Here is a 144,179-nt window from a genome sequence, read left to right on the forward strand (position 1 = left end):
GTCCCTCTCGATCAAACGGAGGTCGGTGCAGAAGAACACAAAGCACAACCTTGAGCATCAGCCCCAAAAAAGGTGAAGGGGAGACAAAGCGTTTTAGAGAGGAGTCATCTGCTTCAGTTAAAGCCAAGGTGGGGCTGCTCCCATGCGTGCTCCAAGATGGTGATAAGGGAGGTGCGAGCGACAGGTTTAAACATCAGCTGTTTGAGAGATGAGAGGAAAGAAATTATGGCCAGGAAGGTTACAAGCTAGGTACTTCTGTGCACTATAAAATGAAAAAAAGCCTTTACAGTGTTGAATGTTCCATACAGTTGTTAAAGCTCTAAACGATGAAAGGTCTCCACAGATGCTCTTAGACCACTGGCAGGAGAGAGAAAGGAGGGTACATAAAATGTAACTGCGTTAAATTTTAGGGGCAAGACTTCTAAAAATTAAGAACCTGAAGGTAGGTAGCCAAGTGCGGGACCAGAAAAGCTAACTCTGAGGCACGAAGAGCAGCTGAGCGCCTCAGTGCCCACCAGCTTGAGCAATTGCCATGTGTGTCTTAATAAAGAGCTATCTCCTACCGTTCAAAAGGGCATCCAATGCCACTGATATCTCAGATTGTTTGGAGCAGCAGGGTTTGCTCCTAAATGCCACAGTCACTGAGAGTTTTGAGTAAAGGGGTCTTCGTTTACCCTCTGCCCTTAGCCATTCAACAAGATGAATGAATAAAAGCAGAGTAGATTCTATATGGCAGCATGTTTAAGTCCAAACAAGTGTTTAAATAACCATCTTAAATCCATCTACTGTCCCGTCAAGATTCTACACCATTCCTCCTAGGAAAAATAAGTCCATTAACAGGACTTGTCAAGTACACTTGCTAAATTAACAATGTCTTTTTTTTGGTGCAGAAGATCCTGTGAAATTATTTTCCTGTAAAGAATACTGAATACTAGAATCTTAAATAATAGATTTCCTGGTTAGTAGGACTTATATGCAGAGATTCCTCTGCATATTTTACAACTAGAGAAACAAGTTTAATAATTTAATATCTTCCCTGTTGTTCTTTTCACAAACTAGAAAACTTGCCAGCAAAGCTTCAGAGTTTACATGCTAAACTACTGCTACGTCCTCTTCTTGAGAAGCAGCCAGGGACATGTTTTACAAATTACACTGTTTACCTAGTATGAAGTAACAAAATCTGTGGCTTTTCAGTAGTAGATACTCTTGAATCCTTGCATATACAGGACTGAATTGCCTTAACTGGCTAAAGCCAATTGGGGTAGGCATGAGTTGCTGACAGCGTTTTAAGTGCTGCGCAGGAGCGGCAGCAAACTGGACTTGCTGGGCAGTCCACCATGGCTTTGGAGTTGTATCAATCCCCTTTCAGGGGGAAATCATTTACCTTGTTTCTCCTCTTTTTGCAGGGCAGTAGCACTAGGTTTGAAAGCATTTAGGATCTTCTCTGAGGTTTAGCTTGGATTGAAACAGTTTATTTATTTATATTTGAGATGTAGCCTCTCAAAAATTCCACTCAGGAGGACCTTTGATCAGGCCTTTGCAGTGGTCCTGCAGAACCACAAATGGTCAGTGAACAGGGACAAGGAAGGGAATTCTGTATCGAATAACATACCAGTTTCTGCTTATACAGGCTGTTAGGGTGAATTGTTTTTCAGACTTGCTGTTTATACATCACTTTGTCCGGTGAGACTAATCTCTAGCTTAGCTTACCTCATCAGTACTGTTGTCTCAAAATGTCTCTCTGCACCTACTCCCTCCAATTTAAAGCCTCCAGCCACCTCGTATACATGAATGTAGCTTATATGCTCCACAGCACTAATGACTTGTGTGCATGTCTCTGTCCCCTGTGACTAACACGGTGCTCACTGTTCCCCTTGGCAGCGCTGTCCTCTGCCCCGTGCTTTCCTTTTCCTCTTAAGCTGAGTAACTGATGAACAGAATCAGCTAAACTCAAATCAACTCTCAAATTTCAGCAAGAACTCTCCTCTTTCTGTTTCAGGCATAAAGCTGGTGTGCCCTCATTCTTTTTTCCTATTTCAGTTTGTCTAAGAGAAGAAATAGCATCTCCCAGCAAACCACATCTTGCTAAGATTAAAAAAACAACCCACAACGCTTTAGCACATGTTGAGGATGTACGAGCATGGTGTCTTCCTTATTTAAGGGAGAGATTTGCCAATCTCTCTCTTGATACAGTGTTGTAACGAAGATGTTATCTTGGTGAACGCTTAAATTCATATAGTGTTTTCCCTTGCATTCTCTCAGTAAAATAAGAGTAAGTTTGTCATAAAATGTGTCAGTGTATCTATGGCCACTAAAGAGCTTTTCCCAGCCCAGAAAATTAATTGCTTTGGAAAACAATTTCTTAAACATTCATAACTAACGAAGATCTGGTAACAAAACTTGTAAGTAGAGGCCAAACTTTGATGTAGTCTCTTCATGATTATTACTATGACTACTTCAAAGTAACTGCAAAGAAAAATTGAGTGCGGCTCCTTTCCCTTTTCATTCTTTGTCAGAAGTGAAGACAGCCCATGGTTCCTGTGCATAATTGCTTATTTTTCAATTAGAAATTCTAATTTTGTCCATTCTTCAAGGTAGCAGAAAAAATAATAATTTTAATACTGCAAGCTAAGGATGATTAAAAGTAACTGATCTGCTTGAAATGCTCATGTTTTCATCGGTTGTTAACCTCTTAATGACTCCTAGTTCTACAAAGACACCTGTTTGAGCTTCACCAGCTCCTCAGTTACCCCTGAGAGAACTTACAGTGAACTCTACTTTGATATCCCAATATCGTAATCTATTAAAAAGCCAAATTATGTATCAGAGCAAGACAGTGCAGCGCCCTGATCTGACAGGCAAGCTGTATGCACCAGAGTTTTTTTTTAAGGTGCCTGGCTTTGATTCCCAGTATTAGTTTCTGTAGTCCGACTCTGAAACCAAGGTTATGCCGTGAACCTGGAAAATCCATGTAGCCTTGCCTCTGCATATGGCAGAGATCCCTTGGACAACATGGGACATGAGTTTCTTGCCAGTCGCAGATTATTTTTTTCCTTTTGCAGGCTTGGCTAGACAGAGGTTCAGTAATTAGTGAATATCTATGCTCTCCAGAACATACGTAGATACAGTAGTATAAGCGAGAGTTCCTTTGGATTTGAGGAAATTGAGAAATAATTATGAAAAGTGATTTGCTACCTTAATCCTGTAACAACTGGATAGTTACCATAGTAATGAAAGTGTTGTTCAGCATAAGAGAGCAAATAGCTGGAATGTGCCACGGGTGGTTTGGAACAACACTTAGCTCAGATTCCCCTCATTGGTAATAAAGCCAACAGAAGGATGTCCTGTTTAATAAAATAGGACACTGACAAGACCAGAGTATGTCTCAGGTGGGCAAAATCCTGCAGAAAGAGGCACAGAATACAATTTTTTTCTGTATTCCATGCACAGTTGTATCACTAATGGCATGCAGTGGTTTTGGCAGTTCAGCTGGCTTCCTAAGTGAAGCATGTTTGCTTTTATTTACTCTTTCAAACAGACTGGTGTTGTGGCAGTGTTTGCAAATAAATTTTAAGTACTCAAGAGAGTACGAGTGTGAGACAAGTTCAGAATTTATATCCTTTTAAGCTATGTACAGTGAAATACAAAGACAGTGAATTTTTACTCAATAAATAATGATTATATACATTTTTAAATGCAGTAGAATCTCCTCTTCCTAAAGCTATTAAGAGTTAATCTAATTCTAAGCATGGCAACAATGCTTGTGAATTGTATATTGGGATGCTCACACAACCTGAACACTAGAAAAAGGAGCTGACAGACCAAGACCCAGAGAAGTGGGGTTATCTGGGAGTATTTCTTAATGTGTGCTGCTTGACGGGTGAACATGTGCCTCGTGCAAGATAAATCCATCACTCAAGCACAGGGCTTTCTCCTTTCCTGTTATACAGTGGAGGTGGCTGATCCTGAAGCTGCAGAAAGTCTCCTCATAGGCTGAGGCTCTATGCACATTCATCTCAATGCACATTGAGTCCAGGAAGCAAGGGTTATCCCTGCTCTGATGGGGTCTTCTGACCTTGCTGGTCTTTTGTGAAGCCACAACGTCAGTAGGACATTCCTCTTTCATCCTCAATCCTGACCTTCTGCTTATATCTCAGATTTAAAGCTAGGTTGAGAACTCGGTTTAATGAAGATGCTTCAGTCTTTTCATACTTTCCTCATCAAATCGGCTACTTGTTCCTCACAAAATGGAAAACTGCTGGCCACCCCTTGCCCAGCAGATACTGGGAAGCTTTGCCAGGAAGCCAAGAATGTAAGAGCCCTCTGACAGCATACAGGGTACAATTGGCTTAGCCTACTTCTGTGTCCACTAGTTACGCAGAGTGGGACCTGCATCCTGTCAGTGAACTCACACAAACATCTTGGGAACCAAGACCCAGACAAAGATTTTAGTAAAAAGATGGGTAGTCTCTTGAGAAGAGGGTCCTCGAAGACTGCAATTTTGTAGAGAAGGCCTTTCCCCTGGGTTTGTTAAAGACTGCTTCCGTTAGCCCAAAGAACATAGTTAATGCTGTTGCTCCGCAAAGCTGCCTGGCCTGTTTCTGCTGGAAATAAACATTACTCAAGGCTTTTGTAGAGCAGCTGTTGTACTCATTGCTCTATACAATGGAAAATAAAGCTGGCCCACACTTCTTCTTTGGCACTGTTTTCAGAAAGGGATGGTCCTGACCAAGTACGGATGCAGCCTATGTGTTGTATACCTCAGCAGATGCTTTGGCTTCAGACTCTTGGAAAAGCAAACAGCTACAATTGGCTTCGCTTACTTCAATGTCCATGAGTCATCCATCCCTTTGGAACTGACCGTAAGGTTTAGTGAGTGAACTCTTCTTTCCAACCCAGGTTTGTGTGTTGCAAAGTGGTGAAAACAGTTTTAGCAATGGTGGCACCAGCAACTAGAATGTGAACTCCTAGACACTGGAAAAAACTACTTCTGGCTGACACTGATAGCGTGTATCCCAGTACTTGTGAAACTGCTTAGTTTGAAAAACGTTCCTTCTTTGGGGTAAGAAACCAGTAGCCACTAGTGAGCAGGGCAGCATCCTTAAATGTGGGAGATCCTCAGTCCCTTCTGCTTGTGGAGGAACAGGATTGGCACATCCTGCTTCTCAAAGCAGTCCTGGCCAAGCTGTAGGGCAGCAGTGACCTTAAAATCGTCCAAGTGTGGCTTCTGTCCTGGGCCTGTGCTGGCTTAGACGTGGAGACCTACATTCAGGTGAGGCACCATGGCCATGACTCCTTAGGGGACATGGTGTTCCCTCATTTTGTGCCTTTTTGAGAGGGGTTGGCTTCATGTGCATCTATGGGATCATCAGCTTGCTCGTTTCCTGCTAAGCATACTGATTTTGATGAATCCCTTTTGGAGAAACACAATTGACTGTATAAATGTCTGTGCTGGGACTGAATGTACTACCCAGCCTAGGTGGTAGTTAAAACTAGAATGAAACAACAATGAGAGCTGCAGTGGCCTCATCTGAAGTTACTAGGGCTCTTCGGTGTCTGTCACTTACGAAAAAGTGGACTTGAAAATAGTGCCCACTGTCTTATTACTATCTCGGGATGATTTGCTGTGTTGGTGGAGGTGAAGAGCAGCAAACACTTCATTCCTTCTCTCTTCCTCCTCCACCTCAACCTTCACTGAAGACAAATGGCAGCATAATAGAGAAATACATGTGTTGAGGAAAACATGAACTTGGCACAACCCTCACTCTCAGCGTGCCTCAGAGTATTGCTTGACAAAATGCCAAGCTAAATAACCAGAGAAAAGAGCTGAGCTAAATGTTTTAAACAGCAGGTGTTATTTTGCTGACATGTTCACAAGGGTGTTTAGAGATGGGAATGTGATGCTCTACAAAGTGTTTGAAAAATAAAATTAAACTGGTATGAAATTCTGTAATGTGCCTGCAGAAATCCAGGGGTGATGCCAAGGCACAAAACGCTACCTTCTTTTTTACCTTGGGTTTCAATGAGTCCGAAGTCAGGCCCTGAATGCATATTCTCCCGCACTAAATGTATGTCTTCTCCATCGCCTCCTCCCATTGGGCAAAAATATATTTGGCATGACAGAATTTAATCAAATTGCTAATTTGTTTCAGATCTCCCCTGCTTCTTTTGTAAGAATGGTGGGGGTTTTTTCAAGTTGCCGTTGAAAACAAACCTCAAAACTGTTTTTTTAATAAAAACTACCTCATCTGTTAAAATAATCTCTTCTGTATTGCTGAGCTATAATTACCGCAGACACTGTCATAATGGCATAATTTAAGTCCTTTATCTCACAGAAGTAACTAACCATTACAAGAATTCTCATTATTTAGGAAGTGCAGATTTCTTAAAATTGATTCAGTTCTTTAGTAGCGAGTAACTTCTCTCATCCCAAGGAGCGCTGCAAAGTGTACACATCCTCGTTTGGGGGAACCCCTGGGAGACGTGGGTGTAGGGCCTCTGTTTCAGCTTTTGTTGCAGATAAGTGCAGGGATCTGAATGTATTTGCAGAAAACAGGCTCTGTGCACATCATCTTCTAAAGCGGAGACTCTGCTGGTGCTCTGAGATCATAGTAAACCATGTTTTTCTGCTGGAGTGGTCTAGGGCAATAGCCGTTGGTAAGGTGTGTTTGGGCTCAGAGATGGAAGATTTGTTTCTGTAAAATGTTCAGTCTTCCCTTCAAATCTGTTCTTGGATATTTTGTTTGATTGCTGCTGTCAAGAAACTCTGATCTGTTCAAAGGGCCTAGAAGTCTGAGGTGAGCATCTTGTGTGTCCCGCCTGCCCACCACTGGTTGTTGGCCTCCATGTCTCTGCAAGGGGCTAGATCCAAAAACGCCTTTATTCTGCCTTGCAGCTACACCTGCTGAAAAGTCATGTCATATTTATTCCAATTACTCTATGTGTCTCTTTAACACTCCTCACCCTCAGTAAGATACTTAACATAACAGAGCAAATGTGTCAAGACCATGTTTACGCTGCTCTTTGCTTCTACAACCTACTGTTGAAGAGTTGAAGAGAAATTTCCATGTTCCCTTCCCAGCTGTAATTTTAACAACCTTCTCCAGAGTGAAGCCCAGTCTGGACAAGGAGATGGGATGCGGGCAAGAAAAGGCTGAAGTAGTGACAATGTGCCAGGACACACACAACCTTTTTATCAGCTGGTTTTAACATCTTCAAGACTTTTCTTATTTATTGCCATTTGTATCCTGTAGTTATTTCTGATGGCTAACACTGGTAAATCTGCCATTGCTATATGTTAGGCAGTACCCAGACACTGTCCATTAACTTGGCTGATAAATGATCATATTCAGCAAGCAAATGAGTGGACGACTGCTGTTTGCTGTTAAATTGGATAGAAAATCTTTTTGTATGAATCCACTAGCTGAAAAGCCCAAACTCTAAGATTTAAATATCTGTGAGTTAAACTTGGCATTGATGGGTAGACAAAAAAGATGCTTTTGCTGTAATAAAGCAATGATTTAACAAAACTGCATCTTCTTATTCTTTACACCACAATTTAAGAAAAAATTTCCCTCCCTTTGGGATGGAAAAATTGTAAGCTGTACAACATGCCCCGTTCCTTTTTAAGTGTTATGATATGCCTAATAGCAGGGGGGGAAAAAAAACCCAGGCTCATGCAGAAGTAAATCTAATATTACTCTCCCCTTCTGGGAGGGTAAGATTTGAACTTAAACACTTCATCAGTTGCATAGCAATGTAATCTGCTTGCTATCACACAGTGTGTGAGCCTGAGTTTTTCATTCAGCTTCTGATTACGAGTGCCCCAAAACTGGGACAATCCTCATTGTTAAGCATGTTGTAGGAAATGCAATTTCACCTGCTCCATGCATCTCTCATTTTTTCAGTAACTGCCATTGTTGATCTGCCTTCAAACAATATCATCAATGAGCGGAAAGGTCTTCTAGCTTTATATATAGCTGGGGGTGAGAGAAAGGTGAGAGTCATGATTCATCTTCCTTAACTATCCAGAAGCTGAGTCCAGGGTGTTCAGCTCACCACTGTTTATAGTCAAGGGGAGAAGGATGGGAAAGTGCACCTACAGAGCATGTCTCACCTAATCACAGACAGATACGTTTCCACTAGGCAATGAATCCCATCTTTCCTTCCCCTTTCCCTGTAGGGCAGGCACACCTAGATCAACTGCTCAACCACTTGCCTAAATGTAGGATTTAGATTAACCCCTTCCAGAATACAGAAATATTAATGCTTCCTGAGATCATACCAGCGTTTCAGAACCTTAGATAACTCTATACTTCAAAAAATAAGTTTTATATTTAACTTCAGATTTTTTTTGTTATTTTCTGTTCTTGTTATGACACGATGGGGAAACAGAGGTCAGAGGTACAGAGTATGGAGCATGGTGAGCTGAATAGACCTGGCATGGGAGCTCTTCTGGAAGACTAGTGTTAAACACCATCTTTCCAACACAGACCTCTCAAAGTAACATTCATCTCACATAGTGTACTGGGTCTGGCTTGGATTTGTGACCAAAACAGTGTTGGTAACACACTAACATTTTAGCTATTGCTGAACAGTGTTTGCACAGCGTCAAGAGCTTCTTGTTTTCTCACTCTGCATATTCTCCCCAGCAGTGAATAGATTGGGGGTGGGGAGGGGATATAACCTGGCAGAAGACCTGAACTAACTAAAGAGATATTTCATGCCATATAACATCATGCTCAGCAACAAAATGGACAGGAAGAGGTTTAGGGAGATGAGCCATCTTTTTTTTCTCATGGCTGGGTATTGGTCCACCCATGGGAGGTGGCGAGTAATTGCCTTTGCATCACTTGTTTTCTTTTCTTTCTCTCTTCTTCCACTTCTCCTTCCCTTATTAAACAATTTTTATCTTGACTCACAAGTTTTCTTGCTTTTACTTTTCCTTTCCTCTTCCCCTGCCCCACTGGGGGTGGGAGAGGGAAGCGAACAAGCGTTTGTGTGGTGCTTAGCTGCCTACCAGGGTTAACCTACAACACAACATTACTGCATTGAAAACACAGCCTCCGCTTCAAATCAGGCTGTGAGTTTCTGAAGCCCTGGTTGTACATGCCTTTACAAGAATTGAAACAAGTAGAAAGAAGCAGCTAACAATGTTGATCCCAAGTTGCAAGCCCTCCATCACTATGTCTTTGCTGCCCATACTGAGCATTTTTCAGCTAGCACCAGCTGAGCTGTAAGTACACAGAGCACTAGTTTATATCCCCAAAGCTGTGTCTGCATGGCACTGAAGCTGACTCGTTAGCCATGTCTCTTACTAAGGCTCATTATTCCTAACACAGAGCCACACCAGCATGGCTGCAATGTTTTTGTCTCCCAAAGATAACTCATTCCACACCTAACATAGTGTATGTTCTCCACTGCATCAGATGGTATAGTAATCCTTAGCATGTATATAGCAAATCTTTGAAGCCATTGAAGCCAATTAACCCTTGTAAGATGGATCCTACCAGTGCAAACACTAAGCAGCAGTCTTTGGTGAAAGTCATAGAGCTTCTGAAAATAAACAGGCATGAGCATCCAGGCACATATGCATGGGTGTGGGTCCTATCCACAGCTGTAAACATTGACTTACAAAGCCCTGGTCTTCTAGTGCTAGCTGCTTTGGGATGACCAGTCTAGTCATGTTAATATGTAGGCCAGAGTCATGCAGGAGTGAGAAAGAATGGTCTCCAGTACCAGCTGATTTCAGCTCCTGGCATAGCCATGGACTGCATGGGCAAGACCCTTTGAATCTGTGCTTCAGCTACACACCATTTGCTCCAGTGGTGTGGCAGTGGGAGGGTGCCACAGAAAAGCTTAGTATCAGCTCAAATAACCATATGCTTTGTGGCTACAAATAATTTTCTCCTGTGCTTTGAAGCTGAGTTGCCCAAATTGCATGCTGAATGAAGGAGGATAGAGAGCTCTTTATCTCTTTTCCCTAGTTCAATGATAAATTTCCCCCCTATGGTTTCATTTTTAAATTAAGGCAATTTTAATCCATCACTCTCTCTGCATCTTTATTTCATTTCCAGCCTCTCGGCATTTTCCTTTCACTCTTCTTCAAAATTTGTCATGATTTTTACTGTCTGATTAAATTTATTTAGGGCTCCACCTATCACTTGTTTATTGTCTGACTCACTTGCTCTCTTCACTCGCCTATTATTTAATACTTAGTACACATTGTACTTCCCAGCTTTAGCAATCGTTTCTCCATGTTTCTTGGCTGTTGTCCAGTATTTTGCTTATGAATAGTTTTCATGACATATATGCTTCCCAGTGTCATCCATCAGTGTTGGAAACCTTCGAGACAGCTTCTCAGCCAAGAAACAGACTTTGTGCCACCATTCCCGCAATTTTCAGCACTAGCTAGTACTGTCATGGCTAGTTCAGACACCATGTTTGTTTCTTTTCTGATACCAAATGTAAGGTTTGAAAAGACTGTTCCCAAAGATATTTATGTATCTCAAAAGACGCAAAGTAAGGAAAATAAGAATCAGGTCTCACTGCAAGAGCATTTTGGTGGATTCTGTAACTGGCTGAACCCCGGCTGAATACAGACAATGTCTGGAGACATCTTGAGAACTGTGAAAAGTCTCTGCTCCTGCAATCCAACACATGGAGCTTCACCTATATCTTCTTACTGATAGATACATTATCTTGTGGACTGCATGTGAACTATTCATGTAAGCTGTATCTGTGTTAGTTCCTAAGAGGTACTAGTTCATCTTCACTGGTAATACTATTATGGCCAAATAACTTCTAGTTAATATAGTGAGCAGACAGAATATGGTCTTTTTGCATGCAAAAAGTATGCAGACACGTCTTTAACTGGCCTAATCTCCCCATGCATACTGGTTTTGGCTGGGATTGAGTTAATTTTCTTCATAGCAGCACGTATGATTCTATGTTTTGGATTTGTGCTGGAAACAGTGTTGATAATACAGAGATGCTTTTGTCATTGCTGAGCAGCACTTACAGAGCCAAGGCCTTTTCTGCTTCTCACACCACTCCACCAGTGAGTAGGCTGGAGGTACACAAGGAGCTGGGAGAGGGGACAGCCAGGACAGCTGACCTCAACTGACCAGAGGGATGTTCCATCTCATATGATGTCACACTCAGCAATATAAGCTGGGGAAAGAAGGAGGAAAGGGGAAACATTCAGAGTTGTGATGTTTGTCTTCCCAAGTAACCATTACATGCGATGGAGCCCTGCTTTCCTGGAGATGGCTGAACATCTGCCTGCCCATGGGAAGTGGTGAATGAATTCCTTGTTTTGCCTCACTTGTGTTTGCAGCTTTTGCTTTCCCTGTTAAATTGTCCTTATTTCAACCCACGGGTTTTCTCACTTTTACCCTTTCCATTCTCTCCCCAATCCCCCTGTGAGGGAGTGAGCGAGCAGCTGTGTGGGACTCAGCTGCCTATCAGGTCTAACCCAAAACATGTTGGCAGTGAAATTTCAAGTGAGCATTTCACAGACTAGCCAAAGCTTTCATGGTCCAAAGAAACTCTAAAGTGAGCTTGAGGCTGTTTCAGACTTGGAGTGTAAATGTCAGTCATCAGGCTCGGCTTGCAGCAAGGGCACCATTTTGTGTTGTTGTTTAGATGAGAGAAAGTAAGTATGGCCTCTCTGCCCCCAAAATTTGAGAGGTGTTCTTAACCATGAGGTTGTGCTGGTATCTACAGCCTTATGTTCTCCCAACACATCATGCTTTTGTGCCCTTGTTGCTTCTGTAAAGACGGTAAGAAAATGAAGTTTAAATATTATATTCCCATATTTGACTTCTTTTTTCTCCTGGAAAGTCACAGAACTACTTGATACCAGCTGAAACCAATCAGTGTAGCACAGTGACAGGATACATCCATCAACAATTCACCAGAGTTTACTTTCTCACTGCTAATGATGGAGGATTTTTTCGTACTCACAAGGTAAGATGGGGGAACAGACTTTCTAGTGCATTTTTATACTTCCCCCTTGGGATTGATATCTGCAGTGTCTTTCCCTTGACATGCTTCAGGACAGGGCCTGCCCCGTTATATGGACTTGTATTATACTTGATACAATGAAACTTCAAAATCTGGAGCTACTGCCAAGATCTATGGCTGGAAAAAAAAAAAGAAAAACAAAAAGGAAACAAAGAACTGAAGTTCTTTAACTTTATTTGGAGTACCTTAGCGCTCTTTTCTTGTATGTTGAGCTTTTTTTCTGGATGTTATACTCCACCAGCTCAGAGGACATTGGTCACTTTTCATTTTCATAATGGCTTTATTAATAGATGATAACTTGCTTACCAGGACCTTGAGTTATAAGAAAGATACAGGGATATTATCAGTTTTGTTTTCATTCCCTCTCATGTAATCCAATTCTTCTTGAAGATATGCAAAAGTGGGAAGAAGTTGGCAATAAGCTCTTGCCGGAGAGAAGCACCTCAGCATTAATTATGTCTCTCATGAGGAGACTTCAGGTGTATTGCTTCCACCCACACTAATCATAAAACCAGTACTGTGAATTGTTTCACAATTATATCCCTGTCAAGCTGATGCCAATTTATGACTGTTATGTTCTTTTTAAATACTAAAATCTTATTTTTTGATGAATGCAGATAAGGCCTTTTAGTTTTGTTACGAGATGTATACTATGATTCCATAAAGCTGCCTATTATTTATATTATTGAGCTGTTTGAACTTCACTCCCTTCACAAAGACCAGCCTAGCATGAGAACTAGTGTATCAGGCCTATTGTCACCGGAAGGCCTTTTCATATTTGACAGTTTAAATGTACCTGGTATTCAACATTAGCGTAGCTTTCTAAACCATATGCTTGACTGTAGTGTGGTTTTGTGGCAGTGGTTTTTGTTTTACTCTTTCTTGGGAATGGTTGTCATGTGTTTGTCTGGAGTACATAGGTGGCTGAATGGTGCTCAAACCTGGTGGCACCCACCTCTGTCCCTCGCTCTGCTGTCCCATTCAGTTCCATTTGAGAACAAGTTGCCAATGGGGATCTCAGGAACAGTGCTGACCTGAAAACACAGGTGTTGCTTGTATTAGGTTTGGCAGAGTCAATGGACTGAGTTTTTGACCTAAAAGTGAGCTGAAGAGAGGTATTTTTTCTCTACCAAAGACAGACCTTGGATGGATCAAAAAACTCCTTATTAAATACAGACTTATAAATTCCATACGTGTATAGCCTCTGACGCAAGAGACTGGAGTAAGGCTGCATGCTACCTATTGAGGTTTTCAATGCTGCAGAGCACAACTTTTCCACACTGTGAAATAATCTTTGAACTGTTGGATGATCCAAGTGCCAGACCCTCAGTGAAGAAAGGCCTGCAAGTTAGCAAGTTCAGCCTTTTCGATTTACTAGCAAGCCTCCTATCATGGAGGCAGCCTCCTTCAAAGGAGCAGGAATGAACACTCCTCACTTAGTTGGTGGTAAAAAGTTCTAACCTCCCGTCCTTGTGCTGGCCAGCCGGATTCCTGTATCCATCATCCTTGTTCTCCATGCTCTCTATCTGCTGAGATTGTCTGGCCCCTGGAGCACTTTAGTTCTCATCATGTGGAAGATAAAACAGAGTGTGGTCTTCTTTCTGACACAGTAGGCAGCTTAAACATACTCTGTTGAACTCAAGAGTCAGATTTGAAGCTGGCCAGAAGTCTGAGGCCTCCAGATGAAAGGTACTTTGCTATTCAAATACCACTTACTTAAATATTAATAGCTATTTCTAAGCCCTATCCTAGTCCAAGCAGAAAGATTATTTCTTTGAAGAAACATGACTCACAAAGATTAAAGGCTAAAAAACCTGATCGTAGTGGGAAGTATATCTAGTTTTATCAAAGGAAACTTTCCAGAGATGAAGGTGGCTAAAAGCCAGTATGTTACGTGCAGGCTTCAGAGAGCTGTGGTTTTATACCAATTGAGGATTGAAAATGAATTTTTTAAAACAGCAAACCCGTTAAAGAACAAAATTTTCACTGGAGGTTAAATGAGAGATGAGTTCTATAGTTATATTTGGTATTTTAAGTGCCTAACAGAAATGCAAACTGTTATAACTTTAAGAGTCTCTATTGATCACCTGGAGGGAAGGAGGCAATTCCTTCCCACCAAGGATCTTTTCTTTCACTATAGGTGGTGATTCACTCTTGATTGCATATTTCTTCCATACACCCACCAGTATTGGTGCTATGTGACAACTGCACATGTATCATAAACAGGGTTTGTTTTCGTAATATAGCAAGCTGTATTTAAGGGGCTCCCCAAAAATGTGATGTGTTACCCTAGAGGAACATCCTTTAAATGAATGAATGTTGTCGTTACAGTGACCATTCAGTATCTGTACTGGTTATGTTGGATATTTGCTGTTTTTGTAGACGTGGGTGTGTTGGTCTCTGAATTTTGAAGAAACCAAATTGTCACTGTGCAATCAGCACAGAACAAACACCTCCCCACTGTCACACTGTCAGCATTTTCAGAGAAGTGCTCCCTTCACCTCTCTCATGACCCTCAAGGTATTTACCTTAGTCAGAAGTCTAGCAAGTATAGCTCACAATCGTACTGCATACTGAAAACCACCGACTGAAAAGAAAGCTGGTTTTTTGGTATATACTGCTTCCACCTACTTCCCACCCTTGGTTTACCCCTTACAGATCTACTCTGTAAGGAGTAAACTACTTCTCTCTCTTTTTTTTGAGCTACCAACCTTACAGCCTTATGTCTTTCTAAAACCCATCTCTGCTTTACAGGTATTAGCCACCTTTTCTTTCAAACCACTTAACAGATTAACATAAATCAAGTTACAATCTCATTCAAATTGTACTTAGCTTTGAGGATGTACCTTCTCCTTCAGACCAGAAGGGCTGTGTGCATGTTAGCTTGCCTAATTAAATTGGTTTATCTACAAAAGAAACTGTCTCTCACTGCAAATGATGCCTCACAGAAAATATTGTAATAATTTTTTTACGGCGAGTTGCGTGATGGTTCAATGATGCTATTTCTCATGAGTTGCAGCCCTGGTTGATTAAGATCCTCGCTACGGCAGTGAACAAGTGATTGTGAATCTTTGAAGAGCAAACACATTTCTGGCAGAGAGCTGTAGGTTATGTGCTCTCCTGTACTAAGGAAGGAAAATACTACAAATTCTAGGCTAAACTGAAGCTTCACAACCTGCTCTAAGGGTTAAGCATAAGACAACAGCCTTTGTATAGGACCAGAGAATGAACATCTGAACATCATCTCTCTTATGTCTAAGGGAATGAGGAACTATTTTCATGTCTTGCCTTTGCAGCTTCCACCTGTCTGAGCACATGCCTATTCATCCCCCCAGGAGAGAATGCCCCACTCCCAGGCCCACTTGAGCTACAAGAGGGAGAAGATGGACTGAGCAGGGCAGTGGGTGAAGTAAAGCCTATCACAATCTAAACTTCTGTGTCAATTCCTGCAAGGCATGCCAATATTAATATGCCAAGCAGGTCTTCCCATCAAAGTGAAAAATATGGATCTGTGAAAAGAAAACAGAAGAGCTGCAGAGAGCTGCCCTTGCTAGGAAGTCTGGGGACACTTCCAGTGAAAGATTTCCTTTCCTCCAGACTCAGAGCAGCCAGTTCCTCACAGACAACTTCAGGGACACTTGAATTTCAGTGCAAAGGTCTGTGAGCACTTGTGAGCCTGGTGTCTGAAGGCAGGACTGAACTTAGGGTCCCTCCTTGCCTTTCCATAGAGTCCCTGGAAAGACACAACTGCCTCGGCTTCCACTGCAGAACTGTTCCTCTGTGCAGCACAGCAGAACTCGTGTAGTAAAAGCTAATTAGGTTTACCTGTTCCTCAGCCTGTAAAATAAAGTATATGTAACCTGGAAGAGCTATTGCTTAGGGCAGTTAGGCATACTGGTGATTTCCACCAGTTGCTGTGGCTTATCAAATATAAAGAATGAACACAGCATTCTGATAAGGCTTTGAACTACATGCTGTAGCTTATCAAATTCCAGTGACATGGAGCACATTTCTGTGTTGTTACTTACTGATGCTGGGCTCGGCAGGCACTGCAGATTATTTTGCTGAAGTATGACAGAATCGTAATCTGTAAAATGAACTAGGATGTAATGCCTGTGACTCATGAGTAGTTTTGTTGGAATAAAGCTGTTCCATATCCATCATAACATTTAGAAAACAATACCTGGAATTTATTATAATGAAGTTTGCCTGACCCTCTTCCCTTGCTTTGCATACAAGAATCAACTGGACACCTTAGAGGGTTTTTTTTTCCCCTCTGCTCCTCCCAGAAACAGGAGCTGTTCCAGGAACAAGAAAAAATGCTCCATAAGTTAGGGTGAAATATGGTAGCTGAAAAGATTTTATTCTGTGATCAAAATACCAAGAAAAAGGGATGCTGTGTTAATGCATTAACAAAAGGGCTAGGCAAGAGGACTAGATAGCTTGCCACAGGTGGACAAAAGAACATAAAGACTGGCACAGGATTAATCTAATAAATTAAAGCACAGACTACAAGGACTGTGGGGAATTTCTTCTTTCTTTTCAGAAGTTAAAATTGACTGAGAGGTAACTGCAAGTGTTGGGGGTTGGGACAATTGCCCAAGAATGTGATTACTGGTATTTGCTGGCTGACAGAGAGACCTACTTGTTTTAACCACTGACAGTAAAAAGAGGCGTGGGTTTATTCGAAGCCTAAGTATCACTTGGTATTTTTAAAGGAATTAGGGTATATCTAAAAATTATAAATCAGTTTTTAAATTAGATTACAAGTTTGCCTCATAAAAATAACTGCAAGTTACATGTAATATCTGCACTGTGTTCAGATAAGAAGATTAATCACATTAAAATGCCAATAAGATGGGGTCAGTGCTGGTTCAGATTTCAAACAGCTAACAACAGCAAGTTGGCAGAGGCATGAGCTTACTTGGATTTTTTTCTCTTATTATTAAAAGGTATTTCAGAACATTCAGTCTGTACAGAGAGGAACACAGACTGAAAAGAAATACATAAAGAAAAAAAGAGTATATGCTAGAAATTTCTGATTCTGAAGTTTTAAAGGACAAAACTGTCAGTAAAAGACATAACTGCTGTTATGAAGGAGTTATGTCAGCTCTATGCCTTACTTAAAAGGGAATACTCAGGATCAGTAGAGTGGTCATATTTACCTCTCATGCGGCTGATGCTGGAATAATGGCTAAGTTTGATCTTTATTGAAAAACTGAAATGGGTTACCAAAAGGAAAAAAAAAAAATCAGTCTAAGGGATGGAGTGTTCAAGACTATGAACCTTATCCAAAGAATGTTAATTATAATGACACAATTACCATAAGAATAGACCAGGAAACAACTTGCTTATAACACAGAAATGGTACTAAGAGCTTCAAACTCCAACTGGAAACAAGACAGCATTTTCAGTAGTTGAGTGTAAGAGCACTGAAAGATGCTCCAGTGGAGGAAGGTGGATTCTTCTACTGCTGCTGCGGGTGAGGACGGTCTCTTAGAAGCTATTCCACAATGTGGAATTTCCCCATAGTTCCTGCAACCCTCTGTTGCCTTCTGTTTAAACCACCACAGATCCAGAAGAACTGCAAAGCTCTTAACTCTGTAAGAATGTTCCTTTTCAAGACTGATTTTTTTGCCAATTCTAACTGAGCTACAGTGAAGAGGGTTTTGGTTTGGGGTTTTGTTTTGTTTTGTTTGTCTTTGTTATTGCTTTCTAGATGGCTGCTAAACACCAGGCAGCTACTGACTATACATGAATCTACAGATTTGGCAAGTGAGGACTGGTACAATTAATTTCTGAAGAATTTGTGCTTTAATTGTAAATGCGGTCTCTAACTGTGTGTCATTAAACCCTGGGCTGATGCTGCAGCTGCTGAGCCGTAAGAGGGCAGCTGCTGTAGATGAAGCTCCATCCTCATTGTGGTCAGCCACAATGTGAGTGCCTGTGCTGCCTCACCTCTTCCCTCAGCTGAATTCCTTTGCCTTTTAAAAATTCCCACTGCTGTCTCTATTAGGAGGAAGAGACACTAATGATGTGCATGAAGAGACTGAAAATGAAATGACAGGAGGAATGGAAAAAAGATCGTGCAGCACCCTTATCTACACTTGGAGTTTGTGCACCTGCAATTCCCCATCTCATCAGGAAAGAACACTACATTTCTCCCACTGCAGTCTCAGCCACAATGCTATTACTGAATAGTTATTACTTCTGCATTTTCACTAATAATAATTGCTAGAAATGAAATTAAGAATCTTGAGAAAATGCTACAAATCTGTTTCTTCAGCCTAGCTATGGTTTGGTTTTGTTTGGCCTCTTCTGCATTTGGTATAAAAGCTCTAAAATCTTTCCTTAAAGGACAAAGCACAGGAGATGTGGTGGAAGTGGGGTATTGGCTACATGAGGCTTCTTTCTTTTAGAGGGAATTTGAATGCTAATTTTTTTTTAAGGCTAAGAAAGATGAACAAAAGCCTGAGTCATTCTGCCTTTTCAACAGCAGTGGGATTAGCAGGAGATGGGAGGTTCCCGAGTTGCCATTGTGCTTATTCACTTTTCAGATCATAATAATGACGATGCATAAGCGTCAGTTCTGTATTTTTGAGATAAATATGACAGCATTGATAGATTTTATGACTGTTGCTGGAGAGAGACAGCACCGTCCAAGATCACAATCCTGCCTAGAAAGAAATAGGTGAAAAATGGTGGTTTCACAGATGCCTTTACTTGCACACAACCTGCATTCGAGTGCAAGACAAATGAATAAGAACCACATAGAGAGGCTGATGCTAAAGAGTAAATACCAGAGAACTAGCAAGTATCCACTACAACAGTTGAGGGTAGGTATTGCAGCAGGCCGGTGGCTCTGTTGGATAGGTGTGTGTGAGACTTGTTTCCTAGTACTGGATTGCAAAATTAAGTCGTCGTTCATTACAGCACTTGATTGCTATGAAGATGATTAAAAGCCACGAAGATGGTGAAGGGACTGGAGAATGTGAGGTATGAGAAGAGACTAAGGGAGCTGTGATTGCTTAGCCTAGAGAAGGCTCAGGATGCTCTCACCAATAACTGATGGTGGGAATAAAGAAGGTGGACTGAGATTCTTGTCAGTGGTGTCCAGTGACAGGAAAAGAGGCAATGGGCACAAATTAAAGTAACATAACTTCCATTAAACATGAGTAAAATGGGTTTTTTTGCAGTGAGGGTGATCAAACACTAGGACAGGTTGCCCAGAGAGGTTGTGGAGTCTCTCTCCTTGGAGATACTGAAGACCCAACTTTTGTCCTGAGCAACATGCTCTAGCTGACCCTGCTTCAGGAGGTCTAAATGATCTCCAGACGTCCTACCAACCCTCCATGACTCTGTCATTTGCATTGCTTTGACAATTGCAACTGAGTGAGGTACTAATTTCACATATTCTTAAAGGTCTCTGTTTTAACAAACTGCAATTCATACGGATGGAAATGGTGCAAGAGGCCACACAATTCCTGTGGTTTTAAAGCACTGCCCTTCACCTCCTGGCAGCAGAGACAGCACCTCACCGGGAGCAGGCCTGGCTGCCCAGGGCCCCACTTGCAATGACTCCCCACGGGGGGCCGCAGGCCTACCCATGTGCAAACACGCTTGCCCCTCCACTTCCAGCGGGACCAGGCCACCCTTCTCGGCTCTCCTCACCCTCCAAAACTGACGTTCCCCCTTGAGATGCGCGTGCTCCTGCGAGGCAAGCAACACATGGCAGCTACTCCCAAATGGTGCTCTTCCCGTCAGAAGCCGTGCAGCTCCCTACTCTCCTCCCCTCCCCTCCCCTCAACGCCCGCGGACGCGCACACCGGCCCGGGTCAGGGACCGGGGCCTGTCCCCGCCAGCCGGGCCGCCTCACGGCGATGAACCCTGCCCGCCCCGCTGCCCGCACCTGCGGCTGCCCGCACCTGCGGCCGCCCGCGAGAGCGCTCCCGCCCGCGCTGCCCATTGGCCCGGCTGCGTCACGTGGCCGTGCCATGCCGCCCGGGCGGGCTGGGGCGCCGCGGCTGCTGCTGATTCATTGGCTGTGGCGGGTTGCGGTCCTGCTCGGCTCGGCTCGGCTCGGCTCGGCTCGCGCGCGGCGCGGCCGTTACCGCCGCCCAGTCAGTCAGTCAGGTAGGAGGGTGGGAGCGGGCGTCACCTCCCGCTGGCTTCATCCCGCCCGGCTCCATCCCGCCCGGCTCCTTCTCCTCAGCGCTGAATCGTTGCGGGGCGAGGGCATCCCTGAGGGCTGCGCCTTTCGTCTGGGACGAAGTGGCGCTTCGGGGGCTGGAGGCGCGCACGGAGGCGCGGGAGGACGTGCCCGGTGCGGGTAAGCGTGGTGAGGAAACGGCTCTGCGGCGGGGGGGTGACTGAGCGGAGGGCGGGATGGATGGGGCGGCGCTGCCCTGCCCTGCCCGCTCCGCGGTAGGGCCCACTGCCGCGGCTGGCGGTGCGCGGGTGGGTCGGTGCTCCTGGCTGTGCGGCGTGGGGTGCCGCTGCCCCAAGTGTTTGTAGTTCAGCCTGCGTTAACAGGCGGCTGAGTGGTTTCAACTTGCGCAAGCCTTAAGGTCTGAAGTACTCCTCCAATTTTTATTTTATTTAAAATAATAAGAAAAAGCTTGCGGTGGTACTATTCATTTGGGTGATGTGGAAAATGCCACCTGCAGAAAGCTTGTGTCGCGTTTCTGAATTCGTGACGGAGTGATTCTGTCTGATGTTAGGAAGTCTGTGTATTCAAAAGCAAAACAGGTAGAAAGCCCATAGCTTGCTTGCAATACATGGAAATTCTTTTCAGTCCCCACCACATTGTATGTTGTGCTCTGTTCTGACTACTGAGCATTTGAATGAACTTAAAAATTTAACATAAAATGTTTGCAAAAAAAAAAAAGCAAGATAAGTTTGTGGTGTGTTTGTGGTGTTTTTTTTTTCCTAGATGACATCTCCCTTTGTGCTTTCAGACTGAAAAGGATTAAAGTCTCTCCTCCATGCAGCCTTAGATTACTTCTATTCTCAGTCTCGCCCTCTTTCCTTTCCCCCATGTGCTCTTCCCTAGTCTTCTGCTGATTCTCATACTCTCCCCCCCCCCCCCCCCGCCTTCTCCCTTAACACAATCTCTTAACAGTCCTCTTAGCAGTCTCTTCCTCTGGTAAGCAGCCTCTGTGGACATTGACTGGTGTGGCAGGCAGTTCAGGTCCCTCTCCTGAGCTGTCAGCCCTTGTCTTTGCTGGAGATGATCACCTCAGTGACAAGCCAGCAAAACTTCCCTCTGAACAGTCTCTGTTCCCTGACATTTGCCTCGCTCATTCTGATGTATCAACCTTGTTCAGCACCTAGTGCTGGATGGTGACAGGAAGTGTAAGCATGCTATTAGTTTACTACTTCTCCTGTGACAGGCGTAGCTGGTAGAGGGATGGGACAGCAGTGGCAATGCTGTCTTAAACTGCCTTGGCAAGGCTGGTCAGGTTTTGTTTCTGAGAACGTTGAGGCACTTCTATTGCCAGGTGTGTTTCACAGCCTACTGGTCTGTTTTAGAGCTGCTCCCTCTGCTCCTGTCTGTTACTCTCATTTGAGCTCCCCAGAGGCTGTATACACAGGGATGCAGATTTACGTAACTGATGTGGAAATAAATAGATGTTTTGATTTCTGCTTGGAGATAATCAGGTAATAGTCTTTAATACTGCTTGTTTTTTCTTGTCCATTTGTGGTTTCCTATTCAGGTTCCTAATCAGGGAGTCAAGACAATTTTTTACCACAGGAGTAAATACCTGGAAAGATGCCAGGGGAATGGCAACTCTCCATTGACTGAGGACAGCCTAGCTCCATTCTTGCCAAAAATAACGAGATATTCTGGGTGTATCAATCACAAGCAAAAATATATAAAATAAGTCAAGCTATTGTGAGAGAATACTTTTTTTTTGAAGGAAAAAAAATCCAGAATATTAAGAGCTGGACAAAGTCATTTACTGCCTATTCTTTTGCTGGTTGCCCACGTACGCTTTGTAGTGGAAGAGGTTTTAAGGTGAAGCACAGATGATGCTCTTGATGCTTGTTCAACAATTTAAATAAAATTTCCAGTCTTTGAACCAATAATACGATCTATTACTGGCAAAATTTTAGTACAAATAAGTGAAGCTTTTATTCTGCATACTCACTGCAATGGGCCTTGGTTGTACTGTTTTAATGATGTTTCCTTGGTCTCTAGTTGCTTGTTTACAGCCTGGTGTAGCACAGAGATGTGGCAGGGATTAGGAGTGGGAGAATTCAGATGTGTACTTGTGAGTTGTGTACTGCCGTCTGATTTACCTGAAAAGAAAGTTGTATTTGAGGCACTACGGTAAATTGTTTGCTTCTTCAGCAGCACTGGAGGGAAGAATTAGATCTAAAGACAGAAAAAACCCAAACAACCAAACCCAGTTCTGGCTTGGAAAAATCCCAAACCAGTTTGACTTTTAATAAACAGCTCCATTTCAGTGACTGTCTGAAATTCTTACTGAATGATTAAGGCAAAATTTCTGCATCGTATTGTAGGCTAACTACAAAAGTTCAGAAAACACTTGTCATTCAAGTGTGGAAGTTTTCAAGAAAAGCTGTATTTTTTATTTTATTTTGTTTTGTTAGTTCTTGAGGAGACATAATATGTAACTGACTTTTCAAATTGAAAAGCTCAGGTATTATTTGTGTCTGAGAGATTATGGCTTTACAGACCCTGTGTGGGTGAGAGCGTAAACTGAAGATTTTTCCACCATAGCACACTCAAACCACAGCTGTGAGATAGCCAAGTGTGGGAGTAGTTCTGAAAAAATGGTCAATCGTACCTGGGTTTTTTTTTCATCTCTGCCAGTTTATCTTCCGCTGGCTTCAGCATAGACAAAGAACAAAACTATTTCTGTGGGGAGCACGACTGAGAAGTGACGAGGTGCTATGAGAAGTGTGCTGTGGCCTCTACTTCAGACCAGATGGACATTACGTGAAGATTAGAGTCTTATTTTGTCATGGGAGAGGGGAAATGTACTCAGCTTCCACTTCAAAGCACTATGGTGTTTTTTTTTCACTGATACAAAATGAAAACAGAGCTATGAAATGAGTCCTGAATGCACTCAGCCATCTTCTGGGCTGTGCAACCCTATGAACAGCTGCTCTGTGTTTAAACCCAGGGGCCAGCACGTTGTCATGGGGCACTCTGCAGGTTTGGTAGGGGTGGCCTGTGCAGCAGCAGCACCTCTGCTGCATGGCGCAGGGCGTCTTCAGGCCCAGGTCACTGACACGAAAGGAGGCCAGGTAATTTTGGCTGTTTATCAGTCCTGAGCTTCCCAGAAGCAATCACATAACAGTACTTCCTTCTTTCAGCCTTGCCCCTGTTACAAATAGTCAGTTTAGGTGTGGTTATCTGAAATACTCCCAGGTGCCTCTGTTCTTAGATTCAGTTGTTCTTTTGACTGCACTGAGCACTATGCTTCCAGTGTTTCTTCATGACTTGCAGACTAGCCAGTTTGAGTAAATCTAGTTGAGTAACTCTATGCATAGGGTTACGTGCATTTACATAAATTCTCTTCACAGTGAGATTTTTTTTTTGTTTCAAATTTCACATCACCTTTTAGTTATTAAAAAAAAGAAAAATTAAAATGTTTGTTCTGTCCCTGCTATGGAGGCAGCTTTTTTAATAGGTTCTTATGTGATAACACAAATTGATGATATTTTAAAAACGCCTCTTATAGTTAACTTATCTCCTGATGGAGCCATTCCAGTTGACCTGCAGTGGGCTGATCAGTAAGAGTGTGGAGGGGGAGAAGCTTCCCTTTCTCTCTATTCAGAATAAGGCATTGGATTGACAGACATCAGGATTAGCAAGGAATCCAAAACATCCCCATCTCAGCACCGAGCTTTCTGTGAGAATAAAACTAATAGAGATAGTTAATAAAATTTAAAAAAGGACTACTTTACTAAAGCAGGAAAATTCAGGAAAACAGTGCAGCCCAAAAGCAGAGGCATTCAGAGCAGGCTAGTTGCAAACTTGCTTTATGGTTTACTCTTACCTCATTAGTGGATGTGCCAGAGTTCTTTCACTTCAGAGTTTTCTGTAATAAATCTGCCTGGGACCTGTAACTGTGATGTTTACTGAAAGGTTAAAGGTTAAAAATTCATAGTATGAAAGGTTAAAATTGGCAGTATTATAAATAGCTGAGGGAAAGGCAGCCTTTCTTTTGTGAAGTTTTGAATGTGCTTACATATACCATTGATGTTAGCATTTTTAACGTTGTAGGACTTAAAAGGTCCCAGTACTTTAGTGCTTACTGATAGGGCTTCTTCTAGTCTGGTTGGTCTTCAGGGAACTTGGCTTTTGAAGCTGCCGTACTTGTACATCTAAGAGGAGATTGACTTTTGGCGGGGAGAGGAAAATGGGCTCAGCGATACCCAGAGCTCTCTTCTGACCACAGCCTTGCTGTATCTGCAGCCGTGTCCATGAGCCATGTTGAGAACTAGGTTCAGCAGAAGTTCAGCTGAGGCATGTCAGGCCAAGTGCTGCGTCCTACATTTGGGTCACAACACCCCCCCACCACTGCTACAGGCTTGGGGAAGAGTGGTTGGAAAGCTGCCCGGTGGAAAAGGACCTGGAGGTGCTGGTTGACAGCCAGCTGAACATGAGCTGGCAGTGTGCCCCGGTGGCCCAGAAGGCCAACAGCATTCTGGCTTGTATCAGGAATAGTGTGGCCAGCAGGAGTAGGGATGTGATTGTGCCCCTGTACTCTGCACTGGTGAGGCTGCATCTCGAGTACCATGTTCAGTTATGTGCCCCTCAGTACAAGAAGGACACTGAGCTGCTGAAGCATGTCCAGAGAAGGGCAACAAAGCTGGTGAAGGGTCTGGAGAACAAGTCTTATGAGGAGTGGCTGAGGGACCTGGGGTTGTTTAGTCTGGAGAAAAGGAGGCTCAACGGAGGCCTTATTGCTCTCTACATCTACCTGAAAGGAGGTTGTATTGAGGTGGGTGTTGGTCTCTTCTCCCAAGTAACTAGCAATGGGATGAGAGGAAATGGCCTCAAATTGCTCCAGGGGAGGTTTAGATTGATATTAGGAGAAATTTCTTCACCGGAAGAGTGGTCAAGCATTGGAACAGGCTGCTCAGAGAGGTGGTGGAGTCACCATCCCTAGGGGTGTTCAAAAGCCGTGTAGATGTGGCACATCGGGACATGGTTTAGAAGGCATGGTGGTGTTGGGTTGACAGTTGGACTTGATGATCTTAGAGGCCTTTTCCAACCTTAATGATTCTATGATGTCTGGGAAAAGGCTGCTGAAAGGATAATCTTCCCTCTATAAAAAATGCTGAAATCTAAACCTGTTATTTTCTCTTTAGAAAAATAGACTTTGCTTAAAAGAAAGGTTTAGTCTTGTTTTCTACTGTGGCTATAACAACTGTCAAGGTGTTTGGTTTTTATTGTTTTTGTGTAGAGATGTATTATTTGGGTGGAAGAGTGAATTCTTGTTAATATATCAGGTTTTTTGCCATGCTGAATGTCAAAATGAAATGTTTTCTGAGCTCAACTGAAGCTCAACTTTGTAAATTGAAGATGGATAATGGATTGATTGTGTAATTCTGCCCTAGCTACAGGAAATAAATGGAATTATGGGTAACAATCTTTATTATTTGTAGATAATACTGTCTCTTAAGACTGTATATTCTGACTGCAGTTTTTAAGGCTTTTGATACTGGAGTTAAGCTAAGCTATTTGCTTCAGTGTGTTTTGGGAGCAAATCCCAGTAGCTCTATACTGAGTGTTCCATGTCCCTTTGCTGTCAGTGCAGGATTGAAACTTTAAGAACTGAAGGAATACGTAGCTTCTGTGATGCAATGTTAGGTATAATTCAGCTGTCTTCTCAGACAAGGCATATGAGTGAGCTTGTATAGTATTTGCTCTATCTGTTTTCAGATCCGTATAGTTGTCTGTACTCATAATACGGTATGATTTCATAATAGTTTCTGCCTAGCTTCCAGGTGGCCCCTACTGAGTTGAACTACTAAGTGGGTGTTAATGTTTGCATATATCATTATTATCTTTAGGAAAATATTTGGTAAATGGTTTTGGTCTTTTATTTGTTAATAAAAGACACAATGTCATTGTTTTTAAACTAAGTACAACCAGTACTTAAACGATTAGCATGCAAATTGTATATAGTTGTGGAGACCTCTTTTTACACTGCAGTGCACACACAGCACAAGATATGAAGCATTAGTACATGGAAAATAAGACATTTTCATAAGAATGTATGTGTGGTGTATAAATAGTTTATTGTTGGAGCCTAGTTTACGTTGCACAGTTATAAGGATAGTAAAATGTGTGTTATATGATGTGTAACTCAGTAGTATGAGGCACAGATGTCTGTAACTTCATCCTTTCTCATCCTTAGTTCCAAGGATAAACAGTGACTAAACAAGCGCTTTTCCTTACCATTGTTATAAAGTCCTTTTGTGATGAATGCAACATCATTCTTGTTATTTTAGTGCAACAGCTCATGCAGATGATGCTGTTTGAGCATCAATCACAAACGTAACCACTGTTAACAATGGTACTTTCTTTTCTCTCCAAGAAAAGTCCCAGGTATCATGCACTCAAATTTGACAGGTATGATTTGATTTTTTTAATTATACAGTCAGTTTTCAGGTGTCTTTATATTTTTATTGCTAAATTTCACTTGTTTTGTATAGCTTTCTTCTCCCTTATTGTAGGTGGGAAGATTGTGTATTCCCCTGAAAAGACCACAAGTTTAATCTGAAATCCTGCCCATCCAGGATCTCAAGAATTGGCAAGAAGCAAGGACCATTTGGTTAAGTATTTCCTGCAGATTTCTTTCTCATCAGTGCTTGGGATTGGCATGGCTTTTTCAAAGCAATAGCCATGTAGCAGGGCTGTAGAAAGATGGGGTCTGTATTACCTTTCAGCTGATGCAGTGTAGGGTAAATAAGTTTGTGCTTGGTTTTTTCACTGACTTCTTTTCTTCTGACTTCATCTCTTAGCCCTTGGGATGGGGTAAGAAAAGGAATATGGTGGTGGCTGGTTCCCTAGCCCCCTGCCTCCCCTGCAGAATATTGTTGCTGATATGGGGACTTCGAGGGTATGGGAACAGCTTGAGTTGTTAACTTCTCATAGCCAACAACTTCTGGGTTAATTGTACTGCCTAGCTGATTCATCAGGGTGTAGTGCTAAGCTTTCTTAGGCTAGGACTTCTCACGGTTTGAAATTCTGCTACTTCTTTTTACTGCCTGGATTTTGGAATCTCCACAGTTTGTAAGGGGCCAACAGTTTGTTCATTTAGTCTATGAAGACTATAAAGTGCTTAGACTCTATGATAGTAAGCAGAATGGAAGTATGTAGAAAATAAATGTAGATTTTGATTGAAAATTTATCAAGTTGCTTGTGTCTACCATATTGGTAGGATTTTTTTGCTCCAGAAATGAACAGTACATTGACCAGTCCATGTGGTTTTATTCTTGTGCACGCAGGTCAAGTTTGGAGGTAGTTGTTGCTGGTTACATACAAGGCTGGTTCCAGATGTGCACAAAACTAGATTTGCATTTGTGGCCCCAGTGGTGGTGTAAGCCATGAAGTTGTACTTCAGATATGGTGTGTGTCCAATTTTACCTTTACAGTGACTCAGTTTGAAAGGTAAGTGGCTGTGAGCATTGCGCATTGTACCGATGATGTCTGGGTTGAAGCAAATAGTCCAACTGCAGCACAGTTTGATGGCCCGCTGCTGCAGTTCAACGATGCGGATTTTGTGCAAATATAGCCCAATGGTCAAACTGGCTTGCTCAGGTACCAGTGGCAGGCAAACTATGACCTTACAAACTTTCACACAGTTTACAAACGAGTTCTTATGAAGGTATAATTCAACTCCAGGAGTTGTAGTTGTACCTGTGTACCAGTTGACATCCTTTATCTGCAGAGACCAACCCAATGCTCCAGAAGGCCATGAGCACTTTTGGTTTCCAGGAGACTGACCTGCCTGAATCTCCTGGCTGGCAGCACTGAACGCAGCCCTGCTTTGGGATTTCTTGAGTGATCAAAGTAAAGCTTTTTGTTGTTCACTTACTCCTGAAAGAAATGAGCCAGAGTGAGGAATGGCTAGCTGCGTCCATACACATCGAAGTCAACAGAGGGGCTTTCACGTTTGCCTTAAGCAACTCGTGTGCCCCTTCCCCACCCCCCCAAAAAAAAACCCTCAGCAAGGTCAATTAGAGGACCTCCCCGTCATGCCTCAGAGCTGTGGGATGAATCACTGCTGTCCACTCATGGCAGGAAGAGCGCTTGAGTGCATCTCCTAGGGGAATTCCTTCCCAGAAGCCCTTATCTGGCACCCGCAGTCCTTCCACAACCTGCTGCAGCCTGGCGGGTGCACATGACAGGCTGCTAGCAGGCCAGCTCACCCTACTTTGCTCTTCCTCAGGATCTGCAAGGTCTTAATGCTCAGTATTTTCCCTGTGCTGGTCCTTGTTTCACCATAGTAGGCTGACTTTTTAAGTAGAAAAGGTTTGCTAGATCATTTCGAGGCGCGTATTATATTTCCCACAAATCCTGAGGAAAAGGTTTAGCCTGGGAGCTGGTGACCTATGTTTCAGTTAGCACTTCTGTCTCTGACAGTGGCTTGTCTACAATGGAAGTAGGCCTAGAAATGCTTGTAGACAGTAGTGAAACACTGCAGCTTCTAGTCCTAACCTAAGATTGAAACAAGACAGATTCTTTTTTGTCCTAGAAGTAGCTATTCTCCACATAAATCATAAATGGACTCCAGTGAGTAGATCAGGAGAGAGATCTGCATGTGGCCCAATTAATCTAATCTGCCTGTACTTGAGGTGGAAGAAGAAACACTGGTGATGCTATATGAGAAGTATTTAAATTAAAGGCTCCTTGATAAGGCTATAAAAGAGAAAAGCATTTCTTAAACAGAAATGTGCTAATAACATTTGGCAAGAGATGCATCATCAATAAAACCTTAAGGAGAAGGTAAAGATGGTGGGAACCTTGTGCAGCACCATGTAGTCTCTTAGGGCTCATTCACAAAATGAAACACAAAGTCTTGTAAGGGACAACTGACAGAGCTGAGATGGGAGCAAACTAGGACAGGAATCTTAGGTTTCTCTCTGTACTGTTTGCTTCTTCCAGAGGCAGCAGTTAATTTAGTTGATTAAAAACAAGAAAAACTTTCTAAAGCTTAATTAGATATTTTCTCTGATTCCAGGAAGTAAGAAGACTTTCTAGTCACTGGGAAAGCAAAGAAGGAACTTCACTGTTAACACGGTCACTTCAAGTTAGACTTACATCTTTCAGTCATGTTCTTTAAGGGTTGGAAGTAGAGAATGGGAAACATTCTCAGCCATGAACTGGATTGTCTACTGTCTTTCTTCCTCCTCTTCTGTGCTTCAGGCTATTTAATCTCCCTTCTGAGTGGCTAAAGGAAGGTGAGGGCAATGTGAAGCTCCTTATTCTGATTCAAGCAAACTGGGTTTGGTCATTTCTCCCTCCCCACTGGCAAATTGCTCATTGTGAAAACTAAGTTGGTGTAAGTTGAGAAATAGATTCATTTCTTGTTTAAAGGATTTATCATTTGTTAGTCAAGTTTTGGTATGTTCTGAACATTGTAACTGGGTATGAAGTTTACTTTTTCAAGCATACTTCACTATTTATTTAAAATTGTTTTGAGGCATTCCTGCCAGCACTTGCTAATGGTTGCAGAAAGAACTTTTTTACAAATTTGAAAAGCTGTCCATATTCCCTGGGTGAATTTGTGTTCCTCATTTTGTACCTGATTCATGTTCTTTATGTATGGCCCTCCTAGCACTTGAACCATGTGCTTTACTTGCACAGCCTTGTTCAATCCTTAGGAAGGATTGAAGGCTCAGTTATTTTGTGTGACATGGTTATTTAAGGCCCTTCAAGAAACTTTATCTGGATTTGACTTTGTGCTCTGAGAAGTTTCATTGCCCACAGAACAACTAATTGCCATAGTTTTATGAACTGCATGAAGTCTTCACCCTGCTGGGTTTTAATTGAATGCAAAATTACCCAAAGCTCAATTTGCTTTTACAATAAGTATTTTGTAATGTGTTTCAAGTTGGATGTCCTGACTCCAGCTGCTGCAGCAGATGTTTTATGCAGAGATGCGCTCTCTTTTGGTGTGCATAAAACTGTCTAATATTCTGAAAAAATTACTCTGCAAAATGTAAATCCCTAGTGCAGTGTTGTGGTAATGACAGAAATATCTGTCAGGACAATTTTAGTGATGCTTAATGTTGCATTGCAGTTTTTGTTAATCTGTGGGGAAAATCACTCCTGTTTTATTTGTCCTTCCATAGTGGCATATTGAAGCTGTTTAGTAGCACAGTCAAATTTAGGTTGGAAGGGACCTCTGGTGGTTATCTGGTCCAACTTCCTGCTCAAAGCATGTTCAACTAGATCAGGTAAATTTTTACTTGTATCTACATTAAATTTCCTGTTTCCCAATTTGTGTCTGTTATCTCTTGTCCTCTTACTCTGCATCTCTGAGAAGAGTCTGGCTCTGTCATCTGTGCACCCTCTGACTGTAACTGTAGACAGCACTGAGGTCTCCCCGGGGCCTTCTCTTGTCCAGGCTGAACAAACCCAGTTGCCTTAGGCTCTCATGCTTCAGCTCCCTGACAGTCTTGGTGGCCTTCCACTGGACTTGCCTCAGCGTGCCTGTGGTGGGTTGACCTTGGCTGGACACCAGGTACCCACCAAAGCTGCTCTATCACTCTCCTCTTCAGCAGGACAGGGGAGAGAAAATAAGAGGGGGAAAAAAAAACCTCGTGGGTCAAGATAAAGGGAGTTTAATAAAGCCAAAGCAAAGGTTGTGCATGGAAGCAAAGAAAACCGGAAGACTTATTCTCTGCTTCCCATCAGCAGATGATGTCTGGCAACTTCCACTGAAGCAGGGCTTCAGTATGTGTAGCAGTTGCTCTGGAAGACAAATGTAAATAACAACCCCACTTCCCTTCCTCCTTTCTCTTAGCTTTTATTGCTGTGGTGTGGAATATCCCTTTGGTCAGTTTGGGTCAGCTGTCCTGGCTGACCCTGATCCCAAGATCTTGCCCACCTCCAGTCTACTGGTAGAGGGGGGAAATGTGGGAAAGACAGCCTTGATGCTGTGCCAGCACTACTCAGCAGTAGCCAAAACACTGGTAGCTGGCAAGGTGTTGATAACACACCAGTGCATGGCACTGTGAGGGCTGCTCTGGGGAAAATTAACTCCATCTCAGCCAGACCCAGTAGAGTGTCCTTGTCTTTCTGGTATTTGGGATACCAAAACTGGATATAGTACCCCAGATAAGGTCTTAGCAGTGGTAGGTATAGAAGAGTAAACATTTCTCTTGATCTGCTGGCTACACTGTTGTTAATTCAGTCCAGTACACACTTGGCCACCCTTGCCACAGGGCGTGTTGCCGACTCATGTTCAGCTTGTTGTCCATCGCAGGTCCTTCTCCACAGAGCTGCTTCCCAGCAGTCATCCCCCAGCTTGTACTACTGCATGGCATTATTCCCTCCCAGATACAGGACTTAGCATTTGCAGTGGTGATCCTCGTGAGTTTCCTGTTAGTCCGTTTCTCCAGCTTGTCCCAGTCCCTCTGAGTAGTGATCTGCTCTCCAGCCTCTTGAGTGTCCCCTGCACAATCCATGAACTTGCTACAAGCTCACTCCATTTCATCGTAGTATCGGTCCCTGAGGGGTACTGCTGATAACCAGCTGCCAGCTGGACTTTGTATGGATAATGTAACCCTTTGAGCCTGGTAGTCTGACCAGTTCTCCACCCAGATTTTCATGGCAGCATTCATCCTAAGCTGCTGAGGCTGGTGGTCTTTGTTACTTACTATTTTGAGCTATAAAAGCTATATTCAGTTTGAGGAGCCTGGTTTTGATGCTTTGTACGCTTACAGGCATCTCTGTGGAGGTGAGCATAGGTTCTCCTCTTTCCACTGAAGAGAAGCGCTATGTTGACTGGTGGTGGGCAAGCCAAGACTGGGGAGGGAGTGGGAGGGGATGTGATATCCTTGTCTGATGAAGCAGTGATACTGGGTTTTAAAGGAACAGGTGAGAGAGAGCGCCTTCGTAAGCATAAGTGGCTGCTCTTGGGAACAGTGATGTGGAAAAGATCCCATAAATAAGAAAGGATCCTCTATAAAGCAAAAGATGTGCTAGCAGTACGTAGTCTCTATTAATGCATTTTGTATCCACAGGTATATTTTGAGGTGCAAGATGTCTGCCCTGAGGCTGATTTCTAACAGAACCTCCCAGCAGGCCTTGTCTAACTCTGATTACACCTGGGAGTACGAGTACTATGAGTATGGACCAGTGTCGTTTGAAGGCCTGAAGGCTCATAAGTGTAAGTTCAGTAGAGTCATACTTTATTGCAGCTGAGCTTCCCCACCTTAATGTTCCTGCTCTTCATTTGTAACTGATTACTGTACAAAAATATCTCTCTCCTAATTTTTTGAATGCTCAGCAATTAGAGGCATTACTCTATTTATTAGAGTATAATAATTGTTTATTATTCTGTGTCTTTTTCTTGACTTTTTTTTTTTATGCTTGAGAGAACCATGGATTTCTTGGCTGTGGTAGAAATTTGTCAATACTGAGGAATATCAGGCTATCAGGAACAGTTTATAATGACAAATACAGCCACTGCTGCTTCTGGTGATTACTTGGTATCATCTGCGTTGCTTTGTTCTTGTTCCTGTTAATGCTAAAAAGGCAGTGGTGGGCAGCCTTACTGCTTTTGTTTTTCTTCGTAGAAAATAATTTTCAGGCTTTTAAAAGATATAGAACAAAAAAAAGAAAATTCTACTTGTTAAGAAACTTTTATCATTGGGACTCTCTCTCAGAATGCTAAATTCGGCATTCTGCTAATACTGGAACTGTTTTACAGTAGATGTAACAAGTGGAGGACAAGGACCAGAAAGATGAAGAATATGGGTAGGAATTCAGAGGAAATTTAGCTAGCACAAGCCAGTACAGGTGGACTAACATCTAAAATCTAGACAATGGCTTTGGCTTTTATGCATTTTTTTTTTTTGTAGGGGGAGATGGTTGGGGGGGGAAACAAAAAAAAAAAAAAAGGAAAAAAATCAATAAGCATTATGCCTAAGAGAAGCAAACCATCTTGTTTCTTTGTTTCTGAGCTGGATACACTTGAGAGGGTTTGAGCACCAGTTTTCAAAGTACTGGGGAAGGGTCTCCATCCAGTGCTGGAGCACTGGTCCAGGGTGGGATACATACTTTCTGCCTCGTTTGTCATGATGAGGATTCAGACTGGGAAATGGGAGTGCCTGCAGTGGCCAAGAGCAACCCAGAAAGGCTGATGTCCCTTGGCTCTGCACAGTCAGGAGGTTTGGGGAGGCTCTGTAAAGGACAGAAGAAACTTGTTGAAGTTGTTATTAACACATTTAAAAAAAAACAGAGCAGAACTTGCTTTTTAGCCTGACTTGTACTTTACCTTTTTTTTCCCCCCAAAAAAAGTCTGCTGATTACTGTCTGTATTTTTACAAATGTTAGGTACTTGAAAAATGTAGGTTAGCTTTTATCATGTTTCTAATTTATATTCTATTCTTCCACTTAATCAGAGGCCAAACCTGATTACAAAGACTACTGATTACAAAGATTAGGTGCAGTGTTATGTACATGCCTCCTATTTAGCTCGGTGTGTCAAAGAGTGTAACAGGAGGGAAAAAAATATGATAGTTACCTCTGGATTGTGGAAGGTATAGCAGCATAACAGATCTTGGATTGCCATCGAAGTGATTGCCGTGCTAAGTGTGGCGGCTTCACTGTCTGGCTGTGCTGTTCATAGAGCAGGAGGGTTCTGGACAACTCTTACTAGAGAATGGGACAGAAGTAACAACTGCTTTTGAGGTGGAGCTTGATGTACTTATGAAAGAGGTCAATAGTAGTATTGAATCAGTGACCTAGGAAGTCCCGTCTGGGATTTTTTTCATTGTTTTGTTTTTTGGGTTTTTTAACCTGACGATTGGAGTTGACTCTGTTTATTTTGGTGTTACTGCATGCGTTCTTAGAGGGCTGACTTTAATCTAGTAAAGGAACAATCTATGTCTGTGTGTATGACATGGTATGTTGGTGTATTTCTTGTTCCAGCTATTTCCAGCTCAGTTGAAACTGTTGAGGAATGTGGAGACAATGAGGTCAGACATTTAACTTCACTAAAATCCTAAACTGGGGAGGAAGGAGGAGAGGCATTGGATTAGGAGGGACACCTTGAGTATTGACAAAAAAGGGGTGTTGATGAATACCTGTAACTTATGTTGGGGAGCTTAAAGGGGTGTGGACTCCAGTTCAGGTGTTGCAGGGTGGCAGTGACACTTGGCCAGCTGTAAAACGTCACAGGCCCTTCTTAAAACTAGAGGTGTGTGATTTTTTTTTTAATTGTTTGATATACAAGGTATTTCACCCAAAATGAGGACACTTTTTTTTTGAACCATAATGTCAGATGAATTCAACAAGAGAAAGTTGGAGGCCACTTTCAGACTGATGATGATTTAATTCATTGTAGGCAAGAGGAGGTTCATAATAATTTAACGTACATACAAAGGAATTCAGAAGCCTGTTTTCTGAAAGCAGAGAGAAATCTGTGCAAAGTGACCTGTGAAAAAAATATTGACAAAGCAATCTCATACACAATAATACATTTCTTAAAAAAAGTGGGGAGAAGATGAGCTGTTCAAATGCCACAGTGACTTCTCAAATATATGACTGCAAAAAAAAGCTGTAAAAAAGTATGTTCTGCCTGAGGAGAAGTGAAGGCAGGAACTAGAAATCAGAAAATCCAGAAAAGTAGGCACCAGATGTTTTGTAAATTAAAGCTTTAGAAAGTAAATAGACGAAGATAGCCAGCAGATATCTGTGACTGGCAGAGATGAGAACAAAATCCTTTTTTGTGTGTTTGTGTCCTGGTTTTCGGCTGGGATAGAGTTAACTTTCACAAGAAGCTGGGAGGGGACACAGCCGGGACAGCTGACACAAACTAGCCAAAGGGATATTCCCTACCATATGACATCATGTTTAGTATATAAGGGCTGGAGCTGTCCAGGGAGGAGTTGCTGCTTGGGGACAGGCTAGGCATTGCATTCCAGGTGGTGAGCGGATTGCATTGTGTATCATCCACTTTGAATATTCTAAGTGCTATTGTTTTTCTCTCCCTTTGCTGTCCCAGTAAACTGTTCTTATGCCAACCCAGGAGGTTTACCTTTGTCTTCTGATTCTCCTCCCCAAGCGACCACGTGGTGCTTGGCTGCCAGTTGGGGCTAAACCGTAACACTTTGGAACAGAAGAAATCTTAGTAATATTAGAGAGGTAAAATACGTAGAAATACTCAAGGGAGTCAGGACTGCTGCCAGGATGTTATGAGTCTGTGTTATGAAGGAAAGGAAGGCTGATACTGCAACTTGAGAAAGTCATGGGATGCTTTCCCAATCTATTTGTAACTTGAGACAGTATTATAAATGTAGTCCTGTGTACCATATTTTTTAATAAATGTTGTGTACTGTTTATTTTGAATTAAATGTTTAGAAGTTAGTAGGTTTGAATGATTTGCAGTTAAATGAGTGAGACCTAAATGAAATACTGAAGAGAACTCAGGCCACCTGCTTTAATTTTAAAAAAATCCAAAGAGTGTAATTGATACAGCAGAAGGTTGGAAGTGCATCAGAAGCCACAATAAAACAAGGAAAATGTACCTTTAGGTGCAGTAAACTTAGGAATTCCGTTGGGGGGGGGGGACGATGACATCAAACAAACAACTAGACAGGCTTGTTTTTCAGCACACAAAAAATGCTGGCAGGTATGATTTTTTTTTTTTTTGGTGGGGAGTAGTAGCTTATCAGAATCTTTATTTTTTTATTTTTATTTTTTTTCCTTTTTTCCCTTAGTTGGTGAGTTGTATTTTGCAGCTGGATCAATATAATCTATGTGCATGTGTTTTAGACATCTTACTTGATCAGACTTTACATTCTGGTTATCAATGCAGTTGCATATCATTGAAGCATGTCTGACTAATTGGTAGGTACTAGTAGCTGTAAATGGTTAATTGGTATTTTTTTTAATAGGAGTATTTCTTTCTAGATGAAATTCTAAGGTAGTATAAAGTCTGGTAGGATGATAGATAATTATGAGCTATTGTGTATTAGTAAGGCCAAACACAAAATGCATCTTGAACCACTGAATACAGGCTATAATTATAGAATGATTCTGAAAATAATTTAGGGCTCATAATGCATGGAATTACACAAACTCATACCAGTATGCTTTAAGAAAAAAGGACTATTACAAACTTCTCCCTCCCTCCCCCCATCATGGACACCTATACTTGAACCATCCTCTAGTTATTTTACAAAGGGTGTTGAGAGGGGGAGATGTGGCAGAGATGGAATAAACATTGCAGTGGGAGACTCCTTGGCTTAACAGAAAAAGGAATAAAGGAGTGACTTAATTGTGATAAAGTATTTTCACAGGGAGAAGACCTCAAGCTGCAGCAGGCACTTTGACTTTGCAGAGAAAGAGCAAATGTTTTGAATTTATTTCCAGTTTCCAGATCTTCCTTTTAGCATGGAAGAGATTTCACAGTGGGAGTGTGATTAACTGTTGCGGTCAAGCACCAGGCAGGATAGCTGATTCCTTGTTTTCTGGTGTCTTTAGTTAGTTCTGTAGGAGATTGAACAGGTGGGCTAAAGGTCTGTACTGTGCCTGCTGCGCTGGGTCAGACAGATCATCGTGTAGCTTTACAGGCAACAAGGATCTCTGAGGTTCAGTAGTAGCTGTGTAATGAGAGGTTAAGGGTAGATGGGATACCTGTCCTGACCAAGACTTCCCTCTTGCATGTTTGTATGTTAATTTTTTTTTTGAACTTTTACACTGAAAGTTTTGAATATTTGCATAACCAAAAAAAAAAAACCTAACTGAAATGACAGGTGAAAAAGTACCTGTATACTGTGGGTCCTGGACCAGGTCATGCTTATCAATTGATTGTTGTCTGGAAATATGTTTGTCCCACTTGGATCTCTCTTAATCAAGTTCCTGGAAGCTTTGAGCTTCCTTCAGAAGCAACTGTGGATCAACTTTGAAGTCATAAGTGGGCATAGATTTAAGTAGGAGTGGTGATTTATCTATGGGTCCATTTGCTATAAATGAGAACAGTAGGTACATTTTATGCACACAGGCAAAAAGCCATGCTCTTCCCAATTGCTTCTATATTTGGCTACTGCGTTGGTGTTTTCCTTTTAATTAGCTGGTGGTTTAACCCTTTTTGTCCAATTCCATTTGGGTCCTCTGACATTGTATTGCAGCTTTCTGCATGCAAGCTGGAAACACAAATTAAAAATTATTCAAAATGTCTTGTATATGGTGGTTATTGATATTTGTTGAGGTAGCAAATAGTTTTATCTGTGGTTCCATTTATGTCAGAACCCTCTATCTTAACACTGAGAGAAAGCTAGATCTTTCTAAACCTATTGTGTCAGAGAAATCCATCAAACTCCAGAAACTGAATGGTCTGGGGCAGAAATCATTTAAAATAGCAGGAGTTCAGTTAGAGGTTTTTGCTGAAAATCAAATAATCCTCTCTTCTGAGTTCTAGCACTGAAGTTGTTTTTAAAGCAATGCTTGGAAATGGGACAGGCATCACAAAGGGAGCTGCTCTTACTTTACTGACCAAGAGAATTCAGTGTTTTCCCTCTTTCAGCTTGTTTCTGGTTTGTCCAGACATCAGCAAAACTTGGGCTAGAAGTAAGAGCTTCAATGACATCTTTCTGTTTAAAAATAGATAATGATAAATCTGATCATCCTTCTTCTTTGCCACCCAGGAATAAGATGCAAAGTCTTTTGAGATTTGCAGTCATGCTGCATGTGGAAGGAAACCTTCTGCAAGTCCGGGTGAAATACTGATCTTGTTTTCTTTTTTTTTTTTTACCAGATTCCATTGTGATTGGATTTTGGGTTGGTCTTGCAGTTTTTGTCATCTTCATGTTTTTTGTCCTGACCCTGCTGACGAAGACAGGAGCACCACATCAAGAGTGAGTCTGAAAACTGGAATAACAAATCCAACCTGCTAAGTGGCATGTCTATTCTTTTGCAGCCCCCAAACAAGCAGCAACAGTGCTGACATTGCACTGGCTCAGTAACATCTTGTTCTAGTCTGTTCTTATGAAAGGGTGCAGTCTATCTTTGTTTCAAATAATCTTCGTTCCAAGCACTTCTGTAGAATTGTTATGAATGTGTTCCCTATTTAGCAAATAATCAGTAGGCACACAGTAAGAGAAGGGAATAGCTGTATGTATGCATTTTCATGCTAAAAGGAAGTTGGTGGGTAGGCTGCCAAACAGGTGGCTTTAGATTACTGTTCTGCAAATAAATGGGGTCATTCTAGGTAGGCTCACGTTAGGATGGAGTGGAAGAGAGAAATGTGAATACTGACAGAGTTTATACAAATAAAATGTAGCACAGATGTTAAACTGATGAAGTTGAAGTCTGGTGGGTTTCCACATGTTTGTGTGTTCAATCCGAAAGGTAGCTATCGGTAGTACTTACAAAATCTTCCCTTAACCCTGTAGGTCCCCTAGTCTGAGTGTCTTAGTTTCTGCTGAGAAATTCCAGTAGATGCTGAAGTACAGATCAACTCCACATTTGTTTAGCACCAAGGACCCCTGAAAGTCACAAACTAACCTTTTTTTCTTCTTTCTGGCTGATAAGTATGTGCCTTGCCTCAGCCATTTATCTGCATTTGCACAGCACGTAGGCTGTCAGTGTCCCTTCCTCTGAGAAAGTTTAAACCTACATCTCCTCTCAGGCTTGCATGCCACAAAGTAGATATAAAAAGCCTCTCTGGAGAGTGAGATCATTTGCAGGTAGGTAGCAATGATGAGAAGCTGATTGTGAAAGGCAATTGTTAGTGCTTATCGCTTCCTAAAGCAGCCTGCCTACCTCTGCCTGCTGAAGGCCCTTTGTTACTTAGTCATATGTAGACTGGCTCTGAAACTTCATGTAATAGCACATGTCTAGAGACATGGACATATTAGAGAGGATCTATGTATATCATGGGCCTCTTTTGTGCTCCTAAATTTTTGCTTCTGTGAGAAGGAAATAGAGGCAGAAGAATTCACCTTCCCAGAACTGACTTGCTGGTATTTTTGCCTCCCTTACAAACTGTCATAAAGTAGCCAGACCTTACTCCCAAATATATTTAAAGTCCTTGTAAGTGTTTGTGTGCTGCCTCTTTTCCCTGGAGATCTTGTTTCTTAGCTGAGCATCTCAGTTTGTATCCCACGTGAATAGTTTGAGAGGGGAAGAAGTGGTGAAGTCAAATATACAACAAAGAGGATTTAATATGGATATTTGTCTAAAGTTTGTACACTTGTAAAAATGTACTTTCAAGTAGCAGAGCTTGATATCTCCCACTGTTTTTCTGCTTTCTTAATGAATTTTCCAGGAACAGGTTGCCTAGAGAGTTTGTGAAACATCCGTCTTAGGTTATCTGGATGTAGAATTTGACCAGATCTGAATTCAGAGTTGGCCTTGCCTTCATCAGGGCGTCAGGCTAGAGACCTCCAGAAGTCTCTTCTAATCTAAATCTTAATATATTTTTTTCTTCAGTTGCTGAGGAGAGCCCAGTTATTCCTTTCTGTAGTTTGTTTTAAACTTCCTTTGTAGCTTTGGGAGCTGTGTGCTTGAATGCTTGCCCGCTAACTATGTGTGCTGAGTTGGCACCTTTATCAAATCTCAAAGAAATAGTGCTTAAATTTATTAACCAAATGTGTATGGTACTGCAAATAGATCATCCAGGAATAAGCTAAGGCCAGTGAATATTGTTGTTTCCTTTCATTTTTGATACATGTGTATAAAAACCTGGAGAACAGAAATACCTACCTGTAAAACCAGTGCAGGCTGTGGTTTTAGTTTGCCTGCATCTTCTGTCTTTATACCTAACTGGATTCTTCATGACTTCCCACTTCATTAGTGGGCTGTCTTGCAGCCCTCCTTTAGAAATAGATGTTAATGGGGTTCCTAGGTCTTGGGAGAAAACCAGCCTGATTGATGAAGGTGTCTCTGACTTCAGTAAGTCAATTTGACTGTTCTTTAAAGTACCATTAACGTGAGAGATAAGTGTAACTGGGTTCAGATGGATCAATCCCAAGTGGAATACTCTGATTTTTCTAGTAGTATGCTTTTCTTGGCTCAATATAAAGGGGTATGATAGCATGTACTTTAGAAATTGTACAAGATGTTCAGAATTGGGTACTTTCTCAGACCAGGAGGGTCAGCATATGGATGGGGAGAGGTAGAGATATAATTAGTTATGGAAATGATGCCCGTTGCACTTTTCTTTTGATTGCTTGCATATCAGTATGTGTAGAACATTAGCTTGTGTGGGGAAAAAAAAAAAATATTGTTGACAATCTTTCTGAATTTCTGCCTGAAAAGCACTCTCTCTCATTCACCACTCAGGAGAAAATAGCATGGTATGTTTGATTCTGCATTTAAAAACATCCGTAAAAATGCATTTTTGCAACTAATGCATGTGTTCATGTAACCTATCTGTACAAAATGTTTGCTGATGTAATCTCAAAGCTTCACCAGCAAGGGCTCTAGCCACACTGCCCAAGTTGCAGAAGGCAAAGGGAGGGACTGGGAGAATGCAGAACTGCCCACTGTAGGAGAAGATCAGTTTCAAGACCATCTAAGGAACCTGAAGGTGCAGAAGTCCATGGAACTTGATGAGATGCATCCACAGGTCCTGAGGGAACTGGCAGATGAAGTTGCTAAGTCACTGTACATCATATCTGAGAAGTCATGGCAGTCCAGTGAAGTTCCCACTGACTGGAAAAGGGGAAACATGCCTCCATGCCCCCTATTTTTAAAAAGGGGAAGAAGGAGGACCTAGGGAACTACAGACTGGTCAGTCTCACATCTGTGTCTGGCAAGACCGTGGAGCAGATCCTCCTGTGAACTATGCTCAGGTACATGGAAAATAAGGAGGTGATTGGTGACAGCCAACATGGCTTCACTAAGGGCAAATTGTGCATAACAAATTTGGTGGCCTTCTATGACGGGGTTACAGTGTTGGTGGATAAGGGAAGAGATAGTGATGTCATTTACCTGTGCAAAGCATTTGACACTGTCCTGCATGACATCCTTGTCTCTAAATTGGAGAGACATGGATTTGATGGATGGACCACTCGGTGGATAAGGAATTGGCCGGATGGTCGCACTCAAAGAGTTGTGGTCAACGGCTCAACGTCCAAGTGGAGATCAGTGACGAGTGGCGTTCCTCGCGTCAGTATTGGGACCGGCGCTGTTCAACGTCTTTGTCGGCGACATGGACAATAGGATCAAGTGCACCCTCAGCAAGTTTGCTGATGACACCAAGCTGTGTGGTGTGGTTGACACACTGGAGGGAAGGGATGCCATCCAGAGGGACCTTGACAAGCTTGAGCGGTGGGCCCATGTGAACCTCATGAAGTTCAACAAGGCCAACAAGGCCAAATGCACAAGGCCAAGGCACAATCCCAAGCACGACTATAGGCTGGGCGAGGAATGGATTGAAAGCAGCCCTGAGGAGAAGGACTTGGGGGTATTGATTGATGAGAAGCTCAACATGAGCCAGCAGTGTGTGCTTGCAGCCCAGAAAGCCAACCGTGTCCTGGGCTGCATCAAAAGAGGTGTGACCAGCAGGTCAAGGGACCTGATTCTGCCCCTCTGCTCTTGTGAGACCCCACCTGGAGTACTGTGTCTGGCTCTGGGGCCCCCAACATAAGAAGGACATGGAGCTGTTGGAGCAAGTCCAGAGGAGGGCCATGAAGATGATCCGAGGGCTGGAGCACCTCTGCTATGAGGACAGGCTGAGAGAGTTGGGGTTGTTCAGCCTGGAGAAGAGAAGGCTCTGGGAGACCTTATAGCAGCCTGCCAGTACCTGAAGGGGACCTACAGGAAGGGACTGTTTACAAGGGCATGTCAGGATAGGACAAGGGGTAATGGCCTTAGGCTGAAGGAGGGTAGATTTAGATTAGATGTTAGAAAGAAATTCTTTGCTGTGAGGGTGTTGAGGCACTGGAACAGGTTGCCCAGAGAAGCTGTGGATGCCCCATGCCTGGAAGTGTTCAAGGCCAGGTTGGATGGGGCTTTGGGCAATGTGGTCTAGTGGAGGGTGTCCCTGCTCATAGCAGGAGGGTTGGAACTAGAAGATCTTTAAGGTCCCTTCCAACCCAAACCATTCTAGGATTCTGTTTAGGCAATCTGTTCAGCTAGTTGCAATAAAGGTGAAATGACTGATTTTTTTTTCTTTCTTTCTTTTTTTTTTTAATCTTTAAGTAATCATTTGGTTTTGGTTAAGGATTCTGGGATGAAATACATTCAGAGAAATGCAGATCCACCAAGACAAAAACTTATTCTACAGATATATGTATATATCTGAAAACTTATCCAGGAAGGTTTCTCAGGTTCAGGGTAGTGCTTCTGGATTGGTACTAAGGATCTGTTTAGATCCCCCCCAAGTTCCCTTTGGGATGCCAAACCCTGCGCTTTTGAGGGATTGGCTACTTATTCCTTTCCATGGTTTGCCACGTACCCCAGGTCACTTCAGGGAGTGTCGAGAGACAGGGTGTTTAAGCTATAGAGCATTGTCAATGTCAGTCCCTGTTAGAAGGGTGTACTGGGCAAAATGGTTTGTATCCTGACAGTGCGCTCAAGTCCAGTGGGCAGAGTCTAGAGCTCAGTACTGAATCCACCACACCAGAACCTAGCTTCGTAGGCTGGAAGATTCCCAGAAAAGGGAGCTTGGGTTACTTCATTGGCAACTGCTTGTTTGAGTGGTTTTCAGTATGTGTGATACTCAAGGTGTCTGGCATTCACCTTCTGCTCTCTTACTGGCAGCTTCTGGAACTCAGAGGGTCCTGTTGGCTCAAATATTGCAAAAGGGATTTGATTGTCCAGGTGGCTTCCACAGTATCCCAGAAACTGGGATTTCTGAGACTGCTTTTCTTGAGTGTTCTGAAAAGATATACACTGAGGTATACTTGCATACTGTAATGAGCAAGACCATGTGATTTTCTACTCTAGTTAAAAAAAAAAAAATCCTTCTCAAAATACAGAAAGATAGTGTTTGTGAATTTTAGAATCCAAAAATATGACTCTGTATTAGATCATGTGTTCCCTGCTCATGAACACATTCTATTGTATGTCCTCAACATCCTGGGTCATTATAAAATTTCTTTGCATCTTCTAGTCTTCCATTTAGATTAGGCTGCTGTTGTCAGTCTTGTGTGCCCCTCTGTACATTCAGTGGCTTATTTGCCACTTCTGCTGTCTGTGCCACAATACTACATAGAAACTCTTGGTGACAGATTTGCAAAACTATGTATGCAACTTAAATTTGGAGTGGTGCTTTCTATTGCACTGTAAATACATAGATGTCAGTTATCAGTTCTGGAGGCTATCACAGTATTATTCCAGTCTGTTTGCCTCCTGGTGTGTACAGAGAAGATTATTACTTAGTTACTGGTCTGTCTTGTATCAGTTTAAAGATGATGCTTCTACATGTTTCACGTCAAAATGCAGAATGAGCCAATACAGTTTTGACAAACTAGATGACTGATTTGAAGGCTAGTGTAACTGGTTTTTTTTAGGACAGAATTCTCGTATCATGTAAAGGCAATAAATTAGTATTTGAGAAGCAGGGATCTTTAAGATTAACTATGACTGAAAGACTAATGGTAGGTATTCTCTGAACTTGAAGGTTTTAGGGGTAGATTTCTGAAGGTGCCATCTGAGGCTTTCAGAAGCATTTAGGCATCTACCTCTTACTACAGGCTCAAGGGAATTAAATTATGTTTCTCTGAAAATCTCTAAGTGCTGTGTGCCCCTTTAGGAGTCCAACTGTCTGGCTCCAGTGTAATTTGCTACATGTTCACATGTAAATAGTATGATTTATTCATTCTTACTTAACAAAACTTATATTCAGAGAATGTTTAGATATTTCACTACTCGTCCTCTGAATACTACTGCCTTTCAGATGCAAATAACTTGCATGTTGTGATAAGGGCATATAAATTCAGCCTGACAAAGAATGTGTTACTACCTGCAAAAATTCTGTCTAGCTTGAGCTTTTCTCACCCCTAGCTGTTCATGGCTCCTGCACAGATCCGTGCAGATTGGAGCTGGTTTGAGCTAACACTTCTAGAAAACTCCCAAGAAAGATGTTAAGATATCCTTCCTGGGCTATGTGTCTGAATTGTTAAGACCACCAGCCTTTATAGCAGTCTTTAGTTCCAGCTCTCCCGATTTGCAAATGTGAATATCGTTGACTGAAGTCAGTGGAAAAGATGGTTTGATGTCTGTACAAGCAAGAGCTCAAATTATACCTTTAGTGACAGCAGTGTTGTCTATATCTTGGAAAGATTTTTCTCTATCAAAGATTTTTCTCAGTGTTCTATAAGCCATTTTTAAAAACTTGTTACTGCTTGATATCAAGAGGAAATACTGAAGAGTACTCCTAAGCTCATTCAGTGAGCTGATTATTAAAGTATATTGATTATTAGAAATGCTATTTAAGAGTGCTGGCATTGATAACTTACTCCCATGGAAAATTAGCATGAAAAATCAAGATTTAAAATAGCTTCAGCAGAAAAATAATTAGTAGTGCTGGCTTTTAAACTCTGTTGTAGTTAAACTGTAGGGTTTCCTTTCTTCCTGATCATAATGGTTGCTGAAACCAAATGTGCTGTTAAGAACTCAAATAGTTCTACTTTTGTGTTTATTGCATTTTTTTTTTTCCTCCTTAGAAATGCAGAACCTTCTGAAAAAAGACTTCGCATGAATAGCTTTGTGGCAGATTTTGGAAGACCTCTAGAGTCGGAGAGGGTCTTTTCTCGTCAAATGGCTGAAGAATCCCGGTCACTTTTCCATTTCTGTATTAATGAAGTGGAACATTTGGACAAAGCAAAACAAAGTCAGAAAGGTCCAGGTCTGGAGAGTAATATCCACTTCCAGGAAGTTCCTGGGAGCGGTGGAATGTTTGAGGAGGACCTGAATTGTCTTACAAAATTTAACATTCCGAACTTTGTGAACACTGAGCAGAACTCTTCACTAGGTGAGGATGATCTCCTCATCTCAGAGCCACCAATCATTTTAGAAAGCAAATTGGTCATGCAATCTTCCCATCGGATCCTTGACTGAAAAGTCTTACTTTAAGGTAAACATTCCCGTTGTTGTCCAGTTTGAAGCCTTTCTTGGCCTTCTGGTATTTTGATAGAAGGTATTTCAGACCTGTGCTTTTTATTGTATGTAAGACTGGCTGTGCTGACAACTCAAGTTTAGACAAGAAGTAAAACACTGGATGCTTTATTCTGATGCCTTCTGTGGTCTAAACCTTTTGCTCAGCATTATTTTTGCTTCCTGTTTTTTTGTTTTGATTTGTTCTTTAAATGTCCAGCTTCTGAAGGATACCATAATAATTTGTGGGGACTGTGAAGGCTGGCACTGAGAGGTCTATGAAAACTCCTCAGCCAAGAAAAGTGTAAACCTCAAATTAAGACTGAAGCAAAGAATAAACAGGCAGCCCTGGGGATGTTCTGCAGCTCCTGCCACTCCCAAAAAGGACACCTGAAACTAAGCAGCACAATGGATATCTGCTTGGCATGAACTTTAGCTTCTGATTCCTAACTGCTATTTGGTGCAGGTTAAACCAAACTTACAAAGCTTCTAGAGGGAATACCTTGCATGTTAAATGGATTGGTTACAGTGTTTACAAAATACTACCACCACCTGCTGCTGAGTAAAAGCAAATTGGTGCCTGTAATTACCATACTTCAGAGTGATACTCTGACAGCTGCCCAGTGATCACCTGGAATTAGTATTCTACACACAAACAGTAATTTGATTTTTTTTTTAATTGCTGATGTAAACATCCAGTCTGGTAAGTGCAGGATTCGGTAAGTAAATCACAGGATATCAGATAAAAACTATTCTTCTTTTGCCAACAGAGTTACTATATGCAAGTGGTGGTGGTATGCTAAGCTGGTGTTATGCTTTGCTTATAGGCTGAACCTTCCTATGCTTTTTGGCTCTATAAATGGCCCTTTTTTGACCAGCAGGCCAGTGAAGGACTAGCAGGCTCTGAGTTGAGAGGATCAGCTCCAAAAGCATAGCTGAGCTGCACTTGCTCTGTCTTCTTTTTGTACTCAGTTGGGATGGTGTTGCAACCACAGCTGTTCTCCCAGGAAAAGGTTTGTTAAGGAATTGAATAGGTGTAATTTTAACCTTTAAGTTCATTTTTTTTTTAGAGAAGGAATAAGCTTCTGAACCTTAGCCAGTACTTAAATTACGTTTCAGCTTTCTTCAAGAGATGGGTAACTAATGACCAAATTTTAGAGCAAGCACACAGGATGCAGAGGAACCAGGTTCAAATCCTTTGCTGGATTTGGAGTAAGAGTGCTTGGCAGGAAGTTCTTAACTGAAATGAAACTAGTGGATTCTAGATCCTGTGCCTAACTGGGTTTTCTTGAAACTAACCTGCTCTGTATACATGTTTGTGTCAGAGTAAAAATGTAGCAATGGCCTGCTGATACATTCTTCAGACACCTAAATGCTGATGAATTCATTCTTCCTTCACCTGGCAACCAGAAAAAACAGCGAATGGGTTGTGTGTTTAAAGAACACAAGGAGTGGGGGAAACCTTGTTTTCATCTCCTGTATCCTTATTATAAACCACTTATACTTCCATTTCCTGTTTTCAAATGTAATTCCTGCACTACTTCCTGGTGTTTAAAGTAATAGGATTATACTTAAAGCAAATTAGACTGTTTAAAACTAGCAGATTATTGTTGAAAATAGTTCCCAAGAGAAGACAGGAGTGAACCCTGTTATAAATGAGCATAGCTGTATGGGTTGCAATGTAGGTCTCCAGTATTATTCTTCAGGTGCAGAAAAGGTTGCCTTTTACAGTAAGTACTTAGCTACAGCATTCATAGTTGTGGTTATGGACTTTCCTTTTCTCTTTGCAAATCAAGAAATTTGGGAAATCTGCCTTCTGAATGTGGCAACTGCTTCCTGCTGAGGCACCTCAAACAACTGTTAGCTATCTAATGGCTAAGTGTTGTCTGAACTGAAGCTTAATACTGCTCTTGCTAACAAGCTCTGGGACTTACACTATGGCTTTTATAGCCTATTTCTGGATGAGCAAGCTGCCTTCAGTGATGTTTGATCCATTCTTTTTCAATTTTTTTCCTTTGCCATGCTTGAAAACAGAAAGGCTGCTTAAATGAGGGGAAAATCTGTGTAGAATCCTGCAATTGAGAAATGAAGCTTAAAGCAGTTAAAACTAGGTTTCAAAATAATGCAGGTCTGGTTTTAGAAAAAGAAAAGCTTGATCTTCCCAGTGGGTTAACCTGAGCTTTTCTTCTGCCACCTTAAATCTTTGTGGCTGTTGTTTGAGTCAGCTTTCGGGAGAAAGTATTAATGTGTATGGATGCTGGTGACACTTAACACCTAGATGAAAGATATTTAATCAAATGATCAAGGGATAGTACCAAATTCACTTACAATGCATTTGAATTGTATTCTTAGTGTCCTTCTGAAGCATGTATTAATCCGGTAAAGGTATTTAAGCATTTGGTTCCTGCTTTTGTTCTTTCCTGATAGTTCTACTTTTCCCATCTTACCTCCCTTCTATCTTTAAAGCCCTTCATTCTGTTTTTTACAGCAAAGTAGCCTTGCAGTCAGTCCCCGCGGCACAGCTCCCACATGACTTCGGAAGCACTGTGGCAACAATGCAGTCTGATTCAGATTTGCAAAGGCAAACACAGAAACTTTCTGTGGTCTTCAAAAGCAGTTGTTTTAAAGCTGTTCATTCTTTCTTTTTCCTTTTTAAGAACTAATAGACACAGTGTTTTGCCTGAGGGGAAAAAAGGGATTGGTATAATAACCAGCTTTGTATAACATGTTTAAAAAACTTCAGCTTTTCCCAGAAAACCAGTATGACTTGGTTTGCTATGAAGTGAATAGAAAGTGTTTTGACCAGGGTAATCCTTCAAAATGAATACTCACAATTTAATGGTGTTTGAAAATGGAATTCATAGAATCACAGAACAGTAGGGGTTGGAAGGGACCTCTAGAGATCATCTAGTCCAATCCCCTGCTAGAGCAGGATCACCCAGAGCAGGTTGCAAGGATCGTGTCCAGGTGGGTTTTGAATATCTCCAGAGGAGAGAGATCTCTTCTCAGTCTTCTCTCTTCTAGACTAAACAGACTCAATTCTCTCAGCCTTTCCTCATAAGAGAGATGCTCCAGTCCCCTCATCATCCTCTGCTGGACTCTCTCCAGTAGTTCCCTGTCTTGAACTGGGGAGCCCAGAACTGGGCACAATATTTCAGATGTGGCCTTACCAAGGCAGAGCAGAGGGGGAGGATAACAACCTCCCTTGACCTGCTGGCCACGCTCTTCTTAATGCACCCCAGGATACCATTGGCCTTCTTGGCCATGAAGGCACATTGCTGGCTTGTGGAGAGCTTGTTGTCCCCCAGGACTCCCAGGTCATTCTCTGCAGTGCTGCGTCCCAGCAGGTCAACTCCTAACCTGTACTGCTGCGCCTGGGGTTATTCCTCCCTAGGTGCAGGACCCTACACTTGCCCTTGTTGAATTCTACTTGGTTCCTTTCCACTCAACTCCCCAGCCTGTCCAGATCTCACTGAATGACAGCTCAGCCTTCTCATGTGTCAGCCACTCCTCCCAGTCTAGTATCATCAGCAAATTTGCTGAGGGTACACTCTGTCCCCTCATCCAGGTTACTGATGAACATGTTGAACAAGACTGGACCTAGTACTGAGCCCTGGGACCCACTGCTAGCTACAGGGCTCCAACTAGACTCTGCGATGCTTATCACAACCCTCTAGGCCCTGCCAGTTACTGCAAGTTTTGTTACTGCTTGGGCTGTTTCAGAGCCTGTTCTCAAAACTCACTATAAATGCAGCACTTGTGGTAGTTTTAACTTCATGGAGAATTCCCCTAAGATAACTACATATGTTTCTTTGCATAAATATGTATTGTATTCTGTAAGAACTTCCTAGGTCAAGTTATGCATTCCAGTTTTCAAAGGTGAATATTTGTGAAATGTTCTTCTGTGTAAACAAGTTTTAGCTATGTACTTTTTAAAAAAAAACAAACCACAAAAAAACCAAAAAACCTGCAGTGTAAAATCAGAAAATGCCTGCTCATAGAAAAAAGGAAAATATCACAAGCTTCTTCACTAAAATGCAGTGATGTACAGTCTCTGAGGCTAAAAGATGAAGTGATGTGTATCTGTCATGCAATTTAGTATTTATGTACCTGAGCTGTAGATCTTAAATACTTTAATATGTTTTTTGCCACTCTGTGATTAAAAGAACCCTGCAAAACCCTTCACAAAGGAGGAATTCAAGTGTGCTTTTCCCCTTCTACCCTGCCCTATCCTCCTGGCAGTGAAAGATGGCAAAGTACATCAACTGGAGATACTACAAAGCTGGACTGAACTTACTTGGTAGCCTCAGGTATTGTCAGGTAGCAAGGACAGCACAGAGCCAGAGCCTTTCACCACATGTTTCCCAGAAACAGCAAGAGTTGAAGGCCTGTGCTTTCTTAATTTTGGACATGAGGTATGTAGTTAGCTGGATGAAAGGCCAAACATTACCATTCAAAGTTAGCAGAAGACTTTCTGTTCAAAAGAGTCAGGGCAGCACTTGATACATGGGCCCCCCTTCCCGGTGGAACTGCATTTGCACAGCTAGTGCTAGTATACAGATCTGGTTTCCTTCTTTTTTCCCAGAATAGGTTAAATACTGGATAGAGTAGCAGACTTCAAAATATATTATGCACTAGCAAATAAAGTCTTCATCCATGATAACCTATTTAATTTGTTACATAAACAATTTTGACAAGTATTTCAGAAAACTTGAAGTAGACCACACTGCTTATGTCTCTGCCACAAATGCCATGTGAGACCTGATATTCTTCTACACACCCTGTTTTCCTCTCTTGAAGCAAATGTCTTCTCTAATCTAGGTCACTGAGTCACTCAGCCAGCTGCTCACTTGAGTTCCTAAAAGCTTCAAACGTGACAATTCAAATTATTATACTCCAGCTGCTTTGCTGTAAACAAATGAATTCCAGATAAACATAAGGCAATGATTGAAAGAAATTATGTTTAAGATTCTTTTATTCCATTCATTATAATGCCCCCTGGAAATGCATGATGAAATAGCATGGCGTAAGAAAAGGAAAACCATACAGGAAAAATCCTATTACTCTGAAAGATCCCACTGAAATCTGCAGTGGAATACAGTAAAAGTTAATGACTTGGTTTGTCAGCCTTTGCTCCCTTTCAGGGTATTTCCCCTTTTCTGTACTGTTAAGACTGCTGGAGAGGCAAGGAAAAAACCTTTAGCACAGAAGTTAAACCTTGGACATCTGATCTCCAAAAAACACCACCATTACTACAGCCCTTTGTGAGCAGAGATGGTCTGTTACCTTGTGGAGTGCCCACTTCATAGTAAATACCTAAACACTGAAGACAACGCTTCTGTGAGCGTACTGCTACATAAATACCTGTGAGAACAGAGTAGAAACCATATTATGGCTTAGAGTAATGGTCAATAATACTGTCCCTGCTCAGTAAAACGAACTCGGAGAGAGACTTTAATTTGAAACATAAATTCAAGCTATGTGAGATACCAGCATTTACTGAGAACAGAATATAAGAATTTTAAAAGGTGTGAACAGTAAGGCAAGCCCCCTCTTGATGACCTAACAATTCTATGTTTGAGAGCGACTTTCCAGCCAGCAGAAACGCTTCCCCTAGGCCTCCCTGTCCTAGGCAGTGCCCTAGCATACCTAGGACATCCAGGTCCTGGCCTCTCTGGGAGCACAAGGGATGCTGTAATTTTTTTTTTTTTTTAAAAAAAATCTCATTTCAGGTCACACACTTTAATACAGTGTTACACATACAGCAAATTGTACAGGAAATAAATGGTAAGTTGAAATTGTTCACTTTTATCCTTTTCATTTGCAAGACAGTCCAAAAAATCAAGAAAATGCAGCATATTTATACATATCTGATATACAAAGCATTATTGTATTTACACGTTTTATGAATACAGAGTAATACTTCATTATTAGGGCACAAAACATCCATACTAAAAATACTGAAAATATCTGAATAGGAAACAACGAAGATTACTATATTAATTCCCAACTGACCATCTTTTTTTTTTATATCTCTATATATACACATATATACTCTCACTTTGTGTGTACACTCCAAAAAAAGAAAAAAAAAGAAAAAAAAGGATAATCCTTGCACTGCTGGTTGCTGTCTGTGCCTATACGGTATAGTTTGTTATACCACTTTGTCTTTATGTGTGCTCAGTCACATGCTTGTATAAGCCAAAAATGTGTGTTTACATATCGTGCTTCTTCAGGGACCAGCGGTAAATCATATACACAGATCTGAAGAATTTCACATTTGACTGAAATGCTAGCTTCAACCATACTACAGGGACCTGAAGAATACATTCTAGCTTTTATCTTCTCTTTGCCCTAAATAAGTATAGTTGATTGATCTATAACCTCAGTGTGTGTGCTATGAAATTCTTAAGGAGTTGCAGTGCTGAGCCTTCAAACTAGTGATTTACTGATTTTATTGTTTGAAAAACCTGTCATTACAGCTGCCAAATAGCTATGTACCTTGAATTTTCTTCTTTACTGTAACTTGACTGACTTCTCCTTTTTCTCTCCTCTTAGCAGCAGGTTTTTCATAGGATGAGTCTAATGGCCATCTGCATCTTCCCTCCCCTATCTCCTCAGGAGCAGGGCACCCCTCTGGGTCTAGTGCTTCCTAGGGCTACATTTTCTAGACTGCTGGTTGTTCTTTTCTCTCCAGCTGGTCCATCTCATTTGAAAGAAGGGACCAAAAGCTCAGCACACTGAGTTACACATTAGCAGTGCAGTAGGAATTGCTCCTATGCTGTCTAGTATGTTACAGGCTCTACACTTAGGTGTGTAACTCCACCAGGGCATAACCGGCGAGGGAAAAGGCAACGGTCTCTCCAACATTCATCTTGTTTGTTACCTGCTGTGATGCCTGTCACTTCAGCAGAAAGTTCTATCATCCACATTCTGTACTTGGGTGGTAGATTATTCCTGCTTAAGCATACTAGTCTCCTTTGTCACCCCTGAAGACTATAGTTTTTTTGTTTATTTCCTGGCTCCTTTTCCAATTTACTCATTATTTTAACTCTAAATTTGCCCACCAACATATCCCTGCAGTTGAGCTTTAGTACATCATCTTCATGTTTGATTGGCCTCTTTCTTTATTCTGTAAAGATGGTTCTCTGGCAGATCCAGAACAGCCCCTTGTAAACATCTTACTCGGTACAGCCTTTCCTTTTAAAAGGGATGCCAGTAACTACTCTCGCACTGTCTTTTACAGGCTTTTTTTCATATCTGCCCCATAATAATTCAGCTAGGCCACTCTGCTATCGTTCTTACCAGCACAGTTTGAAATATTTGCAAAGTAAACAGAGGGTAGTTTGAATTTGAGCAGCACCAGAGAATGTCTGCTCTGCTCCAGCCCTCCAATCATGCACAAGGTTGAAAGGGGTCTTAAGGGTAAGGGAAGGTACATTTTATGAATTGGAGGGAGAGAAGCAAAATGTTGGAAAATAGAGGATTTTCATGCCCTACCGAATGAAAAAGAATAACTACGTACTAAAAATACAAAAGTTCAAACAGCATATTACTCAAATCGTTCACAAAGGAATCACTGTAAGACAAGTCATAAAGAAAAATTAAAAATATTCAGGCATGTTCTACAGTGTCTGAAAAAGCATCACGTGGAATCTCTCAATGCTAATTGAGTTTATGGAATAACCTCAATATTCCTAAAATTTTTTAAAAATTGCATGTAACTTTTTCCTAATGAAATATAAGACATACAATATGATTGAGGTGTTGCTCAGTGCAAATCTACCTTTGGACAAGTATGACTCCATGTAAGATCAGAATATAATACATACGAGTGTTACATGAATGATTTTCAATAATATTTTCCATATATAACTCTGAATATTAAAATTCTGCTTCTCTAATCAACTCCTACCTAATCCTGTCTTCCAACAGCCATCCATCATGCTGAATCCACTGCCATTAGGTGCAGGAATAACAACCCCTTGTTTCTGCAGTTCACGTAAAACATCTAATATTGAATCCAATTCCACTCGAAATTTCTCCAGTTCTTGATTTTTCCGTTGTGCCAGTCTTCGCCACTTCTCAACCTCTTGGGTTTGTCGCACTTCAGTAACATGTTGTGTTAATTGGGTTGCCTGCAAATTAGAAGGCCAGCATTGTGACTTCTAAAATGGCCAGCATTGTGACTTCTGTCAAATACTCGGCTGACGCTGCCCCTTTGCAAAAATATGCCACTACATTAGATTTGATGCTTAGTCTCAAAGCACTATGCTCACGTTAAGTGGAAACAATTTGTTTGAACATCACAAAAATCTTTCTGATATAGCAATAAATTCCTTTAAATATTTGCACTGATGACAGAAGGGTAGGATCCATTACTGACTAATTAGCCTCAAGAGAACTTACCCTCTCCAAAGCAGCAATTAAATGTTTGAATATTTAAGATAAAGCTGAGCATGTAACATAAACCCCTCTGTAATCAAAATGAACCTTTTGAATTGCCATTTAAATGTGTTAATTAATAGAATGCCCTGCAGGAGAAACAAACCAAATCTGAATGACATGTTCTGGGCTACTACTGTACTTTTAAAAACTCCAAGTTCTATGAATGATCAGAAAACATCCTGTAGTCACAAAAGCCTGAAGCTGCTTCAGATAAAAGTTTGAATTAATTTTGACATGAATCCATGGCATAATCCTATTAAATTACCCAAAATAGAAGTGTCACAAGATATCAAAATCTCCACACCACTATTAATTGTAATAGATTCTTTGAGGAAAGCTCTATCACCTAAGGGCCGTAGTTATTGTACTTGTAGGCTGATACTAAGGATAACCTGTAATTTCCTTGTTCAGCAATTAGTCTTTCTACATTGTTCAGTTTGTTGTCGTTCATTTGGAGGACTGTTCTGTGCCCCACTGCGGATGATTAAAGGTGCAAAACTAGGACAAACAAAATCCAAAGCTTAATACATAACAAGGCTTGTAGCACCAGGAAAGATTAAATTACTTAGTAGTAATTGTTGCACATCATAGTATTATTTCTTTCTTTTTTTTAAATACGTGACAAAACATCTTAGTAAATGCTATAGGTCAGGTAATGAATTCAGTGGAGACAGATCACAGAGCAGGCAGCAGCTGTGATCTTTACCATAAAGAAATGGTAAAGAAATTCTCAGATTATACAAAAGCAAATCAATAGCATAAAAAAGTAACTGTACTAACAGTTGCCTTTAGCAGGACAGAATGTGAACAAAAAATCATAAAATAAAATCATCAGTGGCAGCACGGTTCAGTCTTAATAGAGTGACTTGTCTTCCACACAGTTCTTTTTGGGAAGAAAATTAAATATCTGATGTAGAAATAAGAATAAAACCTTCTGCCACCAACGGTTCTGTAATAAAAGTGTATTGAGATCTGGTTTCAAAACTGTAGAACACAAACTAAGAAATACTACAGGTTTGATGATCTTCCAGTCCAACTACCCTTCTTTGACTTCATATATTTAAGTAAAACCTAAGTTAAAAAACTAACGAAAGAGATGCTCAAATATTTAAGTGATGAAAGCATTGAGAAAAAAAATCTCTATGAACCAGAAAACTGTTTCCAGATGATAGAAACTCCGTAGACATGAAAAATCAGGAAGGAGGCCATGACATAAAATAAAATGAAAAAAAGCAATGCAAAATTGTTTTCCTCATTCAAATGATACAAATTGTCAGATACAAGAAGCTGCATCACCAAGATCCAACTGTCAAAATACAAAATGTTTAGTTTGTGGAGGATAAAGGCTTTTTTTTGTTATTGTTTTGGGTATTAAAACCAGTATGTGGGAAACTGTTGCAAGATGTTTCCATACTTTTAATGCAACTTTTGTGAATGGGACTTCTAGGACTAGAAAATAAAATTACAGTTCAGTTGATGAATATATCATAGCTCAAACTCTGCATTACAAACTCTTGCCAATTTTTCAATAGCTAGCTTACATAATGTAATTGAAATACAAAATAACCGAATGATAGAGGGGACTTCTGGAGGTCACGGGGTCCAACCCTCTGCAGAAGTTGCGAGGAAGTTACGCACCCGATAGGTGAGTCATGCACAAGTAATCCTAATTCCGACAGCAAGGCAGCGTTGACTAGCACTGCAGTGCACTCCCTTGCATCAGCAGGCACCAAAGACAAACCCATGGTTGTATCCAAAAGTACTTGCCCCCCTCCCGTGTGGGCTAAACAAGCCCAGGCAAATACCATAAAATAACAGTTAAACTGATAAATTGCTCTTGAGAAGTAAATGCAGACAGGCTCTGGTGTACCTTTTGGATTTCTTGCTCTCTTACTGCGTGTCTGGTCTCTATATGCTTGATTTTCTTTTCCAGGCACAAGAAATGTTTCATTTCAGGACTCTGGCTCTCCTTAGCCTCTCTCAGTTCTTCCAACAATTTTGTCACCTACAGTTTGAGGGAATTGATGAAAATTGTTGTCATTGTGTTAAGTAGTGTGTGAAACAGATTCCTTTCAAAGCGTATTTGCGTTGTTAAATCATTCCATTCAAAAGCTGCAGAAAGGAAGACCTAAAAGAGTAATCCCCTTTATTCAAAAGCTTAAACGGGGGCTTAGATTAGGTTCTTTCATTTGTAAGAAGTAGCGAGAGGATATGAAAATACAGGCCTTTTTGTTAAATCCAATCCTGTTTGTAGTATGTTATGAAGTGATAATTCGCAGAAAATTTTTATGCTTCTAAGCGTACTAAAAATTAATAGAAAATATTATGATTAGATGTTCTAACACAATCCCTTCTAACACCCTGGATAAAGATCAGATATAAAATGTACCAGTGTATTTCTAAGGAATAAATTAAGAAGAGACATGCTGCTAACAGACATGATTACAAACCCCCTTTGCTCTAATAACTGCCAGGTAAAATGAACTCTACCAAAGACTTACAACTGATATCCTCATCCTCCAGAAATTCAGGTAAGTTTTCTCATAAAGCTCTACTGGTTTCTTCTCATTCTTTGCCTATTTTCAGTAACTTGGTATTTCTTCATTGACCATCCTGAGCCTTTTTCTGTCACTTTCTTCATGTGTAGAAGTAAACTGAAGTAAAAGCTTTGAAGTCTTTATCCTTTATTAGAACCCTTACCCAATAAATCTGAAAACTGCTGACCCTCTTCAAGCACTCGGCCATCCTCGGCTCTCTGCTGCTGAATTCAAGTAGCCGGAAGCATTGTGTACTTCCTAAGAGATGTTGTCCCTCTTACTGAGAAGCGACTCCAAGATGCCTTACTATTATTTCCATTTTTTCTAAAATAACAAGGCCTATGTTATTACATTTTTGCCTGTCCATTACTCCAGCAGCTTTGAAGCTGTGGACCAATTTCAGCCACGTTTGGCAGAGGAGCAGATGTCTTTGTTTCGGAAGATCTGTGAAAATGAGTGCCTGCTGCTCATCTGCTAAGTTGCCTCACTGAAGGGAAGGGCTGATGCGTCATCTCAAGTACATAATTCAATACAAGAAAAAAATCACGCAGGAATGATGTCATGAAGGGAAAAAAGCCCCAGGAGAAAATGGGCTCCATCTATTTTGCCAGCAACAGAACTATGTTAAATACAATGCTGTCCTACGCAGAAGCTGCTATACAAGAGAAGTATAGTTAATGAAAAACACCCATGAACAGCATTTCTGAGATTAGTAATCAAAGAATAACGTTCCAGTGATCCTCAGAAAAAAAGGTTGCCTTTTTTGAGGTATCACCATTTTAGACAGAGGACTCTCAAGCCTCTTACAAATGGTAGTGGTTTTCCCTATCATGACTAATTCCATTTGCAGGTTTGTTGCCTTCATTTTTCAGCTCAACTTATTGAACCATTTAATACTTAAAATGTATTTAATAAGCAGCGCAGCAATCATGCTAGAGGGTAAAAGCAAGGCTTTACTTTGATATTGCCCTCTATATAGTCTTGCAATGATTTTTGTAACAAAGGCATTCCATTACATTTTCTTAAATACCAGCACCTCGAACTCAGCCTGTACCACACAAGATGATCATTCTCTTCACCATCACTATCATTAATAATAAAGCAAACAGGCAGAGAAGAAACAAAAATGTTGAATAACATTTGTCTCCTCGTACTCTCGCCCTATTTTCCCAGGAGGAAGTATTATATGTACACTGAGATTTGTTGAGTGAAACAAGCTTTGTAAGGAAAGGTGACATCTACCATTAGATTTGTAATACGAACCAAAAGTCTCAGCCTTTATTCTGCAAATACAGAGCTGGTTTAACAGGAGATCTTTTATCTCTCCCTACAAACCCTCGCTTTTTCTATAAATACCTCAGAGCAGAGGTGGAATTTTGCATGGATAGGATAAATACTGAATGAGTTTAGTAAGATCAAGATTAATTATATTAAGTATGTACTAAACACACACTGATACTTTTCTCATTTCTTCTAAATAAGGGCAGCAAACATGATTAAATGTCTGGAGTTCTCAGTCCCTTACAGAATAGGAGAATTCTTTTTAATAACTCCTGCAGGTTACTGTATTATCAAAATGAAGTGAAAATTAGCAATGGAGATCAACAGGAAGGTGAATGAAGCATAGGCACAATGCTAAGAGAGGCTATAGCCTCCCCCTGAACAGGAGATGATTAAAGAAAAGAAAAAAAGAAAAAGAAAAAAAAAAGATTAGCAGCACTTCAAGAAGGACAAAAGCACTGCCAGTGGTTCAAAAAAGCACGAGCTAAATGATAGACACCAATTCTACACAATATTAACCCAAAAATGAAAACATGAACAAGTGTAATTTATAGATTATATGCTATTAATACAAGTAGATTAGGAAAACCCTAGAATACCCCTCTCAAAACCCAGTGAATTTCAGAACTGTTACAACTAACCTCTTCTTAAAAGACCTCAAGTTTCATAGATATCAAAGGAGAAAACCAAGAATGTAATTGCCTAAGTCAGTTTTACGGCAATGAAGGATGAAAAAAGGAAGGCTTTATCTGAACAAAGAAATTGAAAACAATAATAAAATATCCTCTTAATAAAGAACAAGTCCTGCAGTCTATTTACTACCCATCACAACTCTCAAAGAAGAGGCTATGACTGCTTGGATTAACCTGCTGATCAATTTTCATACAGGTGTCAGACATTTCTAACATTAAAAATAGTTAAAAAAATTAAAAATCAAAGCATGTCAAAGTTCCACCTTCTGTGCTGTGTTGTTCTCTTGTTCAGATTAGAAAAACATTGCATTCTCAGACATAACTGCTGCAGAAGCAATTGAGAAAGAACCTGTTTCTAAGATTTATTTTACTATACATTTTACTATACATGATTTGAGGCTTTACAAGGATGAAAGTGAAAACTCTTACTAGAATAAGCTACCCCCAATCGAAATTTAAATATACCTCTTTTTGTAGGAGTTTCTCTCGCATCTGTGAAACTAGAAGGGCTTCCTGATGTCTCTGTTGTTCACTGATTTGTTCTTGGAGATGTCTTATTAATATCTAGAAAAAGATTAAAAATATTCATCATTAACATATGAACACATTACCATGACATGTGAAAACCTGTACAGAAAAAATAGGCCAAAAACATAATCAGCATTGTAGTACTGCAGGGATAAGTGATGCATTTATCAACAATACTACCTCGAACACGTGTGCATATCTGCTGTTTAACAATCCATGTAGAGGGTTGTTCAATAACACGTGTAACATGCAAAGTATATGAAAACAAGTCTCAATCTTCAAATTACTTTCCTCAGTTATAAAGTTCTGAGATAATCTGAATGCCGCAGCTCTTTCTACCAAAATTTTAATGCACAAATATAATCACAGACCCTGATATTTGCTGCGGGAACAACACAGCACGGTTCCTGGAGAGCACTGTTGACAACTTCCCGACCCAAGTGATAGAGGAGCCAGTGAGGAGAGGTGCTCTGCTGGGCCTTAAACTGACAAACAAGGAAGGGTTTGTTAGAGATGCGAATGTCAAAGGCAACCTTGGCTGCAGTGACCATGGAGTTCAGGATCCTGAGAAGAGGGAGCAGGCCAAAAAGCACAATCACGACCCTGGACTTCAGGAGAGCAGACTTTGGCCTCTTCAGAGATCTGCTTGAAAGATGGGATGGGGTCCTGGGGAGGAAGAGGGGCCCAAGAAAGCTGGTTGACATTCAAGGATCACCTCCTCCAAGCTCAAGAGCAGGCCATCCCAACAAGCAGAAAGTCAGACAAAAACGCCAGGAGGCCTGCATGGATGAACAAAGAACTCCTGTCAAAAACTCAAACGTGAAAAGGAAGCCTACAGACAGTGGGAACAAGGACAGGTAACCTGGGAAGAACACAGAGACACTGTCTGAGCATACAGAGATGTGGTTAGTAAAGTCCAAGCCCAGCTGGAACTGAAACGGGCAAGACTGGCAAAGACAACAAGAAGTACCTTAAAGTGGCAAACAGAAGACTAGAGAAAATGTGGGCTTGCTGATGAATGGGCAGGGGCCCTAGTAACCCAGGACATGGAAAATGCTGAGAAGAATGCCTTCTTCACCTCAGTCTTTACTAGCAAGACTGGCCTTCAGGAATCCAAGGCCCCAGAGATGAGGAGGCAGGTCTAGAACGAGGAAGATACACCCTTGGTGGAAGAGGATCTCATCAGGGAATACTTATGCAAACTGGACGTACATAAGTCCATGGCCCTGATGGGATGCAACCATGTGTGCTGAAGGCAAATGTCACTCCTGCCTTCAAAAAGGGCAAGAAGGAGGATGCAGGGAACTAAAGGCTAGTCAGCCTCACCTCCATCCCTGGAAAAGTGATGGAGAAACTAATCCTGGCAACCTGGCAGGCACATGAAGGACAAGAAACTGGTCAGAAGTAGTAAGCATAGATTCACAAAGGGGAAGCTTGACCAACATGATAACCCTCTATGATGAAATGATCAGCTTGGCAGATGAAGGGAGAGCAGTGGATATTGCTTACCTGGATTTCAGTAGTAAGGCTTTCACCACTGTCTCCTCTAAGATCCTCACAGAGGAGCTGATGAAGTACAGGTTGGACAAGCAGCAAGGTGGATTGCAAACTGACTTAAATGGCTGTGGCAGAGGGTGGCGATAAGTGTAACGAAGTCTAGTTGGAGGCCAGTAACTTGGGGGGTGTGGTGTGTAGAATTGTCAATTCTGGGTCCAATCCTGTTCAACATCTTCATTAATGATCTGGATGATGGGGCAGAATGTACCCTCAGCAAGTTTGCTGATTGTATAAAACTGGGAGGAGCAGATGATACACCAGTGGGTTGTACTGTTATCCAGAGGTACCCCAACAGGCTGGAGAAATGGGACCTCAGGAACTTCAACACAGGGAAGTGCAAAGTCCTGCCTCTGGGAGGAACAACCCCAGGCACCAGGACAGGCTGGGGGCTGCCCAGCCGGAAAGGAGCTTGGCACAAAAGGACCTGGGGGTTCTGCTGCGGACACCAAGCTGAACAAAAAGCTAACAGTATCCTGGGCTGCATTAGTATGAACGTTGCCAGCTGGTTGAGGAAGGTGGTCCTTCCCCTCTACTCAGCTCTAGTGAGGCCACATCTGGAGTGGTCTGTAAGCCCAGAGAGGTTGGGAATCTCCCTCCATGGAGATATTCAAAAGCAATCTAGAATGGTCCCGAGCAACTGGCTCTAGATGACCCTGCCTGAGCAGGGGGACACACGATGAGCTCCAGAGGTCCCTTCCAACCTCAGCCATTCTATGATTCTGCAAATACAGTGGCACAGGCCCATTTTTAAAACAACAGACCCTACTTCAAAGAAAGATAAAGTTTATAGTAATCTAGAAAGAAATAACTTCAACAGACATCTATATGTAATGAATGTTATCTACTGTATCTTACCTCTTGTGTTGAAATTCTGCTGTTTAGTTCAGCTACTTTAGAAGTAGAATGCTCCTTTGCATGCTGGCAAAGAATCTTCTCCACTTCCCTCTGATGGGAAGCTTTCAGAGATGCGATGTATTCTGCTGTGTCTTCCTGTATCCTGAACAGAGTGAGAGGAAAAGAAGATGTAGTAAAGCAGCTACAGACAGTTCTTCAAAAATGCGGCAAAGTTTCTCACTTGAATATATAAAATATCAAAAACATCAAAGGCGGCATGTCTAAAATTTCATAACAAAACCTCACAAGATAGCACCACCACTACTTCTACTGCTCTGGAGGGATGACCAGGTGTGAAAACCCACAATGCTGGATGTGTGCCTCATTTAACTAGAGGCAGCTATAATACAGAAAACTCAGCCAGTCATCTGTTTTTTTGCTCCTCTTATTAAAAAACAGATAGAAAATAGGTGCTTTTAAATCATAATTCAGCTGTCCTACTTCAGATATCTACTTCAGAACAGAATGTGTTGCAATCTAAATATGCCAATTTCCTCTACTTTGACTATGAAGTGATCTAAGGGAGACCAGGTGAAGTGTAAAGTTTCTACAGTTGGTCAAGTAAATCCCACTGAAAGCATACCCCAGTTTGAAGGAAAGTATGCGTACCAAATATTAATGCTATACAACACAAATACAAGGCATCAAAGATGCAGCAATTTATACTGAGATCTTTTTACTCATAACCATGATGAATTGTAGTATTAATAAAAAGGATTAATATAGGTTTGCCTATAGAAAGAATCATGAGAGTGCACTGCTCTAAAAAAACCAAACAACACGCCCCCACAACTAAAACCCCAAACCAAAAAACAAACAGTAAAAGTGAAATTTACAGAGAACACTGGCCAAGTATAAGTAGCTTCACATATGGCTGAGGTGTTAATGTGTCGCTTCAATCCTGTACCAGTCAACACTTTAACAAGGTTTTTAAAGAAACATGTTTCTTTAAAACATGAGCATTTACCTTCGTATGTTATTTTCAGAATAAGCCAGTGTTGCTTGAGACTTCACCCTCTGCTGGTTCATTTCTAGAGACAATCTTTCAAGCTCCTCTTTCAGCTGTGCGTTTTCTTGCAGAACTTCCGAGAGATTAGAATCCGAAAAGGTATGTGGCTGGTATATTTTGTCAGCGTTCAAAACGCTTGGAAAGAGTTCACTGTTGCTGGCGTTCCTTTTATCTGTTGCTGAGGTATTCTTTTTCAAGATCTCTGTAGAGTTTTCCTTATTATCAGTTTTATTTCTCAAATTATTATCAGACAACATCACCATCCTTTCTTTTTGAAGTTTCTCTACAGTTTTTGTAAGGTCTTGTATTTCTCTATTTTTGGTGACCAGTTCTTCATTTAGTTTTAACAGTCTATCTTTTGTGTTACCTTGTTTCATTTGAGAGTCTGTGGACTCTAAGTCTTTATTATTCTTTTTACTTCTGAGTTTTAATTGGGAATTTTGGCTTTTAAGGTTTTCAATTTCTGTCTGGAGGTTTTTAACAGTGATCTGATGGGTCTTCTTTAGATTCTGAAGCTGCTGTTCAAGTTCTGTAAAACTGGCTTTATCACCGTTCAGTTTTGGTGATTCACTCATAAATTTGTAGGCAAGTAGCTGCTCAAGCTCTACAAGTCTTTGCTCATACTGTATCTACGGGAGGGGAGTGGGAGGAGGGGAAGAAAAAGCAGGTTCCTTCAGTGTACTTTTATTATTAGCTCTTCCTATTTTTCTTTAAAGTTAGTGCACATCTGAAGCAAGATTTCACAAGACAGGATACACATGAGTATTACTAACAATGCTACTCAATCAGTTCAGAGTGAAAAAAAAATGTGAAGGAAACTTAAGTCTGCTGTAAAACAGAATTACTCAAAACATTCACTACAAAGTAATCCTCTACTCACAATGAATGCAGTAGGTATGGGAAAGAAAATTAAACTGACAAGAAACTATTTCATTTTTACATAATTGAGTTCTCTTTGGATGTTACCAACTCTGACAGGCAGAGTAACATCTTATTTTAATACAGCAAGAAGTCTTTTTTTTTTTTTAAATCTGCCATTATGTAATTGCCCTGTGTCAGTTTGCAAACATTACTGTCACATGCCTCAAAATTGTACTTTAAAAAAAAATCTTAAATTTTAAACAGGATAGATTATTTTATTTATTTATTAAATATAGAAGTATGAATTCAGAGACACACAGAATCTTTCTTCCTAATGAGCTGAGGAGAACCTAACCCATCTTAATACCTTAGATAACCTCCAAGGAAAGCAGGATGAATTATTCATCTGGAGAAAACGAGGAACAAGCAGCCACTGCTTTCCTTTCCTGTTCACCTTTTCCTTGAAGTAAGATGTCAGACTTCCACACTTCCTAACACAAGTCTTAAGACTCGCTATCATGTAAGTTTTGGACAGAACATTTAGTGTTCCCAGTCGTTCTCTGCAGAAACGCCCAGTCAGCGGCCACTTGGAACCACAGCCTTTGGTACTGGAAGGAATTAGGTAAGCAGCTCCTCTGACCCACAGGATGAAATCCACTTATCCTAATTGTAAGAATTAAATTATTATGCCTCAAGAACTTGTCCTCTCGGTTTCAATACTACTCTACCACTTTCAATGCTCTTTTTATCTTAGGTGCTGAAGCTACTGAAATTCTGGTTATAAATTCTTTGAATATTTTTTCCCTTGCATGTGGTCTTTGCCTTCAGTTTTCACCACTACTATGTGTTACACGCCAGTAACCTTGTGACTCTTAATTGCAGAGTAGACTACCCAACAAGCCTCCAACTTTTACCTTTATTTTCTGAAATTGTTGTTCCATGGCACGGAGACTGTTTTTAGCTTCATCATCTTTACCTTCAAGTTCCATTTCTAACTTTTTTATTCTTCTCTCCAAAAAATCAACTGTGCTTGTTTTAGCTGAAAGATCATTAGTTTTCTCAGCAGCAGCAGCAGCATAAATCAAAGCAGGCAAAGAATTTGGGTACCTTCTTTTTAGAATTCCTTCCATTTCTCTGATCTATCAAAAAGAAAATTAAGTTAGAAGTCAAAACGAGTAAAATTCTGTTGAAAAGTGAACTGAAGTAAGTGACAGAAAGTTAACAAATGTCATCCACTCGCTTAAGCTGGGTGAAGAATGAAAACTAGAGATGCATATGTTGATAATTTTTTACATTTATGTTATTGTTTACAGAAAAGCAAGACTCATCATCTCTTACTGACTGACTGAGAAATCATCTTAAACAAAACATTGCTCTGGTCTTCAGATTGTTGTATGTCAAATGGACCTTTTATTTACTTTCCACTTAAGTTGTATATGGCTCTTAACGCTGTTGAAGTATTTGCTTTCTTCTGGAATTACATTCACATTCTACTCTTCCAACTGTTACAGAGATATTTTATAACAGTATTGAAATTCTTCTCCCAATAACAGATTATATGCTTTTTATTTTAGAGTCTGCAATAAAATAAAACTAACACCTTGCATGCAAGGCTTATTACAAGCTCTTCTTTTATCTATGCATAAGATATTCTTCACATTAGAATACAGCAGAGGCTCTTTCCCATTTGTCCCACATCCCTACCAAATGCAGCTGCCATCTCCTAAGATTCAGAAAGGTCCACTTCCTCAGTAGAAAAGTAGACTTTTCCTTAGTAGAAACATGGATTTTAAGGTCTCTAGTCCCCCAGTTTTCATGAATCTTGTAGGAATCCAATAAAATTTAAACCCCTACTCCTGAATCAGCTTGGCTGAAATTGGCCACAATGTTAAGGGGTTACTGAATATGGGCAAAAGGAGTCTTAGAAGACAAACAGCAAGCTTGGTGTGCTTTTGCCCTCTTGTCCCTTTCCAAGAAACTCTAAACAGTATGTTAATGTTAAAAGGATTTTAAAAGGGGTGTCTGTAGCTTATTAGAACATAGTAGCAGAATTGCCCTTTGTACATAAATAACTGCAGCTTTTTGTGTTGAGTGTTCCATACCACAAGTTATTCTATCACAGGGCTTCATTCAATGCTTTATCCTTATGAAAGGGCTGGTAAGTGTTCTAAGAGACCTTATCTGAAATAAAGGTTAAACGAAACACAGTTCTATTATTGTATACTTGTCGCTCAAGATCCTGAATTCTTTTAGCATCCGCTGCTCTGTCTCGCAAACGTTTCTTCTGTTGCACACTCTGATCTCCAGCTTCAGCTCTGAGCTTCTCGACCTATCCAATTTATGAGAAAATAAAGTGAAATACATGTTCAGAGACATTGTCCTGTAGTACAAAAGCAAGCACCTCAAACACACACATTACACTGGAAGTATTCTGCAACTTAAAGCCTGGTAACAGTAATTTCTATACTAACTGATTCTTCAGGTTCTTAAACTAAGTTACAGCTTCTTGAAGCTACTTAAGATCAAAGGAGTTGAAACAAGCTATGGAAATCTAGAAGAGAACTTCAATTCTGGGACATTCTTGTCTTCAGACCAGTAAATCTGCTTCTTCCTCCCATACTTCCAGTATGCAGGCTTGGTTAATAAGCTATAATATAAAGTACTACAGTACATTACATGAATTCAGGGTGAATTAAGAAAATAGTTTGTGATTTGCAAGGCTATGAGATATAGAAACAGCCAAAAAGCAACGTTATGTTGTGCCTAAATAGATGCTAGCTCCCAGGATCAGGGTTAAGAACTGAATGGCTAAAGTTCCTGCACTCCCATAAAGGCTGGCCACAAAGACTCAAAGTTTTACACCAGTCCCTCCTGGAGAAAATGCAAATCTTTCACCGCAATGATACGTTGATCACCATTTGATATGGTGCTGTTTAAGGGAGCTCCTTCAGAAGCACCTCCTTTCATCTGTCACCTCTCTAATAAAACACTATGAAAAAATTCCAAGATCAATTATATTTTATCACTGGTAAAATTCTTTATTTCTGTGAATCCTGAGTCAAATATACTGACAAGCAGGCAATGCAAATCTCAGAGCTATTCAAGATTCATGTATTACTTTTGCTTGCTTTATATTTCAAATGTTTTGGCTTTTTCCTCCCTACTACAGCAAACAGAGAATTCTCCTATGAAAGAATTTAGAACTGGTACTTAAGAAAAAAAAGTGTTGCCTATGCTACCATGGAGTAAAAAGAGGGAAAAGAGAATGACAAGAGGGATGTTTCGAGTTGTTAATGTAACAATGTACTTCCCTTCCTTAGTCAAGAAATTTGCAGGCTTTAAGAAAACACATTATTTTTGTTTCCAGAAGCATCATCAAGATGTCCAATAGAAGCAAAATCAGGTTTTAAGAATTCTGCACTCCCAACTCTCACTGCGCATGCAGTGATACCAATTTTGCATATAAAGACTCCACATTTGATTTAAAGCTTATAAAGAGTTTACATGTTTTTTTTCTTGAAAAAAATGTGATCGTTATGAAGGACAGAATTACATTATACTCATCACCAGACAAGAAATAATTTTAAGTTCCAACTTCTTAGATAAAGCTAGATATTATCACCTCCAGTTTTAGTTTCTCAATTTCTTCTCTTGCATCTTTAAGACGGGCTGCATCTTTATCCAGAAGATCTTGATTTTCTGCATACCACTGAAGCCTTCTTTTTAAATGAGTAATTTCCTGTTTGTATGATTCTTCCATAACTTTAAATTCATAGGAATTTTCACCTACAAGAATAAAACATCCTTAGTATTTTTTTATTAGTAATTATGTGTTGAATAAGTAATTAGTCAACACTAACCTTTTCAGCACATTTCATACATTTACTCTTTTGACAAGCCTGTCACCGCAGCAAAGTTTTAAAACCAGACCCTAATTAGGATTTTAAATGCAACAGTATTTGAAAAAAAAACCAAAAAAACCCAAACACCCCACCTTTTTTCTCTCATACATAGTAGTACACAAAGTTTACCATGGAACACATTTAAAACAGAATCCCAGGGAGGATCTATTCTTGATCACGCTCTAGCAAACAAATTTGCAGTAACAACATGGATGACAATACAGAATATATATTCTTAGATATGTATTGACCGTATTCCTCCCATTTAGGGATCAAGCATTTTGAGAAGAGACATGGAGGTAAATATTACAGCTCTTAGCATTTGTGATGCCTGATATTGCAAGTAAGAGAGTCCGATTTCTGGCCCTCTCTCATTAAGAAAGCTAAAGTCAAACTGGAAAGAATTCTGATAAGAATGTTGGAAAAAAGTCACAGAGCATAAGTTACAGGTGAATAATGGGCAAGATCTAAATAGGAGACTAAGATGCAACATAGTCAATCTTTTCGTATGAATAGAATTGTCATATAAATGGAATCGTCTGTTTTGCATGCCCAGTGGAAGATGGGCAAGAAATCAGACTTAATAGGCAACAACAAAGAGTATGGCTGGATACAAGGAAAGGCTTTCTAGTAGAGTGCCAAGGGTACCGTGTCCTTCACTGTCTGCTTTTATTGGAAGTTTAGACAATATTTGGAAATGGTCTAGATGCATTTGACTATGTAAAATCTTAAATAAGAAACAAGTTTTAGTTCCATATTTATTTAGTGAAGCACAGAGTAGGCAAAATTATTCAACAAAATGAAGGTGCTTTACTTGACGTGGATGCAATCTGGACTTTTGCTACATCTCTCTCCTTCTTTGCTTGTCCCAAGTCTACCTCAAGAGCTTGCTTATCTTGTTTGAGACGTCTTATCTCTTCTTGTAATTTAGTTTCTTCCTTCTGAGTTTTAGAGAAAACAGTAAGACAAGAAAAATTAAACACAACTTGTCATACAAAAAACTTGAACGTGCTTTTTCACCATACAATGATTAAATTACAACGGTTGTGTCAGATCACAGCAGCAATGAGGTTTTCTAGTTTTGGTATTATTCTCAGGCCTTGCTATAGCAGACCATGGGAAAACTTAAGCTAAACATAAAAAACCCCTATTTTTTTAAATAAGTCTTACATAACTCTTAGAAGTAGAAAACACCTGCCTTTTGAGAGGGTCAGTAAAGAAAATGGCTTTACTTATTCTAAGAGTTAAGACTGTAGCTTAAATGGACAAATATATTGTCCAACAGTTCATCTTACTACATTCCATTTCTCACCATTTCCTGCATGCACTCTATGTTCTGATTGTTTATGTGTGCTCACTAGTAAACCTCACGACTAAGAAGGATGAAAGGTCTCAGTGCCAGTGCCACTCTGGAGACGGAGGCCCCTGGTCCTGGGGTTCCACAGGTACAGGAAGCAGCAACTGGGGGACTGAGATTTTGGGGCCAGCGGGTAAATGCACTGAGTGTCTAAGGCCAGCAAGGGCCAGCATGTGCATGTATGTGTGTTACCACTAGTGAACTCCGATCCTGATCTGCTGAACAGGATCAGGCCATACGTACTCCTTGTGCTTCCGACAGTATTGTTTGTATTTCTGTGGTGCGAGCAAAGGCACTGCTCTCTGCGTTACCTGTGTGCCTGACCATGTTAGCGTTGTCTGTGTGTCTCTCTCCACCTTTGGATCTTGTATTCAGTCTCATAGGCTGGATCTAAGGACATGGAAAAGTAGCAGCAGCACCTATGAGGCTGGAACCAATGGAAACCCTGGAGTCTTAAGAGCTCGAAGTCAGTTCTATCAGACCAAGATGGCCTCTGCTGGTCCTGAAGCTCACTGGATCCAGATCCTCTTATCACCTACCTAAACAATTGTTGTTTGTTTGTTTCAAAAAAAGCAACCAAAACCAGAAGCAGCAGCTTGTAATTTATGGTCTAACTATCAGAGAAAGTATGTACCAAAACAGTTCCTCCCACTTGCAGTAATCAGAGCAACAGAAGTTCCTGAAAACCTTTAATTTTAACATGAAGTTTACTAAACATCCATCCCTCAAAAACACAAGCATCTGTAGGACTACAAAAAAAGTTATATGAGTGAGTAACAAAAGATTGTTTTCACTCTGATGTTCTTTCCTAGAATTAACTTGGTACTGAGCAGAGATAAACGCTCTTCTGGATTTGTCTTATGCTGGAAAGCTATAGAGGTATCACTACTTTCTCCAAGCTCTCAAGATATTTCAGAATTGCCAGTAAACATGGCAACCCTGCATTTCTTTCAGTGAATCTATGTCTTAGGGGATTACTTCTGAGAAGTTCATTTGATAAGACATTTGTGATATACAAGTGTGGCAAATAATTAACACTGTGGAAGGGTAGCATGCTCTACTATTTAATTTACATTATTAATATACAATATGGACAGTTATGAGGTTTTTGTAAGAACGCATGAAAACCAGGCTTGATATATACCTACCTGTGCTGCTCGAAGCTCTGAAATCAATTCTGTGAAACTCTGATTTCTGGCTGGTTCAGAATCCTGCACAATTTGTGACTGGATATTAGTCTTCGCTATCTTTTCTCTAAACGGCAACAGCAGAAACAGTTATGCAAGGTGGTAACTTGGCATACTAACAGTGGCATACTAAAAAACAAACACACAACCCCAAAATGGTACCACAAAGTCAATCCATGAAGACTCAAAACAAAGAAAGAAGCAACTATGCAGTACATCTTTATATCAAAAAATTTCACCTGCAAGGTGAAATCTTCTCACCTCGCACAAACTTGTTTGTTGGGACTACACAAGGGAGGGAAACAAAACCTACTCTGCATCAGTGGAGCTCATCTATGGGCCTCTTCCAAGCAAAGATTTGTAAATTAGGAGTATGCGCAATTGCTAGGTTTTTTTGTCATCACTAGCACAGGATACAAATCTTACAGGACCTACAGTGCAGTGAATCTAAAGGTTCCTCCACTACCAGGATCTCTTGTGGCCCCTGATCTACTGTGCATCTTACAACAATATCGAGACATTTTGATACGTGAGTAGAGCCATAATACCAGAACAAGCGTAGTATTGTTCTGAAATGAATATTTGAATTTTAGCATTGAAATATTCCCCAAATGGAAGACTCTAGTCTTCCCACAGGTCTGTAACATCAGCAAGAAGACTAAGTGCCTATAATCAACATAAATCAATTCTCAAAAGAAAAAACAAACCCACAAACCCAAGAAACACTGGAAAGCATGCACCTCACAGACTCTGCAGCGATTCTTCATAAATAAAATAATAAACACAGCTGAAAACTCCAGAGATTTTAGGTCAGATGTTTAAATGAGCCTACCTTAGGGCTATTAATTCAGACACTAAACACTGATTCTCCTTAAACATTTGTTCCTCATTTTTTTTGTTTTGGATTTGTAGCTCCTTCATTTGCTTGTATAACTTCTCATTTTCCTAAGACAAAGTTAAAGAGTGTTCATAAATTACCATTTTATCCAGTTCAAAAACAATTGTCTATGACTTGCATAGTTTGCCTACTGAAACAGTGGATATCTACTTTGATTATCTTTATGCTAAAGTACTATACAGTGACCTCTACAATCTTGTCCAAGTGTCTGCTCACTCTGTAGAACCTGGGCCAGTTCCTCTGCAAAGCTTTCCCAACGATATTGTAAAAGCACGTACATGGATGGGTGCCGATAGATCAGAGCTCGGCCTGCCCATGCTCCAACCCTCTGGACACAAACCATCACCCATTCAGGATGCTCAGAGCCATACTGGCAAGACATTCTGCCTGTACCAAGAAATGCTGCTGAGCACCAGCTGGAAGCTGGTTAAACTAATCTATTTAATTTTACAGCTGCCCGTATGCAAAAGGATTATGAACCTTGCCTTATCTATTTCTACACTTGACTAAGTAATAAAAATCAGGCACACTAATAAGGTTTCCTTGAAATCAGATCCTGTGAAAAACATCTTAAAAATAAATCCGTCCAGATTTCTAACACTGCTTAAAAATACTAGTTTTCTACTACAGGCAAAAAGTTTGTGGTTCTTTATTGGCCATAAAGTATTTTCCCAGTTCTCAACTGACAAGTCAGCGTATTTTTTACAATTCAGAACAGTTACATGGAATTGTGGAAAAGCTTAGCCCAAACTAGACATTTGTGAAATACTTTTTAAACGTGCAATACATGTTTGCCCTGCACACCTAGATTTCATCTACTTTTTAGATAGCAAGATAACTGTTTTCAACAGAAAAATAGCAACCATTAAACAATTTTGTTTCTGAATCTGGCTAGAACACAGATCAATATTCTGTGTGGTATACCTGTTGATAACCTTGAATAATGATCTCTTGATCTTTAATTTCTTTTTGTATTTCTGCCAGTTTTTCTTCAGTGACAGGAACTGTTGCTGTATGATGGGTCCATCTCTTTTCTTGAGTCAGCTCTTCCATACTTCTTAACTTTCAGAACGAAAAAGACACACAATTAGTAAGAAAATTTTGTTAGCAATATGGAATTCTCTACAGGACTACACTTCTATAATATAAATAGGTCAGTCTTTTCATTAACACATGAAAGCAGACCAGTGAGCCGATCTTATTATTGGAGTTTTACAGAAGCCTTACAAAACAGGCACAAAGTATAAAAAGTTTGGGAAAAGTTAAGAAAGTTTTACCCTCCCTCTTCTGTTCTTATGTATCTAGAGAGGAGGGTAGAGTGGAATAACCCTGGGAATGTGCCATATAAACAAAACATAACATTGAAAAATGCATACAAAAAACCCCCAATATCTCAATATATAGTACTTATCTATAACGAGTGGTATTTGTTAATTTTTTATTTTTTTTTAACAGTGAGTTTAAACTTTGCAAATAAACTGCTGCAGAACTCTCAAAATAGCAAACTAAAGGAACTCAGGATAACATAGTTTATCTCTGTAGTTAAAAAAGATCATGTCTTATGGGCAATAAACGTAACAGCAGGTATGCATTTACAAACTAGCAGTGTGTGTGTTTAAATGTGGATTTTCTGCTCATTAACAACTGTAAAATAACATTAATTTAATTTTCAGAAGCAGGTTTTTTTCCTTGTCTATAGTAATGGGATACAAGATGATAAAGTACCTTACTCTGAAGAACATAGTTTTCCTGACCCAACCGAGAAAGCTCTTTTTCATGCTGTGTTTTCAATTCTATTATCTTTGTCTCCACTTCTTTCTCTTTTTGCGAAATCGTGCTGGTTAGCTGTTGAACTAAATCATGCGCTGTGTTCAGGTCTTCCTCTGCAACTTGTACTCGTTTCAGCAAATACAGTTCTCTATCACAACTTTTGATAGGAGAAAATGATAAATCCTAGTGAATAAAAAAATTCAGGGAAACATTACATTGAGCTGATTGTTTACCAAAAATTCCGCTCCTCAATTTCATTTAATTGGCTTGTTTGGCTCTCAGCAACCACATCAGGCAGTTGAAAAGGAAAAAAACCCCCAACATTCTAATAGCAAAACATCCTGCATTTACTTTAATGAATTACTTTCTCATTTCTGAAATAGGTATGAGGAAAACAAGCCAAAAAACAACAAGAAACAAACACCTCTCATATGACAGCCACTACATGGCTACTAGAATTATTCTATTATGCATCTAACTTTTTGAAAAGCAGTAATGATTTAGGTACTCAATGAATAATTTCTTTATAAAGTTTACAAGGAAGAAAGAAAATCCATCACCATACTGCAAATTCAGTCATCTTGGAGAAGTCAGAAAATGCTGTTAAATATTAAATGCAATGCAAATAGAAAAAAAACCCCAAACAGTAGTACTACTTAACATTCATAACAGATTTTTTTTTTAAGTAAAAGTTTTATTTTAAAATTTCCTCTTTTCTACCACAAAATAGTATTTTTTATATACTTAAAGCTAGAATGCTTATTAATTTCTAGAACCACCCAAGTAACAGAATTATCTGAGCAACAGGAAAGCTGTATTATACTTGCATATTTTAAAAGCAAAAACTAGTATTTGACTAAAGGAAAGTCTTTATTCAATATTTCAGCATTTGCCAATCTTGTGATAATTACTAAAAGTCTTGACAAAATAGGCTGGAAACCAAGTTGTACATGCTTTAATTAGCAACATCACTGATTATTACTTACATGCTGATATTGCCTGCAATAATCCATAGCCTGGTGTCCAAGATTATTAACAACTGATTGGCCAGATGTAACTTTGTCAATACTTCCCTTCAAAGTTGGCTCATTTGTTGCAGATCGTATTATCCTAGTAGCAAATAAGGCTTCTTCATTTAGGCAGAAAGTAAAATAGAACAAAATTAAATTCAGAATTTAATGTCCTTTCAAAAATATCTATTCATGTGATCAACCCCTTGGGCATATAAATTAAGTATGCTACAGCTTGAATTTTGAATTAAATATAGAAACTTGAGAGCAATGAGACATTATGGAAAATATTCTAGGTTTTTTTTAAGTAAGGAACTGATAAGATAAAACAAAACCCAAGGGAACAACTGAAACAAGTAACTGGAAAATAAATTCTTCATGAAACAAGGTTAACTTCAGTTCTCTGCTCGAGAAGTGGCCAGTTATCTAAGCGTACAGAAATACAGCATATTTCAAGCTATGGTGAAGACACAGCAATTTTCAAAATGGACTTTGGAGTGCAGACAGCATACAAAGCCGTGCAATATTTATTTGTTGCATCAAATGGCAACTTGACAGGAAATTAAAAATCAGGGAAGTTCCCCACAGAGAGTAACTAACATGGACATATTCACATCTTAGTCCTCTGAAATACAGACAGTAACTACAACTGCCACTTCATTTCTGCAATTTAAACTAAGAGCTCCTGCTAAGGAATGTTATACCTGAAAACAAACAGGCAATGATAATTTTCCAAATTTAACACTTTTTACATTTTTCACACAACCCCCTCACAAAGGTGCTCCCTCAGCACTGATGATTAGGAGATTGTTAGATTCAATGCCATTCTCATCCTAGCTTTAGAGGTCCCTGCAGAATGCATTCTGGTGAGATTAACTTCTGAAGTCACCTGAAATTACTATGGAGAATGGTTACAGCTAGAGAGGGAAGAACATGTTTGAATGAGGCTAGTGGCCTCATCACTCACTTCACCACCTCCATCTGGCTGTACACCCTCCTCTTCTTCAGGGAACACCACAGCAACGCACTGAGGAACTAAGGTCCCTTAGTTTGACAGCTGCCACTGAAGCATCTCCCCAAGGTGGGCAACATAATCCTAAATGGCTTTTCCCAACACTATTTGCAGGGTTTTTAAAAGCATAACGTGCTACAAGTGTGCTAAAACCTGCGCACCTGTAGAGTTATTTTCCCATGCCTCGGAGATAGGAAACATCATCTGCAAAGATGCTAAACTGAATTATATGATGAAATTTTTTCACCCAAAAATAAGAAAAGTTCAGTCCTTTACTTGCAGCTCAGCTTTCACAGGACTACATTGCTATTCTTTCCTTAGTGTTACAAGAGACATGAACAGAAAATAGGACTTTCTTTTTAGTGCTTTCTTTGTACTCCAGGAAAGCAAAGATAAAAAGAAGCTGAGAATAGAAATTCAGCATCACACACAGAAGTTAGTATGTCAGCAAATCTTTGCATTTATCATAATGAAAAGTGTAACTTGCAGACACTTATTTTGGAACATCAGCTCTTCTTATGATAGAATTACCTTTAGATCTTGCTCTATCTGCAGGATTTTTGGCTTTCACACTGATCTTTTTGAAAGTTTCTTTTGGTGTTTTCTTTTCATTAACTGGAAAAGACTGTTTTGAGAGTGAAGTGGGTTTCCCATATCCAGAACTTCTAACCACCCCATGGGGACCATATGAAGATTTCTTTTTATGTAAAGGTGCTGGACTTCTGATATTCTTGTATAACATTGGTTTAGTTGTCATTGATTCTGATCTTTCATTCTTCAAGGAACAAGACCGAAGAGCCTGTGACAGAGCACATTTGTTTAAAACAAGTTTTAGGCTCTAGTGTAATCTGAAGGTAGCTTTCCCTACTAGAGGAACATAGAACCAGTTACCAGAATTACACAGCTGTAAGACTCAGGGTGGTAGAAAGCATTATTTTTAACCAAATTAATAGGATGTCATTTTGCAGAATTTTACTACTTCAGAAATATAAACGGAGCCAGTACAAAATCTTGGACTATGTAATTATTCTAGGAAGTTGTATTAAATTACAGAATCTTTAGTGGGTAGCTCGTGACTAAAGGCTAATCACAGTGAACACAGAAACCCAGCGATGAAGAGAGGAACAGTGGCAGGCAGAGGAACCCAATTAAACTTGATCACCAAAACCAGAGCACACAACTCCTAAGACCAGCAAATGAGAAAGCTTAGCCTGTTGGCCCTGGTGGGAAACCAGCCAAACCATCTCTCTCCCTGCAACACTTTGCGGACAGGAGAAGGAATGCTTAAAGGAATGGGGGGCTAATTTAGGGGATGCAAGGAGAAGGGAATTTGGGGATGCAGGAAGATTTGAGATTGTGTAAATCTTGTTATGGAATGTTTGAGAGGATCACGACAATGTGCAAAAAACTTACAGGATGTTTAGGAAAAGGACAAAAACTAGGTAGAGGGAGAGATTAAGGTGGATCAAGCAGAAACAAGTGTAAGGAATAGAGGGGAAATGAAATTAAAGGCTGGTGACATGACCAGGTTGCTGTCGGTACACTTGTCTGACTAGCCCTGCATTGGCCATTGCATTCTCTCCTATATTCTTACTGAACTGTATTTCTAACTGTCCTCTATGTAGGTATGGTCTCTATTCTGAACCTGTGTGTGTTTATACATGTTACCCCAATGGGAACATGTGCTCAGACTCGCTACTAGCTTGAGCTGGGGACACAGAACCGCAGCAGCCCTGCACATACTGGGCTAGAACAGGAGGAATCTCGCTGGTCCCAAAGTCCACTCGACTTGGCTACCTCTAACAACAGCAATGGTAACACGAGAGTTTCAAGAAAAACAGCAAGTCAGCAAGTCTCTCAATTTCTAAACATCAAAGCATAATCAAATGACAGGCAGTCTAAAAATATATACATTTTAAATGTATTTCCCTATAATAAAAATCTGGTTGATACTACTTACTTGTTCAGTTTTGCTGCCTTGTGAAAGCAGAGAGTCTTGTACTATTTCTTCTCTTTGTACATCAGGCTGTACTTCACTGGTCTGAATGTCTTTCTCAGTCAACCTCTGAAAGTTATCGTCATTCACAGCTGTGTGCAGAAAGATGCTTTCTTCTCTGTTAAACTTATTTGAAAAGTTTGTCTCCCAAACCATATTATTCTGGTGCTCTTTAAAGGGCAAATGGCTGATGAGGTCATTTGCTGTGCTGCCTACCAGTTTCACAGGACTACAAGAGAAAGGAATAAAGTCATATATAGTAAGACTTTTGCCCTTTGCTTTTCTGTCGCTCTGGAAAAAGTGGACCATTTTTCCTTTAGGTATCACCTGTAAAGACTGCTTGAATTTGAAAGAGCTACTTTTAAGAACAATCTTGCAGATTTAGTTATACAGATTCACTCCCACGCTGTGGGACAAGAGCCATTTCCCAGCAGTGACTTTTTTTTATGGAGGCACCGAACTCAGCTACAAGATGAACACCTGCAAGCATGCAACTAATGCTAATAAACCAATGAATGGTAATTCCTGCTGGGTGCAGCTACGTGATAAGCTCCCAAAACTCATTTGCCAAGCATAACCTTAGAACTTGGAACTTCCGACAGTTCCAGAGCCTGTGCCTTCTGCTCCAGACACAACAGTTGGAGCAAAGCAGGAGGTACAGAGCACAGGTTAGTAAGAATCATGAGAGTAAGCAGAATAAGAGGATTTGATCTTAGACCTCTTATGGAGGTTGGAGAGGTAGGATAGAATGTGGGCTGAAATCCACGTATGGGGGAAGGGAAAGAGTAGAAGACTGGGAAAGCAGAGACCCTAACTGTGGTAGCTGTGAGAGTGAAGAACACGCCTCCAAATGATTCGGCAAACATTGCTGCTTATCACTTAAACGAAATTTGGGAAACCCTGGTCTAAGCCAATTAACCCTTTACATTCATTTTCCAATTCACTGCAAATGCCATAATGCCAGTGCAAGACATAATGAAATTTCGGTATTTAATTAGGGAAAAAGACAGATGAGTTTAGTAAGCTGTTTTTCACAAATAGTTAATGAACTTACGTTATTACAATTCTTAAAATGCATTCTGAAATAAATACCTTTCAGGCTCCACATCAAAACTTCTGATATTACATGAATGTCCTTTAATTGGTTTCATCAATTCTTCCACAGTAGGTAAATCTAATTAGTGCAAAATAAAAAAATAATGAAAAACCCCAACAACAAAACACTCAGAAAAATATTTGTAAAAAAGGACAACATTTAAAAATGTTTCATAAATGGAGTGTTAAAGATATTACTAGCTCACTCATTTTACATGCTTGTACAATACCCGCCTGCCTTTGAGGTATTTACCTGATTCAATAGTTGACATGTTTTTTGAATAGATGTCATTATTTTGTGAAACATCTTGCACTAAGCATTCCGAGGCTGCCATTGCAGAATCATGCAGTTTTTGCTCATCGGTATCTCCCAAAGACTGATCAATATGATGGTATGCTTGGTGTAATGCTTCGATGTCACTGGTGGTTTGTCCATAGGAAGTGCCTGTGAAAAATGCAGGCTCATAAGAGACACTACAGGATGTTCTGGTTTGGGAAACACCCCACTGGAGCCTGTGTTTCGGTTACTAGGCTTGGTCTATTATGTGGTGAGAATAGCAATCTCAGTTATGAAAAAAAAAAAAAAATTAAAAATCTAATTTTTACTAAAAAAATAAACAGTTTCCAAGTTAATCAGTACATACTAAATAGTCTCATCTACAGTTTGCATGCCTTTCCACCCCCCTCCCTCACCTCAGTATTTTATTAGTACTAAAACTAACAGTGTATGTAATGTAACTATTTTAACAGATGCCACCAGAGCCATACTCTGGATATCAGTGGCATACACTGCTGTACAAAGTTTGATAAGAGAATGTACTTTATAATTGTGTTCAATGCTGTCGAAGAAGAATTTTAGCTATGATGAATAACCAAAGGAGATGGTATTTAAAAATCAAACTGCAATGTCAAAAGCAACTTTACAATAACCAAGCGTAAAAAAGTTTCTTTTCAGCAGAAACATGACCTTTTCCTGATGTATTTCCTCCTCCTTTTAAGATTTGTTACTAAAAGCCAAGAGCTTCATGTTCACTGATAACCTAAGAACAAATGAAGACACCACAGCCTCCTATTCTACTCAAGTAAGATTTGGGGGTTTGGGTTTTGTTGTGTGGTTGGTTTGCTTGATTTAAAGCAACCCTTACCTGCTTCATTCATTTCAATTCCACTGACTTCTTCAGGCAGATAACGTTCACCTAGAGCTACATCTGATGTTTCAGCAGCCTTTTGAAGTTCTGTAGTTGAATCTTGTGAATCAAGTAATACAACTAAAACCAAGATAAATGTTAAAGAAAACATGATTCTCTTATTTACACTCTGTCTACATTGGCATTAGAAGTATACCAAGGCTTATCTTGATGTACTAAACATGAAAAAAATGCTATATAGATTATGCTAACGCCATTAACGATAAACTGATTAACTCTGATTGCAAGCATCAAAATCAGAGTACTGACTAGATGTAGTAAAATAAAAAATTACATTGATGATCACTTTGAAGTGCTAACATGTAGATTAATTTTTAACCATGTCACTCCAACAGACTTTCCGTAGAACACCATAAAATCAGGTGAAAAATATCAAAATAGTAAAAATCAGGTAATAAAATTTCAGAAAGTTACATTTGTTATTCTCCTACTGATCAAAGTTTATATTTTACCTTTAGCCAGCATGCCAGTGTTTGCTTCTTCCTAACAAAAATAAAGAAAAAAACATTACTTTTTAAATTTCAGGGGGAAAAAAATCTGGACAAACTTTAAAAGTTGGTCTAAAACCTACGAACAGTTCTTAGAACTAAGCAGCTCTTGGTGCGCCGAGAATACGCACTTCTCTAAAACTGTCCTTAGGATGCCAAAAGATCTCAACACCCTGTACTCTGTAAACCCTCTCACAAGTGACCGGGAACTAAATGGTACTCCGCATAAATGGAATAATATTTTTGCACCTTCCTAGTTCTCTTATATTGTAATTTGAGAAAAGAAACTAATGTAGCAGTAAGTACATTACACTTCCATTCTATTTGTGCTTTTCAAACATTTATTAGAAATATTACTCTAATAAACTTGAATTCTAAAAAACCCATTTATCTATTATAGATGAACACGTGGTGCTCTATAGACTCCTTTTGTTAAAAAAAAAAAGAACGTGTTCTCCAGGAATGCACCTGATGTGCTCCACCCACATGTGCTCCACATCCAAAGACCTAAGCTAGATGACAGTGATACCCCCAAAACTCATACAGTGGAGACTTTGTTTCCCCTGTCCAAACTGCTGCTCTGTACAGAACGACTCTCAGTCTGTGTCACTTGCTGGCTAGACACCACCTTAACAGCTCCTAGAGAGAGATTAATCACTACTCATTCTGAGGCTCCAGCCTGAGCTCATAATTTGTGCACTCCCATCTACAGTTCTTAATACACAGGAGGAGTAAGCAGGAAACCCTGTGAAGAACTTAATCCCTTCAGCGATTCGTCACAGGAAAATGTATATCCTTAACAGAACAATATAATCCCAGGACCACTATACTCTTTCTTTCAGATAGTACATATTATATAAAGGTTTACTATATTTACAGTTACACATTGCAGAGCTTTTACAATTCATGCAAGTAATACAAACATTTGGTAAGTTATACCTGTTCTTGAGCATTTAAATCAACTCCTGACAGGATGTTTTGATTTACCTGATTTCCCTCAGTTTTAAAGGCGGGATTAGCATCTGTTTCTTCTTCAAAATCTTCACTGTAGCTGCCTGAAGAGTAAAATAAACATCAAACAGAATGAATACTCAAGGAAGATAAAGCAGTAAAGGAAATCTATTTCCTCTTCCCCAATCTCTCATCTAAGAACAGCTACTGCCACTGTTACTCCTTTCATAAAGGCAACAGAAAGGTTTCAAGACTGGGTGTGGTATTAAAACTGCAGTAAAAGCCACACATGTATCTCTACAAATGAAGTTGGTTTTATGATCAGATATACTTTACTTCTATCTCCTCAAGGCATACTTGAATTGATCTCTTATTTGATCACTTTCTCTCACTTAGGGGTGAAATGACGCAATTCCGCCCTAGCAGACAAAGTACTCTGTACATCCACCTTGACAACTCCAGCAGTTTTTATGCTCAGAATCTGTAATTTTGCTTCCTCTGACCTACTTTGGTGGCCCAACAACCACTCTCAAGAGTAAGCATTATTTAAAAACACAAGTGTGTCAAAGAACGACTTTTACAAGCAAGCCACTTTTCCTTCAGTCCCCTAGATCCTTCCACAGGTTCTGATTCCCTGTTACTGTATCTCCCCCACTCAGCTCCTGTGGTTACAGCCTTCAGTGTCTGCACTGTCTGTAACACTTAAATCTAGAAGTATTGCAAGACATTGGCTTATAATGTGTTCTTTCTGTATTTCGTCACCAATACAACTGACACACAGTCTAACTCATATGTAAAATCTACTCTATGAAATAAAGTCACTATTTCAGCATTCTCTTTGGTTTTGGACCATGTGAAGCCAGAGCAGCTGAAAATAGCTTTCTCATACTGACTTGAAACCTACACGGTGCTTATACTATTCCTGCACACGTACTATCCACTATTTTGATTGCCATTTCATGAAATAGCAGTTTGACAAAGACGAAAGCAAACCATGCACACCACACAGATTGGTCATTCCAGGTATTCCAGAGAAACTGTTTTCCTAAAAATCAGAAGCGTCAATTTTATAAAACTGACCATAACAATCAGGTAATTTCAACCGTTTTGTTAGGAAAAAGGCTACAAAATTGTAGCATTTCTGCTACAACTATCATGATCTGTTGCAGTCTACAGAGTAATCAAGCTTTCAAGGACAAAAGATTTCCTGTGATTAAGGTTTACAAACACAGCCTCTTTATGTTTGGGAAATTTCAGCCTGACAACAGGACCTCTCAAAAGTTCAACTACATAAATAAATTTGAAAATACAATCTGTTGATTAAATTACAGGAATACACTCTTTATCATATGCTAGTAATGAAGAATGAAATAAAGAGAGATGACAAGTGAAAGACAAATAAGATGGAAGGAGTGTAGCATGGAAATTTGGGGAAAAAAATCAGGTAAGAGCAATACTGCAGATTAGAGAGATTAAACTCAGGCATGAAAAGATGGTACAAAAATACAGATGACAGTTAAGACACTGGAGTAACTCAAACATTAAGACATATTTCAACATCAGGGTCATTTTTTCTTCATTTTTTGATTGACAGTTGGGTTTGGTTTTTTATTTTTTCTTTTCTGTTTGTCTTTTAGGTCACAATAAATTAAAAATCCACTTAAAAACCGCACAAAACAGCACAAAACCAAAAGCAAACCCCTAAAACCCTCCATCTGAATAACAGCTGCACAGTCATAATACAAAGGCAGCCTAAAAGGGTGATGGAAGAACTAAAGATAAATGAAAATCATTAATACGAAAATTACACTAGCTTTCAGATAAATAAAAGCTTTACCCACAACGGTCAGGGTGATATGGGAACAGAAGTCAACTGGTTTATGTATTACTTGGAATAAAAAAGTTCAGTGAGGATGCTGGACTGTCTTGTGAATCTGAAACCTGGAAAGAGTCAAGTTTTCTGACTAGATCCACAAAACAACAGATTATAGAACAAGCTACGAGATTGTAGGACAATTTCCTCTTTCCAGATCTTTCAATTACATCCCACCACAAACACAAAGATACTGCGCTATCCTCTGACACCCTACTGTGATGTTTTCTGAAGACTTTGCATTTGAACTGGAATACTAAGCCACAGCTTTCATTTCTGTTTTTTCTGTTTAATGAGGTTCGCACAATTCTTAGTGTACACACAACAATTAAAAAAACCCCAAAAAAGTAAGAATTTTCAAATGAACAATTTAGAAAGATGGTATTACCAGATTTCTCTTCTTGTGCAGATTCTTCTTCTCCTTTTTCAGCTTCTTCATTCCTGAGAAACAAAATGAAAATTTTACTTTGTTCTTGGACAGCAAATAAATATACTTTTTTTTCTAACTCCAAACTTTGGTACTTTTTACAATGAGCAATAAATTAAAAACCTGAATTTGTCCATCATATCAAATCATAGGTAATAATCATAGGCGGATAAATGTCAGCAATTATTAAAATGCATATTTAAGTTTTTACAACTGTCCATAGTTAAAATTTTCAGTCCAACTCTTAAAATCTCTCCCTTTCTGCATTCCCTCCAATATCTACACATTAGCTTTTCAAAGAAATCTTTATCATCATGTTTGCTTCCTGTTCTGACCTTCTCACTCTGCATTAACAAAAAATTATAAATCTCTCATTTCTTTCCCTTTTCCTGTAAAGTTAAAGTTTTTTCCTTACCTAAAACTCCCCAGAATTCTGACCCTCCAACTGTTTTCATGTTGGAAGTTTCCTTTGCACTCAGCATTTTTAGCAACAGCAGCCTGAACTGCCCCTTCATCCATTTCTCTCACATATGTTTGAACTTACTTTAACAAAACTGATCGTAAGTGGATTGCCCTAGTCTATGAAGATGTTGTATCTTTCCTCTACATTAATTTGTAACATCACGTCTAAGAATTTTTTCTGATCTACTTCCTTGTTATTATCAGTTGTTAACTCTTCATTTAGTTACACCTTACAATTAAGAACGTTACATCGACTTGTTACTATTGAGTTATGCACAACACTGTGTAGCTATGTCCGCTCATCACCAAGTCATGCTCTCACCTTACTCCTTTCTTTTATTTATTAAGCTCATTTCTGCCCTTGTCTTAAAAAAAACAACTAAAAACATCAAAACAAAGAAAAACCAAGCCAAACCACAACAAACTAACAAAAAACTAATTAAAAACTGATTGAAATCATGCAGGATGTTGTCCCACAAAATCTCAAGCCATACCCAAGTCACATGTGCCCACTAATACAGTACACAACTTTTCTTCCCTCTAAATTACCGTACAAATGGCGCTAATATGACAGAATCATTGGAATCCAGCTCTTTATTTAATCTTGAATAATCGACAGTAGAGGAAGCTTCTTGTTCAAGTTTGGCAAAGAAGATCTCTTTCTCTTCTTGTTCTTCCAAGGTATCCAATCCAACTCCCACAATACTTTGATTACGCCCAGAAGCTAAAACTGAATCTAAATTTCAAAACAAAGAATAAACTAACTGTGGCTGTGCTGTATGTCCACATAGAATAGTCGTAACAATTAACAACTATACACAGACTCATAAAATATTAACAGTATCAAATCATCGCAAACTAGTACTAGAAGCCTTCAGTTCATGAGATGCAGCTGACAGAAGCGAAGAATCTCAACTTGCAATGTAAATTGCTTGTAACAGTAATTTATTTAGATCTAGCTAACTTCATGAAATGGTTATGCTCTCAGTCCTTACCATTTGTCTCCAGGCTGTCTTTACTTAAGGAGACAGCAACTCCATTACTTTTCTGAAGCTGCATCTTTTCCACATGCATATTCTCAGAACTTTCTCTCATAGGCTGCGAAGCATTCTGTATCTTGACAAAGCTTCCACTGGCTCCAAGCATTCCTAGGAAAAACGTTGCAATATTCTCGACTATCATCTAAAAGCTATTTGTATAACACTTTAGTCATCTTCCACAACCACCATTTTTAATCTCATGTTGCAACTGCAAAGATACAGTCTCACAAATCACATTCATTTAACTTCCATTTCTATTATGAGACATGTCAATCTTGTTTAATTAATTAGGCTATTCTGTACTTTGTCTTCCTGTCCTTCATATTTGCACACAAACCTAAAGTTCAGCATGGGGCAAATATAACAACTGTAAAAATTGACTTACTGTAATGTCACTCATGGAAGACAATCACAGACACAAACCCTATACAAAAATTAACATTTCTTTTTTAAAAAGCCTGTTCATTTTGTTTGATCTACTACCCCAAAGAAAGCATCCCAGATTTTTGAAAATTGTAGCCATTGGCTTAGCAGCTACATTTCATTTGTAGCAAATTAAATGCTTTAAGGAAAAAAAATAGTAACCAAAGTTACTTAAAAGTCAGTGATGAACACCCAGTTCTTCTATTCTGTATGTTTATGCAACTACAACGTGCAGTTGCTCTCCTTACTGCAATTTCATCATTGTGAGGGTTCAATATCACCATACCAACTTTATGTGTGGATTCTGCTCTCAGAACACTGCCTTATCTACCTCCTCATGGAAAACTAAAAGCTAATTATTGCAGTACATTACTAGTTAAAAAGCAGTACCAATTCCCTTTTGCTTGCCCCTAAAAGGCACACATTTACACTTAGATTCTTTAGAGGCTGTCTTAGGAGAACTGCTAGGAGAAAAGCTGCTTATGCATTTTATCTAATGACATATGAAATGATTTAACAGTTCTCACAGAAGGGAACAGAAACCATGTCTGTTTTTTCCAACATTAATCTCCAGTTGGTAAAGTAAACTCAGATTTTTTTGTTCTGTCTGGCCAAATGATGTTTAGACTGTAACTGTGTCCTTGTACTGAACACACCAGGAGAGGTGAAGACCCTGACAACAGCTCACTTCCTGCAGGCAGGAGGCCGCAGGAGATGGGTTCATCGCTAAGCCTTCAGATCAAGAGGACTAAACCAGTCTTCCACGTGCTGATCAAGTGCTTCAACTTTGGGCTGTTACTCTGTCCTCTACACAGGTCTAACCATGTCCCTTGGCCATACTTGACATATGATGACAAGGGAGAATCCTCTCTCTTCAGTACTGAAAATGTACCCAGGGTGAGGTGGGGAAAGGAGGAGCCTGAACACCTTTTCCTTCCCCGCCAGGCAGCCCTTAGCATGTGCATTCTGGTTATAAAAGTCTCCCTGTTAAGAAGTAGAATAGGTTTTTTTCTTGATTTCAAAGACAAAGTCCCCTTGCACATTTTATTGGGAGGCTAAATGCATAAGATTATACATCTTAGAAATGACTTCCACATTCCTGTATCCAGCTCTGTCCTTGATACAGAGCTCTGACTGACTTGCCTTGCATGCAACAAGTAAGCGTCAGAGTCATTGCCTAAAGGTCAAGCTCCGCATGCATACAAAGTTAATGTCTAAATAAACACATTTTGCTACTACATTGAGAAGTATAAAATGGAAAGCTCAAAATGCTGAACGGGAATGAAAAGTATGAATAGTCCGTTTCGCTGGTAGCTAAATGAAGTAATTTAAAGTAATTTATCCAGATGGCGCTCTATTCTAGTTACCAAGACAGCAAACAGGAGCCTGTCTGCAGCTGGGTCACAAGATTTTTGCTGAGCTTTATACTAGCCACAATCTCACCAGACCTCCAACATCCTATTTTTTCAATGAGAATATGTTAGCAGAATGGAAGGTAAACTGTCACTGTCCCCCAATGTAAGGTTTACAAGAAAGGAGATGGGAATATACTTCATTAAAAAGACAATTAGAACGTTCAACAGAACAAAATTTTAGAGAAAAAAAAACATTTTCCTGAGTTGTTTCATTTAAATCATCTCACACTTACTGAACTTTCTGAACAGACTTATATTGATCTTGAAGGCTTCATGGGATTGATGTAAGCTAGCTAATGTATTTTAAGTATTTTGCCAGTTCAAACCAGATCAGAGTTTTTTTTTTAAAAAAGCACCTCCCATAATAATCTGAAAATCAAATAGTCTTTGGCTGAATTGCAAAACTCAATGGCTGCAAATCTCAATTCCCAGACACACACGCCAGATTACAGGGGATACTACTGTTGCTAAAGAAGGCAAGGTCTTTTTTACTTGCCCTCACAGTCTGAACTCTGAGAAACCTATCAAACTTAGAAAAAATACCAGCTTGGATGGATTTCAAAGTCTCTTTTCATTGTGTTTTTTTGGCTGTTTGAACAGTCCTACTGATTTCTGTGGGGCTTTTAAGAGTGATTTTGGGGGGGGGGGATTTGTTACTTTTCATACAAACTTTTTGAAGCAGCAGTTTTCTTGAACTCCAAAGATTTCACTACCCATATCTTCACAAGCAATATTTTGTAAGGCCAATAATATACAGTATACTTTTTTAAAGTCCTGACACTTGAAATTAATTAAAACAAGAACCTGAGTTTCACTTAGAAAAACATTTCTAACCACCGCACTTGCAGAGAAAAGTTTAAAAACATAAATAGAAAGGACTCAAACCTACAAACATCTATTTAAAAAGTAACTTCTCCTTAATCTGACCAGGACTGTCAGAATTAAGGCATTTTACCTGTTTAATATTATATAAAATACAGTAAATTTGTTACCCTCAGAATTGTCTGGACTGTCAGAAGTGAGGCTTCCTTCTTCTTTGTTTAAGTACGAATCTTTCTTGTCCTTATGAATTTTTTCCAGCATTTTGAATTTAGACAAAGCCTTGCTGCGAGATGCACTGGAAGAAGGTTTAGGGGGAACTACTTTTAAGTGTACACAAACATTTATAAGTTTTTATATATAATGGGCAGGGAATAAAGAGAAAAATTATATGTGAGAATTCAAATTGACACTTCCGGAAAAGTAATGCAGTTCAGTTTCTTGTAGATTGAATTATCTATATTTTTCTAGGTAAAACTAAAAATTAAAGTTAATACTTAGAACTTCTGAGAATCAAACTCTTTCTTCCCCCTTTTTTATTTTTAAAAGAGACGAATTCCTTCTTGCTCCACATATACCTTGCATTCAAATAACACTGTTCTAGGAGCTCAATATATTACCTGAAAATAAAAAAAAACTAGTAAAACTATTTCAACAACAAAAGAAGTTTTATACTGCAAGATTTGGAAAAAAGCATCTAGATTGGTTCAAAGAAAAGTGGAAAAAGATAGGGGGCTTCTAAATTGGCTAATTTAGAGAAAACTCTTCATTACAGGTCTTTTGAATTTACCTTGACACAAGAGAGAGCAAGAATACTCTAGGGAATCAGACCAAAACTTCTGCTGTCTAGAAACAGGACTACAGGGGTATGTGACCAGAAGCTAAAACAACTCAGAAACATCCAAGATGACTAAAGGAAGCTGGTCAGCATATGGCAGGTGCAATGCGAAAACAGAAACAGTATGAAATCCATTCCGATACAGTACATGGGTCCTTTATTCCCTCAACTGATGTCCAAGTCCACTAGTGAGACATCACTTCTCCAGATTTATATTCTCACACATTTACTGCGAAATGAAAAGTGATGACAGCATGTCATCCGTTGTAAACAATGCAAACACTTGATGCCTTCTAAAACAGTAATTTGAAATAAGTACTAAACTCCTCCTATAGCTCATAGTTCAAATACTAAGCCTAATTAGAGAAACAGATTAAAGTTTAGTGTTTATCTCCCAGACCAAGATGCTTTATAGCTATTCTATGGAAACGAGGCTTGTGAAAACAGGGCAGCATATACTCTCTAGAAAGCTAACATAGGCAAATGTTCTATAGGCTACATAGTACATCACCAACATAATCCAAAGACCAAGTGCCAAATATTTCTTTGTCATGGCTGTCCAAAATACTATTGATCTGCTTGAATTTAACACTACAGCCACATTTAAACTAGTACATACAAGTTAATTGCAAGTGTCACACAAAATTATTTCACGGATCAACATTTGTAACAATTATTCTTTGTAACAATTATTCTTCAGATAGCATAAAAAGTGACTTCAAGTAAAAGGTTGAAACTGAAGTTACATTGATAAAATAATCCTGCAGATTATACAACTTAGTTTGTCATTATTACACCAACTGTACTGTTTGCATTCCAGAGAGAGGATGCACAGAACAGTCTACTGGTCAGCAGAGGGAAAAGAATCACATCCACAGAAAATAAGTGGAGTATTTATCTGACTGCAGCCTTTGAAATGAAACAAATAGTACAGTGAATATTAGTATTCCTGGCTTACATTCAATACTATCTGTCCTTCATCACTATAGGTAGTGATGTATGACGTAATGACAATTGAGCAAAAGCTCACACAGTTATTAGTTTCTTCTGGAAATGACAAATGAACTAAGTGGCAGCTTGCTTTCAATGAGAACACTATGGTCAAATGGACTATTTGGAAAGGATTTTCTATAGGAAGCGCACTAGATACACAAGACTGATATTGAATAAATTTAACAAAACACATTTAATCAAATACCAGACTGGGAATCTGAATGAGGAGTCTTTTGTTCACTATTTTCCACTATTTCAGTATGGCTTTCCATCACTTTCTTCTCTTTTTTCAGTTTAACAAATCTTGTTTGAAAATCTTGAAAAGACAAACAGCAAGAACAGACAAGCAAACAAGACAGGACAGGAATTCTTATTATCCAATTTCTTTTTATCATTTAAATGACAAAAGCAAGTAGAAAGGACATTAGTTAGAGGTAGGTCTCTAACCTGTCAAATATGGAAGAGAGTATCTTGAATCATAATTTGCACATTTCAGTTTAAAGCTGAAGAACAGAGAGTTCAAACGTGCCTAGAATAACAAGTCGAGTTATTTTAAAATGTACTTTATACTTCTCAGCCAAATGAACAGAAATAATCTATGCTGTTTACCATTAATCTACAAAACTGAGTGAAAACAGACTATTAGTTTAAATCTCTACCTATTTCCTGGCACTTCCGCAACAAGATGCCTTGGGAAAAACAATCAGACAACAAATAAATGTATAACACATATTTTGTTTTCCAGTCATCTGTCTTTATATCTTTCAAGAAAGCATGATATAGATACTAAAATAATGCAAAATAAAAACCTCAAATTGGAAACAACTTATCGGCTTGATGCATTACTCAAGCTAATTAGCCAGACTTTGTTAATATAACAGTATCTCTATACAGTGCCACCCAAACACATCAGGTCATACATACGAATCATATATTTGTAATGCAGTGCCCCACTGTGGGTGGAGGTGAGATTTATATATTTACGTAAGTTTGATTCATGATGATGAAACACTTTAAGAATAATAATTCTGTTAGCTGATAGCCTGTTAATAAAATCTTATCTGCAGCTAACATGTAAGTTCAAGCCCAGAATACACAAGGATCTCCACAAAATTTCAAAGAATGCCAACATTACACTTTTCAGAAATTAAATTCAGCTTATTTCCACGTTTGTTACAACTGGAGCAAAATTATTACTATTTTTTCTGCAAGACAATTATTTTGCTATTTAGGGCACATTTAATAACCTTACAAAAAGCTACAAATCTAAACTGCTGTCTTCTCAGTCATCCCATGCAGTAACTTACATTGCAATGCTGCAATATCCATTATTAATACATCTGAAGAACATTAGACCTAGAAAAATTGTACTTGACAAAGTACTTGGAAGCATGCAAGACACACGCACAAAAAGGAGCAGTTCTAGAAGCCTATCCAACACTGCAAGTATATCTACATGAACTAAGATCATAGTATAGTTTGTAGTGCGTACATTGATGAATCCCACACATAAAGAGGGATTTATACTTCTCAGTTACAGCCACATAAAAGTTGTCTACTTCCGCAATTGCAGAGGAACACTCAGTTTATACTGAAAGTGGCCAAGTTGGCCTCTGCAAAGAGCGGTCTTTTGAGTTTAAGTTAATTGCCCTACAACTAGACTCTAGTTAGCAGAATGGCAGATTGCTTCTGCGCTACGCAGTTCCTAATCCGTCACAGTATATGTTAATACAACTGCTACCATTTGCGAGCGTCCAGTGTGACAAATATAGCCCTTTCCTCATGCGATGATACAATCAGGAGCTCTGCTTCATGCCACAAAGCCACTTAGCTTTGCTAAGATAGAGCCTGGAAAGCCTTCTAGTAAAACTTAAAGGCCTCTCTGCTTGGCAATATTAAAGTATTAGAGGGGATATGGCTTACTGCATATGTCCCACAAGTGCAGAGTTCTATGCAGAGTGGTGACAGAGGTGTAGATGAAATAACAGTAATTACCTGGCTGGCAAAAATGGTGCTCGGGCAAGAATTCAGTGCACAGATCTAGCATATTTGCCCCACGTTCTTGTATTCTCAGTTTTATTATGTCCAACTGCCAAGACATGTTGGATCTTTGATTTGAAAAACATTACACACAGATTACTTTCAACTCCCTCCAGAAAAAAACAGCTCTTCATCAAGAGTATGAATACAAACAAGCTAGCTTCTTTTGCAAGTAAATGGATTCCATAGTGGCAAAACTGGGTAGGCTCACCTTCTGAATGCTTTCCTGTTAAAGGAGAAGCTTTTCAAAAGAGAGACCTTAAAAAGTTTACGAGAACTCTCTTTTTATTTTATAGGTCAATAAACGGCAGATCAAGCATGTCTCAGTTCTAATAGCTTTACCTCTAGTTAAACTACACAGCTGATAAGATATTCTTAATTTAAAAAAAATAAAAGTGGTGGAACTGGTTTGGATGGGAACAACTTGATACAATCACATTATTTCTTCTGATTCTGCTTTGTGCTGGAGTTAACCCATACAAGCACTGTTTCTAAAACTTGTAATCACCCTGCCTTTTAAGCATCTATTCCAGTGTTTTTTTGGTCTAAGTAGCATCAAAGCACTTTATGGGTTGCTTCAAGCATCTCAGAAAAAACATGGAAGAATGCTGAACTTCTAAAGACAACTGAAAATTTTATTTGATAGTATGTAGAAAAATGAGGTCATGCTAACTGCTTAATTCTCACACTTTGCCCAGCAAGAATACTCTGTACTTCTGTTTTTTGAAAAAAAAAAAGGAAATCACAATATCTCAGAACTACCTGACAGGAACTCTCTTACATCCATCTGAGTTTTCCAGCAACATCTTAAGAGGCCAGAGACAGATAAGCAGTCCACACAACACCTATTGGGTTATGCCTAAATGGCACAACCGCTGACTAAGATTTGGCTCCTAACTATGACAACACTGACAGGACAGAGCTATGCTTAAAAGCGGAGACTACCAGCACTATCTTAACTCTGTCATATGAAAAACTGATTTCTGGAACTTTCTGTTAAGCTCCAGTTGTAATTTATACAAACCATGAAAATAAGAAGACACCAATTACTACAAGAACAAGAGGCAATCATCCTGTGGAAACTTACTCATAGGCTTTACTACCCCATAAAAATACAATGAAGAAATGGAAACCTAGAGGTGGAAAGCTTGCAAACAATAATATATTTTCTTCCAGAACTATGTGACCAAGTAAATATTGAACTAGTAATCATGTCATCACAGCCCTTTTCCCCTTGAGCCATGGTTCTTGGCAAGGAAAATGTTGAGAGTAGTGACAGACATACATCTTTGAATCCAGCTGCTGTTGAAAAGTATTTCTGTGCTTCCCCAACCTATTACAAATGTTGCAATTAGCATATGATTATACAAATTGGTCTTTTTCCTCTCCAGTTTTGAAAACAGAAATCTATAAAAAGTCAGTATAAGGGCCAGGTTGGTTACAAAACATACCTTAAGTATTTCAGCAGAATTCGTAAGTTACATTTTCTAATTATCTTACTACTTATAATGTATTTATTCTTTACAAGTTTTAATAACATGAAAGCTACAGAAAAGAAAGCAGAAAGCTTGCTTGCAGCTTGAATACAATCCCCTTAAAAACAATACCATTAGAGTTTTACATTTTACAAACTTGCACTGTAATATTCTAAAGCACTTGAGTGGCATCAACTTAATCTGAAACTGGGCCTATATGAAGTATGAGAAAGAACTAGCCTGACCCCCTGTGGCCAAAAAAATTGCAAAACTACATTATTTACCACCATCATCCGAATCTTCCTCAGATATCCACCATGGCACCGAATCCTTCTTCTTCGTTTCTTTTTTCCTGGGCTGGCCCAATGTCTCAAGAATGCTGGATTTTTTTTTTGAATTTCCAAGTGAATCATCTGAAAGAGACTGAGTCAATTGCATACAAGATTAAAGACAGCTTTTACATTTTCGCATTGTTTAACTGTCTTTCAGGCACCCAATTCTGGACTTCTCAGTTCAGATGACTCTCTTTACTCCCCACTGTCTGCCTTTTTTGTATATGCATGACAAAACTGAGTAAGAGACAATAACTATTCATGTGGCATAATACTGCATATTGTAATAACCTCACTGCCAGATTTTAGATATGTTAAAAGTTAACTGCTTACTACAGTGTCTGTTCAAAAAGACAGCATAAACAGCTCTTTTTCAATTAGTTACAACATATAAGAATCAAAATCCTGACTACATCCCTGAAGATAATGAAGCAGAGCAGAAACAGTTTTGCCTTGCCCTTGCTTTGTACATGAACACCATTATTAATATTCTAAAAATAAATCTTCACAAGCAACATCCTAGCTCCCAGCAAATCAGATTTCAGAAACTAATTTTATACTTTCTGTTCATGGAAATTAATAGGAATGCCAGAGCCATTCTTACCCAACTCTGAGTATTAAGCTTTCATATGTGTTAGTCATCCATGCTGATTTTGACTAATGGCATAAATCAATGGATAAAAAAAGTCTATGAGTATGAACATCCTATGAATTTAAGTTACTGAAGAGTAACAGGAAGGAAGAGACCTACAGACACTTCATAAGACAACAGCACTTCTTTGAAGTGATGCAGCTTTAAAAAAAAAAAACAGAAAAGAAAAGAAATCTCTGCTCTTTTTCTTTAATAAAGCTCTTGGTGGCTTACAGCAGGCTCAGAGCCACAATTAGCTGTCCATACACTGAAGACGGAAATATATTCATTAAGCTAGTGCACTGCAACCTTATGTGCTATGTATTCTTTGTGCTTAAACTCAGTAAACACAGGGTTAAGGGGAATGGCATATTTTTTATTTTTATCTGATTTTTTAGCCATAATTGTTGAAACCAATTGGCCTAAAGTGTTTTGAACAACACAGTGAATAGAGTTAGCCACAGCCATAAAACGTAAGACACAGAGAATTCACATATGAAATGCATCATATGGGAAAATTTCAAAAGCTTCACTTTTGTAATAGTCACAAATAAGAAAATGTGATAGTATAAATGGAATACTAGAGGCCACAGGATTGTGGGTACTTAATATGTAAAACACAAGAGGATGTTTTATTAAAACAAGCCTCTGCAGTCCACTGCCCAATTCCTACTACATAAAAAGTATTACCATAAAAGCCTACCATACGATATATTTAACGCTTCAATTTATAGGGGCCTAACAACATCCATAAATCAAATGCCAATTATCCAAAACTACCATTTAAGAAAAAAATAATTATAAGAAAACAATATTCTTACAAATATCTCTGACCAATAACATCTTTAGAGCTTACAGTTTCACTTGAGAAAACTAAATGTCTGTCATACAGCCTCAGAAGGAAAATTTAAGTGCTCTGAACACTTTAATAAAACACAATTTTAATGAATTATGAAACTCCTAGACAACAGGATGTATGGCAAATTCTTTAAGTTGGCTCAGTGACAGAGAACAAAACAGCTTTACATTCTTAATAAACATCCTATAAATAACAACTTCCTTACACTAGTCACAACACAAGTACCAGTGCCATTGTCCCCGAAGGTCAGACTGCCTCCTGCTAGCTAGGAGTACTGACAGGTGCTTGATGCAAGCTCTGTTATCGCTTGCTGTTTCTTTTACAACTAACAGTATCCTCTACTCCACGAGCAGAACTTCAATGATGCTCGTACTCCTTAGAGTATTGTAACTAAAGAAACTGAAACTCCCACAGGTTGTTCTCAAGTTCTAGAAACTTTCTATGTCCAGCCATCTTGTCAACTGCAGACAGTAAAGTTGCAGCAGCTGGGAAGGAAATGCTGACACAAAAATACTAGTGCATTTTTCCCAACATGTCAGTTGTCTCAACAGTGAAAATTACAGATTTTTTTTTCCTTTTTAAAAAAAGTAAATAAATAAATCAATCAATGTTTTGGACCAGAAATGGCTTTTCAGTGCTAGGAAGTGGCACTGATTTCTTCCTTCCCCTCATCTATAAATGTTTTCCTTTCAGGAAAACACACATGCACATAAACAAACACACAAACACACACACAGAATGTCAGTTGTTTAATCTCAACTTAAATAAAAGCCAAGAGTCAGTTTTAAGAACTGGGACAACTACACGGCACATAATTAGCTTACCACTTCCTATACTCATGAAGGAACTTAAAAAATTAGATAGGTAATACAGGATTGGATCTAAAACATTCAGACTTTCATGACGTTGTCCTAATTATTTCATGAAATAAGTCTTTTTCAATAAAACAAGTCTACTCCTAATTATTTTTTTAGCATAAAATAATATTTTAACATATTTGATCTTTTAATAAAAATTAAAAATGTTTTTCAAACATGGTTTAATGTGTAGTGTTACTCTTCCAGGTACCATTCTACAGATTTTCTAATCAAGATTGTATAGTCTTTCCTTTTGAAAGCCTTCCTTCTCAGCTGTCCGTGAATATCAAGTAGAATAAAAGTCAGCCTAAAAGACCAGAAGCAGACAATGGCTTTTACCTAACTTTGCTTTTCTTGAAGCATCATTTAAAAAAAAAAAAAAAAAAAAAAGGTGGCAATTAATTGAAGCACCGTGTATTAGGAAGATCTCCTCACATTGCATGTCCCAAGGAAACTTCACCACCAACGCTCAGAAAACTCTGGAGCTATACCAATATAACAGATATGTAAATTAAAGTGACATTAGGGGAAGTACACTAAAGCAAGATACTGGTGGTGGGGAGTGGAAGGATCACAGGCACGAAGACAATGGAGGAGGAAGAGAAGAATTACAGATGACAACAGGCCGTTCTGGCAAGGGGTTGGGAATAACTGTGACTGGGCAGAGGAATCATTAAAAGACACATACTACGTACAGTAATTGTTATTACACATTTGTGTGTCCTTCTGTATAATGATAAAAGCCTAGAAAATCCTCTTCACTGATAGCTTTTAAAGTTTAGTGCTTATGCCAAACGCCTTCAGTTTAATCCTCATATTAGACCTGCGTCATCCAACTACATCTACAGACTTTCTTTTAACTTTATATGTTTTAATCACAAACATACATACAACCCTCCCCCCAAACAAAGGCATTCCATCAACTATAAGTTATTTAAAAGGGAAAAACTATCGTGCTCCATTTCTTCTCTGAAAGATTTCCTTAAACAGTATTAAATCTTCCTCAAACTATGAAGAAACAGTTTTTGCTATTCCCTCCCCACCCCGCCGTTATACTCTTAACACAAACATCACTTACACAGCAATTTCAAACAATGGAGCACATCAGTTTTTCATCTTTCTAACATTAAAAGGCCGCACACTTTTTATAAAAAACACATAAGACATAAGAGAAGATGCATGCATATAAAGTAACAGAATAGATAATGTTATTGTTATTTGGGTCTGTATCTAGTTGGCAAAACATTAAATAATGCGTATTTTTAATGACTGGATTGACAGTGTATGTGTTCAAGCAAGTTTAAACACTTCACAAACAGTTTTAGTTTGAAATGATAAATTAAGGCATGAGTTGTTAAAAGTAACATTCTCTAGAACATGCCAAATACCACTTAGAATAATTCAATACAGCTATTTTGATTTTTTTTTTCTAACTCGAACATTCTCAATGTGGGCAATAGCTGAGGAGGAAGAAGAGCATGTCAAATGAGGAACAAAATACTAGAAGCAGTCATCTGCAGAGTTTTGTCAGATGCACAAAATATAAGAATAAACCTCCTTTCTCTTTCCCAGAGCAACTTCCTTCATAACAATAGTAAGTAAAAAACTTTTGACAAAAATGCAGAGCCTCCTTTTCTATTTTTACTAATATTAGTAATTTCAGTGAATTCAAGAATGTTAACTCAATTACATCATCAAATTAAAGGTCAAAATCTACCTTTAAGTTACTTGTGAATCTTAATTTTGGACGGCTTTTTGGTTTTCTATTCTCTCGTATTGCTCAGTGGAGTTACACTTACTCTGCATCTGTAAAAACATCTCACAAGCTGCATGGTCAAGGCAGAGTTACAGACCTACCTGGGAAAGCTAAAATCTTGCTGAAAAAAAAGCCTCTGGCTACTACAGATCTTTACTACACTGTACAAAGTGCGATTTTTACAGAATCTAGAACCTACATTTTTCACAAGTAATTAAACTGTAGCACAGCCTCTACATCTTCAAGCATACATTACATTAACAGAGACCTCAAGAATATTCTCTGCCATCATTAGCTGCGCTTATATACAGCAACAGAAACTCGTAAAGGCCTTATGTACGCAGAATTTATATCTTAGGGTTACCGCACTGTGTGTTCGATAGACCAGAGGGCCAATTTTGAAATTACGCAGTGAAAAAATCGTATCAAGTTAGGGCATTTTGACCACATCCGATAATTGTTAGCTTAAGTCATAACCTACAGACTTGCATGATTTTGCCTGTACTCAAAATCATCAAGCACCATGAGGAACAAAGGAATCAAAATTTTCTAATCACTACAACATACTTAATTTTGCTAGGATTAATACAAGAATTTTTAAACAGAATTCAGTGAAATTAGGTATTGCACAGAAAAATAAAGGAATTCTTAAAATGCAGCTTGCACTTACATACAGGAAAAGTTTTTAATCTCATTTTCCATTATATCAATTTGAAGCCTCTGCTACTAAATAACATACACAATTAAATTGAGAAAAAAATCAAAAGGCAAGGGCTCTTTCTGAAGATATAATCTAGCAGTGACAAAATATTTATTTAATCACAAAACCATTCTCTTGATTTAAATACAGCAAAATAGTAGGAATTAACTAAGGAAGTTAAGAACTTGCAAAGACCCACACATAAGATAGCCAAGTGAATTATGTGATCGAAGCACAGCTGCATTTTCCATTTCATACTCTTCCACGCTCAATTTTCCCCCCTGTATTTTAACAGAGAAAAGGGACGTGACCTTGCTCTGAAACATACCTCTTTCAGAAACTCTTCAAATTGCTCATCTAATTCTTCTTTTGAAAATCGATGAGCCATAATCTGCAACTGGATGTTACCTTCCAAACAACTGAGTTTAAAAATTAATATGTAAAATAAAAATAAAGTTAATGAAAAGCATTCTGAAATTAGAGGTAGCACAGTGATTTGCTGCTGTCATAGAGAGCTATAAGGAAAAAAAAAATCTTGAGAGATACCAAACTTCATTCCTCCCACTCCTAATCTAAATTATTTACTGAACAAAGCAATCAATGCAAGCATACCTGGATTACCCAAATTCCTTACAATGAAAATAGTCATTTCCAAAACAACAGCTTCAGCATTGAAACTTTGAGAGATAATTAAAACATGATTCTCTTCATCTTTACATTTTTCTTCAAAAGACAGCTCTCTTAGCTACCCACAATTAAGCATTTTGTCAATGATCAAACAACAATCCACTGCAATAATACTTCCCAAACATTTTAAGGGCTTTTAAGTCCTTTCTATGTTTCTTCTCCAAAATTGGAGACATCTGGCATTATAAGTTTTGTTTCATCGTCTCTGCTGTGATTAGGACTCAGTAAACAATACATGCATGAAAGTCTTTAAGATTAGAGGACAATCTGGTTTGGTCTGCCCTAACATAGAAAGCCAATGGCACTTGCCCCCCCCCCCCCCATTCCCAAAAGTATGTGTTGATTTCTTGGGTATAAAATATGCCCCACACTCAAAATGCTACAAAGCTTTTGTACATCACACTGCTCAACAGATACGACTACCTTCAAAACTGCCTATGTACAGCAGCATTAAACTACCCCAGCAGCTTCCAGGCTGAGAAGTGCTATGTACACATAAAAGGGCTAAACATTTGCAGAAATGTTTTTATCATTAAATACAACTTCTCCCAATATGGAGCCCTCTCAGTACACAGGACTGTTACTCACCTAGTAAATTGATTCTGACAGTCGAGTTGTGACAACTGATTCCTGCTTTCACTCCTTATTCATCCATAGACCACCCGACACTTTGGCTTTGGCAGTTAAAAAAAACACCAAAAACAGTAATAGCAGACTGCCCAGACTTTGAATTGAGTAAGATATCCTTATGTAAGCACTTGGACAATATCTCTGAAAACATGGTAAGAAGATTAAGAATGTTACCTCTCATGACACACATAATCCAGTATCCCTTTTATACTTTCACATCAAAGAACACTAGATGCTAAACACTAGATGCTTTAACAGTTTACTAGCTGTGCCAACTGCTTGAGCAAGTGGAGAATACGCAATTCCAGCCTTGCCAGAAAAACCGATTCTGCTGACATTATCTGTGCTTCTGTCTACTTTGTAATTACAGCTTTTATAAAAACTAACAATATAAAACTTTATTTTTTAAAAGGACAGCAGATATGTCAGACAATTTCCCTAACAGATTACAGACAAACGTTACCCTTAGCAAATCTACTCTACAGCCATACCTCTGGAACTGGAGGCTTTGTAAATGAAACAAAGTCCCTTGTTGGGATATGTGCTATAACACAGTGCAGAAAGCCGAAGTTTTGGGAAGGTATGGCTAAACCACAGGGCTGAAGGAAAGCTTACACAGCCTAATGCATTTCATGTAATCTCATCACCCCAGCGCTAGGACCAGCCGTGACCTGATCCTCATCCTCCTCCTCCTCCTCCGGCTTCCCCTAAAGCACACGCAGGGCTGGCACAGCGCTGCGGCCGGGCACCAGCCCCGGGGCTGGCGGGCCGTGCTCCTCCCAACCCCAGCCGCGGCTCCGCAGCTCCCCTCCAGCCCCGTCCTCTGCCGACCTGGGCCTAGCGAGTGCTAGGTGCGACGGCCCCCGAGAAAACCAACCCCGATGGGGCACCGCCAGGCCGAGCCGCCGGGCAAAGCTCGGCTCCGCGGTCCGTGGGGACGTTCCAGAGGGGGAACGGGGCGGGGGAAGAAGCAGCTCGAAGCCGAGCGCTGCCCGGAGGACGCCGGCCGGCCGGCCCGCCCGCTGCCTTGCCTCGGGGCGCCGGGAGCGTACCTGGGCCGCCGCGCTCCTTCGCCGGCGGCGCGGCGCGGTTGCCTAGGAAACCCTCCCGGCCACCGTACCGCCCGCCAAAACTGACCGCGGGGCGGCGTGTCACGTGATTCCGCCAAATCCGCCGGCTTTCCTCTCCCCCCGCCCCTCCGCAGGCCGGCGCGCGTGGGAGGCACGTGACGGGAGAGAAGGGTCCCCAGCGGCCATTACTACCGTGGCAAAGGTCGCCTCGCCTCCGCCCGGCCCGGCCCGCGCGGCTAGAGGCGGAAGTCGCCGTGCGGTCACGTGAGGAGGCGGCGGTCGCGCGCGCCGGGCGTGCGGTGCGGCGCCCCCTGCTGGGCGGCGGGTGGGCAGCGCTCGGCGGGGCCCGGCGCGGGGGGGGGGAAGAGGGGCCCGGCAGCGCCGCCGCCGCTCGCCGCTTCCACCATGAGAGGTCACGCCAGGATAACGCAGCAGCCCCCGGCCGCCGAGCCAGCGAGGTCTGCCCGCGCACCTGCCTCCGGCGAGCCCAGGCTGTGAGCGAGAGGAGGTTTGGCGGGGGAAGGCCGGTGCCGGCCCCGGGGGCTGCTTCGTTCCGCCCCCCCCCCCCCGCAGGGACGGGCTCGGGGCCCTCCGGCCATCTGCCCCCGGGCTGCCGGCAGCGGGGGGCTGCAGCTGGGCGGCGGGAGCAGATACGGGACGCGGCTTTGGGGGGGCGGTGGGTATGTGTCCCCCCCCGCTGCCCGTTCTCGCTGCTCGCCTGCTCCTGGCCTCCGGCTGCGGCGCTGGACCTGCGGGTACGGCCGGGAGTGAAAACCGGATCCCACCGATTGCTCCGTTCGGAGACCCCCCGTGTGCCCGTTCACGAAGCCCGTGGGGCTGACGCTGTTGCCACCTGCAGCCAAGATCTGTTCCTCGAGTTTCTGAGGGACACGCTTCTCCCGACGTCCCTCGGCTGACCTTTTGCAAAAGCAAGACGGAAGGAGTTAAAAGCGTGTTGCTTCCCCCGACGCAAACCAGAACGGTCCCTTCTCGCTCTTACACAGAAATCCCCTTTTAAAGCTTTTCTGGTGGTTCGGCCTTAGATGTCGGCTGCTGTGCTTTTAATGCATTTTAGCACATCTCTGGAAATGTTTAAAATACGCAGAGAAATTAATGACCCCTGTGTCCCTGACCACTGTCTCTCCAATAACCACAGAACAATTGCAGCCTGTGCTCGCGTGTGCTCTCCAGCTCGGCTCTGTCAGTTGTGTTTGTTGTGAGAGTCACGTTGCTTGAGGAATTTTTACACCAGCGTTTAGTAAATGGCAAAACAAGCTCCACTTAAGAACACAAATGAACATTGTTCGCGCGCGCGCACGCACAGACACGCATTTTGATTCTCTGTCGAGCGGACTCGGAATGAAAAGATTTTGAAAGGAAGTTTTCTTTGCAAGTGAGAAACTAGTTAAAATCCTATTACTGTCTCTCATTTCCTGTTAGCTTGCGAGATAAAGACCGTGCTTCCAATATGGCCTTTATGTATCCCAGATTTTTTTTTTTAATGCAAGTATAAATTATAGTTTAAATTCAAAGAAGCAAAGAAATATGGGCTCTGTATTTTCCACCCAAGTCTTTAGGAATTACTTTGCTGAAGGTGCTGCAGCACTTCTTTCAATCAGGCCTTTTGTCTGCAGATGGAGTATTATATTTCCATTTGCAAAGTATGCGTCATTTATTTTGCCTTTGTGTGCAACTTCTGCTGCTGTCTATGGGAAATGTGGGAGCTGATCAAGGACAGGATGCCCACATAAACTAATATACTAGAACAATTTGTTAAGCGTGACAGCCTACTGCTGGTGAAAACATCAGTTTCCAGCGTTTGCTCTTTTCTCTCGTCTCATGAAAAAGCATGGAGCGAGGCATGAGCATTTAAAGAGAAATATGGAAATTAATTAAAGGATGTCAGTCTGATGCTGCATGCCTTGATCCTGCTTAGATTTAAGCCAATGCAAATTTTGCTGTTAACTTCAAAGTGATCGTTGTGACATCATTCATTGATCATGAGAGTTACTTCATATATAATCAAATAATCACATCAAGGGCTCAGTCCTGCAAGCTGCTAAAAAACTGTTGCACATTGAAGCCTTTCTGTTTGCAGAAATATGTTCAAAGAAAGAGGCTTGTACAAAGTACAGAAAAATGTGCAGAGGGATCAATGCTGTTGGAAACCTCAGTGTCCATATGGGAAGAAAAAAAAACCCAAACCACTCTTGATGACTGTGGTGGAGAGGAGGCATTGCCTGGTGTTGAAATGTCATCCAGTGTATTCAAATGACATGCACAATAGCCACTTAAAAGATTTTCATTTCCTTCTAATGCCAACCAGTTGGAGCAGTTTTCTCAGGAGCTCTTTAACAGTGGAGCTTAAAAAACGGAGAGCGGGGCTAGCCATGAATTTCAGCCAGGAGCGTGGCAGTTTGGGTGGCGATGCTAATAAAGCAGAAGGGTGGTCACAGATTCTGAAACAGAATCCTGCTGGACAGAGCCCCAAATTATAAGGTAAAATACTGGCCCTGCTGACATGAGTGGGAAGCCTTTGTTGACTTCTCTGAAACCAGATTTTGCTGCTGCAGTCATTGGCTTCTCATTCAAATGTGTGGCATGTCTACGCTTAACACTTTTTTTTTTTTTCCTTCAGATTGCTCAAATACAAGGCTTCCCGTATTAGTATAATAATTTCAAGCAATTAATGGTAAAATTAAAAGGGATAAAATATCCATACTTTTGTTTTTGCACATCTAATTTCAGATTCGTATCATCCGTAAATGTCAGTGGGGAAAAAGACATCAAATAAAAAAGAAACAAAACGTCTGCCACATCCACTTTGGCTGAGGCATTGCATTAGATAGTATTTCAGTACTGAACTTGCAAATATGTGAAATATGAGATTATGATAATAAATATTTAGCCATATTCTTGGTTATGTTTTTTTAAAGGTTAACAGTTTCATACTGAATGAAAAGCAAACAAACAGTGGTGAATTAAGAAGTTAAAACTGCATTCTCTGTGCCTGCCCACTGTGCTAATACTTCCTTACATGACTATGCAATAAAAATCCTTTCCAGTGTGCACATCAGAAAAAGGAAAAGCCTTCCATGAAAGTACAAGTTGCACAAAACCCGGAAAAATTACGTGGAACTGTATTTCATGCGAGGGAGAACAGTAGTCTGGCATTGTTAAATTAACATTGGTTATGAAATAGTTCACCTAACTACAATTTCAACTGAAAAGATTATTTTTAATACTTTCACTTTTGTTTCACTGCAGGTCTTACTTTGTTCTGCCGCTGATTAACCATAGTCCTCAGATCCTGAGGGCCAGATTTATGGTCAACTGCGTTACGGTAGCTAGCCTGAACTCAGCTTAGCATCTCACCCGCCGGGTCTTTTCCATCATACCTTTCCTCAGTGAGCTAAGAACTAAATTCTGTGTCGTATTTCACATTGTTCCAGAGGCTTAGACTGGTTGCGAATCTTATTTCTGCTGCAAGCTTGCATCCTTTGAACAGAGCTGCAAGTTTGGAGGCTGGGCTGTCATGTTGCTGGCCATTTCCCGGTTTCTGGAAGTTAGCAGACATTCAGTGTTTCTCAGACTTTTTGAAAACGGATCTTCCCTTTGGCTGATGTGTGTAAATGTGTAATTGCCTTAATGCCGTGCCCTGTGCTGCCAACTTTTCAGTTCCTCTGGAAGAGCGGGAGCACAAAGTTACTGTAATTACTGGCTACAGGAGTTTCCCATCGTAGAGAAAACTGTGCTACCGCCCGCAAATGTAAGCAGTTAAAAGTTCCTTCAAGAGGATGAATGTTTGCAGTCAGTAATTATAGCTGGTTCTCACTCTCTCAACTTAAAAGTGCATTTGCCAACATCTAACACTGCTTTTTCTTCCATTCCCTGATTCTCTATAAACTTGTTGGGAAACATTGCTCTACTGCGTCATCCAGCCAGTGGAATGGGATCCCTCCTATTAAGACCTTTCACTTGCAACAAATCCTGGGAAAATTATTGTGCAAACTAGATAGATAGAAACACGGTTGGTTTGACCAACCATAGCACATTTGAACTAGCCTAATGATCCTGCCCTGTGCCTACCGCAGGTCCTTCTTTGCCAGTGAAAATTCTCAGTACTTGGCATCAAGCAACACACGTATGACTCCTACTCTCCACAGGGACTGGAGGAACAACTTGGATCGCTTTCACCCCAAAGTCATTTAAACTGCAAACCCTCATCTGCCATGAATATTCTCCTTTGTATACAGAAAGTTTTATAATAAATTTTTCTCTTTGCGTGAAGACAGACCGCATATCTTTGGTTCAGGAAAAAAAAAAGGTAAATATTTTTATAAAAAATTCTTGGTGGCTTAGGGAAGATTAAACTCAGAAAACTCAGCAAAGAAAAATTAAGTGTTCTGATTTACTCAAATTTTTCAGATCTGTAAAATCTCTCGTTAATCCTGACAACATATCTGCTTAACACTGGCAAGAATATTAGCTTTGCATTTCAGATTTTCACTTGGTTATTTTTAGTTCTTCTGAAGCCTGGGAAATAAGAAATATAACTGCTTTGAACAGTCTGAAAGAGCCAACTCTAGCAGGGCCTCTGAATCTGATTAGATAAAACAACAAAGAGGTTCTGTTAGGGCAGAGGCAGGAAGAGCTAAGGTGGGTGGCAATATCTGTCATAACTCAAGGGAAATGTAGCCTCAAAGCACTCAAAAGTGGGTGAAAAAATAACATAAGCAATAGACAACTTTCCCACATCTTAGGTCACTCTCCAAATGCAGTTTGAAGAATTTTCTCTGTGCTCAACCTTTTTTTTTTTTTTTTTTTTTTTTTTTTGTATTTTTAAAGTACAATAAACAGCACATGCATGTGTGTTTATCTTAAAAAAGCTTATTTAGGGGAACATCAGTTCTCTGCAGTTAAGTATCCAAAAAGGCACAGTATGGCAAGTGCGATTACATTTGTCAGTACAGAAACAGCATAAGATCTTGATAGGTTTGCAATTTTCAGCATTTTCCTCTGAAAGTAAGGTAGCTTAAGGGTTGCCACAGGAGCTTTCTCCACAAAATACAGCTAGTCATAACATCACATTTTATCGTACTGGCCAAAAAGGGATCAAACTGTTGTGTTTAGTGCAACTGGGAGGTCTTCAGGGGTTTTTTGGATTGATTTAAAAATGATCTGTTGTTGGAGTGGTGGGAACCTAGAACACCCACTTGGCCAAGGAGCATGCTTCCCTACTTTCAGTGCAGGATGGATATTTTGGGTCTGATTCTCTGCTGAAGTGAAGAGGCAGATGATAGAAAGATTTGTGTGTGCATCTTCTCAGGAAACTCAGTCAAAATGTTTTCAAGATTACCGTGCATCCACAATGTTGAGATTTGTCTCAGAGTTCAGGAGCATTCCCTTTTTGAAGCCCGCTGCTAAGTGTGCCCCAAACCAGCGATGGCTGCAGCCGAGGAACATGGTGCTCGTTCCTCGTATGGAGGTGTATGAGAACAGTCTCTCCAACCTGTTCCTTACCTGCGTGTAACTGCTGGCATTTCTCTGGTAACTCTAGGTCCGTCTTCCCTGGGACAGACATGGGGTATAGTGGCAGGTGCGTACTTGCACCATAACTTATGCTGATCCAATACCAGTTTGCATTGGTGGTGAAACACTGGAACAGGTTTCCCAGAGAGGTGGTAGATGCCCCATCCCTGGAAACATTCAAGGTCAGGTTGGACAAGGCTCTGAGCAACCTGATCTAGTTGAAGATGTCCCTGCTCATTACTGGGGAGATGGACTAGATGACCTTTAAAGGTCCCGTCCAACCCAAACCATTCTGTGATTCTACAATTGCTCCAGCGGTTCGGCCCCCATGCAGGGCTGAGGGCATTGGGCACACGTACACTTTGCACTCTGCACCGAAATGGAGCGGTGGAGCTGTGAGTACCTGAGTTCCAACTTGATGGCAGGGTCTGCTGGACTCTTTGCGGCTTCTGGCAAAAGGCTTGTTGTAATTATGCTGCTGAGGTAATAATTTCATTAAGCAGTTAGTTACTGGATGAGATTATCTTCTGGCTTGAAAGGTCATTACTTTGTTAATGGATCACTTGCTTTACAGTATACTAGCTTACATTTTTAGAAGGAAAATTTGGAATGGCCATTAATTTATTTGCCAGGAGTTTGATTTAACTTTTTAACCAATAATGTATTCAACAGTTTTCCTGACTTCATGTTTGCTATAAACAGTACTCCTGTGAAGCAAACAGCTTGTTAGTGGTATTTCTATAGTATTTTCAGCAGACTAAAGGTAGTTATAGTGTACCTTTGGACAGGAGAGCTGGAGTGTGAAATTTATCCCAATTGCCTTTTTCCTCGAGCTTTTTTTCTCATTATAATTTCATCCTAAGTTAATCTGCTCCACATTTTTTATTTTCTTTGAGATTGTGCTGCGAGGTTCAGTCTTACATTCCTGCACAGGGAAGTGAGCATCAGGTCTTAAAAGCTAAGGGGACAAAATCAGATCCTTGCCAGGAATCGTTGCCTGTACAAGTTCTGCTCCACCAGCTGATCCACGGAGTGCCCAGGTGAACACGTAGGAAGCCCTTTTCCCCCAGTGAATGGGAAGAAGGTAGATGGGCTCGTAGGGATACCCGTTTTCATCTTTGGCCAGTGAAGGAATAAACCACCCACAAACTCAAGTTCACACGGAATGACAAAAGCCCTGGGATGAGTTTACCAGTATCGATGAGGGGGACGGGGTGACTCTTACAAGTCTGTTCGCGGTGCGAAGCGAGATCACGTGTTTGTCGACTTAATGCTGCTGTCTCACTCGTCATCCTCTCGCTCATGGAGATGCAGGGCCTGGTCCCATGCTGTTTGTACAGATGCTGTTAGTGCAGAGCTGGGGGGTGGGGATGGCAGAGAAATCTGAGGTCTCCTTCTCTACTGCCGCATCCCCAGCACTGCCTGGGGCCATTTCGGCTAGGTGCAGATCCCTCGCCTACAACACATTTATAGCACACCTCCTTTGTTGCCCTGTGCTGACCGTGCTTGACAGGCAAAGCAACCTTTCTGGCGTCAGCGCGTGTCCTCCTTTTTGGTTTATTTTTTCATACCTGGAAATAAAGATAATCTAAACTGATGCTCTGTGCACAGAAAATGAAAGCAAGCCAGATCGGTACTACGGAAAGGAAACCCTCACCACTCTGAAACTCTCAAATGCAGACAGGCAGAAGATTTTTTTTTTTTCTTCGTAAACAGTGCTTTACGTAGGGATACGACCTGTCATTACTTAGAGATTTGGTGTCTGCCACCCACCTAGTACCAAAAATGCCACGAAGAGATCAGCTTGTCAAAAGACTAAAATGGTCCTCGAAGGACTACGACACCTGCTTTCCCGTGTCTTCTCTTTCTCTCCATATCTACCCCACTAATCGCCTGTTAGCTCCTAAGGTACCAGAAGTAAATGCCAGCCAAGGCATCAAATGCCCCAAGGTTCAGACAGTGTATATTAAGACCTGTAAAAACTGCCTTTTGCAAGCATTTGGAAAATAATACCTAGCTTAAGGATTTAAAACCTAGTGAGGTTCTTTGTTGTTTCAGGCTTCTGGGAAGTGGTGATTTTCTTAACGTGATAAGAAACTGAAATGTTTTCAAAGAAAAAACGCTTAGATGTGTGGCCTGCGTGGATTAGTAAGACTGGAAGCTGCTGTTCCATGAATCCCTTAATTACGACAAACCTTCCCTGGCGAGCTGCTATATTTACTTAATAGAATATTAAGCTACAATTTTTACATGTATACTAAAGGTATTTAGGTGTCAGTGTTTTCTTGCAGTGTAATAATATTTGATTTGATTTAAGTTTGAATAAGCTTGGGCTTTTTGTTAATTTCCTCCACTCTGAAGGATAAAATAGCCCGGTGCGAAAGCCTTTTAAGATTCAACAATATTGTTTAAGCATGGCATCTGCAACTAATAATAAAGACTATGCAACTTTGAATGAAAAAAAAAAAAGTCTAATTATCATGGCAATGGGAAGATGGTTGACTCATCTTCGGCAGTTTGGATTACATGTGTGGGATTGTGTTTTGGATGGAGCACTCCAGAATAGCAACACTCCATCAAAAACACACTCATGCACCTGTACTCCAAATGGCTGAATAAGGCAAAACACATGTCATCTGAACACTGTGAATCAAATTAAAAAAAGAAAAGAAAAGAAAAGAAAGCTGGAAGAGAAATAAAGACAAGTACCATAACATTGGTGTGTGTGAAGACTTGTTTCTCTAAAGCTCCCTCAGTGATTTATTTATTGCTAAACCTCTGTTCGCAAGCCATGTTTGATTTTGCTTGATGCTGATATAGACACTGCAACCGGATCTTATGGAAAGGGCTGCCAGCAACTGTTTGATCCTGATAAATTACAATAACAGGCCCAATTTACAATGAGAAGCTATTGCTGCTTCTGGCCCTAATGCGTGATGAGGTTTAAAACGTGGTGGGCCAAAATTCTCCTTACCCGGTGGCCCCCTCGGACCCCTTAGGAGTGTAAGAGAGCCATTGAGCAGAAGAAAATTACATTCACAGCAAGAGCCAGGCCCAATTTTATATCAAAGGTGAGCATGTGTGTGTATGTGTATCTGCCTGCATTTGGAGTGAAAGAGATGTTGTAGGGAAAAGAGGTACAAGAAGAGTGTATAATCCACATGTTTGGAAACTTGTGTGTTAACCGAGCAGCCTGTTCCTCTGGTTCCTTCTGGATGTGCACACACGCACTAACGCACACACACAGACACACACACACCCCCCCCCCCCCCCCATTTATGCCTGCAACGCATATGTATTGTGAATATTGAAGTATTTGCTTTGGAAAGTTAATTGACGACTGGCTGCTTATTTGATCTTCACAGTGTAGAGTTCAAAATGTAATAAGCTATAAAAAACACCCTATAGTTGGACATGGAAAGAGGTGCAAATTCAGAAGGGGATGTGAAGTGATATGAATTAGACCCCCCTGTGTATTTTCTTTGCAGTAGCATTCCCAGACACCTGCCCCTGATTTCAGAAATGTATGCAAGCCACAGTCCACATCCAGGAGAGTAAAGCCAGATTTCTGGAGATATTTGATTGCCTAGAAGCTTTTGATAATCCCCTCAGATGCTTTTTTTTGGCCTTTTTAGTGGACTTCCAGTCTAATCAGATTAACGTACACATTCTTACTGATGTGCCAAAAGTTAGCTGTGCTGGAGGTCAGTTGTTAATAATCCAAAAAAGATATAGAATGAAGAATGAAGTGGAGTGAAAGGGATACTGCAGGGAAATGAGGTACAAGGAAAAGGTAACAACTACATGTCTAGAAAGGTGTGTGTTCTCTGAGCAGCTCATATTGCTGGTGCCTCCTCTAAGACGGTGCTTACAAAGGCAGGCGTGACAATGTCATGCACTTTTGTTAGTGAAACATTGAGAGGGGCTGCAGAAAGCCTCTAGGAGTAGTGGTGAGATACAGTGGCTCTGACGGATTGTTTACTGGACTTCTGACAGACTGTCACGCACCTCTCCTGACACCGGATCCCTGCCTTCAGGAAGTGTTCAACGAACCAAGGCTGTACCACAGCCCTTGCCCAAACTCCATCTTCCATTGGCCATCTCATCCAGCTGCTGTCAGGCTCGCATGGGATGTGTCCACAGCGGATCAGGAGGAGATTTCCTCTATTCACCTATATCCATAAACCCAATTGGTCTGTGTCTTCTGCCTTCTGTAGCCTTTGACAAATAAGCTCTGCTATTCCTTTGCTTCTCCCCACTTGTTTCCCATTTAAACACTTATATGTATTCCACTAACTATTCCTTTTCTCCTACGAAGAAATGTATGTATACATGCACATACCACTCCCTCTCCTTGCTTCTGCTCCCCAGCTTTTATATAATATCACTATCAGTATTTGCATGTCATCTGCTGGAAAGAGGCAGGCAGAGCTGCTGCATGTATTTAAAAAGTGAGTGCATGTGTGTGAACACGCGTATGTGCGTGCACATGCTCTCGTGTATAGATGCACACTTACCTCAACGAGTGAATAGTTGCCTGGCTCGTGGAGAGCAAACAGAGGGAGGTGAGCACGGAGTTGTACCTCTGTAGCATGGAGCACAGGCTGGGTGCAAAGCCTTAGAGAAGGACTGAGTATGAAATGCAGGTCTTGAATGCAAAGGGGACAGGTTTTGAGGACAAAAGAGATATATGTTTCTGTACTTCTAAATACAGACAAATGTTTAACGTCAGTAGCTATAGTCTTTGTGTGAAGGGGGAAACTACCTGAGAAAAAGAAGCTAAGAGGTGTACATTTGTATTAACTATTCTGCAGGAAACTTGGGTGCCAAAAATTAGGTTGGAAAACTCCAGGCCGGATGCCAAGATTTTATGCCTACCAAGGCATATATTAGTGTGCTGGTTTTGGCTGCGATAGAGTTAATTTTCTTCATAGGAGCTGGTATGGGGCTGTGTTTTGGGTTTGTGCTGAAAACAGTGTTGATAACACAGGGATGTTTTCGTTACTGCTGAGCAGTGCTTACACAGAGTGAAGGCCTTTGCTGCTTCTCACACCACCCCACCAGCGAGGAGGCTGGGGATGCACAAGGAGTTGGGAGGGGACACAGCCGGGACAGCTGACCTCAACTGACCAGTTCCATATGTCATGCTCAGCATATAAAGCTGGGGAAGGAGGAGGAAGAGGGGGATGTTCGGACTGATGGTGTTTGTCTTCCCAAGTCACCGTTACGTGTGATGGAGCCCTGCTTTCCTGGGGGTGGCTGAACACCTGCCTGCCCATGGGAAGTGGTGAATGAATTCCTTGTCTTGCTTTGCTTGCGTGTGCGGCTTTTGCTTTACCTATTAAACTGTCTTTATCTCAGCCCACAAGTTTTCTCACTTTCAGTCTTTTGATTGTCTCCCCCATCCTGCCAGGGGTGAGTGAGTGAGCGGCTGCGTGGGGCTGAGCTGCCAGCTGGGGTTAAACTTTGACCATCAGAAATTGGAATTAGACATGACAAATTGATCATAGGAGAAAAAAAGAGTTGAAGTCAAAATATTCTGAAAAAAGGATTGGCCTGAAATTAGATTAATGATTGCAAAAAGCAGCCTGAATATTCAAAATGAGGGCACTCTTTGGGAAATACCTTAAATGGATCTGTTTTTTCTTAGCATGGCTACTCAAATTGCCAAAAAATAGCAGAATTTAAGGATTTGGATTTTTTTTTCAGTTGGTCTCATAGTGGAAAAAGAAGCATGACTATCATTTCCCTATACTTCTGGGGAGTGTAAGTGATGCATCCACAGCTTGATGGGTTCCCAGAGTGTACATGGTGAAGGTAAGTACACATCATGTCGTCTGATCTCCTCTCTGTTGGAAGTATTGTGGTACTGGGACTGGTAACTCGTTTGACTGTGACCTGTCTTCTAGGAAGGCAGCCATAAAAACATCGCTTCCCCTAGTAACTGGTTCCGGTCAGTAATAATGCTTTCTCCTTTTGTTAAAAACCCATCTAATTCATCACTTAAATGTGTTTGGCTTGAGCCTTCCACTTGTGAGACCATCCTCTGCTAGATTAAGAGCTCTGGAGTGCACTCTATTTTGTTTCTGTGAAAGTACTAATACATTGAAGCCAAACCGCTTCTTAATCTTCTTCTCGACCAGTTGTGGCTTGAGGCAAGTAGACTCGCTTCGTACAACCGCGGGGAAGCTACTCCTTTTGTTTTAAACCAGCCTCTATGATAATGTAACAGCGGGATGTGCAAGTCACGGGAATTTACCCTTCCACCTGCTTGTGCGGACTCCAGCCAGCAAACACAAGCGATGAGAGAGCTAACGGCCAGAGACAGCAGAGCTGGCCGCATGCAGCCCCCTCGTACGCCAGCTTTGCTTCAGCTGAGCCGACATTGCTACAGGGGGTGCCGGGGGTTTGAAGAGAGAGGTTTCCACGTGTCCCTTCTTGCCTTCGCTAGGCAGCAAAGTACCTTGCATAGTTGAAATTTCATTGCGAGCCATGTTTACCGAGTTGTCAGAGATAAGCCTGGCTCTGGAGGCAAATGTTAGCGTGGGGAACAGAAATGCCAGCAGTGAGCACATATGGCACTGTTTGTACTCTTAAGTTTGAAAGAACTAAACAAGTTAACAAATACAGATGTTTAAAATCAGTAAGAGTGTTTAATGAAAACAAACAAAATACTGTAGTCTATAAAGCAAAACCTGTTTTTCTTTTGCTCCTTTTGACCAGCTGGGATTAGTGTTTTTCTGAGCCTATACCCTCTTTTGACATATGGGATGTTTTTGAGGGACATTAGTCCCAGCAGATGCTGGGTGGCGCTTGGGTGGATGCCTCTGATTTTTAGTTAGTTAATAAATCAGCTTTTACAGCCATGTGTATCCTATGATTTAACACATGCGTAACAATAATACTGGATTAGGAAGAACAAACTGTTTCACTGCAGAGGATATTTTATTTCTTAGTAATATTGCATACAATATGAGCTTTTCTGTTACATAAACAAAGGAATCATGCTATTTTTTCATTTAGCTGGTGCCCTTCATCCCCATGGGTCAAATTGTACTCAGAATTGCATTAGTACAAATGCCGAGTACCTCTGCTGAGCTCAGTAAAACTCTTTCCATTCACTTCAAAGGGTGCTGCTTCAAACCTCATGCAGCCTGCTTTCCACAGGCATCAGCAGCCACTTCCTGCTTAGCAAACTGCTTAAGTGACGTTCCCTCAATTAAAAAGACTCATGTAACGCTTTACCTAATCAGAAGGTTAAATAGTGTCACGTAGCTTTCCTACAAAAATCTTTTTCCTATGTGTCCTGCTCTTGTTTTTGCATGGAGAACTTTCTTTTTAATCTTCAAGCTCCTACTTCAGATATGCGCTAAGCTACTAGCGCACATGACATCATCTTTGGCTTCAGCCTTTCAAAGTGAAATGGTATTTAAAAATATGAAATTCTGGTAGCAATGTCACACCCGAAGTTGAAGTTTAAAACAAAACTGACAATAAAATCAACTGCCAGGAAATGGACTATTTTTTAAATTAGACATCTATCATGTCAGCTTTGGGTTAATCTCTGGAGCCAGCTCAAGGATGGATGAGGTAATATTTGCACATGTTATGGATAAGATAGAATGAAAATGGATTTTTTTTTTTTTTTTGGCTAATGTGCTACAAAGATTATGAGCCTGATGGTTGGAATCAGTACGAGCTGTGATTGAGGGGTTATGTGTGAAGCAGCAGATTAGAATGGTTTTAATATGTTGCATGATGGTCTCTGAAAGTCCCAGGCTGTGCACAAAGTGTTGTGAATAGGGGCACTTGCAGGAAGATAAGTGATAAGTGGAGGGTTGACATAATTCTGGAAAAAGGTCTCAGAGCCAACACATTCAGTGGATAAGTTTAAGGACTTGGTCCTATTGCTTTAGTTATGAGTGCCAGAGATTGAGGTTTAACAGGGAGTCAGGACTTGGTGACAGAGCCAGCTAAAAGATGGCTGGACGTAAGCTATAATGCATAAAAGAAAATGAAACATTGACTCATAACCTGTTATAATAGCAACCACTTTTCCTATTACAGAAACTATCTGAGAATTTGTTTTTGTCTGTGTTAATAGTATTTAAAACGCACACGAATTACAGCTGGGGAAGGGATTCCATTAATGCCTGTTTTCTGTGCTGTTTGTAAAAGCTTTTCTTAGCCTTTGTCCACGCTGTTCTCTAAAGCGTATTCCTGGCAAAGGCCAACATTTGCTCAGCGTTTGCACCAAACTGCCTGTGAAAGGTTGACATGTGCAGAAACTCTTAGAGGCATGGCTTAGAAAGCGTGGGTCTCAGGTGGCTTCAATCTGTCCTGTTCTCCTTTTTCGGTGGCCTCAGCGGTCTTCCGCATAATGTTGGCAGTTCTGGAGACCCAATTAAGTTAAATCAGTCCTTTCCAAGAACCTGCCCAGAGGCCCATGCCGCAGCCATGTCCATAGTGAAGAGCTATGTATTGCTGGTCCTTTGATCTGTTTCTCCACACCACTGGAGATGCTTTGCACCTCCCAGAAGTGTGCAAAGCAGAGGCAGGAGAGGACTCCAGGGTAAGGGTCCACCAACCCACGGGCAGTGAAATGAGTTTTGTTGTACCTTTTGTGCCTGTTTCCCTCTTGTCCTTCACTGGAAGAGGACTGAAGGACGTACAAGGGGCAGGGAGGAAAAATGTGCGTTTCCTCAGGAACGCGAGGGCCAGGAAAATAAGTGAGATGTTGCATTGGTCTTTGAATCAGAGAAGAGAAGGTCTGTCCCACAGCCATCCTCACTCCTTTTGACACGAGGCAGGTTTCAGTCAGTAATACCAGGTTTACGAGTGTAAGAGTTGAACTTTCTTCCGTGTATTTTTGCTGTGGGCAGTTGTGAGTTTGTTGCAGTCTTCTGGAAACTCCACAGTCAGGGAAGCTGCAATCTTTATACACAAGTGGCCATTACATATCCAAACGTAGTATTTATGTGGGTAGCGTTGTGTGTTTGTCCATGAAAGACATACCTGATACTGCAATATACTGCTCAAAATACATCAGAACAATAGAAATATTGACTTTCTTGTACATCTCACCCTATTGCCTTTATTTCCACCTGACAACTGTGAAGAAATTTTCTGGAATAGTCTGCTTTCAGAGCTTTACTTGTAAGGTTATCATCATCATCACAAGAGATTGCCAAGAATCCCCAAACAAAACCCCAAGGAAAAGCAAGAGTTAGCCCAGACAACAGCGTGACCGAAGCTCACATTTTAATGTCAAGAATATGAATTTAAAACTGAATATGTCTGCTGTCCAGCTGAGCAATGGGTCTGAAAACTGATTAGCTGTGTTTAGGGCAAGGACATTGTGCTGCCTAAAAATGCCAGAGGATGCTCAGGTGAGAACGAGCAAAAGGTGAAAGGACTTAATGCCAGCCTTGGCTGCGGATGTCACTCAGCCGAGGAGCTCAGCTTTCCCCAAAGAGCACACTGAAACTTCTTACAGGACCACACAGAACAGGACACAACACAGAACATTTTCACAGTCAGCTGCTACTCTGCAAATAGGTAGAGAAGTAAAATCATAAATGAAAAGAATCAGTGGTTGTGAAGGTTTTGGATTTTTCAATAGAATATAAACCAAGTACATAACATTCACTACTTCCAAAGGAGAGTCACTGGAGAAAATGTGAAGTAACCGTGACTGGGATTAGGAAGGAATGGAAGTGAAAAGGTTTAAGAGAAGTTGCACTTCTCTATATTTTATTTCCCTAACAGTCTCAGGGTTTTTTCCTGCAATCGTTTTGACTAGTGGAAAGCTGTTTACGTGATATTTATGCTGTATACCTCTCTATGAAGAAAGTTATACAACATATATGTTAGTCTATGCAGGTGTTTATAAATGTAAATGTTACTTTTGTAGTTTGCCAAATGGAAAATACACCCAACGGCATCTTCTTGAACCTGTAAATAAACTGTTTTCCAGAGCAGCCATCAAGCACATCATGAAAGGAAATGGCAGAGTAATTCCACTGACAATAGCATGAGAATTATTATGAACCAGATGTGAAACAATAAAAATATTAGTGAAAAGAATACTTTCTGTCTACCCGACCATGACAAAGCTTCAGAAAACATGTTGATCCTGATTGGATGTGCAATGAAAATAAGCGTGCAATTCTCTGACTGGAACTGCAGGCTGAAATTCTTCTGGATGAGCTCATGAGTGACATGTCATCGGTACGAACACCAACCAAATGCTGCTTGTCCCTTCGACCGGGGCCGAGATTTTCTTACAGTTGCGGCGTGCTCCCTGTGGGGAAGGAGCCACGGCATCCCTCCTGGGCATCCAGCCCACAGCTCCTTTCTGCTCCCCAGGAACAGCTCTGTTACGGGTCCCTGTAGAGCCTGATCCCGAGGTGGCTGGGCAGGTTTACATCGCAGACACAGGGAACTCCATTTAGTTCTTCAGCCTTTGGTGTCCGGCGCTGTTTTCGATGCCGCAGGGTGTGCCCCCGAGGCAGCTGGCTGCCACTCTGGAAGGGGACGTAGGGATGTGGTTGTGCACCACATCTACTGGCCCATCGGGGATGTCTCAGACATGTCAGGGCATTTTGAAGGGCACCAAGACCTGTTTTTGGGCAGCTGAATCATGCCCTATGTGTTTCACGTAGCAGTAAGATGCAACCGGCTTGGATGTGGATGTGAATAGCAACACTGCAGTGGGGGTTATGGCTGAAGGTTGAAAAGAGTGTAACCCTGGCATTTCAGAAACAGAAGATAAGGTTTCACTCTGGAATTCACCAGGATACTGGTGCTAACATGTAAATTATGCAGAATAATCACGTTTTATCTTTTTAACTACGGTTAGAGCTCTTCCTTATCAGCAAATGAAGTATTTACCAATTGACCAGGTTTTTGTTGAGACTGGGAGAGGGCAAACCGATATGATTATAATCTGACACTTTTTTTCACCACTGATGCTTCATGTGAGAACTTCAACAGCCCATCTGTCCTCGGTGGTTTTCTAACTTGCCAGCTTTACTTCAGCATATTATGATAATATTATTTCAAAATAGACACATCATCAAGTACCTTTCAAAATGTGAAATGTTTATAAAAGTATATATCCTTGTTTCAGCTTATACAATCCCTGCCATCCTTTACCTACCTGAACTGTGTCATGCGAGCTTTTATTCTGTTATTAAAAGGGAGATGTAAAGTCATGTGGCCATCCTATCACAAGCTTCTGCCAGCTGTAAACCTCATCACAGTTCCTGTAAAGTACATTTCCACAGATCAAGTTACTGCCAGGGAAGACTTTAACAATCTTCTACCCTACTTTCAACCAGCAACAATTAGTATTAGCAAATGGTCCAGGCCACTGCCTGGAATCACATATGATTTCTATTCAAGAAAGACAAACTTTTATTTAAACCAGACCCATAAGCTAAACACATGAGTTTCCCTGCTTAAAATAATGAATCTGAAGTAGTTTCTATCATTCATTTTAAAAATCACTCTCACATTTGAAATCAAGTTGGCTATTTTCCCTTGTCTGTATTAGCCATCTGGTAAGGGTGACTTTTCTAACACTGGTGTCTAGGGCTAGGATTTATTCTTTTTAAAAAAAAACCACAACAAAGCCCTTCCCCTTCCCACCTTATTTTTTTCATTTTTGGAGCTTGTCCTTGTAATAGGGGCAAAACTCATCCTATCTTTGAAAACAGAGAAAAACCCCCACACATGGTATAACTTCTATAAGATTCTTAATATATTTTACAGTCAAAATGTAGTTTTGCATGTGATGATTTAAGAAGGCACACACATGCTTTCAGGTCATTAAAGTGCATTGTAAAAATAATAGAGACACAAAGGGCTTATTCTCAAGAAACGATGCACACCCTCTACTCCATGGAATATTGAAGATCTGTTTCATTTTTCAGTATAAGGCAAGTTCAAGATGCTATTTCCTTACCACATACCTCAGCGGTGCATGACCCCAGAAATAAAAAGTGAGGGGATTTATATGCAAAAGAAAAATCTTGGCACTTCTTAACATTTTGCTCCTCTTCCTAAATAAAAGACCTTTGGAACAATTCCTCTTACTGCTGTTGCAAGGGGGTTGCTCTGTTGGACAGCATGTGCGTTATTCTCTGTGGATGCTGGGCTGAGTGAGCCAGGGAGTTTGTTAGATGCTGCTTTGTAACTAGCACTAGTGGAACAATGCGTAGTTAAAACTGCACTTTATCCATACCTGATGACTGACTGTCTGCAATGAGGATGAATATCAAGCATACATGTAAAAGCAAACCGTTGCTGATCCAAAAACTGGTAAAAATACAGAGGGTGAGCCTCTGAGGTAGGAGGCACCTAGAAGACAAAACTGAACCCTATATGGAGTTGAAAGACATGACATCTCCCAGGAAGAAACACCTGGTATCCAGTGAAAAGAACTCCCACTGATTTTACTCAAGGGCTGTCTTGGCCCAAAGCTGTGTTAAAAGCAGCCAAGTAAAACAATAGGCTCGAAGTCACTGGTGCAGACATCTGCAACTGGGTGATGTTCAAGATGCCTGACATTGCTACTGACAATCTTTTCTCTGTTGTTGTCACATGGAAGTGAGGGTCTGACTAAAACCCCAAAGGCTCAGCCTTTTCATAGGAACATGGTCTACCCTGTGACATTACAGCCACCGACGCAGGGCTGGTACTTTGCAGAGTCAAGCTTTGCTCCACATCATGAATGACTATCTGGAGGAAACTCCTCCTCCCTATTGAATGGAAGATTAAAATATAGCTATGAAAAGGAGAAGAGACAAAAGGTGGTCACTGAGAGGAAAGTGAGATGCTTACATAGCTGTGGAAGAGAGATGGTGCGTGTGTTATTGATACACTAGCTCTACCAGAATTGGAAGTAAAATCCAAAAGCCAGTTGAGTCAGAATATTGTTCCAGTTAAATATAGCTGAGGCGAGTGGAAGGATGTGATGGCCACCTCCATCCAACCGTGAAGGGTGTCCAGTGCAGAGCCTCCAACATCCGTCTGTTTCCTGGTGGTGCCACAGACTGGAGATAAACAACCACAAGATTCAGGGGGGTGAGTGTCAGATTGGTTTCTACCTAAATGAGGACATTCCTCTACCATAGGTTTTTAAACTTGTCCTCCTAATCTGAATAATAAAGCACTGCTGGAAATAACATTTACAACACTTTGATCAGTCAATGAGGCAAGGTTTGTAGGGGGAGGCAGTATCTTTTATTACACCAGTCTGAAAAAACAGACAAGCTTTCAGCAGACAAACTCTTCCTCAGGTCAGTAAAGGTATGCCTAGAGAGCCATGAACATTTTGGTTTTGTAATAACTTTTCTGGTAAAAAAATGGCCTAAGACATAAGCAAAATTGAAAGCAAGCTGAAATTGCACAGTGTTCTGGAAAGCTTTTCTGTAACATTTATACCACCTACTGCATTTTGGGAATCTGAAATTAATCATAATTTTAAAATCTCTCAAGGTTCTCAGATGATGTGGAGAACCATTAGCTCACCAATTAGCAAATATTTTAAAAGTGTTTAGAAACATTTAAAAATATTTCCAAAAGTGAACTAGTAAATAGACTTACTGTTCATAGAGATAGATGTGGTAAGAGTAGGAAGGACAAGCACTTGCCTCCAGTACTCTTGAGCTACACAACAGTTCTTTATTGAGCAGCCATTGCTAGCTATGCCAGATTGTTTATTTATGATGATCTGGTGCACATGTCGCTGCAGGAAGAGGCTGTTTGACTGTTCTCGCCATTGTTACTGGCATTTCCAGCTCCAGAGCTGTCACAGACAGGAAGGGAGTTGAAGAAGATCTACCCAGTGTACACTCCTAGGGAGGACCTTTCTCAGGCTGTGACTGCTGGTCCAGAGCATCAGTCCCACCTGCAGAGAATTATCTCTAATGGCTCTAAACTGAAGGAGGGTAGATTTAAATTAGATATAAGGAAAAAAATCTTTTCTGTGAGGGTGGTGAGGCACTGCAACAGGTTGCCCAGAGAGGTTGTGGATGCCCCATCCCTGGAAGTGTTCAAGGCCAGGCTGGATGGGGCTTTGGGCAACCTGGTCTAGTGGAGGGTGTCCCTGCCCATGGCAGGGGGGTTGGAACTAGATGATCTTTGAGGTCCCTTCCAACCCAAACCATTCTAGGATTCTGTGATTCTATAATCTTTGACATGGCAAATATATCTGCCCACATTCTCTCCAGTGCTCCATTCAAACCTGGGATGAATTAGGAGTATGGGACAAACACCATCACACACAACGGCCTATTTTCAGGTGTAGCTGTCTAGACCATTTCCTTGTGGCTTTGGCTCAAGAGGAGACATTTCAGTGTGATTGCTGGAGCATGCACGCAGAAACGTTGGGATTTCTGCAAGCAACGCTTCGCAAGTCGGGGGTGCATTGCATAGGATTCCTGAGAATTACGCATCAGGGTATTTCCACTTAGAGTCCCAATCAGTTGTGCTTTGCTGGAACGTTAAGCCTTGCTATTTGCTGCAGAGTGAGGGGTTTAACAGTCACCAACACCCTGGAAAAGCTGAGATGAAGCATCCCTGCAGCCGGCAGCTGGCCCCCAGCATGCCTCCATGGCGGCCATCACCCTGCCTCAGGGCTGCCGCCCTGTGCAGGAGTCAGCAGAGGGTGCTCCTGCAGCAAGGCAGCTCCCTCCCTCTGCCATACACCCCTACGTTAAACAATATGCCCAATAGGAAGTATTGGTTTATAAATTATTAACCGCAGTCCTCCGACACACTAGCAGACTCACATCTGTGGACATTTTATGTAAAAGACAAGTAATGGGAGAAGGTGAGATCTTCAAAGTGTCTTGTAACTCAAGAAGGTCTGTACTGTATAAGCACAGGAGGCAGCAAGGGATTACAATAAGTTGTGTTTGGGCTACAGCGAGAGCCCCTGCTCTTCAGGACGGTGTTTGATTCCTGGGGCCGGCACGGTGCCTTTGTCAGCAGCAAGTTTCCTGACAGCGATGCTGAAGGGAAACCCTGGAGAGAATATTTCAATCGCTGCCTCTCCTTTTGGGTGGGCAGGCCATGGCCAGCTGGCACTGCTGATCGTCGCAGGACGTGTGGGGATGTATGGCGATGGATGGGGATGTACAGGGGACGGGAGGAGGGCTGCAGCAGAGGGGTAGCACGGCTAAGGGTTGAGCGCAGAAAGGACTGCCTCCAGGAGGAGTGGGAGGATAAAAGCAGAAGGAAAAAGCAAAAGAATAAAGGGAGGAAATACTCTAGCTGTCCCCAAACACCTGCTGTCTTTGCCACATTTTTTGTTTCATACTGTGATTGCTTTTCTGGGCATTTTAATAACTATGTGTGTGCCTTGTGTGTATGTGCAAAGAGGAGGTTGTAGGGACGCTTTGCGACGGGGATCTCAGAGCCTGCCGTATGGATACTAGACTACTTTGATAACTTGGAAGTACCCCCACCTTGGTGACCTGGAAGACTTGTTGTAGACAGCTAGATTGAAGGGTACTTTGTAATCTCATTAAAGCCATTTAATGCCTCAACTGGGTCACAAATACTTCTTTCTAGGTGACATTTTTATATTGTTATTTGCTGGTGTCCAAGAGGTTGGAAGTTGAGGGAAACAAGATTTTTTGTTTCTTGAATAATTTTTGCTATTAAAATTCTCACTCAGCATGTCCTCCTGTCATGTTGAGAAAACCTAGTACAATTACCAAGCATTTGGGTGTAGGCAATAAAATAAAATAAAATAAAATAAAAGCATTTTTGTACTATCTCACACTGTTAGGTCCTGAGGGATACTCTCATAACAATGAAGAGGGAAACAAACATAAATTAGGCTGTAACTACAGCTGACTAAATAATAGCCAGAGTTTGTTGTCAAGTAAGTTATTCAGTTAATATTTTTGCCATCTTCAGCAGGAAGAAATTACTTGACCAACATAGTTATATTTTTTCCTGCTCTTAAAACAACTTTGATAAATACGGTCTCCTTTGCCTGGAGTGACTGGCTGGCTCTGCCTTCATATTCTTTTCTTTTTAACCACTTCCTTAAAATACAGTTTTCCTAAATGGCTTATATGTCTTCTTTTCAAAGAAGCATTTACAAGTCAGATGAAAAAAATTACCCAAACCAGCTTCCAGACCCTTATAATGAGCAAGGCTTATTCCAGGGCACTTTTATTTCCTCTTCTCTTGACCCATCTCTCCTATCAGGTGTGTATCTGCACTTTTTCTTTGTTTCTCCCTACAGGTAGACCTGTCTGCTCCTCCTGGAGCCCCCTGACTTGAGGGGGATGCGGGGTGTGTGTGAGAAGATGCATCTGCCCCTGCAGACAGGGCCTGTAGTTGGAAAGCTATTTCACTGGTGACCTTTTCTTCTGCTCCACGGCAGAGCCTCCAGCCGGCTATCAGTGCTCTGGGAACAGCAATAGCCACATGCACTGAGATTGAGGTAGGTCAGCGCTGACGTGCAGCAGCGTATATCAGAAAAGTAGCTGCAAGTCAAAGGATATGTGATAGCTGGGTAAGAACAGGATTGTCTGGTGGATATGAGGAGGCTCAAGTCTGCTATATCCATTGCTGTTGACAGTCTTTATAGGTGCAGGCTTTTTTAAAAAAAAATAACCAGGTGTAACATCAGCTATCCATTAAACCAGGGACATTTCAGCCCCTGTTTATCTCTGAGATTCCTTGGATTATCTTCACCAGTGACACTATTAACTTGTTCTGCCTTCAGACAACTGCAAATCAGAGCATTTCCCTAGACCTAATTCCTCTGGATATTTCATTATCCAAATAAGCCAGACTGTGTGAAGTGGCTTTTTGTTCTCTGGATTCACGGGATTAGCCAGGAGGATGTGTGTTGTGCAGAGTTAGGAGAAAAAGGCATTTTAAGCCTCTACAAACATGCAATACCTTTAACTTGAGTAATTTCAGTTTTACCCCCACTTTCATAGTGTATTCAAGCAAACGCTCACAAACCTGTAATTGTAACATTACAAAGTGAAAATGCACATTTTACATGTGGAAAACTTTTCTATAGCGGAACGACAATGCCAGGTTAACCACACATGACACCTAAAAGTGGTTTTTCCTCCATGTTGTTACAGAGTCGACCCGATCCTGGAGCATCCCACACACACCAGTGGAATTGAATGGCAAAATCCCCATGTACTGGCCAGGATGGGACCCCTGAAACCAAAACCTCTCAATCACTACAGCACTCCCCTTGAATCTGAGGACTGCTCACATGCATCAAGGTTTGTTTAATGGACTACATTAAAGGACTTATGTATGATACAGTTGCCATCACGGAAACATGAGGAAATAGCCTCAAGTTGCACCAGGGGAGGTTTAGATTGGGTATTAGGAAAAATTTTTTCACTGAAAGGGTTATCAAGCATTGGAACAGGCTGCCCAGGGAAGTGGTTGAGTCACCATCCCTGGAGGTATTTAAAAGACATGTAGATGTGGTGCTTAGGGATGTGGTGGACTTGGCACTGCTAGGTTAATGGTTGGACTTGATGATCTTACAGGTCTTTTCCAACCAAAACGATTCTATGATTCTGTTCTATGATTCTATGACTACTATGTGTGCTCAACAAATTGCAGGATCAACCTGCCTGCCAAATGACTAATGTAGGATTGCAGCTGCTTGACTTGGCCAAATTAAGAGCGTACTGAGAAAGGTTGTTATGAAATGGCGATTCTGCCCTTGGGGAGTCTTTGGGCTCTGATTCACATGCGGCAGAGGATTAATATTGGGTGGCTGAAGGGGTTCCTGCCCCTGGCCATGCTCTCCAGCCAGCCGAGGGGGCTGTCTCCCTGCGGGAAAGTACTACCACCAGCCCCCGGGCAGCTTCCACGCTGCCACGGCTTTAGGTTGGACTGGGGGGGACTGAAATTCGGGCTAATTTCAGACTGAAGTTTGTGACTGTTTTGTCTTTCTGTTAAGCTCTTCCTGGATGGCTGATTTGTTTGCAGTTTGGAGTGAGGGGAATCAAGTTAGCCCAAACCTAAAACATTCAGAGATTTTTGGTGGGTAGCACAGGTAAAATCCTAAAAAATTAGGGACACCTAATGGCAAAATCTGAGGAATTTTTTTACTTAAAAAAAAAATCTGAGGAATTTTTTTACTTTAAAAAAAAACAACACCAAAATGGAAGGATATTTTGGAATGAAATCTCTTATTTTAATTAGGAAAAATAAAAATATTCTTTATAAAATGTCGCTGTGAACAGTTAGGGTTTGGGGTTTATTTTAACATTTATCAATCTATAAGCAATTTGTTAAAAGCAAAATGTGTTCATGAACTATGCATTCATAAACCTGATGTTGTCAGGTCCACATTTATGCAAAAAAGAAGAATCAACCAGCTAAATGAAATACCCCTCTCCTTTTTATTCTTTATTCTAAAGTAAAAACAATGCCGAAGAACATTTTGATGTTCCTCCTGTGACAAGTCCCTGATCCAGCTGCAAGCTTAACTACCTAACTTCTAGCATAAGGTATATATGTAAACATAATGACATCATGTAGTTAAATTTCAGCATAGCAACACACAAAGTTAGGTCTTTGTCTACTGCTTTGTCAGTGATGATCTGAAATCTTAGCTCAAATCTTAGATCGATTTTGCTTGATACTTCCACCGAATACTGTGTGTCCAGTCTGAGAATAACATTGCATGAAATTAAAGAAATAAGCAGTGAAATTACAGCCTGTTCATAGAATATTTGCAAATAGAAAAAAACAACTAAAATCAGTAACTATTAGCTATGGCTACACCAAGGACTTTTAGTTTGCATGTTTCTCTGCAGGGTTGGGAGAGGCAGGATAACTTGAAAAGCACAGAAACCTGCATATGATGTTCATGAAAAATGCAAAACCTTGAGTTTTATGGATTTTGGGTTGAATCCATATCCAAATGGCAAAATATTATTTTGGTGTCACAACCATTTTTTTTGTAAAATTTCATTTAGCACTTATCTAGTGTAGAAGACAGTAACTGAAATGTTTTTGAGTTTAATTCCATTTGGCTGTTGGTGAATTTTGTCTCCTGACAGTTGCAGTTCTGAGTGTTTGCATGCTCTACATCAAATTGGCCGTTTTACAAAAGACTTATACAAATCCTACAATTCCTGGCTTGCAAATGGACTGGAATGAATTATGACCTTTTCCATAATAGCGTGTCATCCTAGTTGTTGTGTACAAAATTAACTAAAACCCTGAGTCCAGGAAAATGCCTCCAGCCAACACTTTTTGGCTACTAGGTTCTTTCTAAGACATCATGTTGAATCAACTGTTTCGACTTCTTGAACTTCCAAGAAAGGTAGTGGCTGGCAAAGATCAACAAATTCTCTGATTAATACAAAAGCCTTGGCTTTATGAAGTGAGGATCTTTTGTTTAGGAATCTTTTTGTTTGTTTGTTTAGGATCTTTTTGTTAGGAAAACAACAGGAAGTCTTTTTTTTTTTTTTTTCATTTTTAATGGAAAGGTTCTCCTGGGATAACAGCTGATGCCTGTGAAGTTACATCATGGTCAGCAGAGCCCAAAAAAGTGAAAGGAGTTGGGTCTATTCCAAGAATATTTATTTCTGAGGTGGTTTTATGGAGTCTCCATACGTAGAAGTGAGGGATCACTATGGAGCCTCTGTCATACGAACGAAGATTTGGATTCTTGAGTCAAATCACAGAAGAAAATCCCATATTTGGGGACAGATCAGAACTAAACAGGATGTTTAATGTGAAAACTGTTCTAGATGAACCTGCTTTAGCAGGGGGGTTGAACTAGATGATCTCCAGAGGTCCCTTCCAACCCCTACCATTCTGTGATTCTGTGAACAGCATTAGATGCACCGAATAGATGAAATCTGTATTCTGGGGAATAGTTCTTATCACAACAAGAGATTCTGTCTTTGTTCCTTAGAGACTGAGGAGAAGAACTGGGGATTATGTATCACTTAAATGTGCCACACACGTTGTCTCTGAACATTCTGGTAAAGAGAAAAGCACTTTCTAAGGTCATGGCTTCTCCTCGCTTAGTTGGATAGCTTTCAAATAAATAAAAAAGACTGAAAAATTAATAAAGAAGGGGAATTTTTACATGTTTCACATTACCTTTGTTTGTTAAGCTGGAGTATGATGTGTGGAAAAATTTTAAATCTTTAAGGCATCTTTTAATATTTTAGTTACCTGAAATATTAACTGATTTATTAGGTTCTATGATATTGGATCCAGGTCAGTACAGGAAATACTCAGCTGCAGTGAGTCTCTACAAAAAAACAGGTCAGACTATCCATATATCTTCTTACATTATTGGGAAATTGCTTCCCAGATAGCACTGTAAGTAGAAATGTGAGGTTTTTGCATCTCACCGTATCCCCAGTGGTTGCACTGTGACTTCCCGCACATGCTGTTCCAATGCCCCTCTGTCCTAGTCCATAAAAGAGTTCACTTCATATTCCCCAGAATATCATGAAATATGGAGACAGTGATATTTTCCAATTTGGGAGCAGAGCATGTTGTGACATTCTAGGAAAAAACAATGGCCAAACCTCTTGGTTACACATTTGCGGGGCTTTATAATTTATCTCAAAGGTAAAGGAGCTTCAATAGCTAGGGATAGACTGTAATCTTTTAATGGGAAAATACAAATATTTTTGAAAACACTGTGTATTTATTGTACTAACAGAATGCAACTTCAATTCTACTACAGCTTTATGATTTGCATGAATTAATATACGAAACCAAACTGTACTATTTGCTCCTTCTTCCATTTCGTAATATACATGCATACACATAAAACATGAAGAGGATAAGTGAAAAATCTGCAAGGTCAGAGATAAAATTTTTTACAGGTGCAGGCAAGAGTTGCTATTTCAGGTACTCGATTTTGTTACTCTCTTTATTTACCTTAGCCCTTCTCACAACATCTGACAAAAATATCTTTGAATGTTCCTCTCATTGTACTCAATGGAGGCTGAAGCTTTCTGCTCCTGTGTGGCAGCCAAAATTGAAGACCAGCAGCTGGATGCAGAGTGCTAGAGTTGAAAGCCCTATTGAGAGTCAGGTGTTATAGCTGAGGCTATTTGCAGCAGGTTGTCATGTAATTTGCTCTCAACCAAGACACTTCCTGCCTGTTTTGGTCATGTTGTAGAATAAAACATGAGAAAAAAGCCACTTCTAGGGGTGAAAACCTACAAGCCTAGGTTCAGCCAGTCCTCTTCCCTCCAAAATTCCTTTTTTTAGCGCTTTCTGTTGCTTAGGCATGCCTGAAGGTCTAGAGCCAGCCACAGGAAACCCTAAGCATGGGGATTTATGTGGAATTAAGCTGCCCAAAGTCTGAACCATGATGCTCTAGGCAGCTCTTCCCTCCTAAGGGTGTGCAAGAAAACTGACTTTCCCCCTGAATTATGAAACAAGTTCAAGGTGTTGATGCTTATTTGCAAAACAAGCCAGGACCTGAGCTCAGGTTTTCCAAAGGATTGGCTCAGCTGGCTGGTAGGGAAGACTGTAGATGCCTACCTGGCTTCACTTTGGAGGCCCTGGCAGCAACAGGGACCATCTGTGTCCATGGAATAACCTATTACAAGAAAGGAGGACTGTCCGCACCTGACCGACAAGCAGGGTGTGCATCCCTGACCTGTCCTCTCCAACACATCTGTCCTCTCTGTGTACCTGAAAAGCAAAACACAAAAGGAAAAGCCCATGCAAACAAACCGCTGCCATATACATGACTCTTGTCCAGACAACTAGCCATATATAACAGATACCATGCTAAGGAAAGAGATTTACATACTTGTATACTCTTGTGATGACCAAAGTTATGTGAAATACAACAGGTAAAGCAATTTTTCTGGCCTTTTTCTGGGGAGCTACTTTGCTCACACCCTCACTGTGGCCCAGGAAATTTTGTGTTCCTCTTATATTTGAACATTGGGATGACCTGGCGCGTTGTTTACACATTGCTATCTGAAACACTTGTTTATACAGTTTTAGTCACCATATCACAGGAAAAGGATATAATTTGTCTATTTCTGAAAGCACAGCATGCAGTAATCTGAAAAACAGTAGGTCTCAAGGAGACCTGGTGATAAGAAAAGGTTATAGAAGCTACATTTTTTTTCTCAAAGGCAAAGGAAGTCTTTGAAGTGTCCTTGTCTAATAACTCAAAATGATGAAAAAAGAAATTAAAACACAGGTGACCTGGTCTGCTACATTAAGCCCAAGTATAGCTTTATATAAAGAAGCAGACATTGTAATGCCCGAGTTTTAGGCATTATCTAATAAAGATATTAGGATTGGTGCTTACGTAGTGCAGTTCATGGGTCAAGTGCCCAAGAATGGAAATCACAAAATCCGATAGGCTGAACTGGAGTCATATAAACTAAGAAATGGTGGAGAGGTGTATCTTAAAGTTCCATCCTACTGTGGGGCTTAGATTATTAACTTTGGACTCACTGCGACTTGTAGCCTTGAATGTCCTTTTGGAGTTAGGTACTCTGTCACTCTTTTTTATGCAACATCTCCAGTTTAGTTATCCACACGTGTGTGGATTGGCCAAAGGTGTTTTTGATAATTTTGGAAACATTTCTATTTGGCCCATTGTGGTTAATGTCTTCTAGGTGAGAAGGTGTTTCTGTGGTGTGGTAGATTGGTGAGGTTTGGAGGGTGCAGGGATGACTGCTTGTGTAACGTGCTCTTTTTATCCCATAATTTACTGGATTAACTCAGCATGTGAAACCACCTTGTCAAGCTGTTCAGTCCTTTGTCTTTCCACCTTTTCTATTTAAAGATATGCTCTTTCAGTGGAAAAAGGCCTACAGAGTTCTTTATCTTGGTGCTCTATTAGATGCTTTTTATCACGAAAAGCTCGAACGACAGAACCAACATCTATCCTTGAAGACCTTGCCTGACTCATTTCAGCGGAACCTTTGTTATTATACCTCAACCAAATGAGCAGTGGTTACCTCGTTTGGACAGGACAGAGCACTGCGGCTTTGTACTGCAGCTAAGGAGAAATGCAAGCAGGAAGAGTTTGCCCACTTTTATTTAGGGCAGTGGAAAGTTTGCCATTTTGGCAAATGCAGTTAGCCACCGGTTGAGTTGCCATTACTCGGCAGTGCTATGCACAGCACCGCTGGAACCTCTCCAGCGACGGGACGTGTCTTCTGCACAGTGTCCAAGTCTCACAACTGCAAAGCAGCAAGGGCCTTGCTCACCTTTCGTCTGGTGGAGAACTGGATTCCAGGCTGGCTCCATGCTCGCTGGGTGAGCCTGCCAGAGGCCGTACAGGCCTTTGGGATGCAGGAGACTACCTCTCTGTCAATGCTGGCACGACCGTTTGCAACATTTCCAAGCTAAGTGAGAACCTATGGCTGTTAATAAGGAGCCTGTCCCTACAGACTAGTTCTCCAGCATCAGACAGCTTTCTTTTCCAACCCATATATCTCCTTTAAAAAAGTTGCCTCTGAATCAGTCACCGAGAACATAAAAAGGTTATTTCTATCTCTGAATGGACACGTAATGAATTTTTATAGAAGAAAAGCCTCTGTTTTCTCTCCTTCACATTGCCAGTCTTCCTGCCGTTTTATTCCTCGTGGAACAGAGCAGCTGTCAGGAACGTGCATGTGTTTCGCCACAGTTGCATCCACAGTGACAACCAAAAATAATACAGGAGGGAGATAATTAACATATTGCTACTTTTCTCTTTGTACTGTGCTGCTTACACATGTATTTACTAACATGCTGCTCTATCATGGCTCCCATTAGAGTTATAAAGTTTTCCTACATATGGGCTTTAAGCTTTTCTAAGCACAAATTTGACTTTTATTAGAGAAACTTGATATAAGACAGTAATTTCAAAACTGACTTATTGCACACTTATTGGCTCAATTTGTGAAGTTTTATAAGATGCCATTATTTAATTCCCAGAGCCTGCTTACAGCTGCTGCTGCTCTTCTTGGAACACCTTTTTGCCTTGGCAAAATTGCGCACTACAACCCCCCCAGTTGGTAAACACACAAACAGACCATTGAGCACTGAAACAAAGTATTCTGTATGCTTCTGTAAGTGATCCTAATGCCTGCTGGAAGGGTTGAGTCAACACTTTTGAAAACCAGAGTTTTCTCTGCGTGACCAGGCAGGCAATGGGTTATCTCCGGAGCCAAGATTGCTTGCAGTGTGGTTGGGATGGCGAGTGCGGCTGGAAGCGCGGTGTGGCGCAGACATACTTAAGCTAGTTTTAAACAAGGTGACTGAGGTACTGGGACGAGGCCAGTGACCGGGGCTGTGAAACCCAGCTGAGAGGCTGGCCAAGCCTGTGGGCAGTCAGCCACCTTGCTCTCTGCACCGCCACGGCCACTTGTGCATGTCGCACCGCCTCCAAGCTTCTCAGTAGCACGACTCAGCACCGCTGCTGCACAGAGGAAGAGGAGGAGGAGGAGGAAGATCAGGGGCGTGCTGCAGAAATGGTCTGGCCACCTGTCTCAGCGAGAGGCATTGCCCCACGCATCTTCACCTCAAGGACGGCAGCACGGCACATGTCAGAGCCGTGAGTGTTTTCTGCACCCCATGCAGCTGTCTGCAGCCATTACTGTGCCTGCACTGGTCCCTAGCCACAGGTCTGCAGGATGGTCAGGTTAAAGCTAGTTCAAGCGTGTCTATGTTCTCTCCACTGAGGCTCCCAGGCAGACAGGGGTGCGGAACTGACGACATTTAGTAAGGCCGGGGGGGAGTGGAGGGCACTGTGCTAGGTTGTAAACCGGGAGTAAGCAGATCGTCTCTAGTCTTTCCATCCTACGTCCATGTTTTCCCTTACTATGGAGAGATTTTGAAACTTCATCCTGCGATGTTTGTCCTGTGTAACATCTCTAAGTCTGGACCGTTCTTAAAAGGTCAGTTTAACATCCCTAAGTGTTTGGTGAAGAGACTCAAACCGGGCTGTGAAGAGGCTTAAATTTCTTTTAATTGCTATAATCTTGCAACATTCATAATGGGACCTTTAATTACCGTCATCATAGGATTTTTTCTGGAATTGCTTCTTTTGAAGAGTGGAACACACATGGCCCAGCATTACACTGTTTTGGGCTGAAGGAGTTGATAAGGAAGGAGGAAACACTAGTGGTTCTCTAAATCATTCTGGCATTCAGTTGACATTGTCTTTAATCTTATTCACCTATCTCCAAGGAACCTGCAACAACGACTGGTAGCTCACTCTTGCTGTAGCTGATTTTCTTTTCCATATGTCTCAGCATTCCTACATCTGGTGCAAGAAACCATAACAAAGCAAGCAAAACCATTACATTGCAAAAACCAAATGTGAAATGTTCTCGTGTGTGCTGTGTATGTGTGTATTTTAAAATGTGGCCATTTAGAGAGGTGTAAGAAGGCGGAAAACAGCCAGATTCATTTCAGCAGACATGTGGAAGGGTGCCTTAGTTGGGAGGCTGGTCCAAGGCACTCCCTCGATCTCTAACCAGTGAGAGCTCCGGGCTCCTCTGTAGAGCAGGAGCCTGGAGCCCAAGGTCAGGAGCTCTGAGTATAGCTGCACCCTTTGGAGCTGCCTCCCTAGGATCATCCTCAGCACAGATTTTTTTTTTTTTACTTGATGAAACTTGTGTCCAAAACACACTTTTGAAACTGATCCACTGAGATGCAATTTCAGAACAAAGGTGCTGATATAACTTTAATTATGCTTATATTAATACTAGTGATTCAGCTTTGTTGAAACATTCAGACTTATTTCATTAAATATACCCATTTATAGAGTGTACAGTCAGGGTAACCTGAATCTGTTCCTGCCCTAAGGGGAATGTACCTTATTTTCTGAAGCTCAAGGTAATTTCCTCCATAGACCTGCCACCCTTCCACCAGCTAATAAGTAAAGTATGCTGGAGATTAAAAACACTTTTCAAGATACCAGGTGATAATTTGGCAATCCTGCAACGGGAACATGAGTTTTCACTGCTTATTCATTTGTTTGCTTTGTAGTGTTTCAGTTTGTAACTTTAATGTTTGAATTCAATACCTGGCAAGATGTCCTATGAGTTGTTAAGCTCTCTGGAGAAGGTAAACATGTTCTTGTCATTGTGAAAAGCTGAAGGTCACTCACACCCAGTATCTTGTTTCTAACAGTGGTTGGCACCAGACATGAAGCAACAGAATACTAATGCAAGGCATGTAGAGCTTCACCCATCTTCCCAGCCTCTAGAAATCAGTGGCTTAGTGATGCCCTGCACTGACATCCACTATGATTAATAACCTGAGATAGACCTACCTCCCATAAATCTGATTATTTTTGGCTTCCATAACTTAACTGTATGCAGTGTTAAAAACTACTTCTGTACAGGCATTTTAAGCATCTAAAAAATTTGCACAGGGCAAAGGGTAGGTCCAAAGACAGTACATCTACCTCCAAACAGTAAATAGTGATTTCTTATTTATCTTTGCCATGCCACTCACAATACTGTTGGTTGCTCTGTAATGTCACGTTTCTGCTGTCACTTTTCCAAACATCTAACCTAAAAATTCTTCTCTTGAATGGCAGGTGCTGTGTAAGCTGAGTGGTGCTCAGCTTACACCTGAGGGATGGGATGCCATCCAGAGGGACTTGGACAAGCTCCTGAAGTGGGCCCAATGTGAACCTCACGAGGTTCAACAAGGCCAAGTGCAAGGTCCTGCACATGTGTTGTGGCAATCCACAGTATCAATATAGGTTGGGGGATGAAGGGATTGAGAGCAGCCCTGTGGAGAAGGACTTGGGGGTACTGCTGGATGAAAAGCTGGCCATGACCCGGCAATATGTGGTCACAGCCCAGAAAGCCAACTGTATCCTGGGCTGCATCAAAAGAAGCATGGCCAGCAGGTCAAGGGAGGTGATTCTCCCCCTCTACTCCACTCTGGTGAGACCCCACCTGGAGTACTGCATCCAGCTCTGGAGCCCTCAGTACAGGAAAGACATGGACCTGTTGGAGTGAGTCCAGAGGAGGGCCACAAAAATGATCAGAAAGATGGAGCACCTCTCCTATGAAGACAGACTGAGAGAGTTGGGGTTGTTCAGCCTGGAGAAGAAAAGGCTCCGGGAAGACCTTACAGCAGCCTTCCAGTACCTAAAGGGGGTTTATAAAAAGATAAACTTTTTAGTAGAGTCTGTAGCAATAGCACAAGAGGTAATGGTTTTAAACTTAAAGAGAGTAGACTTAGACTAGATGTAAGGAAGCAATTTTTTAAGATGAGGGTGGTGAAACACTGGAACACGTTGCTCAGAGAGGTGGTAGATGCCCCATCCCTGGAAACATTCAAGGTCAGGTTGGACGGGGCTCTGAGCAACCTGATCTAGTTGAAGGTGTCCCCCCTCATTGGAGGGGGGTTGGACTAGATGACCTTTAAAGGTCCTTTCCAACCCAAACCATTCTATGATTCTGTGACTTTATGTGTGATTGTCTTTGTATTTTCTCTAAATCTATTACGCAGATTCACACCAGTTGCAGATCTGGTCCAAAGATGTGCATTTGCCCATACATTTAAAATGAATATGCAGGACCAATGCCTCAGTTTTTTACTTGACTTTATTTCACTGATGTGTTGGCCTCTAGGTGTACTTAATGCTTGATTTAACACTCTAGTGGATAGTATATGTACACTTAGGACCACAGCCAAAAACCCCAAGCTTCTTCTAAGACAATGGAAGCTAAAGTGCCTTGGTATGCCTTCAGCTTGCCTGATTACCTATTGCTAATTGTTTTTTTGGCCTAACTTGGTAGTTCCAATTGCACCTCTGAATTTCGTATGCTCTTCTCCAGCAGAGGTAAGACATCATTTTATTTGCTTTATTATGAATGCTCTTGCTGCTTTCAAGAGCAAGCACCATGACTTTTCTGAACCTCTTTGCACATGAGCCTCTCCTGGTCAGACATCAAGAGCTTCCCCTGCCGTTGCCTTCATTCTCTTACTCCAGCCATTGCTCTGTGGGAAGGCAAGCATGTTATGAAAGGGGAGTTCATTTCCTAAGCAAAATCAAACCCTCTCCAGGTCTTGTACTGTAGTCCTCTGTGTACTTTTACCCTATTAGACCGCTGTCAAGGGTTGCACTCATTTTTCCCTCCTAACGATAGTATATTTTGGCACTCGAATGCCTACAATGCAAACCCACCATCCTCAGACCTACCCCCAGTGTGCTGGTCACACAGCGACTTTTTCTGCGCCGATCGCGTTTCTACTTCAAAGTTATCAGAAAACTCAGGAAAGGATAAACCTGGTCCGAGGACTGCGTGGACCACAATTTCATCTGGGAAAGGCTGGTTCCCCTAGAGCTTTTTGGGACCTGCACCACTGCCCTTCTCTGTGCTTAATGAGGCCTGTGGGCATAGAGCTGATTTAGTGGAAACTAACAGTCAGAGTTTAAATATGCTCTGATGACAGCTGACTTTACTTGCTAGAGCTGTTGCACAAGGCTTTTGCTAATGATTAAAGCAGATGGACAGGAGGAAGAAAGCAGAAAGCTCGAATGTGTGAGAGGTGAAAGGGCAGGAGAATTAGCCCAGAGATTTCCTGTGGTCTGTGGGTGTTTTGCGTTGTGCGCTAAATCAAAGAATTGTTTTTAATGAATGAAAGCGCTATACTTCAGCAGCTTAATTACAGCTAGCCTTTTTCTTCTGCCACAGTGGGAGTGGGTATTATTTTAGACGTGCTTGTGGTGGGGTATAAAATTGCCTTGCTTTACCTTTCTGCTGTGTTATTCTGCAAATAATTTGGGTCAACCCTGCAAAAGGCCAGGCTGTGAAACGTCGCTCAGGCTGAGCAGCATGGCATCGCACAAGGCAACAGGGAGGGCGAGGGGGAGATGCCCAGCTGGGCGGGGTGTTAGCCAGCAGTTATTTGCAGAGCAGACGCAGTTGTTGCATCTGCTGTGCTGAAACTTTGCGGGATTTTTCATTACATTGGCCTTCGCGTGGCCCTGCTACCATACCGTTGCCTTTAATTTGTCAGTACTGAGCAGCTGCTTATCGCCCCTGCCCCAGCGGTGTGCCTTGCCGGTGTCCCCTGTCCCCCCACGGGTAGCACAGCCAGCTTGTAGGCAAGGGTCTGACCCCACGAAGGGCATGCCTTGGTTCTGGGGTGTTAGAGGGATAAACCATCCCGGGATGAAGCTCCAAGGTGCGTGTTTCTCACCACTTCTTTCCTAAGCATTACCCATTGCATTTCTAGAAAGTTTTATTATCTATATAAAAATCCTATTTATTTTTAAGCCTTATTTTTTCACCTTTGTTCATGTCCTGTGCTAAAGTGCTCTGTGCCCTCCTTTTGCATTTTGCTCAGGTTTAAACGTCACCTTTGGATTTTCTGGGATGACACTCAAAAGGCCCTGATTCTATCTTCAGTTGCCAGAGTATCTGTGTAAATGAACTCATAACTACACCATATTCTGTTTTACATGGCCATGGTGATACCAAAATGTTCTTCTTTAGCTTCTAGTGATGAAAATATTAGGTATATTTTAATTCTATCTTAAGACAAATTGCAGTACAACTGCTGCTATATTTACTCCAGCATCAACTGCATTGCAAATTAAATGCATTCTTCTGTCAAGGAAAACATCTGCAATTCAAAAGAAAAATTGTGTTTGCTTTGGTGAATTTTATGATTCAAACATGAAAGGAAATGATTTTGTATAGCCATATGAAGAAAAAATGTAATGGTACCTGCCCAAGTTCTTTAAATTTTGTTGTTTAAGATCTGTTTTTGTGAGGAGTTGGCTATGTATCTGCATTAGCTTCAAGATCAGAATATATTTTACTTGCAAATTAATGACTTCACTAGATAAAAATTAAGTCTCTAAAAATATCAATGTAACAGTGAGAAAACTGTTTGCAACTTACATTCTTCAAAACTTCTGCCTGGAAAACAACACTCCACTTGATGATTGAAAATAATGATGATGATGATGATGATATAAGGAAGTGCTATAAATTTTGCAATGCACAGGAATTCCAGAATAGCAAAATTAGCCTCTTTTTTGCATCTTTCTAGTGATATTTTATTGTTGCTTTCACGTGCCTATTCCCTGTAATATAGCATTTGGAATAGTAATTTGTTTTAACCTCTCCAATAAAACCACGAGAGTTTCCTTCTCTTTTTGGTTGAGAATCTCTGCATATTTTAGGCAAAAAGAGTTCTCTGTTCTGGAAGAATCTATCTGTTGTGAAGAAATCAATCTCAAGAAAACTGTGAGGACTTCTTACATTCTGGTGAAGATAGGTAAATAATGATGAGGAGAAAACTTGTACTGAAAATCAGCATGATTTTCCATTTGTATATGTGCAGGCAGACTAAAGGCGCAGATAAAATATTTTATGGAGTTTGGCTCAAGATGAAAAAAGAACCAAACCAAAATAACTTTTGTTCCTGTAGAAAAAAAAAAAAAAGGGAAAAAAAGACAAAAACCCCAACAACTTTTGTTCCAGTAATGTCTCTCCGGCTTTGATTTAAGCTTTAGTTTCATTCGAATGAAACCACTCAGCTTTGTCTGGTTTGAGAGTCATAATCATATGAAACAACCATGTTTTGCCAAACACAATAAATCAGCCCAAGTTCAGTCTAAATTTGTCTCACATTTTTTCCAAATTCAATAAATATTTAGCAGGTTGGACCAAGGTTTGAGGTTTCTAATGGATTCCCTGACTCTGTTTGGCCTCCTTTGATGGTTTGATGCAGAAAGAAAACACAGTTCTGCTGAAATCTAGAAGGTGGTGACCAAGAGAGGCAGATGGAGATCTGGGTAGACATGTTTGTCTGGTCCCCCAGAATTGTTTAACACGTGAAAATGTCTGTCTAATGGAGCACTCTAGCTATAATTAGCCATGCACGTGGTCGTAGGCACTATTTTTTGGTGTCACCCCAAGTCCCCAATCCTCCAGCTGAATGAACTATTTTTCTCCAACTGATGCTGTCTAAGTTCAAGTCCTTTCATTTCAGACAATGATTTTCTTTTGTCTGGGTGATACTGTGTAAAATTATGAAACAATTATTTTTTATCTCTATTTATGCACTGAATCTTCTTGATATTACTGCATTTCTGTAACTGGATATGTATTTACTGAGCCTGGAGACAATCGTCCCTATCAATGGAAAGATTTGTAGTTTGATGGATATTCTTAATTTGTTGAGGAAATAGGGAACTATGGTGATCATGTGACTTAGAGAATGAAAAATCCTGATTTATAATGGTGCTGTGAAGTTTGCAACACTATTTTTCATTTTATAACTTAGTCCTGCCATCCATTCATAATTGTTTCATTTTAACTTCCAAACAGAAATGTCTTTGGTGAAGTACATATTGTCAAATTTCCTTGAGTACACAGAATTGTGAAATTTTCCACATGGCAATTTTAGGATTAGGGAGTGTTACAAATGAAATGAACAAACATGAAAAAAACCAAAGCAATATTGGCAGTAAAGTGTGAAACAATCTGAGACAAATTATGTACATAGATTGAATTTCATGTGAAAGTTTTTAAGAATTAAATAATATATTATTTTTTCTGCCATATTAATATTATTTCTATATTTGAGAAAAAAATAAAGAAATGTTATTTTAAAATGTGATATAGTCTACTTTTGCTTTAATCAAACTACAGTTAAAGGAAGAGACACAATTACAGCAGGGACAGTACGATCTGCATTTAGTATCAGTAGAACTAGAGAGTTGATTTTAGCCACTTTCCATCACAAAACACACAACTAAAATATAATTGCTAATGAAAATTAGTCCAGGCTACTGATTGTGCTTGTTGATGGACACTTTGGTCCTGACTTTTGTACAGCTGTGAGAGACTCCTGCTGTATAGACTGTGATGCAGCATAAGCAAACAGTTGAATTGATATAAAGCCATCTTTCAGTCACATTGCATGTAGTAACATATGACGGCAATTATGAAGGACAATGAGCTTGGACAGGGCAATATGAACAGGTCCTTGAAACATCCAGAGCTGGCTCCAACCCTCCTGGGTTTGTTTAAACCGCACGCGTTGCCTGTGTTGGGGATGCCAAGGGACCTTGAGATGGGGGAGAACTGGTGTTGGGACTGTTGGGCACAGTCTGATTTATGTTCAGACTCTACCTGTGTTCAGAGCTGTGCTTGCATTACCGGTTTACCTCTGGATATAACAGTAGGGGACAACTGAATGTATCTAAAGCCAAGATGAACTTTTTCTCCCCCCCCCCCCCCCCCCCCCCCCCAAGTTACCACATGAATCAACCATTTGAGCCAGGAAAACAAAACAAAACAAAAAACCCCACCACTCTCTTTGCAGCTGTCCTTTGCAGCTGTCTTTGGAAGGAAGAGCTATGTAAAAAGCAAAACATTTTTTTCCCAAATGTTCTTAAAAGTATGTGGTATTATTTTTCTCAAATGATCAGTTTTCTTACTTGATCACGGTTGCCCAGGTATTCATTCATCTCAGTTTTTTTGTTCTGTATTTGTACTAATGCTTTATGTTCAGAGAGGCGAGCAGTGTCTGTGAGGTACATCACATAGGGAAAGAGGAGACAACACGCCCAAAAATTTTAGAGCCAAAAGGGGAATCAAGAAAAATGAGATTCAGACATTAAAAGAGAGCACTGGCACTTCAAATTCTGAGAGCAAGGAAGGTGGCAAAAGCAGGAAGCAAAGGAAGGATGCATTATATGCTGCATATTTTATTTCACTTCTAAAATGGTATAAGGAGGAGCTATGGATAAGATTAAAGGAGAATGGAAGGTGCCAGGACCAAAGAGGGATCCATGTGTAAACCCCCAAGTCAAGAAAATGATTTGTTACTTTGTTTTTCATCCTTTGCTCTGGAAAGGAGGAGAGTTGGGATGTGAGACAGCAAAAGAGCTGGTGTGGAGGAATCGGCGCTGCTCAGGGATTGCCTCCCGTGGCCCTGAACAGGGCACCGCAAAGGCGAGAGGAGCCCCCCAGCCAAAGACAAGGGGTGGCAGACCCCTCTGTGCAGAAAGCCCAGGGTGGAAGTGAAGGCTGAAGGGAAAGTCGAGACCCATCAGTTCAGCGGGGAAAGCCAATTTAGGAAGGGGAGAAAGGAAGTGAACAAAAAAGGGAGTAAAACATGTTGAAGACTAGAAAGCTCTTGCAGAAAGGGGACAGCATTTGCTACGTGTAGCCTGAGAGAACTAAGCCTGGATGTGTGGGAGCCAGTCCAAGACTTTCAAGTTAAAAAAGGGTAAGAAAACATACCAGCAGGAGTGCTGAATTGAGATCAAGAGCAAGCATCCTTACAGGTCACTGGAAAATCAGCATCTGCCAGTCATTACCTCACTGTGACCACATCTTCTAGCCAAAGTGTAAAGAAAAAACATATTAATCTCAGATATCCTTGTGTGTGAATTCTGGATCCGTGATGATAATGCCGATGATACCAAGTGAGGTCCTTGGGCCTGATTGTCTTCAGTAGGGAGGTAGCACTTGAGCCCTGATTTTGGCTTGCAACCATCTGCTCTGCCATTTCATAACATGGGTGTTTGCCCCAGCCCTGTGGGTCAAGCTCCTGTGGAAAAAAACCCAGGATTTGTCCTGCATAACTAAGGGCAGGAGAATGCCATTAGCTCCACAAGAGAGAATGCAATGTGGGGTTTGAGAAGAGATAGTTCATTTCAGTGTGGCAGTTGCTGTGTAGCGAAGTCCTTGTAGAGCCCTCTGGAAGATGCTGGTGGTGGAACCAGCCACTGGTTTCTCACATCTTGACAAAATTGCAACAACAAATCACAAGCTTGGGACAAGCTGAAAATGAAGCAGAGGCCTGGACTCCAAATGTTCTTTGTTTCATGGGGTGCAGTGAAAACAATGGTAGAAGCAGTTGGCAGGTCATATTTTAACAACTGAACTTTTCCATTGTTTCATATTAATTTTCATAAATATTCATTAATATGACACACAGAGTTGACTTGTGTAACAGTTTGCAGTATCTCAGGCCATTCTGTTCATCTGATTATTTTATCACTTGCACATCTAATAGTGACAAGCTGGGCAAGCTGAATGTCAGTCTGCTTCATTCCTCCAGCTAATTCAGTTACTCCTCTCTTTTACTCACTTTATTGCCCCCATATTTCCTCCCTATTAGTCTGTCTGGTAGAAGACTAGTTGAAGGAAACTCACACTGCACCCTGGCTTCTGCCTTTGTAATCATCATAAACTTCTCATGTGCAATGTCTTCTTTCCATATTATACACATTACGCTTCATTCACCAAGGAATCAGAAAGCCTAATGTATGATGCAACACTCGCAGAAGAAAATGTATAGATACATTTACTAAGCAAGTCACATCCAGCTTCCTTTTCCCAGCATTTCCTGCAAGCACAGGGCTCCCAATTTATGTTTCCCTGAGGTATAAAGCCTTAAGGGTGTATTATTCTTATCATCACTATTATTATTATTATTATTATTATTATTATTATTATTAAAAGAATAGTAGTGGTTCAGAGCAATGTTGTCTCAGCCACTTTACAAATGAGCAACAGATTAAAATAAAGTGCCTCTATCCTAGACAAATTAAAATCTTGGTAAATGAGAAGAGGAAATGTTCTGATTAATTAAACAAAAAGGTAAGGAAAGTGAAGAAGAAACATATACTTTCTCTGAAAAGTTGTGACAAAGCTTTGCTAGCAAGAAGAGAAGGTAGAAAGGCCTTTGAGAGCTGAGAGCAAGAGCTGCGGAGATGTGGCTGGCATCCCAGCTGCTGGAGACAAGCCCTTGCAGACCCAGGTCACTGTGAGCTGTGAGGGCAGCAGAGACCTCATCTCTCAGCATCATTCTGTGTGCAAAGCTGAGAAGAGACTGATGTCCATTGTGGACTGAAAGACACAGATACTAAGATAGGCTCTTGCTTAGCTCTTTCGTTGGGATTTATTGCCTTATACAATGATCAAAAAATGAGAAGGGCAGTAGCTGTTTCTCACACATATATATATATATATATATGTGTGCTACTTCAGGTCAGCTGAAAAGATCTCTCACTGAGTCCTTAAAGCAACTGGGTGGTATCCTGTAGGTAGCTTACACCAGGTGGTCAACAACCTCCACCCCAGTGCCAAGGTTGGCACTCAGCATGTTGTGGCTGACATGCAGCAGGACTGGTGCAAGGCTTGAAGATGGGAACCACAGTATCATAAAAGGGATGTCTGTGAGGGGCACCAGCTCCTGCATCCTGTCTTCACTAATCTCAGCCCATGAGGAGTCCAGAGACAGAGGCTGCTCAGTGGCATCATGCTCCTCTAATGAGTAGCATCTCATGTAATTCTATGTGCACACATAATCTCCAAGAAAGAAAAATGAAGTCTGTCTCATCTCCCTTAGAAATTTGCCCACGGCAGGCCTAAGCAGTCTATGTCCACTCAATCAAGTCTTCCATTATGTAGACTTCATATTTTCTCTGAAGGCTTCATATGAACCTCCTTGCTATGAAATTAAGCAGTCAGAAGACTTAGAGTGCAGTTTCACTGTACACAGCATGTCCATTTGAGGAGCAGGGAGTCTACAGCTTGGGCTTTATATCCCATACACAGAGTAGGGTCCTTCTGCCATCAGACCAACCCCAGCAAAGGCTCTTGGCTTGATTTCCAAAGTTGCTGAACATCTGTTGTTCTGCTGAGTTCAGCGCACGGTGCAAAAGATCAGCAAGAGCTCAGCAACTCTGAATGTTAGGCTGGCTGTGTGACATCCTGAAGTCTCCTGCGGTACAGGGAGGTCCACAGTGGTTTTGATGCTGGCATGAGACCGGTTGTTACACTACCCAGGAAGAAAAAAGCACTCATGCTCTGTGGCCAAACAGGCAATTGATGGGGGAAATGCAGCAGTGGCACAAAAAATGTGGTGCAAGCTGAGGCAATCATCACTCCAGCAAGCACAATGAACACCTTCTGGCTACATACATGGCTACATGTGTTATGCATTAGAGTTACACATGTTAACTATACCCATATATTTTTTCCTTCTGTAGAGATAGCCAAACCCTAGTACTGAAGGCCAGTTGACTGACAGACATAACGTGATCCATTGGATTCACAAGTCTATGGGTGCAGGAGGCCCAAGATGACTGCTGAGCTGCTGACCAGTAGCTTGACCTTGGGTGACTTTGCTTCTTTGCTACTGCTGTTGGTCATCCATTCCCTGCAGTTGTAAGCTCCTGTCAGGAAACACCATCAGGAGCTGAGGGAATAGAGGTAGCCATTCCCAGTGAGTGCTACTGCCTTGTGATAATTAACTTTGCCTTAGGAGGGGCTGTGGTTTGAGCAGGATGACTTAGGAGGAGGGACAGGCATCTATATGGAGTTAGTCAGGAAGAGAGATGAAGGCCAAGCATAGACTTAGAGATAATAAGGGCATGAGGAGCCATGGGAGGTCATTACCCATCTCCTGACTCAAGACAGGATCTTCTGTGCCAAAACCATTTCTGACAGATGTGTTTCTTCTTGCAAAGGCTGACAGTACTAGAAATTGCACAACCTCCCTCAGAAGCACCTTCCAGTGCTTAGGGATCCTTATGGCTAGAGGATTTTCCTAATGCCTGACCTCATTCTCTGCTGCTCCAATTTAAGCATATTACTGCTTGTCATATCTAAAGGGAGGTGAAAAGAGCGAGAATAGGTCCTTCTCCTTTGGCAGTTATCGTTCAAAGCATTCAAATCCTATTACCATTTCTCATCTCAGTTTTCTTTTTTTCTAGGCTAAGCAGTACAAAATTTATTCTCTCTCCTTGTTTCCTCGGTCTCTGCTTGTTCTCATTGTCTTTCAGTCCCTCCCTTCACATCATTTTGAAGTGCTGCATCCAAGACCAGACTCAGTACTTCAGTGGAAGTCCTCCAAGTGAGCCAAAGGTTGTCCCACAAATGTTGCTCCTGTTTATCCCCCCAGCATTCATCTTTTCTGCAGTTCCCAGCACCAGTAGCTCACATTTGATGGCTAAGCCAGGGTCACCCATAGGGTGCTTTTTCCCATGAGGCCTTCTGTGTAACAAGTTGTCCCTCCTGAGGAATTTAGGCTGCTAATTGCTGAGGAATAAAGCACTCTGAGGACAAACTAGAAAGCCAGTGCTTTGACACATGGTTCATTTTGAAAAGGACAATTATTTACCAAGCAAGAACCAGAGAACTCAGCGCAAATAAAACCATTCTTCCAAGTTTGTGAAGAGCTGTCTGGCCCCAAGGCCAGTTTGATTTAACCTCCACTGGCCAGGCCTTTGTACCAAGGGAAGCTGCTGGAACAATTGTAGCAGCTGTAGCAGCAAGGAAAACAGAAGCAGTGAGATTTGCAAGAACTGGATGACGGCCATACATCTGGGCAAGTCCAATGCACACAACCCTGCTCAATGCAAACAGACGCATGATTTTAAGCCCAGCCTACCTGTAAGCTTTTAGCAATTGGAGGAACCCCTGGAGTGCCCCCCTTCAGCATTAAAGGACTATTTATTTCCATGCTGGAACATCATGGAGAAGGGCATGACTAGGGTAGGAGGGATGAGTCGCAGGGTCTTCCCACCAGAAGGGTCCTCCTTGGCCTTCTGGCAGAAATTGATGCCTTTTTCTTTCATTCCTTATTTGGGCATTAGGTTCAAATTCTAAAATAAATCAATACTAGTGAAAAAAAAATCCCCCTCAGTAAATAGTTTGAAGTGATTTTTTACTTTTCACTCAAAGTCCTAGCTATAGCCTAATCAGTGGGAGCATTTCAGTTGTCCTCATTTTGCAGAAGGTACTACACTTCTCTACATAAAGTTCACTGGTTAAGTCTTACTCTTTATTGTTAGATAAAAAACAATCTCTTGATATGACTGTGGTTAAGGAGTAGTCTCCATGTGCGTGTGTGTGTGGGAGAGAGAGGAGCACACAGCAGTTTTTATTTTCTTACTTTTAATGGGGCTGTTTTGTGAGGCTGAAAAAAAAATTGTTAAACTTGCCTTAATTGATTGTTTAAAGTACCATGGTGGATTTGTCTTTTAAACATAGCCCGTGGTTAAAGTTCCCGTTGTATTGTATTTGAAGTAGGTCCTTTGTGCTTTAAAATGAAAACTGTAAAACTTTTGGTGTTTAAAGCTTTCTGACTCCAAGTTAATTGTTTTCCTTTAATATGAGCAGAATTAAAGATATTAAAAATCGACTGTTGGAGCACATAATTGTGGCCTCCCATCTATTCTTCTTGTGGAAATGAAAGGAATATTGAAAGAGTTTCTATTTTACAATACCAGAGGTGGCCAAGCATTTACAACTCTATATATTCTTTTAGTTGAATTCTTCTAAACCTCACGCCTGGCTAGCAGTTTTCTCCCAGACGATTTTCATTTTCAAAACATTCACATCCAATAAACTACACGAAACATAGTGTGAGAGAAAAAAGGGGACAGGAAATGGCTCTGTTGCATGGTTATTACATCCTATTGCCTGTGGGTTGCTTTGTTATGAGTTTTAACTATGTAAATATGACGTATATGACATCAGAATTTAATCTAAAGCTACTAGGTGGGAGATAGAGTGTGACTTTATTGTTAAGGCTAAAATCAACTGGGTGTTGACAGGTCTCAAAAGTCACTGAGTATAGGCTTGAAAAGGAAAAGCTCAGACTGATAAGCTGTTCCTTGATTGACAACTTCAGGCTTGACTGCAAGTATTGAAAACAGTTGAGCAAATGGAGGGGAAAAAAAAGTTTTATTTCATAAGAAACTACACTGGGAAATACAGGAGGATTTATAGGCTGATGTAGCACAAAAACCTAAGAAAAACAGGTGTGAGGTTTATAAAATCTGGAAACTGGGAAAGGACATTGTCCGTGAATGATTTCCCCATTATGGTTTAATTAACCTTGTAAAAGCCCCTATGCAAAAATAATGCCACGATGGGGGAAAAAAAATAAAACACTGGTGTCCACTGGCTTCGACTTTCAACAAATCATATGTCAACAGCTCATGGCAAGGAGGTGGGTTGAAAAAAATGAGAAGAAAATAAGAGAAAAGGATTTCAGTGGGAAATAAATGCACCAGGGAAAACAACACACTGATTTTTCATCTTTCTAGTGAAGTCAGACCAAGTTTTGGCACTGTAAAATCCATTATAGAGACAATAAAATAAATACAGTTTAAAGTAGCAATCGTGGGTTGATTGAAATGTTATGATGGCTACACATGCTATATCTTATCAAATATTATCCATAAGGAAGCATTCAATTCATATTGTGCCAATTATCATACTCTGTGCATCATAAACTTTTATTGCTTGTTATGGAATGCCACTCAGCCAACTTTTTCTTCAGATATTGCATCATCAGAGTCAGATGGAAAA

At 40.7% G+C, this 144,179-nt stretch overlaps 2 protein-coding genes and 1 long non-coding RNA gene across 8 annotated transcripts; 2 read left to right on the plus strand and 1 right to left on the minus strand.

Annotated features, from left to right (window-relative positions):
* Nucleotides 1-20,108: 20,108 nt before the first annotated feature.
* MRAP2 (melanocortin 2 receptor accessory protein 2) lies at nt 20,109-48,472 on the plus strand. Of its 3 annotated transcripts, XM_075747615.1 has the most exons (8): nt 20,109-20,356; nt 26,749-26,846; nt 27,523-27,685; nt 29,259-29,478; nt 30,373-30,477; nt 32,269-32,414; nt 38,010-38,109; nt 44,869-48,472. In XM_075747615.1, exons 6-8 carry the CDS (start codon nt 32,288-32,290, stop codon nt 45,260-45,262), a joined length of 621 nt encoding a protein of 206 aa, XP_075603730.1. In that variant the 5' UTR covers nt 20,109-20,356; nt 26,749-26,846; nt 27,523-27,685; nt 29,259-29,478; nt 30,373-30,477; nt 32,269-32,287; the 3' UTR covers nt 45,263-48,472. The 3 variants fall into 3 exon arrangements, with proteins under 3 accessions (XP_075603730.1, XP_075603732.1, XP_075603731.1); XM_075747617.1 differs by lacking the exons at nt 20,109-20,356; nt 26,749-26,846; nt 29,259-29,478 and having other exon boundaries at nt 27,557-27,685; nt 44,869-45,278; nt 45,519-45,625; XM_075747616.1 differs by lacking the exons at nt 20,109-20,356; nt 26,749-26,846; nt 29,259-29,478 and having other exon boundaries at nt 27,557-27,685; nt 44,869-45,385.
* A 1,743-nt stretch (nt 48,473-50,215) lies between these two features.
* CEP162 (centrosomal protein 162) lies at nt 50,216-99,516 on the minus strand. Of its 4 annotated transcripts, none has more exons than XM_075747620.1 (28): nt 99,374-99,516; nt 98,195-98,377; nt 97,248-97,327; nt 92,069-92,207; nt 83,737-83,889; nt 83,291-83,477; nt 82,241-82,293; nt 80,016-80,083; nt 78,993-79,023; nt 78,478-78,600; nt 77,586-77,777; nt 77,330-77,411; nt 76,202-76,466; nt 74,773-75,040; nt 73,206-73,348; nt 72,175-72,402; nt 71,374-71,511; nt 70,384-70,496; nt 69,513-69,618; nt 67,822-67,948; nt 66,728-66,891; nt 65,330-65,434; nt 64,020-64,244; nt 62,203-62,873; nt 61,197-61,338; nt 58,722-58,820; nt 55,617-55,751; nt 50,217-53,436 (listed from the first exon to the last, which is right to left on the minus strand). In XM_075747620.1, exons 3-28 carry the CDS (start codon nt 97,305-97,307, stop codon nt 53,203-53,205), a joined length of 4,251 nt encoding a protein of 1,416 aa, XP_075603735.1. In that variant the 5' UTR covers nt 97,308-97,327; nt 98,195-98,377; nt 99,374-99,516; the 3' UTR covers nt 50,217-53,202. The 4 variants fall into 4 exon arrangements, with proteins under 4 accessions (XP_075603737.1, XP_075603735.1, XP_075603734.1 ...); XM_075747619.1 differs by having other exon boundaries at nt 99,289-99,478; XM_075747621.1 differs by having other exon boundaries at nt 97,248-97,338; nt 99,289-99,478.
* Nucleotides 99,517-99,619: 103 nt separating this feature from the next.
* On the plus strand, nt 99,620-103,703 carry LOC142600955 (uncharacterized). The gene is made up of 2 exons (XR_012834458.1): nt 99,620-99,800; nt 102,574-103,703. It is a non-coding gene; the product is annotated as an uncharacterized LOC142600955 (long non-coding RNA).
* Nucleotides 103,704-144,179: the final 40,476 nt, after the last annotated feature.

This window comes from Balearica regulorum, chromosome 3 (assembly GCF_011004875.1).
Source record: "Balearica regulorum gibbericeps isolate bBalReg1 chromosome 3, bBalReg1.pri, whole genome shotgun sequence".
Lineage (NCBI taxonomy): Eukaryota > Metazoa > Chordata > Aves > Gruiformes > Gruidae > Balearica > Balearica regulorum.

Bases quoted from the DNA above. Each gene is read 5' to 3' on its own strand.
- MRAP2 (XM_075747615.1), top strand. From the start codon at position 32,288: ATGTCTGCCCTGAGGCTGATTTCTAACAGAACCTCCCAGCAGGCCTTG. The intron at 32,415-38,009 runs GTAAGTTCAGTA...TTTTTTTACCAG, and splicing joins AGGCCTGAAGGCTCATAAGT to ATTCCATTGTGATTGGATTT. The intron at 38,110-44,868 runs GTGAGTCTGAAA...TTTCCTCCTTAG, and splicing joins ACAGGAGCACCACATCAAGA to AAATGCAGAACCTTCTGAAA.
- CEP162 (XM_075747620.1), bottom strand. From the start codon at position 97,307: ATGGCTCATCGATTTTCAAAAGAAGAATTAGATGAGCAATTTGAAGAG. The intron at 80,084-82,240 runs GTAATACCATCT...TTTACTCTTCAG, and splicing joins TGCACAAGAAGAGAAATCTG to GCAGCTACAGTGAAGATTTT. The intron at 62,874-64,019 runs GTAAAAGTTGGA...CCCCTCCCGTAG, and splicing joins AACAATTTCAGAAAATAAAG to ATACAGTATGAGCAAAGACT.